The following is a 144,179-nucleotide window of genomic DNA, read 5'->3' as shown; positions in this document are numbered from 1 at the left end:
CGCGCAGGATTCATTCGGAGAAAGAAAACGGGAATCTTTTTTGACTTGCAATAATAAAAAGACTAGCGCGAAAATGGTTTGCTTCCCTTTCTCTTTAGTTATTATTATTTAGACCTAGGACTTTGGATAGCATTAAATTTCTTTACGATTAGGCCTAGGCCTACGTCTGCAGGACTATCTTTTCCCCTTCTCGCCCTAGGTCTAGCTACTTTTTTTGAAACATGATATCGTCAAGATCTAGATCTAGATTAGATGTCGATCTATCCCCGGCTAAAAACCGGTAGGCTTAGACTATTTTATTAAAAAAAATAGTTTAATCTAGGTTTGCTTTCAGATTGGAGTGAATTGCTAAATTTGAATTTAGATCTAGGACCTAGGCCTAATGGAAAATTTTCAGCATTAAACAATCTATAAAAACATCTGTTTATGATAAAGTGTTTTGTTTGGGGCGGCGCGAGGGTACGGTAACTATATATAATCTTCAATGTGATCTACATTCTAGATCATTGCGTAACGATAACACCGCACCGAATCATTTTGAGTTCAAAATGCAAACCGAATGAGGTTGCGAAGAATTGTTCGGGGGTAGCCGACCCCTCTTTCTGTTTAGATTTCACGACATATATATGTACAAAATAGCAGAGATGGTTATGAAATGTGATCCCAATATGCTGGGCGATAAAAATAATATTGCCTGCAAAATTCTTAAAAATTGCTGGCTTGACTTGGCATAAAAACTTGCAGTAGAACATAGAAAAAAGATAGAACGAGACAACATGTGAATTGGAACATTATTTTTTTAAAAACATTATTTTGGTAGGGCTTGTACACTTTGATTAATCTACATTAACCTGTAAGTCAAACCACAGAAAAGAGAAATTTTATTGTTACGTTATTACTTAGTCATAATACTATCCAGAGTTTGTGTATCTGGCCAGATTAAAAGCGGCTTGTTAAAAAATATATTTACTTAAGAGCACCTTATTATGATGGTACAGGACGACAGTATATGAGTCCGAACACCTTTAATTCTGTGTCTAACAAAACTATTGCAAATTTGTAAGTGCTTTTCGGATCCATGAGTTTGATTATAAATTATGAACAACGTTACTTATATACGTTAGAATATTGCAGAATCTAGGACTGTGGTAAGTTTAAAGCAACGAGACCTTGATCTAATTTGATACAAAACAAGTTGAAATTATATTTTGAGATTCCTGACTGGCATTGATTTATAAATGAGATTCCATGGCATTGATGTTTAATCCTATTAGATACCATATCCTTGATTTAAAAAAGATGATTTAAAAGGAAATCCAATTTTCCTACATGTAGGATGGGGGGTCGGGTGTCCGGACACTTTATATTTTGAAGCCTTCTTTTTTGTCTTAAGATTACACTAAAAATATGAATTCAATAGTTGTAATCATCTTCTATTTTATTCTCTATAATATTTTCTAAAATTTTGTACTAAAATTTGATGAAACTTCGCTTGTAATTTTTTCCAAATGACTTTCTAAAATTGATCGTCCGGACACACAACCTGTCCGGACACACAACAACTGGGTATATATATTTTAGGAATATCTTATTTTATCAATATTATGTTTGCATCTAAGCGATAAATCAAATTTTGAATTATATTTGAATTTTGGGTAGCTTGGCGAGGTAAATCGCATAAATTTTATTTGCTTTTGGGGGTAAAGAGGTGGTCATTGTAAATTACTAAAACTGGAGTTTCTTTTATTTGTTGTGCTAAATAAAGACCATTTATCATAAAAAAATCATTGAATGAATAATAATAATAATGATACAAATGATTAAAATGTTTACTGATCTTGATGAGAACATCAGTATTCATATCAAAATAAAGTACATGTAGTGTCTGCTCACATTCTAACCCCCAAATTTAATACCAGAAGTGCAACTGCAATATCCTGGATTTAAATTTTCTCAGTCATCTCATTATTACTACATTCACTATCATCATCATCATCATCATCATCATCATCTTCATCATCATCAGTATCATCATCATCATCATCATCATTATCATCATTACCATCATCATCATCATCACCATCATCATCATCACCACCACCACCATCACCACCATCATCATCATCATCATCAGTCACCATCGTCATCAACATCATCATGTTAATGATGAATTTGTAAACAAAACCCCTAAATATACATGAATTCGTACAGACTTTCCAATTCGGGTTCGAGAATGCGCTTTTCGATTTTAGTATTTTTTGTCTCCGAAATCTTTGTTGTTGCAGTCTGTAATAACACTGATCATGTATCTTAAATAAGTAATAATTAGTAAATGTCGTTCTAATTATCACTTCATCCTCTACCTGACCACAGTTTTCTGTATATTTAATCATCATGCCATACGAAACATTAATCACCATCATCATCGCTTCCGCCACAACCACCATGACATTTTTTTCATCGTCACCACCGCCTCTGCTAACACCACCACCACCGCCACCACCACCACCACCACCACCATTATCAGCAGCAGCAGAAGCAGCAACATGATCGTCATCATAACCACCATCTTCACTACCACAACTTTTATCGTCACCCCCCCAAAAAAAAGAATCATCATCCCAGCACTACCCGCGCCGTGAGTTGACAACGCTTATCTTGATCTATTTAGTGTACAGAAAGAATGTATTACCTTTCCCCCGTAAATGTTGTTCGTTATTTTATTTCTTTGGATACTCATGGTAATTGTACGGTATTATTGTGTTGTATTCATATGAAATGTTAACTTTTCCTGTATTTTTGTTGTCCGCTTTCAGAGCAATGCAATCACAGGAAGTGGCAATCAGACCTCGGCCGGTGAGAAGGTCTGGCCGCCTCAGGAAACCACCCTGGCGCCACAGGGTAGGTCTCGGGGGACGTGACCAGAGCAACATCGGCACACTCAACAAGCCTTGGCTATCAAGAACATCCATCTTGGTGGCGTTTTTCCTCGTCTCTTCCATCATGTACATCACTTCAAACAGAGAATCTGATACGACGCAAGGCAAATACGACCCAGGTAAGAAATTCACCATCATGGAGACAAGCAGAATTCGAAGGAGGTAATAAACAAAGAAAGACGTGACACTATAAATTAAGTCATTACACATCGAATTTTCTCGACGTTGCTTTTTTGTAAACATGTCGAAACCATAAAAAAATCTTACGACCGTCTTATAATGAAGATATGATTATTATTTACTCACATAATGAAGATGACAATCTTCAATCCTCACGTTCACAATGTCATTATAATTTATACTGTAGATGTATTTAGATATTATATACATATAAGTTTTCATGAAGGCCTACGCCAAGTTAATTTATTGGAAACAAGACCACTAAAAGCTTTTTTTATGGCCATTGTCGCCTCTTCTCTCCTCAAATTGTTTAGGGCTTTATGTTGTCTTCACTGAGAATATGTTTAGATTTTAGTATTATATCTATTTCTTAATTTCTTTTATGAGTGGAGAATGTGTACATTATACAGATCGTCTGCAATTAGACCACCCTCTCGTCTGTGTATAAATACGTTCACACGAACAAAATATAGAAATATATATCAATTTCTTACACATCTCTCGTTCTGTACAGTGTACATTTAATTTTTGTTATGTACCACACACAATACTGAAAGTTGATTTCTCCTATGTAATAATAATCTCTGAGAAATAAAAATGAACTGAGGGTTCAGAAGTTACACAAAACCAACATGTAGAAATCATGTCAGCCTTTGCAATCCCGCGTGTATAATCTAGTGTGTGAAGATGCGAGAATAAATGTTGGCTTACCGATAAATGTCCCTACTATAATTATTATAATGATAATGATAATTTAATGTATTTTCATTTTAATTGCGTCATTTTTACTTTCCACGAAATGCTCGATGCATTTGTACATTGGATGAGAGGGAAAATCATATCGCCCTTATTTTTGCTTCATGACTATCTTGGTGATATTAAGAAAATTTAATAATTATCATGATTGGGGTGTCATGAAGAAGTCGTTTTTTTTAAGTTAGCACGAGATATACGGATGAATGCAATTATAACATATATACTATGATTATTTCAGGAAAGTATGGATTACAAACGATTAAAAATCTAATTTGTTAATATGTACATAAACAACCAATTAGATTTTCATTCATCTTTTTTTTAGAATAATAAATCATTTTGTAATCCACACTTAATTTAGAATCATCTTAATAATTGGGCAGATATTGATCAGCATTCTTACTGCACTTCTTGTCTTGAAATTAAACGGTGGACCACTTCGCTCACCTTAATGTTAACAGTGCGTAAAAAAATCCTCATGGTTATTTTGACAATCAAACTATAGCAGTCAAAATCTCAATTTTGTTTGAGTCCTCAATAAGGCTTATAAATTATCAATGATTTGAATTCAAATCTTTAAGCGTTGAATCCCCAAATTTGTGGTCTATAACTATTCTAAATTCAATATTCAGCTGGAAACAATCGGTCTGGTCTCATTTTGAATCCATGAAATTTAAAAGTTTCACCCAATTTCATATGAAATCATTGGCCACACAGCAAGCTAAAAAACCCATATGGAAAAAAAAGGTATTACAGACAATCAGTTGATTAAGCTTACAGTTAAGCGACACGGGTTTCTGACCAATAATAAAGGGGGGAAAATCTTTCAACTGATGGATGATAATGTCCATTAGATAATACATTAGTCATGTAGCTTGAAAGAAACCTCTTCATTCCATATTCTCAGTACATAAAATGCATTGGAATGAAACACAGACCATCATTTGCTCTAACTCGAAGAAGGTCGTATTTTGAAGTTTTAAGTACTTACATGTAAACTTTTTTACAAGGTGAATAAGGTTGCCACTTTCATGACAGTGTACTGTATTTAAGTATGAAAAAGCGAGGTCTTTCTTAATTTACGCGTAACATTATTGGGATGCGATATTATGGTACTATTACAACACAATTGTCGTCGTACTGTCAGTGAAGACTTTTTACGAGCATGACTCGAAGGAGTCGAATTGCTCAAAGGGGATTTATCCCAGACAAAAGACGAAGAAGAAGACCCTTCGCACTGTGCGATCAACCTTCGATTTTTTTTTTCAGTCTTTCACGGTCTTCACCTTCGGTCGCTACCCAATTTCTTTTATTCGCAGTAGTTACAGATCGAAGACATTGAATGGAATTTTCGGCAAGAACGATTGTAATAAAAGAGAATATAAAAACCCTTCCCCACCGTATGTAGTGTTGCTGGGGGTTAAGATGGTTTATATAGTCTTTCGAGGTAACAATCGGCAGGGACAAATGTTATGGCGGCTAAACGTTGGCAATCAAGACATATACAGAAGATAGCAGTAGCTCCGGGTTTGAGCATGTTGAGTGGCGATATCCAGAAGCATTTCTAAATGCTATTGGAGATCAAAACAGGCTCTTCGAGAACAGCTTGGGGGGGGGGGGAGGAGTGCTGGGGATATTAACAGTGAACCGAGGGGCCGTTACTTAAAAATATGTTTTTTTTTTAAACAATATTATTGTAGCTTTGCCCTGACAATTAAGTCGGCCCACAACCAATAACAATAAAAAATAATAATCAAGGTTTCCATGGTAGTGACGATAATGACAAAGTTTTACCGTGCATAATTGCAAATTGGGGGAGGGTGGGTCTAGTAGATTTTCTTGAAAGGGCTTGTCTGATTTTTATACCAAAAAGTCTGTTTTATCGGACAGTTAAGCATAGTAACAATCAGACACCGGTGCTTCTCAGCCAATTATAATCCGAGGAAAGTTATCGGATCTGGCTAGATCCCCTTTTCTGTTTTATGAGATACTGGAGTTTGAATCAGCATCTGAAATCCACCATAGCTTCTTTGATAAAAAGGACAGAACGGATAAACCTTCACATATTTAATTATACAATGCATGAGCAAGTGTTGATCATTATTTTCAGAAAGATGTTGTTGAAATGGCAACTCCGAATATTTAGGAGCGATTTCAATATAAAATGCCTAATTGAATACGTCTTTGTCACAACAGATTGAATATGTAACATCTCGAATTGACGAACAATTTATTTTCCTTCGTCTGAAACACGGTCACATTTTGTCGAAAAAAAAACCCCAGTGAAATGTCTTTCGGATAATGAGACGGTGTTTTTTCTGCATGTTCTGTCAGTCTTGCGTGAAAGTACTTGTCATGATGGTACACATTTCGTTGCGCTTGATCTGCGTTTACTGCCGGTAAGTTTAAATTACCGAGACAAAATAAAACATAACAATTATACAAGATGCAGTCATTTGAGCCATTACAGTCACGAATATTTACTGAGATTTTTACTCTTGTCTCGCTTCTGTGGTAACTGAAATGTTTTTAGCTAATCACTCTCGAATGTTGTTTTTTAATAAAAAAGTCGCCTCGTTTTTACGATATAACAGTGTGACGATTATTCAACAAAAACCTATAAAACTTGGTTTGTCGCCTATCCTTTGAAATCATCGCTGAAAAAAAAAACTATGCGACAATTAAAACCTCTTGAAAGCTTTCTAGTCTGTGACTTTTCCTGAGTTGTAATAACAGAATAATGAGAAAATGGAAGGAAAATGCTTAGGGAGAGACAGACAAGTTTAGGAAGTGGGGGGGGGGGGGGGTGTGACGGGATATGATGAGGTAAATAGACATGCAACATACCGTAACTAGGCATATCAACATGCTCTCCCTGACACCACCATGCCTACGAATTGATAAGTTGATGAATTCTTTATAATAAAAAAAGCGAAATCCCAGAGTGAAAAAGTGTGACTTTTTAACCTAGTATACATTTTGCTTTAGGTTCTACTTCTACGGAAGCTTAGACGTGCCCCCAGAAGACAAGATGAGAAGACGAGAAAAAGAGCCAAGATGACAAGAAGACGAGGAAAGAAGACAAGAATACGAGATCCTCAATCTTGTCATGTCGATTTATTTAGGATGAGAAGGCGAGATGACAAGATCCATTATCTCGACATGTTGACTTATTTTGGATGAGAAGATGAGAAGACAAGATCATCAATCTCGTCAAGTCGACTTATTTAGGATGAGAAGGCGAGATGACAAGATCCATTATCTCGACATGTCGACTTATTTAGGATGAGAAGGCGAGATGACAAGATCCATTATCTCGACATGTCGACTTATTTAGGATGAGAAGGCGAGATGACAAGATTCATTATCTCGACATGTGGACTTATTTAGGATGAGAAGATGAGAAGACAAGATCATCAATCTCGTCAAGTCGACTTCGTCAGGACGAGAAGATAAGAAGACAAGATCCTCAATCTCGTCAAGTCGACTTATTTAGGATGAGAAGACAAGAATACAAGATCCTCAATCTCGTCAAGTCGACATGTTTAGGACAAGAAGATAAGAAAACAAGATACAGAATCTCATCAAGTCGACTTATTTAGGATGTGAAGATGAGAAGTCAAGATCCTCAATCTCGTCAAGTCAACTTATTAAGGATGCGAAGATGAGAAGACAAGATCATCGCGCTGGAGTTATCGACCAATAACGCCCGACCAATAAGGATTTTGAAGATAGCGGACTATAAATCATTATATTTTGCGTACAGTGTCTACAAAAGCACGAACTGAAATTGAAATTATATTAAAAGATATCAATTATCTATTGAAGTTAAAACTAAAAACTTATAAACATCTATTAACCATTAGTAATAATATAAGAATAATAAAACTCTCAGTGCAGATTGGTGGTTGCGGGAGCGAGCCAGATTAGGGGCGCGCATGGATGACAACGTAACAAAAAAGGTGATTTTCCTTTTTTTAAATCTTTATATGCCCACAATGCAAAAACAAGGATAAAAAACACATAGAACATGGCCCATCAGTTGGAGTAAATAGTGTGTGTGTTTGGATGGGGGATGTGACAGACACAAATTTTGTTCTCTTCAGTGAATGAGGATTTTTTTTTTTTGGGGGGGGGGGGCTAGTTGTTGTTTTTTTGCAGGCGTAACCGTCAGTAAAAAATAATTATGGGTCACGGAGGGGGGGGGGTGGCAAATATGGCATAAAAGACAAATTCTATTAATAAATGCAAGAGAGCAAAAAATTGAAACTACGGGAACATCAGCCTCATCACCCACTTTAGTTTGTTGCACAAGGGCGTAAATACGGGGGGATTAATGATCCGCCCATGCCGTTCTGTTTGTTTCTGTTTGTTTGGCATATAAATACCCCCCTCACTTTTTAAGACAGGAACGATATTTTTTAATCATAAACTGATTAATATAGGCTACTGCCGTTAATTCGTGGATTCGTCTGTTAATGCATTTGGAGTGCTTCGGTCGCTAGGCTCATTCGCTTAATCTATATAATATATCCCAATGTTAAATTCATGCACTGGCAGATCAAGGGGGGGGGGGGCACATCCCTATTGTGGAATATTCTTTTAAAAATAGATATTGCCCTTTTCCATGATAAATTTCACGTGCTGCAACACCGGGTCTAACTCTTATTGTTGCAATTAGAAAACTAAATCTAAGACCCCCTTAATCATGAAAAATAATTAGCGGAAATCTACGGCAAAATTCAATATTTTTCTTCAAAATAAAATATCGAGAGACATACTGCCATTTCGCCCAGTGAAGGTCCCATGCTGGAATCAGAGGTAAAAATGGCAGAGATAAAAATGGCAATTAATGGCCATTATTACCTCTGCCATTTTTACCTTTGCCATCATTACCTTTGCCCGTTTTTACCTCTGCCATTATTAGAAAAAGATTAACATTGTTAACACAAGGCGTAACGATCAATAACATTTTATGAACATTTATATTCTTTATCACCAGTTTTATTATGATCATCGTTTTGGATTATCATGATCATCATATTTATTTTTATTACCAGCAGAAGCTGACATCCCCTCCCAGTGGCGTACCGTGGGTCACGACATTGGGGGGGGGGCACCAGCAAAATTCTTGAGTCACTTAGTGAGCGCGCGAAGCGCGCTCAGTTGTCAGGTATACTGACCTAATAGAGACATTTTAAGGAAGCACTTGTTGTCATTGTAATCATGAATAATATTCGCATCTCAGCAATCAAATAATGCGAGCGCGAAGCGCGAGCTGAAAATATTTGATATTCAGACCTAAAAAGGAACTTTATAATCGAATTTTTGTGATCATGATACGTACCTGTTTCGCTAAACAATGCGAGCGCGATGCGCGAGCCGAAAATTTTTGTATACATTGATCCCAAACAGGGAGATCTTAAGGACTATATTTTAGGAATCTCTTAATAGTATACATATCTCACCAAAGTCATCTAATGCGAGTGCCAAGCGCTTGCTGATTTTGTTAGAATTACATTTAAACACATATGAAACACTTGTAGTCATTGTAATCATGAATAACATAGGCATCTCACTAATCAAATATTGCGAGCGCGAAGCGCGAGCTAAAAAATCAGGAATTTCAAACACGAAGAGAGGCAATTTAAGGATTGTTTGTAGGAATTCGCAAAACCATACGTATTTCAATAACAAAATGATGCGAGAGCGAAGCACGAGCTGAAATTTGTGTATATATTGACACAAAACAGGATTTTTTTTTAAAGGAGTATACATATCTCACTATAGTCATGTAATGCGAGTGCCAAGCGCTTGCTGATTTTGTTAAAATTACATCTGAACACATGAAGCACTTTTTGTAGTCAAAGTAATCATGATTATCATACGCATCTCACTAATCAAATATTGCGAGCGCGAAGCGTGAAAATTTAGATAATTCAGACCTGAAGCGGGGCAGTCTAAGGCTTGTTTGTAAGAATTCACTAAGACCATTCGTATTTCACTAACCAAATGATGCGAGCGCGAAGCGCTAGCTGAATTTTTTTGGATATTTAGATCAGAAAAAGGGACATTTCAAGGACTGATTTTAGGAATTCATGGAGAGCAGACATATCTCACCAATCCACTGAAGCGAACGTAATCACGGACAGGAAATGTTTTATATTAAGACCTTAACATGGGGCAATCACTTTAAGTAGTCATGAAAAAGAACCATATGTCACTATATAAAACAATAATATATTTGGTGTATATTGACTTGAAAACAGGAGGTTTTCGTACAACAGGTTTATATATCTCTTTAAACAGACAATGCGAGCACCAGGAACAATGAAGATATGGACCCTGAGCAAATTATGTTTCATAAAGTTATATGATAAAAATGTTTCCTATGTAAAATAACATAACATGACCATAATACAATATACAATTATAATGAATAATAATTTCTTCTTTCCCACTACGTTCCTCTTCTTTTCTCCCTCTTTTTCTCCTTTTCCCCGTTTTTTTGGGGTCAGCCGATGGGGGGGGGGGGGGGGGGGCACGTGCCCCCCATGCCCCCCTGTAGTTACGCCGTCCTCTCCAATACAAATCCTATTTTATAGAGGTTACTCGCACGCGACCAACACACTTAATCCCCTGCATCTTTAAACCATTTGCTTGGGGTGCAATTGCTCAGATAAAATCGAAATTAAGCGTATGCTTGATCCGACCGCTTATTCTTAATGCAATACATGTTTGGAAACAAAACAAACATGTCTCATCGTTCGTTATTTTATTATTTCATAATATCATGTTATCTTGTAAGGACATCACCTTTCTTTTTATCAAAATGAATTAATTTCATTTTCGGAAATACGCACCCTATTTAATTTTCGGATTAACGAACCTTATTTCGTTTTCAGACTAACACACCTTCGGATTAATGAACCTTATTTCGTTTTTCGACTAACGAACCAACGGAATAGCGAACCTCATTTCGATTTCGGATTAACGAACCTTAGGAATAACGAACCTACGGAATAACGGAGCTTCGGAATTACGAATGTATGCAAAATCTATGACCCAATCCTGGAAATAGGCGAAAATCGCAAAATCAAGCCAAAATTAATATTTTTCTTTGATCGAAATAAAACATACCGAATGACATATATTTGGAATAGTGATTGGCGTTTTCTAAAAGCGCAGATACTGTCCTTTCACTTAGTATAGGTCCCATGCTGGAACACTCAATCTAACTCTTATTGTTTACGATTGAATCTACGACACCTTCCAGGAAATAGGCGAAAATCGCAAAATCCCGCCAAAATTTATCTTTTTCTTTGATCGAAATAAAACATATCGAATGACATATATTGGGAATAGTGATTGACGTTTTCTGAAAGCCCAGCATGGAACCTACGACAGGTGAAAGGGGAAAATCTGGGCTTTCAGGAAACGCCAATCACTATTCCCAATATATGTCATTCGATATGTTTTATTTCGATCAAAGAAAAAGATTAATTTTGGCGGGATTTTGCGATTTTCGCCTATTTCCTGGAATGGGTCATAGAATCGTTTGTATACATTAAGAGTTAGTTCGAGTGTTCCAGCATGGGACCTACGGCAGGTGAAAGGGGAATATCTGGGCTTTTAGAAAACGCCAATCACTATTCCCAATATGTGTCATTCGATATGTTTTATTTCGATCAAAGAAAAATATTAATTTTGGCTTGATTTTGCGATTTTCGCCTATTTCCAGGATTGGGTCGTAGATTTTGCATACATTCGTAATTCCGAAGCTCCGTTATTCCGAAGGTTCGTTAATCCGAAATTGAAATGAGGTTCGCAATTCCGTAGGTTCGTTAGTCGAAAAACGAAATAAGGTTCATTAATCCGAAGGTGTGTTAGTCTGAAAACGAAATAAGGTTCGTTAATCCGAAAATTAAATAGGGTGCGTATTTCCGGAAATGAAATTAATTCATTTTGATAAAAAGAAAGGTGTTGTCCTTACAAGATAACATGATATTATGAAATAATAAAATAACGAACGGTGAGACATGTTTGTTTTGTTTCCAAACATGTATTGCATTAAGAATAAGCGGTCGGATCAAGCATACGCTTAATTTCGATTTTATCTGAGCAATTGCACCCCAAGCAAATGGTTTAAAGATGCAGGGGATTAAGTGTGTTGGTCGCGTGTGAGTAACCTCTATAAAATAGGATTTGTATTAGAGGGGACGGCGTAACTACAGGGGGGCATGGGGGGCACGTGTCCCCCCCCCCCCCATCGGCTGACCCAAAAAAAAAACGGGGAAAAGGAGAAAAAGAGGGAGAAAGGAAGAGGAACGTAGTGGGAAAGAAGAAATTATTATTCATTATAATTGTATATTGTATTATGATCATGTTATGTTATTTTACATAGGAAACATTTTTATCATAACTTTATGAAACATAATTTGCTCAGGGTCCATATCTTCATTGTTCCTGGTGCTCGCATTGTCTGTTTAAAGAGATATATAAACCTGTTGTACGAAAACCTCCTGTTTTCAAGTCAATATACACCAAATATATTATTGTTTTATGTAGTGACATATGGTTCTTTTTCATGACTACTTAAAGTGATTGCCCCATGTTAAGGTTTTAATATTAAACATTTCCTGTCCGTGATTACGTTCGCTTCAGTGGATTGGTGAGATATGTCTGCTCTCCATGAATTCCTAAAATCAGTCCTTGAAATGTCCCTTTTTCTGATCTAAATATCCAAAAAAATTCAGCTAGCGCTTCGCGCTCGCATCATTTGGTTAGTGAAATACGAATGGTCTTAGTGAATTCTTACAAACAAGCCTTAGACTGCCCCGCTTCAGGTCTGAATTATCTAAATTTTCACGCTTCGCGCTCGCAATATTTGATTAGTGAGATGCGTATGATAATCATGATTACATTGACTACAAAAAGTGCTTCATGTGTTCAGATGTAATTCTAACAAAATCAGCAAGCGCTTGGCACTCGCATTAGATGACTTTGGTGCGATATGTATACTATTAAGAGATTCCTAAAATATAGTCCTTAAGATCTCCCTGTTTGGGATCAATGTATACAAAAAATTTCGGCTCGCGCATCGCGCTCGCATTGTTTAGCGAAACAGGTACGTATCATGATCACAAAAAATCGATTATAAAGTCCCTTTTTAGGTCTGAATATCAAAAAATTTCAGCTCGCGCTTCGCGCTCGCATTATTTGATTGCTGAGATGCAAATATTATTCATGATTACAATGACAACAAGTGCTTCCTTAAAATGTCTCTATTAGGTCAGTATACCTGACAACTGAGCGAGCTTCGCGCGCTCACTAAGTGACTCAAGAATTTTGCTGGTTCCCCCCCCCCCAATGTCGTGACCCACGGTACGTCACTGGGAGGGGATGTCATTTTTAATAAGAGCTTCTGCTGGTAATAAAAATAAATATGATGATCATGATAATCCAAAACGATGATCATAATAAAACTGGTGATAAAGAATATAAATGTTCATAAAATGTTATTGATCGTTACGCCTTGTGTTAACAATGTTAATTTTTTTCTAATGCAGAGGTAAAAACGGGCAAAGGTAAAGATGGCAAAAGTAAAAATGGCAGAGGTAATAATGGCCATTAATTGCCATTTTTACCTCTGATTCCAGCATGGGACCTTCACTGGGCGAAATGGCGGTATGTCTCTCGATATTTTATTTTGAAGAAAAATATTGAATTTTGCCGTAGATTTCCGCTAATTATTTTTCATGATTAAGGGGGTCTTAGATTTAGTTTTCTAATTGCAACAATAAGAGTTAGACCCGGTGTTGCAGCACGTGAAATTTATCAGGGAAAAGGGCAATATCTATTTTTAAAAGAATATTCCAACTATAGGGATGTGCCCCCCTTGATCTGCCAGTGCATGAGCTTAACATTGGGATTTATCATCGCGAAATCCAATAAGAATATATTATATAGATTAAGCGAATGAGCCTAGCGACCGAAGCACCCAAAATGCATTAACATACGAATCCACGAATTAACGGCAGTGGCCTATATTAATCAGTTTATGATTAAAAAATATCGTTCCTGTCTTAAAAAGTGAGGGGGGTATTTATATGCCAAACAAACAGAAACAAACAGAACGGCATGGGCGGATCATGAATCCCCCGTATTTACGCCCTTGTGCAACAAACTAAAGTGGGTGATGAGGCTGATGTTCCCGTAGTTTCAATTTTTTATTAATAGAATTTGTCTTTTATGCCATATTTGCCACCCCCCCCTCCATGACCCATAATTATTTTTGACTAACGGTTACGCCTGCAAAAAAACAACAACTAGCCCCCCCCAAAAAAAAATCCTCATTCACCGAAGAGAACAAAATTTGTGTCTGTCACATCCCCCATCCAAACACACACACTATTTACTCCAACTGATGGGCCATGTTCTAGGTGTTTTTTATCCTTGTTTTTGCATTGTGGGCATATAAAGATTAACAAAAAAGGAAAATCACATTTTTTGTTACGTTGTCATCCATGCGCGCCCCTAATCTGGCTCGCTCCCGCAACCACCAATCTGCACTGAGAGTTTTATTATTCTTATATTATTACTAATGGTTAATAGATGTTTATAAGTTTTTTAGTTTTAACTTCAATAGATAATTGATATCTTTTAATATAATTTCAATTTCAGTTCGTGCTTTTGTAGACACTGTACGCAAAATATAATGATTTATAGTCCGCTATCTTCAAAATCCTTATTGGTCGGGCGTTATTGGTCGATAACTCCAGCGCGATGATCTTGTCTTCTCATCTTCGCATCCTTAATAAGTTGACTTGACGAGATTGAGGATCTTGACTTCTCATCTTCACATCCTAAATAAGTCGACTTGATGAGATTCTGTATCTTGTTTTCTTATCTTCTTGTCCTAAACATGTCGACTTGACGAGATTGAGGATCTTGTATTCTTGTCTTCTCATCCTAAATAAGTCGACTTGACGAGATTGAGGATCTTGTCTTCTTATCTTCTCGTCCTGACGAAGTCGACTTGACGAGATTGATGATCTTGTCATCTCGCCTTCTCATCCTAAATAAGTCCACATGTCGAGATAATGAATCTTGTCATCTCGCCTTCTCATCCTAAATAAGTCGACATGTCGAGATAATGGATCTTGTCATCTCGCCTTCTCATCCTAAATAAGTCGACATGTCGAGATAATGGATCTTGTCATCTCGCCTTCTCATCCTAAATAAGTCGACTTGACGAGATTGATGATCTTGTCTTCTCATCTTCTCATCCAAAATAAGTCAACATGTCGAGATAATGGATCTTGTCATCTCGCCTTCTCATCCTAAATAAATCGACATGACAAGATTGAGGATCTCGTATTCTTGTCTTCTTTCCTCGTCTTCTTGTCATCTTGGCTCTTTTTCTCGTCTTCTCATCTTGTCTTCTGGGGGCACGTCTAAGCTTCCGTATACTTCTGCTCGTGAGATTTTTTTTTGTATAGTTTAAATCTGTGCTGATTAAAAAAGAATACAGGGGTACGATGGTCTTGAAATCTATATACTCATTATTTTGCCAAATTAGAGATGATGTTGGTTTACCCCAAAACTGATAAATTTCCACTCTTCCAGCGCTTCCCAATGTCATGAGCCGTATATACATGTGGTCATAGCATGGTCTGTATATATATTAGTTCTTTATTGCCATACGTGCCTTTGACATGTTTGGCAGATGCATGTATCTACACGCGCTTTAATGATACGGTGAAGATGATGTTAGAAATGTAGAGTCTGGAATCCGATGAATTCAGTAAGAGGCGAATGATAATGTACGAGCTCATCAAAACATATTCCTAAAATATTCTATACATGTACATGTATAATTGTATATACCACCATTCATCGTGCCTATCCGAAAGCAAATGCAACACAAAATACCTTAAACATGCGAAGAAAATTAATGGTGCGGGGATAATGTGCAAACCATAGAATATTAATGGATCAGTAATGCGCAGCGATGAAAAATACACTTTTATTCAGTAACTATGAGTATCCATTTTGCATTAACATTTCATGTTCACTGTGTTGCGTTGAGGAAACCGCCGACTCTTTCTATTGTAATTATACTTTTTGCTCATTGAGAATAAAACAATGTCGATTATAATGGCAGCGTTCATGTATAAACTTGGAGCAGTGGCGGGTCCAAGGGGGGGGGGGGTGCACGGGCCGGATATGCTTCCCCTTTAAAAGCCATAGTCAATATTTTTAATGTAATTATGCCGGTTTTACGCAAGTGTGCCCCCTTTTGAAAGTCACAACATATATTTTTCATGAAAATGTGGACATATTAAGTGAGGACCTTTTTTTAAATTTTGCTTGTCAAATTTTCCTCGGGAAAATGTGCCCCCCCCCCTTTGGAAAATCCTGGAACCGCCCCTGACTTGGATTACTCTGAGCTAAATCGTGTACATCATCTTTCTTGAAATTCCCCCGATTCATGTTCAGTCGAGTAAACTATTCGAATTCCCTTGTCGATTGTCGAGACTCGTTTCCGGCGGCTAGAAAGAGTATGAACCATGAAATTACATGTAAATCGAACCGAAGCGCTTCCTGTAGCAAATATGTACATTTTCTCATTTTGAAGTGTGGAATTATCCAACCGTCTTCTCAGAATGAAAAAAAAAGACCGGCGAAATTTTCTGATCGTTATTTTTATTTATTTTTTAAAATTTTCAATAGGTCCACGGTACAGAGAAATCCCCGGTACCCAACACTCTCGGAAATGTTTAACCAGCCTATCGGGATGATTAACAGATGAAATTAACAATTGTTAGTTAACAATAAATCTCCATCCGTTTTGCATGCAAATTTCTTTTAAACAACAGCTTTTTAATAATTATGTTCATATGTTAACCAACGAAATATATTTTTTTTTGAGAGTGAAAGAAGGCGGGCGGGGTTGATAACACACCTCTTACACCCCGTCATCGCTCTTAAAAAGTGTTGGGGGGGGGGGGGGCAGGGGCGCATGAAAATGAGAGAATACACTGTTTCCCCATCTCTGCTCTCTTCTCGGCCTCTTATCCACTAGAAAAAAAAGACAATTTTAGTTTTAGTCCACCGTGTGTTGTATCCATTCTGGACACACGATCTGCATTAGATGTGGACATAGTCGTATTTCCACAAAGTCCCGATATCAATTTTTGAGTGGGGCTTGTGCTTTGAGTTGAATCTCCATACTTAAAAATACCTATGTACTGTTTGTATTGTAAGGAGGTGTTGGTCGACCTTTTTTCGCTTTTCCCGCCATGTACAGTACAGTCGGTTCAACCGATGTTCTTTATTTCATAAAGAGCTGCTGATGAAAAGAAGAGCGTGCTATACTGCCATACGCGGTGCACCTGTCTATTAATCTCACCAATAATGTTGGGGGAGTTGAGTGAATTATCTCCGATATCAGGACTTTCGAGTCTTTTACTGAAGGCTGCCTGGCAGCTAGATGTCTTCTAGCATCACGAAAAGCGGGATAATCCAATTAGGTTACAAGGTATACTGCTGCTTCTGACAGTAATACGTTGGGCATCCATTTCAGTGATCACGCCGAAAGGTGGTTCGCCCCCTTTATGTCTTTTTATTGAATAGAATTAGAGAACAAAACAGAATGATGAGGCTTTGTGGTGTTTGGTTTATACCATTTTACATTATATTAAAGGATTAGATTTACAGGCCTAGCGGTACATTATACTGTACATTGTTCTTCTAAAAAAACCGGTCTATTGGCGTCACATGCATAACGTTCCTTGTAAAAAAAAAATGACCCGGGGAGCGTTTCACGAAATGACTTGGACGTTCTTTCTGGCAGTTACCATTGCAACAGTGCTTCTCAGCCAATCAAAATCAAGGAAAGTTGTCAGATCTGACAACTTGTCGAAAGAAAATGTCGATGAAACGCTCCCCCGGATAAAGTTGGGATGTGATGCACTCCAGAAATGGTCAGATTGGCCCCTGAGGAGAGCTGCACTGCTAATACAAAAAGATCTATTGACTTATTAATATGTCGGAAATATTTTCTGACCGCGTCTGCCCTCGTCCTGGCTTCGTCCAAGGACATACCCTTGAGGCCAAGAATAAGGTCAATGTCAAGAGAGATAGGGGAGCACAGTAGTGTTGTATAACTTATTAAAATATGATTTGTTAATTTTTTTTTTAAAACATTGTGCAGGTCTTGGATATTGGAAACGTAAATATACACTGTTCTCTTTATCAATAAGCTTATGTAATTAACAAATCAACATTTTGTTGTTGTTTGCAGATGGTTACGTGGGTAGAAGTTTATTGGCCAATGTAAGCAGCGGTGGTCATCACAAACCTCCTTGGGAAAAATGCGATTACGAATCAGTAAATTTACCAGTTCTCTGGGTGGTGCTCTACGCTGTTTTTGTCATCATTTTATTTATAGGTAAGCTATTGATACATTGTGGAAGTGATTATAACTACAGGGAGAAAATGCTTCATGCGCATCATAGTCATCATCGTCATCATCATTATCACTATCACTTCCACCACCACCATCACCAACACCACCACCACCATCATAAACATCACCGTCATCATCATCATCATCATCATCATCATTGATTGTTGTTTGATATGAATTTATTACATTCTTTAGTAAGACGGGGCTCTGGAAAGCGTAGTATGCCTATTGCATGCTCATGTGTTGGGACGAGGTATACATTTACCAGTTGATATTATATTTCAGAACCAAATTTTGGATGAGATTTTTAAATCACCCAATAGTGTAGAAAGAAATTCAGATTTACATGTATGCATTACAAACAACCGTCCAAACTGAAAAAAAATAACAGCAAACATCTGATATCATGCAAATTAAACCTTGGTATCCATTCACTGTGTAGCAACAAAGGACAAACTATCTATTTTAATCTCATGTTGGGAGGTTTAAATCCGTATCCCTTGGATACATGACAAACCTCTAAATCTTCAAAGCCATTTTGATCATTGCAATCACGGTAATCGCATTTTTATCTTTACATCCATCCTGTAAAGTCCTAAGGAGCTTAGGAGATTTCCCTCCTACACGTAAATTTACATAGATTTCAAATTACAAATACTATCAGCTAGTCAATACATTATAATCTCCAGTACAGATGCTATGATTTTATTTTCTTTTGTCAACACAAGCTAATTGGCGTGAATGGGCGGGGGGTTAGATCAAACTTTCTCATATTTCTTGAATATCCTATGTACATTTTTAATCCCAGATTTGTAAATTTTTTTACACTGTGCTATTTCAAGAGAAAAGGACATTTATTTGGGTGGAAACAAAACTTATTCAAACCCCAGTTAATTATGTTGGTGATTATCTAACCAAAAGAGTAGTTCATCAAATGTTGGTGTTTATTTAACTAAAAGAGGAGTTCATCAATAAATATTGTAGGGCCTATACCAAACTCGATTAGTTTGAATGAAACTTGTCATCAATGGAACAGTTCGTGAAATTGTTGCAATTGTGCTTGAGGTTTTTTGTGAAAATATGGGACCCATTTTTTTGAATTTCTTGTGAAAATGTGACCTGTTTTATCATGATTATGAGGCACGTTCCTAAATCAAATGATTTTATTGAAGAATCCCGATCTCCCTGTATGAGAACAGCGTCGTATGTTTGAATATGTGTTCTCCGATGAGAACGTGTCTCAACTATGAACCAACACTTTACCTATAATTATCTTGTATAGCAATTGCAATCATCTGTGATGACTTCTTTGTGCCTTCGCTGGAGGTGATCTCGGAGACCCTCAACCTGTCGGAAGACGTCGCTGGAGCCACCTTCATGGCGGCAGGATCCTCGGCCCCCGAGCTTTTCACATCGGTCATCGGTGTCGCCTTCCAAAGCGACGTCGGTGTCGGCACCATCGTGGGCTCGGCCGTGTTCAACATTCTTATCATCATTGCACTTACCGCTGCTCTTGCTGGCCAGGTTAGTCAGAGAGGCAACGAGTGATTTTAAACGTTGAACGTCCCAGTCCGTTTTGATACCAGTTTCGAAACATGTCTTTGCAAATTGATTTATAAGCGTACTTTTATATTCCTTTTTTTTAAAGGTCTGACAACTTTCCTTGATTTTGTATGGTTTACAGAAGCAAAGGGGTGTCACTTTTACTTTAGTAACTGTGGGATCAAACAGACTGTCTGATGAAAAATCTACATAATCTTTTCATGAAACGCTTCCCAGATCACCTCAGCAAATCAAAATCAAGGAAAGTTGTCAGATCCACATTCATCTGAACATTAATCAATGAAAACAACTCCCCCTAAATACATTAATGCTTATCAGAAGTTTAATACATATATCGCTTAACCATTCTATACCTAATAATTAACCAGCTCCACGTGCATTCATAATCTCTCCATTGTCTCTTTTGTCTTATAGGTTCTCAACTTAGACTGGCGCCCTCTCATCCGTGACAGTTTCTTCTACGGCATGTCCTTGGTGTGTTTCATCGTCTTCTGTTGGGACACGGAGTTCACCTGGTGGGAGGCACTTATCCTCCTCACCCTCTACATCATCTATCTCGTTCTGATGAAGGTTAACCCCACCATCATGGAGAAGACCAAGCACATCACGTGGTATGTATAATGGCATGCAGGAACCGTCTATAGTTTGCCGCGCCCAGATCTGTTTCAACAACTTGATCAAAGAATCGTAGGCTGTGTGCACACGATGTTTTTAGGGGAAAGGTCTCGTATGTTAGGTTTACTATAGTGCGTTAAAAAGGTGCGAAAAAATGGAGACCGACGGCTCAAATACCTTTCAGAGGTATGTGCGAATGGTGATTAATGCTTAAAACTATACGTTCGGTTTCGTTGGTTCATTTCATTACCCCACACCCAACAATCCGTCACTGAGGGATGTTTCTCATTTGGTACCCTAAGGGGGAGCATATAACTTCTGCTGTCGGAGATGATTTTGACCTCAATGTACCCAGATTTCTGTGCTGTCTTCATTCTCCGATAATTAGTGGCAGAAAATGATATTACTTTGCACCCTCTCTCTTTCAGCGGTGGATTCTGTCGCAACGAGGTAGCACCTCTGGATGCCGAGGCCGGAGAGGCGGGTGGAGAAGCCCCGGTCCAGACCGTCACCGATGGGCCTGAAAACACTGGGCAAAATGGTACTGCCAACGGCACACCCTTGCCGCGAAAGCTTCCACCTATTCAGACATCAAACCCAACAGATGAGGTAAAACATCAGGCTGCAGTTTAGCATATCTTATTTTGTTGCTCAATATCACTGCGTTACCATGGTTACCCAGATCAAAGATAGTATTCTGGGTTATTGGGTACTATGTCGTAGGTAATGAAAGGCTCCTTCTAGGAAAAACATTTGCTAGAATGATAACAAGGACAAATCTGTGGAAGGATGTAAAAAAATGTATAATTTTATCTAATTAAATGGATATAATACTGATGGGCCACAAACACCTGTCTCGGGTTTACAATTTTATAGGCTTGATGATTGTACCGTCCATGATTGTACTTAGAATGTGGGAAAAAGTGTATGAAACGAACATTGAATGAGATATATTAGATGTTTAGTATCCTTATCAACAGGTAATCATTTTACGTCGACTAGTGCATTTAACCCTAGATAAAGTATACAGTATCTATCTCGTGTTTCTTCATGTAGAAGTAGACGTCGTTCTTGCATGAAAAAAAATACGGAAAGCGATAAGCAAATGTTCAGCATGTTATCAAAGGATTGCCCTTTTGCTTTTTATCCAGGACCGGAAGATATCTGTCTTGTCCAACCAGTCATTGGCCGTGCCAGGAAACAAGCATATATTCCATCACGTCAAACATGGAGAACTCTCTTCTAACTTTGTAAGTAAACTTTCCCACATGCTTTTTTCCCACGATACGCAAATAAATTATAACAATGATAGGTTTTGATGAAATTATGATATCTCTATAAACGGATTATAGTCACCGTTTCATTGTTTTGCTAGGTTATTTATTTGATATAATCTTGGGGCCGTTTCATGAAAGTTGTCAGCACTGACAACTTGTCTTTCTCCGACAGTAACCACAGTCACAGTCAGTGACTGGTGCTTCTTGTCCAATCAAAACTGAAGAAGGTTTTACTAAAATTGTCAGCCCTGAAAACGTTTATGAAATTCCCCCACATGCCACAGGTGAAAAAAAGAAAGATGGAAGGAAATCTAATTTAGGTAGATCGAGACATAGTTTCTTAATCTTGACATTGATTGGTCTAAGATTATGAGGTGATTTTGCTTGTAAATTAATTCTGTTTTTATTCTTTTTGCCCCTTTTCAAATCCTACCGCACTTACCATTTCCTTTATGTGTTGCATTCTTCTATCTCTCACATCTTTGACTGTTGTTCATATTGTGAATGTTACTGTTTTCTTTTTAACCTGTTTGATACATGTATATATGTTCATCATCCTATACGCACATTTCCACCATGTTTATTTCGATGCACCCTATTTCATTACGTAACACGTTTCTCTGTAATGTGGATCTCCGCTCCTGCTGAAATGCCGCTTTCTTTTTCTTAAAAAAAATTCTGGGGCGCGAAATAAATGCTCTTATGGATTGATATTAAACTTGTTTTTGCGATATTTGAATTGGAACACGTTTTCACGTCTTGTTGAGAGCAGACTTCGTCGAGTTACGATCTAAAAAAACTCGCCAGAGATACGGACAGTCGTTTAGGGTCTGTATCAAGACCAAACAGTGCTCACTCAACAGCGCTGAGCTCTCGGCCGGATTCCAAGGCCTCCTTTGTAAATATAAACTATAACAGAAATAATGTAGCTATGAACGGCGATGTGAACGCCAATAACAACAACATCCCCATGGTCACAAAGACCAATGGAAGCGTCGTTCCGACGGTCGTCGCCAATGACGGGCGACCGAACGTCCATGACGACTTAGTGGTGGGCGACGTCGAGAGTCTTGGCGGCGATAGCCAGGGCGACTTCGGCAGCCAGACGCAGTTGCTCAGTGTACCCAAAGGCAATGCGATCCCGCGCGATAACGATTCGGGGATCCACAGCGCACACGGAACCACCCCTGTTGTTCCTGTCGACCCTTCCTCTGACCCTTCCTGTGATCCCTCTTATGATTCTTCCGACCCAAAGAGAAGACAATCACTGGTGGACGGCCTTCACCATCACCATCATCACCATGAGCATCACCATGACGGGGAACACAAGCCACACGACACTCAAGTAAGTGAGACACTCTTCATTACTCTCTAAAGTGTAGCAGTTGTAAGTTTCCTCATTCCTATCCTCACCGAAGTTATTTTAAGATGGAATGTTGCATTCATTCGGCGTTAATGAAATGATATATATGTCAGAAAAGATCATAGGGACTTTATATGTACATCCATTTACAAGTTTACGAAATATGTACACGTTGGCACACGTGACTGGAGTTTGACGTATTATTTTGGAAACAGTATCCCACCACGTCTTAAAGACATTTAAGATATGAACGTTGAAAGTGCTAATCCTTTTGAACTTTCATCAAGATGAAGCATGTAGATGTTCTTATATTTCAGTCATTTCAATGATCATGTCTCATTGGTTCTTCTCTGCAGGGGGAGAAGGAAGGAGAAGAGGACAATAAATCGGAAGGCTCTGAGGAGGAACCGACCCTTCGTCCCTTCCCTTGCCTGCCAGCCATCAACATGTACTACCCTGACAGGGAGATCATGGACAGCACTTGCGGTTGCCTCCGCTACGGACTTAAATGGCTCCTCTTCGTGATCAGTTTTCCATTCATGTGTGCCTTCTCGTGGACCATCCCAAACTGCAGTGTTCCGCATCTCAGGTAATTTCCAAGTCCTTTCATGTTTTAACTTTAGCAATTCGTATTCAAATTTGATTCCGCAATATACATGATTAAATAGTGCAAGTGCATGAGAAACATTTATCGCCGCATTGGTTGCAGAAGATCCGAGGCTTGTTCCACCACCTTCTTCCAACTATTTTTTGTTTGGTTCCACCTATTTTTTTTTTCTTTAACAGTCGACCGTTTTTTTTAAAGCCAGATTTGTCGATTCGGAGAGGATTGTAAGTAAATACACTCAAAGATGAAATTCAGTTATCATTTATTTAGGCCCCGGGATGTCTGTCATCTGAGAGAAATTCCTATTTTAATACATTTATGCAAACTACATTTTCCATAAAGAAGCTTGAAGCAATCTTCCATCATTCCATGAGCAGGTCCACAACATCAAATTATTTTATGTTTTGACAAGCAGGGGAGCTTCAATCTAGATTGAATGTTGGCGTTGTCATCATCATATTCATTGCATTATCATTTTTCATTTTATTTTTATTTTTTTTACGTAAGCAATCTGCAGTCTGTCAAAGCAGGAATCCGTTTGAATTACCCTTACATTCGTTGAAATGATTAAGAATTTCGATATGTTTGAGAGACAGATTATGTTAATCTTAAACAGTCCTTGTTCACGAGATATTTTTTTTTCCGACTTATACCAATGAAAGACCGTGGAGGGGTTTGATGACAAACCAAGCTTGTAATTTTAACAGATCGGGGCATCCATACTGCCATTATTTTCAGAGTACTGTCAAAGAAGAAGAATTGTTTGAAGATAGATAGATGGAGAGAGAGAGAACCCCCCACGATGTCTACCTTGATCATCTTATCCGAAAATGTTGTGTTGCTTTTTAAATCTTGATGCAAAGTGAAGTTAAGAGACTGAAATGAAATCGTGTCATTCTTGAGCTGCTGGTAGTGAATACCCCAACACTAGATTGATATATAAACCTTACTTCTTTGAATTTAAGTATTCGAGATGCCAGAATAAATCGCTAGGATTGACTTCAAACTCCAGAATTCAACTGGTCACTGACGGAATTAGGGGCCCGTAAGACAAAGTTTAGCAATCGTACGTTCTAGAAAATGTTTACGGTTTATTGCATTGAATGCAATGAACAATATAATATTTATCAATCGCTAACCTTTGTGTTACGGGACGCTGATCTGGATTTCGCTAAATTCTTGTAATTTAGAGTGAACATTCCTCCATTATTAACGGCATTTCAATCTCCTTCTCCTATTCGACGATGATCACAGGAAGTGGTATGTGGCCTCCTTCATCCTCTCAATCGTATGGATCGCAGCACTCAGCTTCGGGATGGTCACCCTGGTCGCCAAGATGGGGTGTATTCTCAAGATCAGTGATTACACCATGGGCCTCGTCATTGTCGCTGTCGGCACCAGCGTACCGGTAAATATCTGTCCCATTATAATCATCAGGATGATCATAAAGTGCAACGTGAGGTGCTGCATAATTGTTACTACCCCCACGTAGCTCTCGCATGGCTACCCTGGCCAGGCGCTATTATAGCCATAAAAAAATGTCTTGCTATTGTGTCGAATTCGTCATTTCTTTATTATGAGACATCAAGTCATGCGAAGCTTTCATAGTCTTAATTTATGCATATTTTTCACAAGCGAGCAAACGTTTTTGCGAAAGATGCACATAATTATACAGTTCATTCAGAAAGATATTGCAAAAGTTAACATTTGCGTTTTTTTGCACCAAAATGATTGCCCCACTTAAGTATTGGCCTCAAATCGTTCCTTAGCACTTTTGCGTAATATTGATGACGTTGACGAATCCCCGTGCAATTCTAGAACTCGTTTCGTAAAAAGGATGGTCATTTTCGTAAAATACAAAATGTCATTCAGGTATTTTTTCCGAAACCATACACCGTGTCTCAGGAAAGAAGAAAAGAAAGAAATAAAAAAGATCTCGTCTTCACCGCGGTTATTTTTTCTTCCCTTTCTTTCTCCCCAGGATGCCTTGAGTTCCATCCTCGTGGCCCGCGACGGTTACGGCGACATGGCCGTCTCCAACGCCATCGGCTCAAATGTCTTCGACATCAACCTCGGAATCGGACTGCCCTACCTCATCCGAATCGCCATCAACGGCGGAACCAACATCGCCCTCCTCAATGCCGAAGACCAGGTAAAATAGTCCCGATATTCTCCATTTTGAAGAAAACAATCCACGATGGCAATTCGTTCCAAATGTAATGATTACTGTAACCCTGAAGGGCAAAGAATGCCTATTTGATTTTGGAAGAATGGCACTGCAAATAAGAATCAATCAATGAATGAAATGTTTGTTAGGAAGCGGAGAATCAAGTAATTCTATTTCCTTATATTGTTACAATTGCACTTGATATTTTCATGAACTTTTCCTTCTGCTTTTTTTGTTAAACCTGTATACTTACGTGTATGTCATCAGAAATGTAATACTATACTAAAACTAATCTAAGACCACACTGGAAGAACTCTGACAGATGTAAGAACTTAATCATATTTTGTAAGAAAGAACGACTAAACTTTAAACAAAGAAACATTGAACAAGTGATTGATAAGCAAGAATCTCCCTCTTTTGTTCTTGACAGTTGCGTTTCGATAACGGTGAGTTCGGCCCCATTCCCCCGCACGCCAAATTCGGATTCATCCTCCTCCTCATTCTACTTCTCACCATCGTGGCTTTCACCGCCGTCCGGTTCCGCCTCAACGCCGTCATCGGCATCTCATTCGCCCTGATGTACGTTCTCTTCATGGTATACGCCTTTGTACAGGAGATCGTCTGCGATGGCGGGTGCTAACGACCACCACGACGGGGAAAAATAAACAAAATACAAAACAAAAGCATTACATATTTAAAATACAGATGAAATAATCGGTTAAAACTTAGGGTTTCGAATACACGTCAACACCAAGACTGCTTTGAACGAAAATGGAATAATGAATATAATTATAATTAATGTATTGTCTGAACGATTATGTTTCATGAAAACAAATATTAATAAGACAACAGGGTTTAAACATTTGAAGGTGAATTTGATGCATGTAACCCGTTTGTATATTATGCTCAAAGTGAGCAAAGTTGAATGATATAGCAATAATTGATTTGGAATGTTTTTTTCTGAAAATGCAATTGTGAAAATTGTGTTTAAGGTATATTTTGTTATAAAGAAAAAAAAATCAGTCCAAACTTATACTTATGACAAAAGGTGTTTACAAAGAGGCTAACGACATCAAAGGTATTCCTATATATCTAGGTTATGGAATAAGGAAAATAAAAGTAAACTAAAATTGGTTTAAGAATTATTACAAACTTTCTCAATGACTTCTGTTCGGGGTGATGAAAATGAAACAATACGGAGGAGAAGACAAGGAATGGAAAGAGAAATAGAAAGAGAGAGAAAGGGAGATAGGGGGAAGGGGGGGGGGGGGCTGATTACGAACTATTTTTCTTCATATCTTTAGGCTGAATATTTTTTTTTTTTTTGGGGGGGGGGAGTGTTTGACAATACAATACAAGTACAATGTCGCCGACAACTCCTTGAAGTATTGAATTATACAGTATTTTGATGCAGTATCGACGATTTCATATTTCCGCTGGTTTTGTCAAGAGATTGTCGTGGTTTTTGCATATTTGTTATGTCTTGCCATGGACACCTATATGAAAATAATCAACTAATGATTTAGTTTCCGTCCACTTAGATAACTAAAATAGGTTATCGTGATTATGTTAGATACAAAGAATGTATATATTCAACAATACAGTGGATTGGCAAAGTCTGTTATTGTACTAATTTTCGTGTTACACGAAGATAATTATGTATATCTTGCATCGCTGTTAAAGTGCAATTTTTTCATCTAGTATATCACATTTTCTTTCGCTCCAGTCTAGAAAGCTTTAAACTCCGCTGTCGATAATAAAACTGCAATTCAAATTTGGGATTGAAAAATATTTGCTTGTGGCAATATTATTTCTCTACCCGGTCATGAGTTGTTGGAGAGAAATTAACGTGAGCTGCAATAAGAAGTTGTAATGATATTTCTTCTTATGGTGTCTTTGAAATATCAGGGTGTGATAGATTTGTAAGAAAAGGCAGATGATTTAAGCAAATACCAAAAGTATCGGGTCAGTTTGCCTGCTGGTCTTATAGAAATGTATAGGAAACGCCACAAGAATACTTTGATCACACTAGTGCCTCTGTTTCATACGAGATTCATATTATTTTCCAGTCGTGGAAATAAATATATAATAATATTTCAGTTGTGTCCTTAGTGCCCTTTCACTTTGTTCATCTACATGCTTTGAATTCCGTGTGTGATTTCCGTGCTGTACAAACTTTTACTCCAAAGTTACATTGAACAGACGGTGTATAGTCTTGAGATTATTTAATTTTGTACAGTTGTGTACAGTCAAGTAATATAGTGTATATTTCTTAGTAACTATGTACAGCGTTTTTCCATCCCATTCTTATTTTGTATGAAAGTCGCACAAACACTGAATGCCCGTGGAATAAGATACGAGAGACTGAGCATGGGCGATATTTTTCTCTTTTCAGCTGAGCCACTGTAATTTATTTTCTAATAAAGGTTTGAGACTGATTACAACACCATTTGAACTGTCGATATTTCTAGTTTATTCGAGTATGGGTTAAATTACTTATGGGCGTTATCACTAGTCTTAATTGCAATAGTTTATTTGACAGGCCAATTGTAGGTCCTGTTGAAAAAGAGTCGATCTCTCGAATGGAAATTTGCATCTATAATTTGTAACTGATTGTAACTTGGTTTCTGGCAACAGGAGGTGTGTGAGAGAGAGAGGGGGTGGAATGGGAAAGAGAGGGGGGGAGAGGAGAAGTAAGGGGGGGGGGGGGAGAAAGAGGAGAAGGAGAAGGGGGAAGGGGGGGGGGGAGAAAGTGAGAGTATATGTGTGTCGGTGTGTCAGGAAGAGAGAGAGAGAGAGAGAGGGGGGGGGGGTACTGATAAGGGTGATAAGTCCGAATATACTGTGTTCTACGAATATCGTGATAAAAAAAACAAGGAGATACGAGGAATTTGATATGAATTTTAATGAAATGAAAAAAAACCCACAAACTTAATAAGCTTCAAGAATGATCTATTTTGATTTATAGTTATACTCAACCAAAGTTCTTACTGTTTGTAGGTCAATGTTATTTCCTTGAACTAAGATCTATACCTATAATGTTTAAAGGCATGTTATCGATGAATTTCCTTTATGAAATGATTGGGTTCAAATAAATGCCCTTTTTCTCTATTTTGACGAGAAGTGTAAGTTATACATGTATAATTACATGACGCGATACGCCAGCAAAAATCGATTTTAAAGGACAAGTCCACTCCATAAAAATGTTTATTTTAATAAATAGAGAAAAATCAAACGAGCATTATGCTGAAAATTTCATCAAATCGGATGTAAAATAAGAAAGTTAATATGCTGTTTTTAAGTTTCGCTTATTTTTCACAAAACAGTGATTATGTACAACTCAGTGACATGCAAATGAGACAGTCGATGATGTCCCTCATTCATTATTTCTTTTGTTTAAATTATACAATATTTAATTTTTTGCAGATTTGATAATAAGGACCAACTTGATTGAAACATATAGTATTAAACAATGCGAATTGCACATGTTCATGGAGGAATCAATCGTTGTTTCACACGACAACGGGTGAAAATTTGAATATTTCATATAATAAAATACAAAAGAAATAAAGAGTGAGTGATGTAATCAGTCTCCTCATTTGCATACCGACAAGGTTGTGAATATAACTGTTTTGTGAAATTAAGCGAAACTTTAAAATGTCATAACTTTCTTATTTTACATCCGATTTTGATAAAATTTTCAGCATAATGCTTGTTTGAATTTTCTCTTTTTATTCGAATCATTTTTTTGTTGGAGTGGACTTGTCCTTTAAGCTTCCGGTAAAATGTATTTGGTCTGGATAATAATGATGATGGTGGCGCTCTTCCACATTTTTCGCGGATACACAACGAGTGCCCTCACAGATTATTGTAGTGCTACACAAATTACAGCTAGACCCCGATCTCGAACCAGTTTGAGTTTAATTATTGTTCAATGTGTGGGCCTATAGTGGGAACGCTCAAAACTGTCTTGGAAGCAATCTTATTGATCTTCTAAACCAGTTTGGCAATCATCATCCTGATGTGGCCTTGTAATGAACTGAACTATTATCATGAGTATTAAAAATGTGTCACATTTCCCCGCTTTCGGTCTTCCCATTTCACCCGACTTCCACTCTAATAATAATAATAATATACATGTATAGCATTTATGAGGCGCCGATTATCTAGTTGCCTATTCCATGGCGCTTGGTGCATTCAGTGAATTAATCCTGCCGGTTACCATTCACCTCACCTGGGTTGAGTGCAGCACAAAGTGGGTAAATTTCTTACTGAAGAAAAGCACGCCATTGCTGGTATTCGAACCCACGTCTTTCTGATTGAGGACGAGAGTCGTAACAACTAGACCAAAACGCCCCCATTATTTACCATTTAGTGTCTATTTTGCCATCAATCGTTAAACGCCCGGTGTAAACCTTAAAAAATGTCAGCGTGGGATAATAATTTTGAAATTTAACCACTAAAACTAATAGTCCGGTCTGTTAGCGTAAAAAACACCCTACTTGTGGACACGGTGGACAAAAGCATGATTTTTTCTCCAGACCTTTGTTTATGTATAAGAATTAAAAATGGGGTATGCTCCAAAAAATCTGGCTGCAGGAACAGAGAAAAAATTGGTGAAAATGTCAGAATTTATGAGTTTAGATTGGTCTGATATATAGACTAGCGCTAGTGCAAAACTCAATAGCAGTGCATTATTTTGCATTGGTTTAGTTCTTGAATTCAGACCCTTTTTGAACAGATATTTTGTTTGTCCTCACATCTCAATGCACTAAATATCTGAATGCAGATGCTAAACAAGCCGAAGGGTGGTGGTGGAGGGGGTTGGATGTTGGTGTGTATGTACATATTTTGGTCTTGGGGTAAAGATGTGCAAGACACATTTTTTGAATGTGTTGCAAATGGTGTTGCCATGGTAACAGTGTATTAAGGCAAAAATAAGGTAAAAATCTTGCAGTTAGAACTACTTCCTCTGTTTTCATCCGATTCTCATGAAATTCGGCACACACATTGGTCTTGAGGTGAAGATGTCTAAGACACATTTTTGTGTGTCTTTCATAAATCTCGTTGCCATGGTAACAACATATTATATGGTGAAAATTGGGAAAAACTTACAATTCAAACTGCTTTCAGTTTTCAATCGATTCACATGAAATTCGGCACACACATTGGTATTAAAGTAAAGATGTACAAGGCACTTTTTGTGTGTTTCAGAAATTGTAGTGCCATGGTAACAACATATTATATGGCAAGATTTAGGTAAAAACCTTGCAATTTGAACTACTTCATCAGTTTTGAAACAATTTTTATGAAATACGGCTCACACATTGGCCTTGAGATGATGTGCAAGAACTTTTTTTTTGCATAAATTTGTCAGAGAGTGCATTGCCAGGGTAACCACATATGATACATGTAGCTAGAAATGCAGGAAAACTAATCGTGGATCAATCTACTTCTCAGTTTTCAGCCTGTGCTCATAAAATTTGACACAAATATTCATTTTGGGTGCATTCTGAAGATTTCTGAAAGACACACAAAAATGTGTCTTAGACATCTTCACCTCAAGACCAATGTGTGTGCCAAATTTCTTGAGAATCGCTTACAAACAGAGGAAGTAGTTCTAACTGTAAGATTTTTACCTTATTTTTGCCTTAATACACTGTTACCATGGCAACACCATTTCCAACACATTCAAAAAATGTGTCTTGCACATCTTTACCCCAAGACCAAAATTTGTACATACACACCAACATCCAACCCCCTCCACCACCACCCTTCGGCTAAGTTGTTTAGCATCTGCATTCAGATATTTGGTGCATTGAGATGTGGGGACAAACAGAACATCTGTTCAAAAAGGGTCTGAATTCAAGAACTAAACCAATACAAAATAATGCACTGCTATTGAGTTTTGTACTAGCGCTAGTCTATATATCAGACCAATCTAAACTCATAAATTCTGACATTTTCACCCATTTTTTCACTGTTCCTGCAGCCAGATTTTTTGGAGCATACCCCATTTTTAATTCTTATACATAAACAAAGGTCTGGTGAAAAAATCATGCTTTTGTCCACCGTGTCCACATAATTTCGCTAACAGACCAGAACGAGCCCATGCACGGGCCCTATTTATAATAAATCTGGTGAAACTGAAATTTGCATGAAATGAAATCCTTTGAAATGGCCTCGTGAGATAATATATTAACAGAGTACATCATCATCATCATCATCCGTAAAAATACAGTCCACCGGATTTGGGTATCGTTTTGGGAAGATCTATATACGTGTCCCCCGACGTGCGGTTAAAAAGAATCAGCGCAATCTTAGCGCAGTTGGGTTTTCTGCACCTCAGCTTTCAGAAGTGCACTTAAGTGTACAGTGGCAGAGAGAATAATTCATAGTCTAATGGCATCAGGAATAAAATCTGATATGTAACAGTGCGGCAGTGCGAAGCGGGGGGGGGGGGGGGTCCTGTCCCCCCTAAATTTGAGGTGGGGGGGGGACGGTCCCCCCTAAAAAAAAATTGATAACCTTTTTTTTTTGCTTGTCAAATTTTTTACCAGTGTCCATCCCAAATTTCAGGTGGACCCCCCTAATTTTTTTGGCTTCCGCCGCCAATGGGGACATGTAACCTCATCTGATGGCCACTAAGCAAGGTGGATGCCCCGTATAGCAGCCTGGTGGGCATGGCGGATGTATACTGGGACTGGTACATCAACAATTCCGTTTACCAGGCGATAAACCATCACAGACCAATATAAAAAGGGTGACAGTTATAATGTGTTAAGATAATGGTATTCCGGCCTAGCTTCGAAATGTCTTTGGATTATCAAGTATGCGTCCTTATATTCCATATTTTAAAAAATATCACTTGAGTCACTAATGTTCACAACCGGGACACGATTAATGTGTTTCAATATTGAAAGAATGAAAAAAGCCTAATTGGCCTATTATGATTTACCCCAAAATCTATACTTTTATTATCCCATTTTATTTTGGTCATAATAAATAAACATATTTCTAATAGAAAATAGAAACCATAAGGAACGGGGGGGGGGGGGGGGCGGGGACGACATGCCGACCTATAACGTGATCCTTGTGCTATAGATGGAATTAATTGTATACAGATATAATAAATATCATCGGTAAATTGCCAATTCGTGACGTCTATTGCCAACTCTTCCACACATTACATGTTCTACCTTCATTAAAAGTCTCATGCCATTCCGCCCATCAACATTTTGTTTGACAACCATTAAAGGACAAGTCCACCCCAACGAAAAAATGATTTGAAAAAAATCCAACAAGCAAAACACTGAAAATTTTATCAAAATCGGATGTAAAATAAGAAAGTTATGACATTTTACAGTTTCGCTTAATTTCACAAAACAGTTATATGCACATCCTGATCGGTATGCAAATTGGCAGACTGATGACGTCACCCACTCACTATTTCTTTTGTATTTTATTATATGAAATATGAAATATTCTAATTTTCTCCTCCTTGTCAAGTGAAACAAAGTTTTATTTCTCCCTGAACATGTGGAATACCATTATTTTAACAGTTTATGGTTACGTTAAGTTGGTCCTTATTGTCAAATTTGTAAAAATTGAAATATTGTATTATTCAAACAATAAAAAACAAAAGAAAAAGTGAGTGATAGACATCATTGACTCTCTCATTTGCATATCGCTGAGTTGTGCATTTAACTGTTTTGTGAAAAATAAGCGAAACTTTAAAATGTCATAACTTTCTTATTTTACATCCGATTTCGATGAAATTTGCAGCATTATGTTTGTTTGATTTTCCTCTATCGATTCAAATCAACAATTTTCTGGGGTGGACTTAACCTTTAAATTGGTCGATTTGGTCCATTACTTTGGCAGGGAATCGTTGTTTCTATGGTAAAAATAGTGTCGAATAAAACGGGTTTGTCAGATAAAATCAAAACTTCCGATGAAATCTTTCAGGAAACGTAACCCAGATGCCGTTCAACCTTACGTTATCTAGAGTCCTATGCCTACAGAGAACTGTTTATTTTTCTGATTTAGGCCTAAAAATCTGAATACGGTTGCGAGTTTGCCCTTTGCCATTTTCTTGTTTTCACTGCTATAGTACTAGTATTTTGGTTTTCATAAATGCTGCTGGGCCGGCCTCAAGCTGGCGCTATAACCAAACGCGGGAAATTTGAGAAAAAATACTCAAGTCTGACTGAGTCTGAGACTTGACCGACCCACCCGAAGTAAGTGCAATTTTCTTTTTATTTTATCAAGTAAATGCATTCAAAAGCTTATTAATTGATATTGTATTAGTGCTGGAGTGGACTGGAATAAGTGGAATAAGTGCTTACACGATAGATTAATCGATTCTCTGCTACTGGTTACGAGTTGAATTTGACGCAGGCCTAGATGGGCCGTCCCACTCGTTCATGTTTGTGTGTGGTAGTTTGAAGACGCCGAGGCTGAGTCGATAGCGTGAGGGAATTCTCGCACTTACTAAAAACAGGTAGCACTTGTTTATATCAATCACACGTTGCACCACAAGACTTCCATATGTCCCTTCCACTAAAAAAAAATATATGGAGGAGGTTTATTAAGAATTATCTAACATAGATGAGAGATTTCAGAACGACAAGTTCATGAACTTGAAGTTGAAGTCATGGAAGTTGAAGTTGAAGAATGAAGTTGTTGGAAACATACCAAAATATCAAATATGGCTTTATTCCGTCAAAATTTCGAGTGTGTGTAATTCCCACTGGCATCGGTTTATTTAGTCAGAAAAGTAAATACCCAATACTCTTGGAGAGTAGACTAGTCGTAATATCAGTTGATATATAGTTATATAAAAATTACCGCAAATTATGCTGTCGCAAATATTCAGTACTAAATGATACGCGCCGTATAAGCTAAAACAACAACAACATGATAACCGTTATAAAACCAATGACTTTCAACAATTCCTGCTAGTTGTAGCTCAGTGAGTAAGGCGACAGACTGGAGATGCCTCGTCCTGCAGCTAGAGTGGTTCGAATCCAAGTTCCAACCGTAAGTAAGGTGAAAAAAAAGAAGAAAAAGAGAACGAAAGTAGGGGGTTTGGAGAAGTATTTTTTAAAATTAGTGGAGGGGACATAAGGAAGTCTTTCCCATCACTCTGTCACTACTCCATGTGTGGGGAAATAAAGTTAGCAATGTTTGGCTTATTTTCTCTTGACTCTTGTCTTGACTTGTTCTTAATGTTCTTTCTGGCTTAGGGACAAATACTTTATTTTGACACTGTGACACTGTCACTGCAGTTTCCATTATTTACTATTCATCATAACTTGGCTCTTAAAAAATATTGATTCTTTTCTAAATTAAAAATAGAGATTGAAAATTGACATTTTTCTTGAAATACTTTCCACCAACAGAGGGCCTACACAAAAATATGCCCAAATTTCAAGTTTTTGAGTGCTCTGGGCATCTGGATGATAATTACAAAAATGATCCCCAAGTTACTAATGAAAAATAAATTACAAATGTATGGAAATAAGTATTTTTGGTTTTAAAAGTGGTATTTTAATGAATTTGTTAAATGTGTCTTGTGTACATGTAGATTCCCCACAGGCAGAGTTGTTGCGGTGAACAAGTACGTTGCACTACTTGCACATAAATCTAGTAACTAAAAGTGATCAACACAATGGCTGGAAAACCAGTTACCAGATGGTGAAATTAAAGTGGTAATCTAGAATTCTACTTCTAACTTAGTTAAAAAGTTCATTCATTCATTGTATTTCCATTAAAAATATATATTATAATATATGTAGATCTACAGGAAAAATGGAAATATCAAATTGATCAAATACGAAATATGAATATGTATACAAATAATAATTTACGAAATATAATTAAAACAATAATGGAAAAAGGGTGCATCCGTTAAAGCCAATAAGGCTTGATGATTTAGATCTGATGCACCAAAACACACAACACTCGTGACTACACCGGTTTTGCAATGAATCGAAATGGAAAATCTAAGTTAGTCTAGGGACAAGTAGAATAGATGCATCAACTGCATGTTTGAGGTTGAATTTGTTTTGTTTTACTATGTTGACAAATTATCAAATGAGACATAGAAATCTGAATTTTCTCTGCGAAATGCTAATGTTTAGTCTAAACTTTTAAGCGACTGCAAACTGTGCAAGAAATAATTCGCTGAGTGATGCCATGAGACGAGTGATGGTGATGGTAATGCCGCCAACTTTGGCTTTTCTCATGCAAAATGGAAACAATTAGGGCCTAAGCAGTCATCGGGCCGATCAGCTGTCAGACAATCAAAACCATGCAGTGCTCCTCTTTGTTTTGCTCTGATCTGCACAGTGCGGTTGCTGTTACTAAGATAATGTGACAGTATTTCAATTGCACATGAGCTTAATTGGTGTAATCAAATTTGTTGTGTGAGATATTTATTTAACAGTGTCGCACCAAATGGCAGTTACCCTTGCCTGACTTAAACAGGACTAGAATTTGCTAAGCTTTAGACACTACATCTATTACTCCAAACTCAATTCCCTTTATTACCAATTCAATATGTGCTTAATAATCTGCTTATCATACAGATCTGAACATATTACTAGGGAAGGCTCCTACAATTCAAAATCTCAACAGAAGTATGTTTGAAAATGGGGAAACGGAAGCACCAGCCTGCAGTACACCAACAAGAGCAATGCGATGTTTGGCTGAGTACAGCACAGAAAAAAGAACAAGTAAGTTGACAAATATCTTGTTACATGGACTCAATACATTCTTTAAAAAAAGTTTTGCTTCATATTCTATTTTTCTTTCATGAGGACAGAATATAATATGCTACCTATGTTATATTTTGATTATTGCCCCTGGGGAGTAGGTACTTAAAAAAAAAACCACACGAATCCCTGATAATTGTAAAAGTACAAGACTATGGGAAAGTTGTCCCTACCACTTGTGATAATTTACTTACCTACATGTACATGTAGTTGCCAATTTGAAGTCTACATGGTCTTAGGGGTATCAATTTTAAATGGCCATAACTTTCTTTTTGCATGTCCGATTTCTTTCAGCCTTTCCTCCTGTATCACGTACATTTCTCCTCTGTCACACAGCAATTTATGACCAAGGTTGGTCAGGATTCCCCTTTAAATAAAATGTGACATTATTTTCTGTATTATTATCATGGCCATCTTTTGAAAGCAAATGATACAAAACCTACACATACCAATTTGGACATAAAAGGGTTCTTGGTGGCCTGAGGTCAGGGCACATCGTGAATGCCTAATTAGCTCTCTTGATATACATTTTGATTGGGCTGGTTTATAACTGTTTGGAACCCAGCAAAGTCGTACTATACTTTACTATATTTCAGTGAGGCCACACATAGTATGTAGGTTTCCACAATATCATAGTCAGCAGGCCCTGGTCAAAAATTTGTTAACAAGTGGGTCTTCACTCAAGACTACCTCTATAAACTTGTTGTTTTAATTTCCTGAGCGAGAGGGCCTTCTGTACACAAGCCATTGTAGGCTTGGCATTCAGACCCCTTATCTCGAGTGAAGGGTTTGCGCAGCAGACCATTAAACCAAATTAATGAAATCATTATGATGGCAAGCAGGGATGTAGTTGAAGCCAATTTTTTTGCTCGCCTTGACCTTGGCCGAGTCACATGGACAAAGTCAACATGTGTAGGAGGATTTCTTGAGCTCGAGTGGCCTTGTAATTTGGAACTACTGGTATTGGCCTTGACTTCATCCTTGATGTCAAGTCCTGTTGTAATTTAATTGTTACGTTTTAGTCATATTAAATGATGCCATGAGTTTGCCCATGCACATGAATACGGAACGGCTATTTTCTTTATTATCTAAGGCTGATAATAACATATTGATAAAGTTCATGGTATCAGTGTGATTCAACAATGATCAGTACATGCACAAAGTGAATTTGAGAATTCATTCCAAGTCTAATGTGAACACTTCTCTTTTCCTTACATAGACACCTGCAGCAAAGAGACAGAGAGTGTTCAGACCGATGACAAACATCGCTGATGTTGTTTTATCATCTCAACCAATCAAAGTTGGGACCAAGCAAACGGACATCAAGAACTTCTTTGCACCGAAATCAGGTATGAATTAACAAACCTTGTACGCCTGAATTGATGAAGGTGGTTTTAACTCATAACTCTGGTTTGAACAGCGTTTTTAATGCAAATTTCATTTATTGATTACACTTAGAGTTCAGCACATGTATTGAGAACGCCTCCAATAATGAATGCATGTTTTGGTCACAGGATGGTATGTTAATGGATCGTATTTCCGAGCATTTTTCATAAATTCAATCATATCAAACACAATATTCTCATAAAATTCATTTACTCCTACCATACATACAGAAATAACTACACTGTACAGAATATAAAGATGTAAAAATTTTGCTAAAATGATTTCTGTTATTACGAAATCGGCTTCCGATCGCACCGCTCTTCGCTTGTGAAATATTTTGGCCATTTGAAAATGGCATCGTATTACTGAACGTGTGTTTTCTGTGGGAAAAGTTGAGAAAACAACAAAATCACTGTTGAGCTATTGTTACCACATTTTATTATTTTGAGAATAAACAGACTTTGAAAATTTTTCTTTTGCCATTTTTTTATCATCTTTCCATTTAAGTCCCCTTTGGGAGGATATTCCAAACGTATGAAAATATTTCTGAGGCGTATGATGTGGTCGGTCGGTAATACAACCACTCACTACAAATCCATGCCTGTCAATGAGGTTACTGTTTATCTAAATTTAATATAAACATAGGACTTAAACAGTGGGCTAAAAAGGCTTTGACCTAAGTAACACCATCAATTTAGTGAATTGATAATAGCGTGCATTCATTCTGGGCCTCTTTCTTAATATATCTTTCAATTAAGGGTACGGTAATTATTGCATTAAACCATGCTTTCACTTCACATCATGGATTCAAAACCACCTTTATGAATTTGGGCCATAGAGTCATATCTGATTAAGAGTGTGATTCTCAACTACTGTATGGAAAGCAGCCAGTCCCATAATATATATCTGCGTGTAATGCTTACAAGAGAATGAGATGTCATACTCTCATTCATATATGAAATGAAGTTACTTTATTTTTCTTCAAAGATCGACATCCATGTTCCATGTATGTGTTTTCTGGCTGTCCATTTATAGTTGAGATGAATTCGAGTCCATCTTTGTAAGAAGGGACCTGACCAACATATATACAGTACATGTGTATTTCCATATTAGATCTGTATAAAGGACACCTCAAGAAATGCAAATTTAGCATGAAATGTATGTATTAAAAATAAGGATGTTAAAATTGTTCAGATCAAGGTCACATATATTCTGTATTTTTGAAACAAGATTAAAGTGATCATTTCACTTTGTTCTGATTTAAAAAATTCTCCTTTTGGTTCCTGAAAATGGGCTAAACATTAGGCTTATAGTGTAAAAATACCATCCCAAAAGTTTCAAAGTATTATATTAACAGGATCAATTTTAAAACCTTGGAGATGTAAACCAAAGTTTGAAATAATTGGGAGTTGGTTTCAATGACTATGTGTATACAGGGAATCTGTGCACCACAACACATTAATTCTAGATGAACACAGCATGACCTACATACAGTGTGTACAAGGTATACACTGAATGTACAGTGCAGCTAATAGTGTGTGTATAGGAGATACACACAACAGAAGGCAGTCAAAATAGCCAACGGACTTTTTGAATTGGAGAGAACTGGTCATAAGCTGAACTCGTCTACTAGACGGTTCTCAAAATCAGGCTAATAAATTGCTACTTGTATCTAAATTAGAGTTTTTCATCCTATATGTGATCGATCATACCGAAATGAGAGACAAGTCGCAAATCAAAATTCCTTGGAATTCGACACACAAATAAAAAAGTCAAAATTGTGAAGATTTTTTTTTTTTCATTTCCTGATTCTTCCATGTTTCATAATTACTCTGTGAAAAAGATGAGTGAAATTGATGACGGGAATATGATAAAAAAGCAGTTTTTCTGCGAGTGTTTTTTTCGGTCAATTCGAAAATTTCTGATACTTGGCACGTTCGACTTGATCGAATTTCGCTTCATACTAAGCTCCGCCCCTAGCAACGTATGCCATTGTTGATTGGCTATTCATTTAAACTCGTGTACAGCTGGCGGCGGCCGCTAGCTCGATCGATCGATCGGTTCAATGATTCAGCTTCAAAAGAAAGATCAAAAGCATCGATTTCAATACGTATTCTGAAATTCAAAAGGGGGGCTTCTTGACAATAGTTAACAAACGGGATACAACTTCTAAAGGGTTATTTTTTGGTGATAATAGTACCAGGCGTGGGTATTAGCGATAGATTGATACCGGATTTAGAGTATTAGCCTGGCTATAATCGCGAAATAAAAGTCATGCAGAGACGCAAAGTATTCAGAACACGGTTTGTTTGCGAGGATTAATTTCATTAAACATAACATGGACATGTTGAAGATTCTCTCCATTATTTGCAAGTGATCGGGATGTTTTCAAGAGAGAACATTTTCAAAAGAAAGGGTTTACAAACCTTAAAAGTATTGTTTGTTCGTGAATGTGAGTTAATTGATCTGCAGTATCTTTAACAAAAGAAACAAAATTTATGTAGAAAGCTTGGTGGGCTTCATTATTTCCAATTATTTATAATCAAGACATCGTTGCCCTCAATTTTTATCATGTTTGAATGAACGATAGAGAAAGCGAAAGAAATATCTGTACAAACAGAAAGTCTGAGACAGCTAACGTCGACCAATGAAAAATGGCCGAAACGACCATGCAAAAGGTTTAGTGCATTTTTTTTGGATAAAGACATTGATTTAGAATATCAGTCATTTAAAATACACATATTGACATAAACATTTCATAAAAGTCATTGTCATGTTGTTCCATTCGACTGTGTCCAGATCTATTCTCTCTTTCCCTCTCTCGTATTCTCTTACCTACTTCTTTCGTCTTTCGTGTGTTTTATTTCTTCCTTTCTTCCTCTCTCCCCCTTTTCGTTCGCTCTTCTTATTCAGGTCATTCGGTCTCCTCTCTCTAACCCCCCTCCCCTATTCTATCTCATCCCCTTTCTCTTCTTTAATTCTTTCGTCCCTCTTAATCTGTTTTTCTTTCTTCCCTTTCGATCTTTTTTTTTCTCTGCCGATTTTCCCCCCTCCTTTCCTTCTTCTCTCTTGCCTTTTTTTCACCCTCCACTTCTTCTTGTTTTCGTTTCTATTTACATAATTCTGTTTTTCGTTCTTCTCACCCTTCGATCTTCTCTCTTTTTGCCGGTTTTCTTTCTCTTTTCCTTCTTTGTTTTCTCCCTCCCTCACCCACCGCCTTATTCCTCTTTCTTTCTTTCGTTCCTCTTTATATAATTATGTTTTCCTTCTTCCTCTCCCCTGCCCATTCCCACCATCTTATTCCTCTCCCCCCTCCATTTCTTTTTCTTCTCCCCCGTCGATCTGCTCTCAATATTTTTTAACCTCATTTCTTCCCCCTTTTTTCCTTCTTATTCCTCTCTCTTGCTCACCCCACCGTCTTATTCCTCATCCTTTTTCCTCTTATTTCTTTTGTTGTTCTGTATTATTCGTTCTTCTCCCCATTCGATCTTCTATTTTTTTTTCACAGCCGTTCTTTCTTATATGAAATTGTTATTATTTAATAAACAAGACGATGATACAATGAAAATCAATGGTATACTCCCTCCTCACTGGTTTTAGGTCCGACCTTTTCTCCCTGCCTTTTATTTCATTAAAAAGGGAGATCATGACAATTATTTCTTTCACGAATATAATTATAAAACCCCAGTATAACTATGGAGCTATTACACTGATCTGTATAGAATATCAGTGGATTGACATATCGAACCAGAACATTAACTTTGTTTCGTCTTGCAGTCGCGCGTGACCTGCAAGTTCACTATTGTTCCAAATGCAGCCTCCTCATTGGTCAATCGTTTCGCCTTCTTTGGCAAGCGGTTGCTAGGACATTTCGGTTAGCTCGGCGGTGGCAAAATAGATTTTTCCATGGAGCGGATTCAAAACGGAAGTCAAACTTCGAAGGCGTTTTTCTCTTGATTTTTATTTTCAAAAGCCCAATTCTTCTTGCATTCTAAGGCTAATATCTCCACTATTATTTACTCTTAAGGGTCGAGTGATATATCAAATTAAAGGTAAAGAAACGGAGAACAATAATCACTACAAAACTTGGATTTGAAAAATTCCGAGTTGTCTCTCATTTCGGTATGACGAGTCACATATTGTGGTCCGTTTCAGGGTTTTTGAGGACAAAGACAGGCACTCATACGCACGTTTCAACTCAGTTTGAGAATTTTTTAAAGCAGCTGCTCACAAAGTTAAACGATCCCTTTAATATACAAGAAGGCCTTTTCGGGGGGGGGGGGGGGGGCTGAGGGACTAGTGTGATCTTCTCCAGGATTCATAAACCAATAAGTGATTTTCACTATTAGCTGTTGCTTCTAAAACCCTTCATCTGATTGTTTGAGTGAAAATTTGTGAATTGAAATCACTGACAGAACACAGATGTGCTCTTCTCAACATTTTTCAGAAATATGCTTTCCATATGAGAAATTATAGTGTTGGCTACCCATAGTTGAGCTTAATTGAATTGATAGCTATTTGCTTATTAAGTTCTGGCAGAAGCAGTCCCAATCAAAATGTTTGTAATGATCTATTTTTGTTGATAATTAACATCTTGTGCTCTTTTGGCTTGTTTTCCTACAGCTGGTCAAGAGAATGTTGCTCCTAAGGCTTCATCATCATCTCAAAGTATCACCAAACAGACCAATATACCTAAGAATAAAAGGACAGAACCCCCTCATCATCAAGCAGGAGGACCCTCAGGATCTCTCAGGAGTCACAAGGGTGAAGAGGGCAAATCTCCAAGTGCAATATCTAGCATTCATTCTTCAAACCGTGTGGATATTAATGAAACCCATTTGATTTCGAGAGCGGATAAAAGTGGTACAAATGAAACGACTCTCCTTCACGATACCCAAGACTCTGATATGCCTTCTCCACAAGATATAAATACTGATGAATTGTTTCAAATTTCTCATGATAGTCGTACAGTGTCCAGCGAGGATGAGGAAACAGAAGATGTCACTTTTACAATGGGAACTCAGGGTTGCTTGAAGGTGAAAGAGCCAAAGACAAGAGGACATGTTGACTACACTGCTCTTGATACGCAAGAATGCTCGAAGACTGTTGTGGAACACTCTGACCATGTGGATCTGGTGTCCACCAACCCTCTTGAAGATTCTGATTCATCACATTCCATGAAGGATGTGAACTTCTTATGTAACAATGGCTTTCAAAGGTATCAGGATGTTCCTAAATGTGAATTTGTTCGTGGTGACTTGGAGGAAAGGGAAGGGTCAGAAGATGTCACTTTTACCATGGGGTCTCAAGGATGCTTGAAAGTCAAGCAATCAAGGACAAAAAGACATATTGGTCATGATATCAATACTACCCAAGAGTGCTTCACTGCTGCTATGACCAATTCGGAACTGTCTCCCAACTTACTGGATGACACTCCGAACTCGCTATATCCCAAGAGTATTCAGAAAACATTAACAGTTGCTGAAAATACTTCATCACTTCTTACTGAATCTAGAAACATAGTAACAAAAGATCTCAAACCTGCTATGGATACCCAGGTTTGTTTAGAATGGATACAATCCAAGCGGAACATAGGCGTTGGTCGTGATGATACTCTTGATTCAGAAGATCATAAGAGTCAAAGATTAGATATAATGCTATCAGAAGATTTAGCTTTCACTGTGGGTTCACAAGGTTGTCTGAAAGTGAGAGATCGTAATGGCCATAGGTCCAATAGTTCTACACCAGAGAATTCAATGCCAGACACTGATTTCACAGTGGGTTCTAAAGGCCACCTGAGAGTCAGAGATAGCCAGAATTCAGACATTACACCATCACAGGATTCATCCCAAGAGGTGGAATTCACCATAGGCTCTCAAGGATGTCAAAAGGTCAGAGGTCACAGGAACGAAAGGTCAGTTATTATGCCTTCAGAAAACTTGTCAGAAGATGTACTTGTAGGTTTCAAAGTGGGTTCACAAGGTTGTCCAAAGGTCAGGAATGAGAAAGGTAATAGGTCATATATATTGTCTAAGGACTCATCAGAGGATGTCGCTTTCACATCAAGTTCAGAAGGTCAACAAGTCAAGGGTAAGAAGGATCAAGGCTCAGATATATTTTCCGAGGACTCGTCACATGAATTGGCTTTCACAATGGGTTCCCAAGGTTGTCTCAAAGTCAGAGCTAGTAAAGGTCATTTGTCAAATACCACAGTATCAGAGGACTCAGAAGATATTTCTTTGTCAATGGTATCACAAGGTAGTCTAAAAGACATGGGCAGCAAAGGTCATAGGTCAATAATATCGTCTGAGGAATCACAGGAAGAGGTAAATTTCACAATGGGTACTCAGGGTTGTCTAAGGGTGCGAGAAAGTAAGAGTCATATTCATAGGCCAATAATCGCAAATGACTCATCAAAAGAACTGTTTTTTACAATTACTTCACAAGGTCAAAAGGTCAGGGATAACAAGGGTCATAGCTTAAATATATCGACTGAGGACTCGTCAGAAGACTCTGCTTTTACTATGGGTTCACAAGATGTCAAAGATACTAAAGGCCATAGGTTAGATACACGTATGTCACCAGAGGACTCATCAGAAGAGGTGGCTTTCACAATGGATTCTCAGGGTTGTCTAAAGGTCAGAGATAGCAGGGGTCATAGGTCAAAGGTTGTGACCTCTTACAAGCAATTACCATTGAATGATTCTTTGGATCATATCACAAGGGAGGTAGGGGATGATGGAAACGAGAGTGAAGATGATGAGTTTTCACAAACGCAAGACTGGTGAACAAAAGCACCCCACCAACAGTCACAGCTGTGTCTTTCCTGCAGGAATCTAGCAAGCACCTTTTCATTGCTAATCATATTTCATCAGAGAAGACAATGGTAATGGGGAATGTAGGAATGTTGCGGCGAAAGATGCTTTGTGACTTTAGAGTAGGATTCATGCTCAAACATGTGGCACAGAGTTGGTAAAGTGAATATGTGAGTGCTGAATGAATAAGAGACTCTATTGCAATCCTCAGGCATTGATGTAATATTCAAATGCATATGCGGTACTTTTTATGGGTCTAAACAACATTTGACATTTTTATTTTTAATGCATGTTTACTGCCATACTGGAAGAAAGTTGTGATTTTTTTAATAGAAAATGAGCGGATACAAAGATTTTACGTTTTGAAAATCATTAAACATACAACTTAGACACATACCTTATTATAAGTTCTGTTGAAGAAGCAACGTTTGAAACTAAACAATTCTAAATGGATTTTAGAAATAAATGTCACCTCTTTAAATTGTAAAACCCATTTTGATACTGCCACATCATTGATAAGCATGCTTAAACCTTAGTTTATTAAGAATTATGTTATAAATGTACATGGTGTTTTAATAATAATCATAAGTAGGAGATCCAACTTTCAAGAATGTTTGTGAGAAAATAGCCCAGTTAAGAAAATACTATATTCATATCACTTGAAATTGTGATTTATAAGCATTCCAAATTCTTAAGATACACATGTACCTGAATTCGGATTCTGTGACCAGGCATGACACAATTGTTCTATAGGTGGTGCACTTCACTGCACATTGAATAGAGAAGTTGTGAGAATGTGCCTGTGAACAACAAACACATGAGTTTGTATTTGCATTTGCTTAAATTCCAAAATTACATGTACTTAAAAAAGAAGTTGTTTTATGCAGGGATACCATACTGCCAGAAATTCAGGACTTTCCAGAAAAAGGGCAAGTTGCAAGCCCCAGAAAAAAAATTGGTAGCAAACTAGAATGCTTAACATTCATATACATGTTATTAAACTCTGTTTAATATCCTATTCAGTTTGCTCAATATTTTCAAAGCAGAAACTTCTCACAGAAATGAAAACAGATCATGAGACAAAGAGTATGATTTTTTTCTTCTATTTTCACTGGGTACACCATTTTGAGTACATGAAAGTGAACCAAGTGCTACAGTATATTGCTCATTATTGTCAAATCAGTGGCTTGTAGTGAAAGCTTACATATTCCTAGAAGCTAGTTTCCTGTCCAATGCTAAAAGAAAGTACCTTTAAGAGATGGGATTTTTGTTGTCACTAATTTTTCTCTTTCTCAGGAAAAGACATACAGTTGGCTTTCCAATCTTTCTGATACACCCCTTGTAAGTCTACCTTACAGAAATTGTGTGTCTTTGACTCTTTGTGAATTGTGATAATGTTTGCTGTTACATATGAAAACATGAAATCAATATAAATTGGTCCCATATGTGTCAGCTTACACTTGTGTCCAAACATATACTATCAATGCCAACCTTCTAAATATTTGAACTCAGTAAATTAAGTGCAACAATTTAGTTGCTTCAAACAGTAGCCTTGAAAATAAAGTATACAGATACTAATGACAAAATCCTTAATCTTATACAATAAACGCATAATTGCAGACATTGAAAATAATTCGACTATATCAATTTAGTGAACACTTTGCGAGAGTGATCACGAATTTCCTAGAAAGCTAGTGAACACTTTTTTGCGAGAGTGATCACGAATTTCCTTGTTGACCATAGTAGATCGCGAGACAAATGAATACCCTCTAGCGATTAGATCAATATCTTTTTGTTAAATTTGTTTTTTTTTAATGAATTTTTAGATTGTAAATTTTGTCTTCACCTTTTGTTTTTTATGCTTTTGAACCTAATATCATCTCAGGCCAAACATTCAAGACATATTTATATGATATTTTGTTGGAATTGAAGAGAAAATTATTAATTATTTATACTTTTTTTCTTTAAATTCTCGTTTGTTTTTAAGAGAAATTATAACATGAGAAATTTCAGAGAGATAGAGAGAGAGGGCCGGGGGGGGGGGGGTGGATGAAGTAGAAATAATTTCATCTATGTCAAGTCCACCCCGGAAAAAATGTTGATATGAATCAATAGACAAAATCAAACAAGCGTAATGCAGAAAATTTCATCAAAATCGGATGTAAAATAAGAAAGTTGATACATTTAAAGTTTTGCTTATTTCTTTTTTCTTTACAAACTGTGATATGCACAACTCGGTGATATGCAAGTGAGAGAGTCGATGATTCCCCTCCCTCACTATTGTATTCTTTATTATTTGAATTATACAATATTTCAATTTTTACAGATTTGGCAATAATGACCAACTTGACTGACCTACAAAATGTAAAAAAAAAGGTAATAATTCCACTTGTTCAAAGGGAATAAATCTTTGTTTTACATTAAAATGAGGAGAAAATTAAAATATTTTATATTTCATATAATGAAATACAAATAAACATTGAGTGGGTGGTGTCAGCAGTCCCGTCATTTTCATACCGACCAGGATATGCATTATATCCCTTCTTTGTGAAAGTTAGCGAAACTTTGAAATGACATAACTTTTGTATTTCATATCCGATTTTGATGTAATTTTCAGTGTTACGCTTGTTGGATTTCTCTCAGTGTCGAGTGCATTAGAAGGGAAATAAAAATGGAATGCGAGAACAAAGAAGGGTATCGGATGGAGATAAATGGAGATTTGAAGACATTATTAACAAATAAGGATGTTTAATAAGGAAGAGAAGAAAAGGAGAAAGAGGGATGCAGGTAGTAGGCTTATAACGAGAGGATAGAAGAGAAGAGGGATTGAGAGAGGAAGTTAACGAGTAAAATAGAAGAACGATAATATATATATATATATATATATACAGTGGCGAAACTACGGGGGGGGGGGGGCACGTGCCCCCCAATCGGCTGGCAAAAAAAAAAAAAACGAGAAAAGGAGAAAAAGAGGGAGAAAGGGAGAGAAACGTAGTGGGGAAAGAAGAAATTATTGTTAATTATAATGTTATATTATATTGTAATTATGTTATGTTATATTACATTTAAAAAATCATAACTTTATGAAACATAATTTGCGCAGGGCCTATGTTTTCATTGTTCCTGGTGCTCGCATTGTCTGTTTAACAAGATATGTAATCCTCTGTACTAAAACCTCCCGTTTTCAAGTCAATATACACCAAATATATTTTCTCGCACTTCGAAATATTATTGTTTAATGTAGTGACATATGCTTCTTTTTCATGACTACTTAAAGCGATTGCCCCATGTTAAGGTCTTAATATAAACCATTTCCTGTCCGTGCCTACGTTCGCATTCGTGGATAGGTGAGATATGTCTGTTCTTCATGAATTCCTAAAATCAGTCCTTAAAATGTCCCTTTTTCTGATCTGAATATAAAAAATTTTCAGCTTGCGCTTTGCGCTCGCATCATTTGGTTAGTGAAATACGCATGGTCTTCGTGAATTCCTACAAGCAGGCCTTAGAATGCCCCTCTTTAAGTCTGAATTTCCTAAATTTTCAGCTCGCGCTTCGCGCTCGCAATATTTGATTAGTGAGATGTGTATGATAATCATGATTACAATGACTACAAAAAAGTACTTCATGTGTTTAGATGTAATTCTAACAAAATCAGCATGCGCTTGGCACTCGCATTAGATGACTATGGTGAGATTTGTGTACTCTTAATGGATTCCTTAAAAAATGGTCCTTATTATATCCCTGTTTGGGGTCAATATATACAAAAATTTCAGCTCGAGATTCGCGCTCGCATCATTTGGTTAGTGAAATACGTATGATCTTCGTGAATTCCAACAAACAAGCCTTAAAATGTCCCTCTTCAGGTCTGAATTTCCTAAATTTTCAGCTCGCGCTTCGTGCTCGCAATATTTGATGAGTGAGATGCGTATGTTAATCAAGATTACAATGACTACAAGTGCTTCATGTGTTTAGATGTATATTATTCTAACAAAATCAGCAAGCGCTTGGCACTCGCATTAGATGACTATGGTGAGATATGTATACTCTTAATGGATTAGTAAAATATAGTCCTTAAAATGTCCCTGTTTGGGGTCAATATATACAAAAATTTCAGCTCGCGCTTCGCGCTCGCATTGTTTGTTTATCGAGACAGGTATGTATTGTGATTACAAAAATTTGCTTATAATGTCCTTTTTTAGGTATGAATTTCAACAAAATTTAAGCTCGCGCTTCACGCTCGCATTATGTGATCAGTGAGATACATATCCGTTTAATGTCACTGTCAATGTCTCTATTATGTCAGTATACCTGGCAACTGAGCGAGCTTCGCGCGCGCTCTAAGTGACTCAAAATTTTTGCTGGTGCCTCCCCAATGCCGTGACCCACGGTACGCCACTGTATATATATAAACTCGAATCCATGTCTATTTTCATATATTGAGATGGAACAAAGTGAAATAAAACCCATGTGAAGAACAAGTGATGATGTTAAAGTCGGGGGGGGGGGGGTATGTGACTCCACTTTACAGAGTTGATAAAAAAAATAGTTATACGACGTTTCATTTTCATCAATGGGTTTCGGCTTTACTACAGTATTTCAATGAGCTATCTATAATACAGATTACACAATAAGTAAACATGGAAGTCCTGTAGTGTTCTCTTTCTGAAAATGCCCGTGTTTAATACAACTTTATATATACATGGAGTGATAAGATAAGCAAACTAATGTAAAAATGCTATACCAAAACAAAATTAATGTTTCGATGTACATGTATTAATACAGTGTTTATAATATGTACCACTTTTTGCCATTAATCACATTTGGTCGCTTTTTCGGTCAGAGATTGATGTAAATTAATATAAAAGATATATACTAGAAATGATGAGATAAAGAAGAACTATATATGAGGGAAAAAAGGAGAAGAAAGAAGAAGAAAGAAGACGAAGAAGAAGAAGAAAGAAAACGAAAAAGAAAAAGAAAGAAGAAGAAGAGGAAGAAGAAGACAAAGGAAGAAAGAAGAAGATGATGAAGAAAGAAGAAGACTAAGAAGAAGAAGAAGAAAGAAGAAGACGAAGAAGAAGAAGACGAAGAAGAAAGAAAGAAGAAGAAAATGAAGAAGAAGATGAGCAGGAAGAAAAGACGAATACGAAGTAGAAGATTGATTATTAAAAAAATGAAAGAGGAGAAGAAAGAGGAGTTAAAGATATATAAACAAGAGAAATGGATGGAGGCAGACAAGAGGAAACAATAATTTCAAAAGTATCCTTCGCATCACATTGTGATGCGAAGGATTATTGTATTAAGCTGTTAATTGATTGATTATAAACGACAAATATCATTTGGATGTCTTTATTTATTATACATACTTTGAAAACAGAGCTTAATTAGGAATACCTCTGAGTAGAAATAACAAATAACTTGGTCATTTAAATAAAGTTAATTTGCAACACCTGTATAACTACAAATATAAACACAGCTTGTTTCTCAGAAACAGAAATCCAATGCCTTATGTCATTAAATATATTTACAAAGTAGTATATTTACAAAATTTTAGTCGTACCAACGAGAGAAACACTACTGGGTGTACGTAGCTTACATGGTTGTTAGAATATCGAATAAACAACATAATTTTGATTTATGTCGCAGAGACCTTACAAAACCAAGTCCTCTGACATTATTAATAAAAATTATTGAATAAATTTACATAAATCATGTACAAAATACTGTATGGTGTGTAGTCGCCTAAAAAATAGTTTTGGCACAAGATCTTAATACCATTTCATGTATGTAGTAAATGGAGATGGGCTCAAAATATAATTCTAACAATCACCAAGTTGTATTAGTATTCTCGGATCTGATTCACTAAGAGCTAAATTAATCTCTTGAAAAGCCGTACACCAATCAGATCTCATAAAAATTGATTGCATCTCACTCGAATTTGATTGTAGTAAACTCCTTCCGTACATTTCTATACGACACGTTAATTCCATCCCATTTTAGCGGCAACGTGCCATTTATTAAGTACGAGCTTGAAATATCCAAATAATACTGTTCATATTGTTAGACCCCTAATCACATTAAAGTTCGAGAATATGATATTATCGACATACTAATTAGATTTATTTCTGCCGCATCACACATCCCCATCCCTCGCTTACTATAATTTGAAAACGAGAAAGTTAATACATGTATATCAACTGTAATTATCATGGGGTGTGAATTACTGGTGTGCGTGTGTGTGTGAGGGTGTGTTGGGGGGGACGAGGGGGGGGGGGGTTTCTCTCATCACATTGTGCTACGCATGCGCGTCCATAAAATACGTCGACATGGTCTATTTTCTGCATCTGGGCGTCAACTCATTTTTGTGTGTTTATTAAATAGAGGGTACCTTGCAGCTTCAAGTTCTGTTCCGATATTCAGGGTAATAAATAAAAGATTTTACGCCACTTAGGGTATGGCTTATATATACGTCATTTAGGGTAGGCCTATATTTTCTTCGATATATAAAAAAAAAATTACTTCGCGTAATACGGAAAGTTGTGCTCTATAGAGGAATGTTCTACAAATAAAGTGAAGAAGAGAGACTTCAATTTTAGGAGGGAAATGTCGAAATTAGCATACATCTTTAAAGCAGCATTAAGGATTCTTGATACATCATGGGGATACATTATGTAGAGTCTGGACGCATGTCTACTGTTCGTGAGGGGTACGACGACACCACACCCACGTGGTCACCGGCCTCCAATAGCATCACACCGCTAGACTGACAAGATCCAAATCTGTATCACACATCACACATGGGTGGGTGGGGGGGGGGGGGTGTCCGTGGTTTCTGAATTCCCACTATTGTGAACTCTCCCTTATCTGGTCCATATACCTGTATAGTTTATCTGATTGATTTATCATTTATCTAGGTTTGGTACTTTTGCATACTTGATGAAAGATTAAAAAAAAACACCCTCTAAATGGAAGAAAAAAAAAACAAAAAAAACTATAACACAAAATGTCAGGTCGTTACAGGAACAAACGGCGCCACAACATTTTTAATGCTTTTTTGGTATCGCAAAGTGAAATAAACATTAATCACATTTGGTCGCTTTTTCGGTCAGAGATTAATGTAAATTAATATAAAAGATAATACTAGAAATGATGAGATAAAGAAGAACTATATATGAGGGAAAAAAGGAGAAGAAAGAAGACGAAGTAATACGGAAAGTTGTGCTCTATAGAGGAATGTTCTACAAATAAAGTGAAGAAGAGAGACTTCAATTTTTTTAGGAGGGAAAGGTCGAAATTAGCATACATCTTTAAAGCAGCATTAAGGATTCTTGATACATGATGATATCACACATGGGTAGGTGGGTGGGGGGGGGGGGGATGTCCGTGGTTTCTGAATTCCCACTATTGTGAACTCTCCCTTATCTGGTCCATATACCTCTGGTTTATCTGATTGATTTATCATTCATCTACATGTACGTTTTGAAACTTGATGAATGATAAAAAAAAACCCTCTAGAAATGGAAGATGCAGTTTTCTTCGCCGAAAAAAAAACTATAAAACAATAACACAAAATGTCAGGTCGGTGACAGCCGACAGGAACAAACGGCGGCATAATATTTTTAATGCTTTTTTGGTATCGCAAAGAAATAAAATGGCTTAGTCAAGGCTTATGTTCAAGTTGGGTTCGGATTGTGAGTAAACATAATTTGAGAAGGGATTTTATTTTGTATTAGCACGCTACGTTAGCTTGATTAAACCGAAGTATGTAGAGTCTGGACGCATGTCTACTGTTCGTGAGGGGTACGACGACACCACACCCACGTGGTCACCGGCCTCCAATAGCATCACACCGCTAGACTGACAAGATCCAAATCTGTATGAAAAATGAGAAGAAGAAGAAGAAGAAGGAAAATAAGATGTAAAATAAGACGAAGTAGAAGAAGAAAAGAAAAGAGAGAGAGAGAGAGAGAGGGGGGGGGGGCGGGCGGGAGAGGGTTAATAGCTAATAATGGGATACATTGCTCTTTTATCATGTTTATGTAATTCCATTTTATCAAGATTTTTGTTTTGAATAATAATAAGAGTCGAAAATCAAGCTCATAGTACGTACCCATAAACGATCCCATCGGTTTTCTTTCCAATTCAAACAGAATAACCCCCAAATTTCAATATTTTCATGCATGTCCATTGTCCTCAAAATGAGATTCATTCAAATATCTCTTTAGTGGTCCATATAAGTTTCTTATTTTCTTGGCATTAAATATCAGTGAAATCCATTTGAAGGGTAACAGTCCAACAGATGACTATATTTTGTCAACATTGCCGCACGGCGATAGAACCCACAACCTTTGTATTTCAGGTCCTGTCCTATACAGTCGACCCAACACTAAAATGATATCTTACCTGGCAAACGCTGAACCTCTTACTCCCATGCACTTCAGGAATGGATCACCATTAATGTTCGTGGAAGCAGCATAGAAAGCCGACTTATCGTAGAACAGCACCTAAGATTAAACACATTAAAATAGTTTTTTTTTGTATTTGAATATTGGCTAGTAATTTTATGATTGTTTTTGTTTCGTGTTTTAGATCATGCAGTATATCCCCATTTGCTTTATTTATTTAAGCTGGAATGTTTAAATGTAAAATGTAGGATCTATTGGAACATCTTAGATCAATTATAAGACGGGTCCCTAGTAATAGACCTGTGAGTTAGTTTTGAAGTACAAGTTGTATTTCATTTCAAACCAACAATAATAAAAAAGCTAATTACTACACACACAGAAAACAGTTCAAGTTTGCACTCTAAGTGCAACACTGGCATTGTCTGTTGGGTGCAAACTTTGCGCCCAAAGTGATAAAGGTGCAAAAACCCACGTTTGAGGGTTGACATATCTTTGTGTCATAGAGGTATAAATTTTCACCTTCCCCAAAGGGTACATCTCTGCACCCTAAAAGGGGATATAATGTGACCCTTAAAGGTGCAAAAGGTGTCTTAGGATGCAAAGTTGTGAAAAAGAAGACCCCAGTATTGCACTCGAAGGGTGCAAAACTGCACCTTTTGAAAAGAAAATGTGTAAGGTGTTTGAGATGACAACAATATAAAATGAATATGCAATTCAAACGGTATGAAGAAAAATTATGTATGGTGAGAGGAAATAAGTATCATAAATATGGGTTTCATTTATCTTGTAAAACTAAAGCCGATGAATGGAGAGATTTACTAAATAGCAGAGTTTGTTGAGTGAATGTGGATCTCTCAAATGAATAGTGTAATAGAGTTGGTTGTAGGTACGAAAATTGAATGCAATTAAAATGATATTTTTTATAAATCGCATCGACTAATTATTAAGTGTGAAGTTTAAGGTGAAGAGTGAAAAATAAGATAAGATGGGGTTCAGAAAATAGATACAAGTTTACATCGTACTCACACTACTATACACGAAGTAATGACCACCCGAGAGAACAGTTACGTTACCATCACGACCAAGTGAAAAACCTCCTGTTGTCGTGCTAATAAACCACGAGTTCAAGTGACCGTACCGATCTGAAACATCAGGAAATAATTAAATTTTGATAGAATTTTTATCAATAAGGTGTGTGTTTATTATTCTGAAGTGTCACAGATCACGAGCTAGGTTCTAAGCCTTTGATTATCTTCGATATCAAATGATACTTTCTTGAAAAAAAAACGTGTTAGGTTATATAATTTAATTATGATTTGACTCAAGTTATTCTAGATTATTATTCATTATCATTCATTCAATGTTTATTTGTATTCTTTTTGACATTAAGTTTATTTTCAGTTTAGTTTAGTTCGTTTATCCAATTATTTAAAGGGGGAGTGAACTGTGTGTGGTCTCTCATTGACTGTGTTTTATAAATACATAGTTTTCAGATATTTACTAATACTACAGAGAATAAATTAACCTATTGTATCTGTATAGAGAAACTAAAATGTTTTGAGAGGAAAAGTAATTGTTTTGCTACTTGGTAACATAATTATTGCGGTATAAATGTATTGATTAGTCAATTAGCATGTTATCATTTAAGTGGGTCTATATTACTAGACTACACTAGCATTATGGGTCAGGAAACTGGCCAGGTATGAGTAGTTGAGGACTCGAGATGGCGCTATTGGTTCGTACATGCTTTAAGATAAAATCGAGACACTAATGACATAAATAAATCATGAATGAACTTTTAGATTAGGATGCCCCTAAAAAAACAAACGATTGATGGGACAACTTAAATACATGTACATAAAATTAACTAAATTCTTAGCATATGATCATAGATTACATGACAGTTTTTATTAGGATGACAAGATTAATAAAAAAAATAATCACCAAATTTAAATAAAAATAAAGTAGGTCCCTTACAAGCTACGCATTTACTCTTCTAGGTTCTGGAACTGTATGAAAACGACAAAACATAGAAATGGTTTTAACTTTTAAACTACGTAAAGGAAAAAAAATAAAAAAAAATATCAACAAAAGCTGAGAGTTCAGTTTTTAAGCATGGTATGACGAACCTACACATAAATTGAATATTTTGTGTGAAAAATGAATACAGTGTCTCTGTGATTTTGTACTTATGTGTTTTTTTGAGAAATTTAACGAAAAACATCTTTAAAATGATTAAACATATTTTACCTAGTCTAGTTAATCCAGAATAAAGGTCTTCTGGCATTGCCTGAAGGTGAATGGCTGCCAAGGGAGTGGTAGACGTACCAAGCTGAAAGAGAAATTAATAAATGGGTCATTTCTCAATAAGATACGCCATAAAAAAAAATCATATGAAACATGAATCAAACCAAAATATTTCCTCTTTACGCGTTCAAAATGATTTAATAAAGCCCTCCTCCACCAATATGTAACATACATCGTGTTGAATGGTGTAATTTTGTACTAAAAGTAGAATACGAATTTATACAATTACAAAATAAATATCTATCATGATTTGATTAGGGATAGGGTTGTGCGATAAACAATCTGTCTGTTTGTCTCTCCATCTTCCACCTGTCTCTCCTCCATTCATTTATTATTTATCTTTTCTCTCTATCTTTCTTTTCCTCTCTCCCTCTCACTCTCTTTCTCTCTGTGTTTCTATCTCTGTCTCCTTTCCTCTCTTTCACTACATATATATAAATTCATAATAATAAAGTTGCTTTCGGAGATGACAACAATTGTAAACATATAACAAAAAAAAAAAACTTTATCAGTGTTTATGCTTTGTTCATAGTAGTTTGAATAAATCGAACCAAAATAATAATAAAAAAAAAAAGACAGAGTCGTTTTAATATTTTAGCCTACCTGTGAAGCAGCAAGTCCAGCAGTCATGGATGTTCCTTTTCAAAAGAGTAGGATATTCAAGTAAACATAATAAACATTTAAATTTGTATACATTAATCTTGATAAAACATTAATTTCTTCATAGAACCTATTTTGAGAAACCCCACATAAAGTCAACGCGTAAATAGTGAAATTTTTTACAATATTGCGCAATTATCAAAAATTTAAAATTAATTTGATAAACAAATAAGATGAAAAGCTAATTTATAATTATTAAACGATTATAAGACTACAGATATAATTATAAGACCTATACAATAAATCATAAAAAGGTAGATACTAAAACGAGTAAAAAAAATTGATTCATAGGTTGTATCCATTTTTGAATCGATTCTTTGACTATTGGACTTGATCTTGAAAAATAAAAGGGCAACAAAACAATAAAATCAATGAAAAATCATCAGAACATAATTGACGAAAAAAAATAATGCACTGGATATGACCATGGACCTGACAAAGAAATAGAAATATATTAAAATTTCAATAAACAGACAGACGGATGAATTGAAAATAAATTTTTATACAGAATTAATGATAAAACACAAGGATTAATTATATCTATTCTTTGTCATGTTTTGGGTTTTGATATTCTAATCAGGTAAATCTGTGTTAAATATTGTAATTCTAGATTTATAATGAAAAGGTAAGTATGTAACTATGATAAAGCACAATGAAGAATTTGTCAATATAATCATACCTGGGGGACCTTGTGGGCCTGGAGGTCCAGGGGGTCCTTTTACACCCTTTTGCCCTCTTACTCCCTGGGGACCTGGTAGGCCTGGGGGCCCTCCGATACCAGGTTGACCAGGACTTCCGGGCACACCCTTAGGACCAGCTGGGCCTATAGGGGCAAAAAATATAGAAAATGATATTGATTTAATGGTCGTTCATTCTATCCAAAGCGCCGAATATTTGGCTTAAGCTGAAAATACATTTGCATTTTATCTTGTTCATACGCAACCAAGTAGCAGATAATTTCAATAGCTAAGTCAATGATAAAAGTGTAACTTGTATTATTAATTATCCTAATAAAAGTGTAACTTTTATAAAACTGCTCGAAAGTGACGAACTCTCATTCTCTGAGAGTTACCAGTTCTCAATCATCACACGACAATAAGTCATGATAATCATTAACGAAGCAACACGATGACACAATCGGACAAGTACACGCGATCTATTCCCTCGTCTTCGTTTCTAATCGCACGCCATATCAAACCATTGCTCACTGTTCGTTCGTCTAAGTGGGTAATAATCAACCCTTCGCGCGCCTTCGGCTGCAATTTACTCAAAGACGTGAACCGAAAAGTCGATACCCTTCTCATGTCATATCTATCCTTCGCTGACCATTCGTTGATAAAATTTGACATGATTTGACGGAAATTTCATTTGAATTCGTTGAATTCGCGAGCATTTTGTGCATTTTCCCATTCGTCACCCTTCGTCTGCCTACATTCGGTTAGGTGTGAGGGAGCTTTAACTTACACATTGAAATATATGTTTTGACGTCATAATCCAAAAGATATGACTGGGCTTACTGTTAGCGCTCTGTTAGGCTAACAACGTTTCTGTGCGTCCGGCACTGGAAATTATTTGGATTTAATACTGGAATATACATTTGTGGACTAACCAGACCTGATTCTTCAAGATGTGTAAGATAACTCAGTATTTTTTTAAATTATTTTGTCATTTGTTGTATGTAAATGAATAAGAAAGAAGAAGATACTTTAACTAAAATTATTTTGATTATTTATTTAATTATTTGTTGCAATATCGTGAAAACAGTAGTAAAATTGATTAGCTAACATTTTTTTATGCGAGCACATCACTAACCGCTAACGGCCAAAAAGTAAAGAATAATATGACGTCATCACCTACCTGGTTCACCGGGGATGCCTGGATTTCCTTTGTCACCTTTGACCCCTACGGCTCCATCCTCCCCGAAGACGCCATCTGTGCCGGGTTCCCCCCGTTCACCCTTCTCTCCTGAAACAAAAATCAGTGTGGCATGTGGAATAATCTGCTAGGGGGAGGGCGTTTAATATATTCCATTTTATTGGATCTCGCAACAAAATTTAACACAATATTTTAAATTTCAGCCCAGTTGACACTGTAGTGAATTAAAAACGTGAGAATTTTACTGATACCAGTTATTTTTTCGTCAATACTCGATAAATACTTGACATTTTTTCATACCCAAGACAATGTCTCAAAACTTTCAATTGATATCCATTATATTGCATTATCTTGACTAGGTTGACAATATTTTTGTATATTTGAAATAGAAATTGTATTTGTATTGACTCCACACATTTTTATAAGACATACTTCGAGTTTTTAATAGATTGTTTTAAAGTGTATTACCTCTTCTGCCAGTCGATCCTTGTCTTCCTCTTTCTCCTCTTGGTCCTTGTTCACCCTTTGGGCCTGTGTAAGAATGTATGAAATTATATGGACACAAATGGCATAAAGGGGAAGGGCTGTATATCTATAAACGCAATGAATCTATGTGCGAATTTCATATTGGCAAAATTAAGAATACGTCTTAAAATCACATTTCCATATCATCTACTCACCATTTCGTCTAATAACCTGTTGGGCCAATAGCCATTTTAGTCCTTATACCATTTGGTCTAATTGGAATAGGTGGTAATTGGGTGAAATGAAAGATAATGAAATGGATATTAGACCAAATGGTTATGAGACGAAATGGTAATAGACTAACTGATGATTAGACGAAGTGACAATTGGACCTAATGGGTGTTGGACGAAAAGTTGATGGATGGAATGGCATTAGACTAAATGAAGTTAGACCACTTGATGAGTGGACGAGTTGGCAATGGACGAATTGGCAATTTATAATTTGTACGCCAGTAGTGCCTTAATTGATAATGGTCCATTTATTCGAAATATCAGGAAGTTCTTTGACAAATATGACCCTACTTTCTTTGCCCCTTTATTTTTATGAAGCTCTGCATTCCGCCCCTAAATGAGATGAAGTGATATTACCTGGAGGACATTCACAGCTGGTTGCCAGCATCTTCCTGCCGATGTATAAGCGGGCATCCTCCGTCTCCCCGACACCCCTTAACCCCTCCTCCTCCGCCTCCCTCAGCCTCAACTCCGACAGGTCTCGTGTTTGCCTCATCACCCTCCCCTCCAGCTCCCTGACCCGGTGGTACAAGGTGATAGATGGAGCCAGCGACACGGCCAGCACCATACACAACAAGGCAGCACCCCGGAACACCGGGCGGGCTCGGGACAGGATGCCCGCAGGGGCTGTCCCATTTGACGCGGTGCGTTTGGATGCATCTGTATCATGTAGGAGCAAGCAGAAATAAGATTGAGAGATAGGCATATTGATAAGCCTGGACATAGTTAAATTAATGTCGATTATCAAAGTCTATTTATTTATACTTACGTACGTAAGCAAAACATTTTTATGTTCTGACATTTCTTGCATGTCTTATTATGATAAATAATAAAGTTAAAGAGGCTTAAAGCCAAAGTATATCTTAACTATACATCTTGTGTATATTTTCCTTTTAATTAACAGTGCCTTTCTTCTTCTTCTCTCTCTCTCTCTCTCTCTCTCTATCCCGTACAGTGTCAATCTTTTTTCATATAAAACAGTTAAAACAGGATAAACTCTTTGTCCGAACTCTATTTATTGAATAAAGATAAGGACAAAAAAAAAATCATTTTTTTTCAAATATTTTCCCCTTTTTGAATACCCCCTGGCAATTTATCATGATGTGATGATGTTGAACGAACCACACTCTTTTCCCCTTTATGTGCTCTGCGGTTTTAGAATGTCTTTGCCCGAATGCTGCTAAATCGAGTGTTTGAGGTGATTAAACGCCGTTTCGTCACGTATCTATGTCACCTAGTTCATTTTAGCCACCAAGTATGGGGATAAAGAACATGATTTTCGCGCGCTTTGCCAGTGGCATATCGGCTTTAAACTCGAATGACAAAGTCGTGTCACATCGCCCATCGCTAATGTGTGTACAAAGTATCTAATAATGACACTCTACTCTGTCGGTTTGATCAATATAACTCCCTTTAATTCTCGGTGATGGTTAGGGAATTATTCACGATTCGTGTTCTTCATTTATTTTTAAGGAAAAAAGCTGCCATATTCTGTAGCTACATGTATATAGGTTTGAGGCGTTAAAGGCCTGTATTTTCCCTGACCTGCTAAATAAGGTTATCTTTTGATACCGCTATCACACCAATGCCTATACACTGTAAAAAATATTGGATAAATTTTTTTCCACCACGAGAGTAATTATTTGTCCAACCAATTGGGGGCAGTATTTTACCCAATGCGGGAAGCGTATTGTCCAGTAAGGTTAAAAAATAAGCAGCAATATTTTTAGAATGGGCAAAATTTTCATCACACTAGATAAAAAAAAGCCCAAAAGAAATGCCCAATGTTGGTTGGACACAAAATTACCCTCATGGAGCACCTTTACCTATATTTCTTTTTAGAGAGTACGCATTCTTAATGGTAACTCTGTGCGCAATTTAATTTGAATCTTAAAAGCTTTCTTCTTAGATCTCAAAGAATAAGATTTAGAGTCATAAGCAACCAATCCGGTAACGCGATTTGTTTTTGCTCCTGCGACAATTGCTCCTCGGCTAATTTCTTTAATGAGGCGAGGGATAGGATTATGATATTTTTGTTTAAAAAAATGTGAGTATTGAAGTTATGGTGAGAGTTAGGCTTGAAGCTTAGGTTCCTGTTTGGCTCATGAGCAATCGCGAGTCATTGAACCTTAAATTCAAATCTAAGGTGTAAATCTAAGGTTTAAATCTAAATCCGGTAATAGGCAAGTCCGAGTCACACAATGTCTGGTTTTACTTTAAATCTATGATTTTTTAGTGGTTTTAACAAGTATCCTTAATTATCATTCCACTCTAGAAAATGAAATGTTAGATCAACATTTGAACGGGTGGAGGCGTGACGACCTTTTCTCAATGTGGCATTTAGCACTTTTAATGGTTCGACCCAATACTTCAAATGATCAGCTTTATGCAAAATTGGATATAACATTTGAAAAAGGTTGTCACTCACTCCATTCCAACCTTTGAAATGTTGATTTCAAATTTCATTTTTTAGAGTGTAATACAGTTATCATTTGCTTTGCTTTGATAGTTCATTTCATTTTTGCGCGTTTAACTCCACCTTTCTTTCCAGCTTTCCATGTGCATGATGATAGGTATAGGTTAGTCACCCACATGCAAGGTTACTCGCTTCACAGGTGCGCGCAGCGTAAGCCTTCCCTCAAACAAACGGGTTCACGTCTTATCCCACCTAACAAACAGAAATTTCAAACTAAAAGACGACATCGCAAATTTGTAGTGGCATTAATCCTAAATCTCCCCGTTGGCAGATCGCTCTTTTCCAGCACTGCACTTTTCAGCGGAGAATGAATTCATCACAATGTGCTTGTTGGAGATGTTTAGACGATTTACATTTCCCTTCACTCTTTCCCGAGTTTATATTATACACAATGCCCGTAACGAAATTTCTGCTTCACACGCGTTTGGGGTTTTAATATCGATAATTTTTTTTTTTAAGATGAAAGGGAAAGTTGAGTCCTATTGACTTATAATGGAAATCTTAAATGGACATGAAACTTTCAGTACGTGAAATTTTCAAGCAAGGATACAGAGATTATTTCGTTAAAGTTTGGATGCTTCTGATAAAGATGGAGACATACGTATTCACTAATCATCGGGTGGTATATGAAGTTGTTTGGAATACTAATCATTTTTTGAAAAATAAAGTTCATTTGCTGTAAAAATTTCTTTGAACTGTTAATATCAATCCCTTGAATAGTGAAGTCATGAAATTTATATACGTGTGTGTGGGCGGGAGGGGGATGACCATGCAAACCCCCAAAACCCCCTCACATTCAGAAGATCAATGTTAACGTGTTTGTTTTTCGTTTATTGACAACAAACAGTTAGGGAGGGGGTGTCTGCCCCCAATTTCCAGCCCCCGTTTTTGCGGTCCCTGAATAATACATGTTCAACACAAGGACATTTACTATCAAAATTATATAATAATAATAATAATCTGGAATTAATAATCTAGTGAGTGTATTAAAACAGTGAAAGTCACTCCTTTCTCGGAATAGGGTCGCATCCTGTGTATTCTGCATGTATATCAAAGCTATGATAGTTTAGTGAAACCGTCCCCCAATATTGAACGCATTCTGCAATGCCGTATGTTAGGTTCAGTGTCCTGGGTATGACCGTTCAGGACCATCGCCAGTCACCACTCGACGACACCCCTCCACACAATCAAGATGGTCAAAGTAGCGTCGACATTAATTAGAAATGAAATTGCTTTCGAGTGAATTGAATTCAGAACGGTTTGCCCATCGACGAGATCTTCTGGAGTGGGTTATTCTATCCCAACCATTTTGTATTCATATGCCAGTACCTACATGATAATATTCCTATTGAAGCACTTGAGCTTGCCAGGTAGAATATTGCCAGACATGTTCCCTGTCAGTGGAGACTAATGCCTCAGCCACACGAAACGAAACGACTCCAAACCGATCAAAGCTTTTACCTTATTTTGAATGGTATATCATCTATCGGTCCGGGGTTGGTTTTGTTGGTGTGACTGGCGTGTTGTGGTGGAGATAAAGGGGCCAAGATGCAGGTTAGGGTGTAAGTTCAACCGACGTTAAGTTGGAATTAACAAAAACAATCAATAAGGGATTATTATTAAAAGTTTGGAGAATAGATATGGGATTTATCCATTAAAGAATATCACGAATTGCGCATTTTCAAAATTGCAATGTATTGTCATCACATGCCTGCAGCTGTGTTCATTCCTGTGGTAAAGAACACAGTGTCACACAATGTGTTTATTTCGTGTGTTTCAGCAGGGGTGTGAGAGTTCAGATTTTTATCTGATTTCAGATTTTTTTGTTTTGATTTTCAGCTTAATTTCAGCTTATTTTTGGCCTTCCTCTTTACAAAAAGTATGGGAGCTCTTTCTATTTCAGACTTTTTCAACACTCTTCAGCTTTTTTCAGATCTTTTTATTTGTGACCACTCACACCCCTGTTTCAGGCATGTTCCCAGTGTATTAACATTGTGTTCCCAGTGTGTGACCAGTTTCTGCACATAGTGTCTACACAGTGTGTGTATGAAAGAACACAGTGCCACACAGTGTGTTTACTTAGTGTGTTTCCGGTATGTTCCCAGTGTGTTCACAGTGTGTTCGCAGTGTCAGATATGTGTATTCACATTGTGTTACCAGTGTATTACCAGTTTTTGCACATAGTGTATTCATAGTGTCTACACAGTGTGTGTATGAAAGAAGACAGTGTCACACAATGTATTTACTTTGTGTGTTTCCGGTATGTTCAGTGTGTTCACAGTGTCAGATAAGTGTATTCACATTGTGTTCCCAGTGTATTACCAGTTTTTGCACATAGTGTGTCCATAGTGTGTACACAGTGTGTGTAGGAAAGAACACAGTGTCACACAATGTGTTTACTTAGTGTGTCTCCGGTATGTTCCCAGTGTGTTCACAGTGTGTTCGCAGTGTGTTACCAGTTTTTGCACAAAGTGTGTTCATAGTGTGTACACAGTGTGTGTAGGAAAGAACATAGTGTCACACAATGTATTTACTTTGTGTGTTTCCGGTATGTTCCCAGTGTGTTCGCAGTGTCAGATAAGTGTATTCACATTGTGTTCCCAGTGTGTTACCAGTTTCTGCAAATAGTGTGTTCATAGTGTGTACACAGTGTGTGTAGGAAAGAACACAGTGTCACACAATTTGTTTACCTAGTGTGTTTCCGGTATGTTCCCAGTGTGTTCACAGTGTGTTCGCAGTGTCAGATAAGTGTATTCACATAGTGTTCCCAGTGTGTTACCAGTTTTTGCACAAAGTGTGTTCATAGTGTGTACACAGTGTGTGTAGGAAAGAACACAGTGTCACACAATGTGTTTACTTAGTGTGTTTCCGGTATGTTCCCAGTGTGTTCACAGCGTATTCACAGTGTGTTTGCAGTGTCAGATACGTGTATTCACAGTGTGTTCCCAATGTGTCACCAGTTTTTGCAAATAGTGTGTTCATAGTGTGTACACAGTGTGTTCAGTGTGTGTACAGTATATACACAGTGTGTTCAATGTGTGCCCAGTGCGGGCACATAGTGTGTTCACATATTGCGTTCACAGTGTGTTCCCAGTGTGTACACATGGTTTGTTCACATGGTGTGCTCACAGTGTATTCAATGTGTTTTCTCAGTATGTTCACAGTGTGTTGTCAGTGTGTTCCCAGGCTGTTCACACAGTCAACTGTGTTAAGATATCATTCATACTGATATAACGCTCAAATGTGTTAGTATGAATACAATTGTTTTACTCTGGAAACCTTGCCAGTGTTTATGGTGTTAGTATTAAAATGCTCAAATTAAACAATAAAAAGGTTATTTAAGTTGTGTCCAACACTGTTCATCTGCTTCTTTGATTTATATTTTTTATTCAATTCAAGTTTTTTCCATGGTTAAGCTCTCCTTTAACATGTCCCTTATCTATGAATTTCAGATTATGCGATTGTAGAGATGAAGAACACCCAAAACTCAAGGTCAAAAAATATACTTCTTTCCTTGATTTTCGATTCAATTTTTTTCTCAGTTTTAAATTTTGCCTCGTTTCTTAAAGAAAATATAACCTTTTTCAATATTCGGGAGCTTTTGACATCCTTAATGAGTATTGCGTTTCGACCTGCTAAAATACCCCATTTATACGCCATTTTTCTGGTATTGTTTTTGTTTCAGGTATTGGCGTATTGTACACCAATATAGTTGCCCCCCCCCCATTCTCGGGGGATTTATAGATCATAGACAAGCACGTGACCGGTTTGTCATTACTGGTAGTCAGAGGAATCAATTTGACATGCGACTATGATCGATCTAACAACCGTCATTAAGTATTATAGCAGCTTCTTTATCAGTCACATGGCGTTACACCACCAGGCATTGTGTACAGTGGTAGCCATGGGGTCCCCGGATAGTTAATATCCGTATACGGGGTAATATCAAAGCAATCTCAATGAAAAAGTGTTTGATATTGCACGGTGGTATAATACGTGCTATCGCCCTACCAAAGAGTGACTTTGCAATCTTTTATCATAATGCCGGCATATTAAAATGGTTTCCAAATGTTCTTTTTTTAAGACAATTATAACAGTATAAATTGTTTTGATTCAGCATTTAACATTTTCCGTATGATAATGTGAACAAACCATTGTGAAGGCACCTGACTATTCAACTTCAGTTTTGTTCATTTTTCATTTTGTTAATGCTAATCGGTTTGAATAAACATTTAAGCAACTTATTAATTTTCTGAAAAAATATCATTGTTTGCACCAATTAATCAAAATGCAATTTTCAAATTGGACTTTTCAGAGCCTGAAATGTCCAACATCTTTACAACATTAATGATACCTATCCACAGCCATTGGCAAAACAAGTACGAAAAAAGTAAACATTTCGCCTATTTTACCGATGTCCTCCTCAAACCCAACATGCTCAAAGAGTAGAGGACCGTAGCTTTGGTGAAATACAGTACATCAACTGTGACATCGTAAATTTCTATTTCAATTAAATGATAAACTAATAAATAAACCTCTAAACATGAAAAAGCGTTGAATGCACCATATATGAGGGCATTGATCAGAATAATCATGAGGAATATTTTTTCGGTTTATATTTCATTATAGCAATCTGCATGACGATTTTGTGATCCCTAAGAACTGACGTACGGATGGTAATTAGCCTATTACTATCGACCGGATTGGGGTAATTCCATACGATATTAAGCCTCGGATGATCAACAATGAGAATGTGATGAGAGAAGATAATGGGATTGGCACATCATCAGTAGCATCCCCGATTCAATCAGGGGTTATATGGTTACAGCATCAGTCATATCTCATTTCGGTATGTGATACGACTGGGATGAACGGAGAGGTGAACTCGGAGGGATTGGAGGGGGCTGCTAGGGGTGCATGGGAGGGAATGGAGGGGGCTGCTAGGGGTGCATGGGAGGGAATGGAGGGGGCTGCTAGGGGTGCATGGGAGGGATATGAGGGGGCTGGAAGGGGTGCATGGGAGGGATATGAGGGGGCTGGAAGGGGTGCATGGGAGGAATAGGAGGGGGACTGGTAGGATGATAGGATGAAGAGGGTGCGTTGGAGAGGTGCATGGGAGGGGGAAGAAGATGAAAAAGGGTGGTATGTGGTATGAAAGGGATGATCACGGTGACAAAAAGGGATGGTGAGGCTGCATTCAGATATTGATGTGCTTGTAAGATGTATTGAAATATAGCAGAGAGGTATAGAAAGAAAAGGAGAAACGAAGAGAGATAGGACCGGATGGAGAAAATAGTGTAAAGAAGAAAATGAAACAATATCTATCTATCTGTCTATCTATCTATCTATCTATCTATCTATCTATCTATCTATCTATCTATCTATCTATCTATCTATCTATCTATCTATCTATCTATCTATCTATCTATCTATCTATCTATCTATCTATCTATATATATATATAGAGAGAGAGTTAGAGAGGGAGAGAGAATTAAGATAAAAGAGATGAATGCAATGTAATCCAATTGATTTCCACTATCACGATTCTGTGATCTTTTTATAATGTTATTCAGGTAATATAACTTTACGAGTTTATCAATTCAAAATTCAATATACAGACTTAAAGACGTATACAGATGTAATACTAGAGAGCATAGTCATACTCATGTGTAGTCCCATCATCATGATCATGAAATTTGCCTATGCCATGGACGTAATGGTGCTTACGAAGGGACATGAGAGAGTATATTCCCCAATAGGGAGCGGTTACACGAAGCGTCCTAAACTTCTATACTTTACAACCATCACATCGACAGGCGAATCATTTTCATGTTTCATGCACCAATGTGATTTCGGTGAGCTTGGTCTTATGTTATAACAACGATGACAAGTTTTGTGAAACGCGACCCAGATGATGTCAGTACGTGATGTAGACACCGTTGTGCTTTCTGTCAACGCGCACGCCTGTCTATTACAAATATCGAATGCATATCTCTGAAAATATGACAGTTGACTTCACTTGTCATGAAAGCAAAACAACACAATAATGACAGTATCCTCTTCATAATGTGATCTACCAAAGAGTGCATGTAAATATTGATCTGTAAGCGCATAATAAATAACGACTCTACAAAATAATTATGAAATGCAGTATCTGCAGTTCCCCCACCGATCTAAGTATACATGTAGTATGGCGCAGAGGGATAAAGAAAATCCAGGAATTACATATTTATAAGAAATGAAATGAATAACTAATGTAGGCGTTAGGGCCTGTGGGGACGTTGGATGAATAATTTATGTTAGCATATAAGAAACCATGTGGCAGAATCCGATGTAAACAATTAGGAATTCAGACTATTTCAAAAAGAATATTCAAGCAAATTGCTAATCGTATCCTTATAGTTGAAGAGTATTAGGGGGATGGAGTTGAAGCCTTTTGGACATTAACTTGATTATTATGCTTGTTATTAGAGTATCATAAGTATCAATTATATCACCAGTCGCGCTGTGAATTTTAAAGTGGGGGAGGGACATGTATAAATTCACAATTTTGTGTTCATTTTTGTGTGTGGTAATTATCCAACCCGTGAGTGTGTGGGTACGTGGGTGTGAAGGAGGAGTGGGGCGAGGTCCCCCTATCCCCAGCCATTGGCGGCGGAAGCCAAACATTTTAGGGGGACCACAAAAATTTTTTGACAACCAAAAATTTTAGGGGGGACGCAGGAACAAAAAAATTGACAAAAAAAAGAAAAAAAAAGTTATCAACAAAAAATTTAGGAGGGGGGGGGGGATCGTCCCCCACCTAAAATTTAGGGGGGGGGGGCACGTCCCCCCCCCGCTTCCACCGGTTCCACGGTCCTTGTAGATGAATAATAAGTAAGAACTGGAACTTAACACATTCAAGGGCAAGTTAAGCTGTCGATTGATCTTCGGCAACATTTTTGCGCTCCCCTCACCAAATATTTTTTCCCAAACATATCAAATGTGATCAAATTCGACACCTGAAGCCATTTATGTTCGCCTACGATCACCCTTTCCTTCAATTCTAATTCAGTTATTTTGTAATAACCCCAAGACATGACGGTATCAAACGAATATCTCATCTGTTCACCATCCAAAATAGAACTGGACAAATCAATACAAGTTTTGCATGTAATTGTTTAACCTCACCTTCATTGAGACCAGGAACGAGTAACATAAAGAGTTGTCATCACATGCAACTTTAGAAATCAATTGCAACTCGATTTTCCACCAATCATTAGCGCATATAATACGGGACTTGCGTTTGATCTTTTTCAATTTGCATTTTTAAACATAACCCTTTATGGAACGAGCCCCAGATGAGATAGTCGGCTCGGAATTTTTCATTACCAATTCGAAAATTCTCAAGCAATCGGTATGATGAAGAGTAGCTATGTACGATGCTGATTAGAGCCGTTTTAATTACCAAAATATGAAGATGCTTAAATGATTTAACACACACACTTGAAATTGAGGGAATAGTCGTCTTCGCAATAGTGATAATGCAACCGCTGCATTTCGGGTGAGTTTTTTTTTTTTTGGGGGGGGACATGTTTTTTTTTGTTTGACTTTTTCAAATTTGAATTTTGATAGTCGAATATCGAAAAAAATAAGTTATTGCATTATCAAATTAGTCAAAAAATATGACAAATTAAGCAAAAAATAATAAAGTAAAGTATGAAGAGACGATAAGGATACGTTATAAAAGAAGAAAGATTTTACACTATGAAGTAGAAGAAACTAATATTCTAAATAGGGAAAATGCAATGATTCAAATAGAATGAATACAAAAATGAAATATAGCAAATCAAATTGGATGATTACGAATTAATGGTTTTATCTGGTAATCGTATGATTAAGAATAAATGAAAATATAAATACATTTAAAAGTATTAAAAGCTGTACTTCTTCCAACACGCGTTTCTTGTTGAGAGAATCTATGTTAATTTATTGCGCGCATTGGTGGTTATAGTACCTCGAAATAAATATGAATCACAAAACACCACATACACAGAATATTCAAACTTAACAAGTGAAATACGAATTAGTGGGACAAAATAGTAAATCTATACACCTGCGATATCAATGACATTGTATACATCTTCTACTGGTACACTATGGGAAATTAGTAAAACAAAGTCTTTTTATTATTTGAAATAGAATTTACAGAGGCGTTGTATTTTTTTTAATACAAAGGATGAAGATCAAAGACGTGAATCATGTTACTTACCATTTAAAACCAGTTCATGGCAATTGTAGTCATCTGAGTGATGTGATGACTTTTGCGCATCGTTTTCCTCTGATGGTGCGTATCGCAGCTCCGATGGCTCCTCAAACCTCTTAACCTCTTTCAAATTCTCAATCATTCTAACGATCCTGTTGCGTACAACATAAACTCGTAGATCACATTCAATGTGATAGAAATATTGACTTAGATTCCTTTATTTAATTGATCGGCTTTATATTTTATGATGACCAACAGACAGTGCGATTTCTCGAGAAACGGCGGTTTGCATCTAATTTTTGGTTCGCGCCAATCACTCTCTACAGTCTCTGTCGTCTGTCAGTTAAGCTGCCACTCTCGCACCGTTGAAAAGCGAAGGATCACGCACTTCAGAATGCTTAGTGTATGAACCGAGGCGAAAGAAAAGTAGAAAGCGTTTACGAAGTGCAGAGAGGACTTTTTTTCTCTAAACATCCTTGGGTCGTGAAGAATAATCCGATTTCAATTTGCCTCATTTTTATGTTTTCGCGGCTCTCTATTCCTCGGCCTGTGGTAGGATTTGTACCATTATAAACATAGTGCTTGTTATGTAACAATACAACATCGTCGAGACGTGTTGCGATCGAATGCGTTCGTGCGAGAAGTACATTGAGATTACTGATTTGAAAGGAAATATTGGTGTTACTCCGGCAAAGGGAAGGGACACTAGGCATTATGCTGTTTCTTCCACTTAGTCTTGACAATAATCCATGTTCAAACAAGGTGAATGGGCGAAGGTGGGCGAAAAAAACCCATCTTGGTTAAACAGAAGGAATAAAGGGGTAAATGAAATGTGTGTATGTGTGAGAGAGAGAGAGAGGGCGTGTGTGTGTATGAGAGAGAGAAAGAGAGATAAAGCGAATGAGAGAGAGAGAGACGGAAAGAGCGGATTGCGAGAAATATGGGCAGTGCAAAGACTGAAAACACACAAATACATACACCAACACTTACCCTCACACACGCACACGCTCATGCTTCTCAGTCACCCTCCCAAGCAGGCACACCACTTCTTGTACCTCACACCCATTTCTAAAACATACACACTCTTTAGATAAGAGTGTAAATGCGAGTCACCTCTCATGTACGAGATATCACGCCCACAATTAAACACACACATACAAAGGCGCGCACACACACTCTCACACCACCACCCACGCACCTTAACGCACACAGGTGCGGCAGATATTCAAGATGCCGACAATTTTTTTTTTGAAATTTACCGAATTCATGATTGGTCTTATCTTTGGTGTATTTTCTAGGTATTTTGATATAAAGACGTAATGTGCTAAGTCCGATAGTTCCACACTCTATTGAATTTGACCAAGGAGATATTGTATCTCCTTGACTTCGTAGGCCTGGTATGCTCGAGAGCACGATGCCTCACGTGTGGAAGAGAAATTCATAAGAAAATGCGAAGTCAATAGCAGATCTTTAGAAGAGAATTCATTTTTATTGCATTTCATTTTGTTAATACACTTAGGGGGTGTTGCAAGAAAATATTTGCAATCAATCGCAAGTATTCTGTTGCAATTTTACAATTGATTGATTAGTTTTAACTATAGAAAATCAGATTACACTCCTTGTTTCATGGAGCAGATTAGCAATCAATTGCAAATTTACAATTAATTGCACGGCTTTTGCCTGATTTCGGGAACGAAAATAGACTTGCAATTAATCGCAAGTTTCTTGCAACACCCCATAATGTCAGTTTTATTTCTGAATACCATGAATACAATTTTCTTAAATAATTCACAATAAATTTTGTTTAGCTATCAGATCTACTTGTACTAAATATATAAAAGAAATATATACACATTAGAAATGTAGAAATCTTTTATTTCAATCTGATGTCCATGTTCTTATGATCTAAAAACAAAAACCTGCGCTAAAGTTAAAAATATATCGATGAATAAATTATTTATAAGTACTACGAGTCGCATCTGTTATACTCATCTTGTTCATTGCGGTCATCATAATATTAATCAAGATGGAATAATAAAACCACGAAGCATTTCACATGGAATCAATGACACTTTTTGTGGGCCGTCAAGATTTCTACATATACTATTGTCATGGAGTGCGATTTCAAAATAATGCTTACAAAAAATGAAAATCGAAATAGCATTTTCTTGAATAGAATATTTACACATAGATTCATGATATGTTCTAATGCATAATGTTTTTATGTTACAGCGGCGTTAAGCAAAGAAAAGGAATGGCAAAAAACTGCGGTAAATTTACGAGAAAAATTGCAGAGGCTGCAATTTTTTTCTCTAAAAAAACAACTACACTAACTACTTTAATCAACATTGCTTTTTTTGAAAAAAATAATAGCTTTACATCATGAGGAACACATTAATGAGTAATGACTATAGTTTTACAATGGTATAAGTAGGAATGTTTTTAGGTTTTATGATATTCGCAGTAAATATCTTTTTTGAAAGAAATTTAACCGAAACTATAAATCTAAAAAGGAACACAATGATAATGATAACTGATTAAAAGAGTTGTGAAAAGGTTGATTTAAACTCCAGCAACAAAGGCCTAACAGTCGAGATTTTGGCCAAAAATATTCCTCTAATTACATCTGAAAATCTTTGTTTGCCTTATTGTGATCCTGTTAAAGGTATTATCTAAGCGCTTATATTAGGTTTTATTATTAAAACATAATAAGATGCAGCTCACCAAGGCAACCTTTCATAAAACTTAATATCGACATAGCCAATGGCAAGGTATAAACCGTTGTTCTATGTTTCCAAAATGAGGCAGTTTGAATGGTCAAGATCAAATTTATCTTCAAATCAAATAAAATCAACTTATTTGTTAATGACAGATAGATTAAAAAAAACAGGGCTCAAGCTAGTCGTGATGTGGCATGTGATCGATTAATAATAATAACAATTATGAAGCGCCGATGACGTAATACTTTTTGTGAAAGTATTCAAACCAAGTCGTGCGAAATTTAACGAGCAATGTGATTGGTCAAATGGATTACACATTATACCCGAGAGCTCATCCGTCATCAGTCTCGGGCAATACAATAGTGACACTGGCTTCACATAGTTGAAATTGATTTAGACCAATTACAAGTCTCGAAACCAATTCAAAATTTGGGTGATGAAAGAAGGCATGAAAATTTAAAGCACAATTCTCGAAACATATCCAGTATTTTCTGTATTTGTCAGCTTTTGAAAACTTTGGCCTCAGCCGAAAAATCTTTTCTCCCCATGACTGTCTAATCAATAAGATTGATTTTTGTATGATATTTCCCTTTTACTATTTAACACTTATCTTGTAAGCCTAATCACACGAATTTAAGTAAATAACTTAAGACAAAAAGCAGTCCATCAATTTTGGCTAAGTTTATTTCAGGCTTAAATTAGCCATTGCTATGAAATACCTAACTAAACATAATGTAGATGCATTTTGATACAAATAGAAATGGAGATGACCCAAGCCAAGGTGTTGTTTAACTAACTATTATTATTACAGTGGGTTTGCTGTGGCGCCGAGTTCAATCACGTGATCAGAGATGATATCCAATGCTAAACCAGTTATATTGAAGACCTGTGATAAAAATAAGAAAAATTTGTGAGAGAAAGGGGCAATACATGTGAGGGTCGATGTGTAGGTGTGTGTAACGATAAAGTTGCAAGACGTAGCTGAATTTTACACAATTTTTCTCCCAGCTTTCGGTATCTAGCCTTTAGCAAGGAACAAAAAAAAACAATAAACATGATAAAATCTACTGAAAAGAACTTTTTAAACTGACATAAAATAATTAAAGGAAATATTCAAACTAATGTAAGAAAGGGAGTTAAAATAATTGTGAATGTAACAAAAACGAAACATGCCAATGCACGCTGGAGTGACTCAGTGGTGCATGCTAGGGTGTCCATGCGAGTGTGTGAGGGAGTAAGTCGAATTCCTATAGTACTTCAAGCACTAATCAGTGGGCCATGGTGTGACGTCACACAGTGTTCGTGAGAAAATGAGGGCGCAACCAATAGTATGACAGATCGTGAAGGGGTGGGGGGGGGATAACAGCAAAGGGATGTCATATTTCCCTTTAAGAATATAGTGTGAACAAATTAATCGTGATCAACATGAATTTTGAGAACAGGATGTGAAACTAACATGCCTGCGAAGCTGCAAACTGTAACTTTTCGCATTAGAAAAAAAAATTCTACTTACATTCTTTTCACCATCAAAAATGAACTGCGATGGATCAATTTGTTGGTTATTAACTGCTACCGTTGAACCAGGATCACTCGGCATTCCATACATCGTGATCGCTTCGATAACCGGGAGATCGTCAATAAGCTTAGGATCGTCCTCGATCATACCCGTCCGTTGAGATAGGATATCGATACGGTCCTGCAAATAGAATGAACGTTTAAAAAGTTGAAACAATTCAATTTTCATTAAGTTTCATCTTTCGATCCCATTTGCTCAGCCGCATATTTTTATAATACTCTGTTATATTTTTTGATGATTTTAGATCGTGGATTTGCTGAAATGCAAACTGCCATTTATTTACGTTAAATCAGTAATGTTCTAAACTATGTATGATTTCGAACTGAATGATCGATAAAGAGTACAGTTACTATTAAAGACCCCGCAAATTAGAAATTGAAATTCACAAGATTAGAACTGAGGTGGTATTGATGGACAAATCAATTTCCCACGTATATTGCAAAACAACTACTAGTACCCCTTAACTTGTGCAATTGAATTCCAGAATATATGACTTATATATTTCTCTTTTTAAAACAAACATTGATTTGAAAAAAATATCTATATAGCGGCAATGCTGGCATTGTTGAACCGATATTAATTTCCCGTCCCGTGCCGATTGCTGACCAAAAAGGGGAAGAAAAGTGCTTTACCCGATTAGCGAAGAATTCCAAGTACAGATCTAGATTCCTCTCGTACGTATCTGTATAAACAAAGTAAACAGCATTAGAAGTCATAGAAATATTTGATACTATAGGCCTATAATTGCCCCATAATTAAGTGCAATATTTCCGTGTGATATTACCTTACTGTTTATAAACCTATTTGTATCCAAATTGCTCGTACTTATTTCATGGCGCTGACCCTCAATTCAAATGTCGCTTAATAAATCTATGCACTCCAATCAGAACCTATCTACTCTTTGCTCTTTGTAATAGGATCGGCCATTAAAGTATTTACCCGGCTCTCAGATCGTTAAGTATCTCACTAAAAACCCGACTATTCAGACAAGCCTTCCAGTAATTCACACCAATCTATGTCACGTTTCGTTTTCCATATAATATTTCCTCATAATTTTAATGGATACTGGTGAATGCAAATGACCATAAACCTATAATTATCTTTATTGTGTATATTTTGAAATACACACACCATCTTAATAAAGCTTCGGGTCAACAGCGAGGGGGGGGGGGGTCTGTGTTATGTTCAAACTTTAGGCTTAAGTTTTGACACAAGAGAGGTATACTGTCCTCTAATCAACACCGACTGGTGTCATATTAAACACCCTATCTTTGACAGTATGTATGCAGTGATAGTGTCATATCGGTGACACGACAGTTGCTCCTGCGACTTATGCTCTGGTCTTAATATCTCAGAGGGCATAGGGTTAGAGTTAGGGTTGTAATAAAGTTTTTGGTTCAGAATAAAGTAAAGATATATGGATTAGGGTCGGAGATTGCATTTTGTGTTTGGCTTAACGTGCAGATTTTCCATCGGAGCAATTGTCGCCGGAGCAAATGGCATGGAACCGTTATATCTTACTCCAAGTTGACCCGTCGTCCCAGAAAAGATCTCCATATGCTTGTAAGCTAACCTCCTCCGGTATCGCGACCACCAACGTAATAGGGTCCAGACGACTGTTATCGGAAAACAACGACAAAATGTAGCGATAATGTAATGGGAATATGTTAATGTTATCGGAAATGTAAATAATGTATGTATGAATATGTAACGATATCAGACCACCAGCGAAGATCACACGTATGAGGTTGGATATCAGTACTCGTGGTAATCAAAGCGGACAAAGTTGGTTACATTTTCATGTTAAATTTGAGTGAATAAATAGTAATATTGAATATTTTTCCCTCATCATAATGAAGGAGACAAGTTTTCGATTCTTCTCAGAAGATGTGACGTTGTCATTGTTGCTCCTTGTTGTCAAAGCTTAAAATATTATTACAATTCGTACAAAATACTTCCAAACTAGTGCTACTGTGATATCATCAGCTTTCTAATTTGCATATCAGCCGTGATGTGCATACATGTATAGCTTTGTTTGTAAAAAATCGAAATTGACAAAGTTAATAACTTTCATACTAAACATCTAATTTTGATTAAATGTTTGGCACTATATTGCTTATTTTATTTAATTTATTGATTTATTCATTATTATTTCTTGTATTATTATCATTTTTTGTTTATTTATTTTATTTATTTATTTGTTTTGGGGGAGGTGAGGCAAAATCTCTACGAAAATTATGCAGTGTCGGAAAGTTATTAAGGAGGGCAGAGAAGAAATCATCTTTTGAATAAAAAACCCAACAAATATAACCGATACATACATGCAGCAAAAACTGTGGTATTGATTGTGGTATATACGACCACACCTGTCATTTCATTAAAATTTAACGCTTTAATAGTTAGCACTTATGGATGTTACTTTTATATTCTTTGGTGTTGTATTCAAACTCTAGGTAGTAATTTTTACACATTGGTGTTATGTTCAAACTGTAGCATGTAATTTTAACACCCTTTGGGGGTTATGTTCAAACTAAAGGATAAAATTTTTACATTCTTGGTGCTATGTTCAAAGACAGGGTGTAATTTCAACAGTCTTTGGGGGTTATGCTCAAACTGTATGGTGTAATTTTAACACGTTTAGGGGGTTATGTTCAAGCTCTATATGATATGATTTTAACACACTGGGGTTATGTTCAAACTGTAGGGTGTATTTTTAACACTCTTTGGGGTTATGTTCAAAGTCCGGGTGTAAGTTTAACACTCTTTTGGGCTATGTTCAAACTCTATGGTGTAATCTATATATCTCCACACCAGAGAAGTATTGAAACAACACCAGTTTGGAATCAGACTGATGTAGTTTTAATACTAATTGGTGTTGTATAAACACCTATCTGGTGTTAGACCAAAACCAAACTGGTGTTGGTTAACACTTCTCTGGTGTGGACATAATAGATTTTGGGCTGGTGTTAAGTCAACACCAGAGTTTTTGCAATGTAGAGGACCACACACTGGGGCGTTAAAATTACACCATAGATTTTGAACATAACACCAAAGAGTATTAAGATTACACCCAGACTTTGAACATAACCCCATAGTGTTAAAATTATATTCTAGAGTTTGAACTTATCCCCCAAAGAGTGTTAAAATTACACCCTACAGTTTGAACATATCACCAATAATGATACAAATTACGACCTAGAGTTTGAATATAACACCAAATAATATAAAAACGTATAGAGATTCCTGGCTGGTGTTAAATCGACACTGGATTTTTTCAGTGTATGGACACCAGCTGGTGTCAGTTTTAACACCCCACGGTGTATATTCTGAACCTTACCTAAACTCTGTTGAGTTTGCTACACCGTGATCGGCATTTTTCTGTAGCGGGATGATGGTCCCACCGCGTTGAACTAAAACGATCTTATCCAAAGGAGCCGTGAGAGTCGTATTACTGTCTTTGACTGATGTCAAAATCTCGACCCCCTTAATGAAAAAAATAGATCAATTTCAATTAAATTCATTCATTTCTACAAATTCAACAAACATAAACTATATACAATGCAAGGAAATATGAATATATTCAGAAGAAAATAAAACAGGACAAAAAATATACAATAAAGGTAATTTAGAAAGAGTGGTAACAAAAATAACTATTATCCACTGTGCATTATAACGAGTAGCCAAATAAATATCAATTCACCAAATAAAGCCCTGTAAAACTATATCGGATGGAATCGTTAGAGGGAGCTCGATCAATTGAGAAGAAATCGGAGAGGGCTAAATCAGCAAGAGAGTAGTAAGACAGAGCTTAGATGAGAGACGTTGAAACCAGTCCCGAACCAGGAGAAGGTACTCAGAAAAGATAGCAGATAGATAGATACTGTAAATAGATATATAACAGACAGATGAATAAATAAGTTTATAGAGATAAATAGACACACTGGAATATATATATATATATATATATATATATATATATATACGGACTGGTTGATTGATAGATAGCTAAATAAATAGATAGATATATACAATATATATAGTTTGATAGATAGAAAGATAGACAGAGATAGACAGACATATAGATAAATATATAGATAGATATAAATAAAGAAAGAAAGAAAGATCATAAATAGATACTCACGTCGTAAAAGTTGTAAAACCTATCATCTGGAATGTAAATATTCACTGACGTCTGTCCCTGTAAAGTAACACGGAGAAAATGTTGTCAGCTAACAATTATGCACCAAACGGGTATTTTTGTTTCATTTTCACTCTAACATCATCAAACACCCATGTCGTCTGCCTATTTTCTTCTCCGTGTTTCTCACTGGTTCAATTTACTTTAACAATCTTTCCATTTTCACGTTTATATTTTTGATTGGGTGGGGGTAGCATTTCCCTGCTATCCCTGCTTGTAGACAGGCTACCCTTCTGCACTCTAGTGCTTGTAGAATCAATCGGTGTCATAAGAATCATACACCCTCATGTTTAATATTCACCACGGAGTTTGAACGTGACACTAAATAGGCCGGCCTAGTGTTAGAATATCAAATGGAAAGTGTTATCATACGCCAGTTAACATAACACCATGCATGCCATGATTTTGATAATACAGCATGTCCCACAAAAAATGTCAATGGTAATCAAGATGGGTATAATATTAGAATTACAACACCATATTGTTTATATTCTTTACGCCCGTAAACTACAATTTATTTCCTACAACTGAATTAAGTTTTATGTGATGTTATTCAGTCAAAACAAAGATATGAGCATTTGTTCACTTCACATAAGAAAACCTCTCCATCCAGGTTTTGTATTAAAGGGGAATCCAACCCAAATAAAAACTTGTTTTTATAATCTAAAGAAAAATCAGACAAGTTGATAGGTGAAAGTTTGAACAATATTGGACAAACAACAAGAAAGTTATGAATTTTTAAAAGTTGTAAATATTGGTAATCACTATACTCATGGAGACTTCAAATTGGCCGCATATGGGATGTCATAGTGATGTAAGGCAAGGACTACTCTTCCATGTACTCCAATACATATTATGGCTAAAATTTCATTTTTCCCAAAAGTTTTATTTCAAATTATATTTTTCTTTCATGAGGACATAAAACAATATACTACCTGGGTTATATTTAGATTACTGCCCCAGGGGAATGGGTACTTAGGAGAAAACCACAAATCCCTGATAATAAAGTACATGGCCTATGGGAAAGTTGTCCTTGCCCCTTGTCATAATTTACTTACCTAGTTGCCAATTTGAAATCTACATACTATTAGTGATCTCAATTTTAAAGCAGCTATAACTTTCTTATTGCTTGTCCGATTTCTTTCAAACTTTCACCATTCTGTTTGATTTATTTTTCTCCTTCCCAACACAACATTTTATGGCCAAGGCTGGATTCCCCTTTAAGTAGTATGTGCAGTCAGGTTCAGCTAACAGTTATCTATTTACGAATGTTAAAGGTATTGTTTAACTTTGTGAGCAGCCGATTAAAAACATTCTCAAACCAAGATGAAACATGTGTACAAGTGCATGTATTAGAACTAATAAACCCTGTAAACAACCATTATTGAGAATGAAAAGCTAAAACTACAAGGCAAACCCCGATTTTGTAAATAGGCGTCTTATAGACGCCTAAATAGTACACATAAGTGTATGGGATGAAATTAAGATGGTGTTTTCGGTCACTTTATATTTCAATTTTTGAAGCACTAAATAATTATTTTCGAACGCAATTTTTTCTGGGCTTCATTTTTGTAACAAATCACATACACAGGTGACAAGTGTGACCTTCTAGCTCAGATTTTGTAAAAGTCAAACCAATGTTAGCCAATCACTTTAAGTGGTGCAAATTATATTTGTTCACGTTCAGCCATGGGCGTACATCTGCAAGGATTTCCTTTTTTCAGGACTTGGGGATGACGTATTAATTCACCCCCTCTGATTATTAGATGAGATCAAGAATTAAAAATATTCAATCAATCAATCAATTAATCAATCAATCAATCAATCAATCAATCAATCAATCAATCAATCAATCAATCAATCAATCAATCAATCAATCAATCAATCAATCAATCAATCAATCAATCAATCAATCAACCAATCAATCAATCAATCAATCAATCAATCAATCAATCAATCAATCAATCATTCAATCAATTAATCAATCAATCAATCAATCAATCAATCAATCAATCAATGATCAATCAACCAATCAATCCAATCAATCAATCAAATAATAATAATCCGTTTTTTATATAGCGCTTAATACATCGGAACGACGTGTCTAAGCGCTTTACAGATATATTATTACCCCGGTCATCGGATTCAATCAGTCATTCCCGCACACAATGTGTGCACATCCTCCACTCCCTAATCATCCACGTCACTAATCATGTTTGATTAGTGACGTTTGATTAAAGATATCATGACAATCTCCTTAAACATTCAATTTCCTTTTAAATTTAAGTATCGGCCCTCAAATCAGGGTCCGAAAATCTAAAAAGGAAATAAACAAGAGTGAGTGAAGACGTGATTGTACTGCGTACTTTATTCAACGCAATAACGAAACTTGGATTGAGAGGTTTTCTGACGAGTTCTGAAAGAAGGCTCAATCTCTGTGTTTAATGAATAATACCGCTTGAATTCAAGCCAGTTGTATGAAAACCATGCTAATTTACGATTATAAAAATTATATACAATACACTGTTAAAAAACCCTGATTTTACAGGAAAAAAAAGATTTTGCAGAAAGCAGTAACAGAATCATTCTGTAAATTCATAAAACAGGAATTTGTCTGCAATTTAACAGAACAGGTCTGTTTAAAAAGGGGAAAGGGTGTTTTATTAAAGGAAATTTGTAAGGTTCCATCCACCAAATACCAATTTCCTGTAAGATTACTCAATCTGGTAAGATTACAGGTGTTCTCGAGACTCTGCTGCAGGAACTTCTTTTATTTTAAGGATAAATTTTCTAACAGTGTAGGATTTAGTAATTTTCACATTGTACTCAATTAAAGTGCCATTACTTTTTTGAGGGACACCCTGTTATTGGTGTGGTCGTCCTCTTTAAACACCGGTGATGTAGTTTTAACATTACTGTTTTTGAAAAGATCACACAAGCAAATAAATCTTGTTGTGGCCGTATGCTCATGATTGACAACACTCCAATTCTGAAGAACAGGAAGTGGTTGTAAACAAAGTCCTAGATCATTGTGAAAACCAATTCAGTTAAATTAACTTTTTATAAATATTTAGGGTACAATGCACCCAAAATGAAAAAAAAAAAATTATTATCTGAACATCTGGGTTGCAATTTTAAGCTTCCATCCAGAGCCCTGCCTACGGCGTACCATCCATTGATTTGGAATCTGTTTCGTTGGTTTGACTGTAAAGTAAAGCAGCATTACTGCGCATGAGTGAGAAGCCAATGCAACACAGTCACACGGGAGGAGCTGTCTCCGGACCGACCAAGGCCATTGCCTTAATTCCAATGGCAAACCATCGATCGGTTTTAAGGCGGTTACGTTAAGCATGTGAAGTGTGACTGTACCCTCAATATGTATCTTACCTGATGGAGGACTGGGGCAACTAGTAAAGCAGGTCCGAGCAAAAATTCCCAGTCAACGTCCCATGCGTTTTCATACTTGGAGAAGCTGAAAAGCAACAAGATATGAAAATATTGATTTAGAATTCAATTTCATTTATGTCAATTCACCTTATCTCACCTCATTTCATGACATTAACTCTAATCTAATTTGATTAATTTTTTATTTAGTTTGTTTTAATTAAACTAAATTTTGTTCAACATATTTTCATTGAATCTAATCTTATTTATTTTGATTCAAGTTAGTTTTATTCAGTTTTAAATACATTACATTTCATTTCGTTTCATACGTTTCCTTTCCTTTCCATTTAATTTAATTTCATTTCATTTCAATTTATTTTACTTAACATCATTCCATTTCATTTAATTTTAATAAATTTTAATTTCAGTACATTTAATTTAATTTGATTTTATTCAGTTTGATTTGATTAGATTAAATCTTTTGTGGATTAATCTAATTTAATTTAATTCACCTTTCTTCTATTTTAATTCAATATAATTTTACTCGATGTAATTTAATTTTATTTCATTTAAATTTGTTTCATTGCATCATCATTAGAAGAATAGAAGGAGGTTAGATAGAAGAAAGAAAAAAGAAAGATGAAGAAAGGGAAGAAAAAGAAGACTGACTGTTAACTGATATAACACATGTCCTGGACTTACTCATTAACAATTGGTCTAACCACGGTCCATCCATCAAGTCTGGCGTGGTAGAATAATGTATAGATATAAGGAAGCAACCAGTAGCGGTATTTTATAGCCTCTCTTGTGCTTTCAAGGAACTCGCTGCCCAAAGACGCGGGATCGTGTGGCTGTTGAAGATAAAACAAATAATCACATTTGATAGAAATATGACTCAGATGTAGACCGTTGGTGTGTTTTGCAATTGTGTTGTAAAATCGAGATAATTTTCAAATGGATTAAGTGAACGAATGAAGTAGTTATAAAAAAAGGAAGTAAGTTGTTTAAGTAGGAATGTCAGTGAGAAAGTAAGTACGTTAGTAAATAAGGTAGAGGTATGATGGAAATGAAAAATAAGTATGTAGAGGGCATTTAAGCAAGCAAGTAAGTAAATAAGTCTGTAAGTAAATAGGAAAGTAACTAAGTAAATAAGTAATACAGAAGTAACATAGAACATAAGCAAGTAAATATAAAAAACAAGTAAGCAATAAGAAAGAAAATAAAGAAGCAAATAAGCAGCATATTTTGCCCTTTTACTTTCTGCTTCCCTATATTAAAAAAAAAAGAATGTGTGGAAAATTGGAGATGGAGAAAGCCACAGGGAGAGAAAGTGCATATGAAGAGCTGAGAGAAAAGAATATGGGGGCGAAAACGAGAGTTGAAAATGGGGTTGCATTATAGACTTCCCTACTGGAAAGAACACTGCGCATACCACAGTGTGTATCAGAGTATGTTCCACAGAAACACAGTGTGTTCCAAAGTGTGTACCACAGTGTATTCCAAAGTGTGTACCACAGTGTATTCCAAAGTGTGTACCACAGTGTTTTCCAAAGTGGGTACCACAGTGTGCTCCAAAGTGGGTACCACACTGTGTACCACAGCGTGTTTTTACAGTGTGTTCCAAAGTGTGTACCACAGTCTATACCAAATTGTGTACCACAATGTATTTCAAAGTGTGTACCACAGTGTATTCCAAATTTTGTACCACACTATGCACCACAGTGTTTTCCACAGTGGATACCACGTTCATCACCTTCACATTGTAATTTGAGGATTTTAACAGTGTAAATCATATTTTCATGTGTGGGCACACTGTAAACACTCAAACTGTAGAAGCGTCCACGGAGTGATTTTTCCACGCTGTTGCATTTAAGCATTTTAACAGTGTGAATCACTTCTTTGCACAGTCCACTATGTTAACACGATATGCAGATATACTATGAATACACCATGTGAGCACACTGGGAACACACACTGTTAAAACAATATTGACACACTAGGAACACACTGCGAACACACTGAGAATACATTTTGATACAAGGTGGACACACTGTGAACACACTGAACATACTGGAGACACACTGTGAATACAATGTATGCACTGGGAACACACCGTGGACACAATTCGAAAACACTGAACACACAACGAACACGATGTGAACACACTGAACATACTGGAAGCACACTGTGAACACATTGTGGACACACTGTGAACGTACTGGGAACATACTGTGGACACAATGCGGAAACACTGAACATACTGAGAACACAATGTGGACACACTGTGAACGCACTGGGAACAAACTGTGGACACAATGTGGAAACACTGTGAACACACTGAACATACTGGAAACACACTGTGAACATAGTGTGGACACACTGTAAACACACTGGGAACACCACGCTTAACACAGTGGGAACAGAGGCATGCACACTGTGGAATCATCTTCAGGCTGTTACATTCGATTATTCAAACAATGTGAATCGCATATTCACACAGACAAATATGTGATCACATTGCGTTCACACAGCGTGACACTGTGTTCTTTCCACCAGGGTTGTAAAACTTACTTCTGTTCCATGTCCTTTGTAGGTTCTGAAGATTGGGAAGAATGCTGACATCTGTGTCCATCTGATGCACAATTCCATCGGGGAGTCGTCATAGTAACTACATGTGTTTGGTCCAACCTACAATGATGAACAGGAGGCAAATAAATAATGATAAATTGTTACGTCATAACCAGGCGTCATAATAATGCATTATTGACCAATTTTTTATTTTAAGATTTATCTTATTTACCATTTGTGTTTATGGGGGTTTGAGGTCTTTTTCATATTTGCAACTTTTCGTCGGCTCCGAAATTTGACATTAAATACCATCTTTAATAAAAATAGAACAATGGTTATACTACATGTTGAGGGAGGAATAAAACTTTGGTTCACAGGACGATGAGATGAAAGTTTGAATATTTCTTATTTCATACAACAAAATACAAAATAAATGGTGAGTGGATGATGCTATCAGTCTCCTCATGTACATACCGATTAGGATGTGCATAACTGTTTTGTAAAATTAAGGAAAACTTCAAAATATAACTTTTACATCCGATTTGATGAGATTTTCAGTGTTGTGCTTCTTGGATTTTTTCTCTTTTCATTGAAATGAAATTTTTTTTGTGGTGGCTTGTCATTTAAATAGCATTGCATGCTGAAACAAACTTACGTATGGGATGCCGAATAAGCTGAAATCCATCACAGCTGAAACAAAAACAATTAGAAAAATGATTAATATAATTATCACCACCTAATTGTAATTAAAAAAATAATTCAATACAAGTGCTACAAACAAATAAAACATGAATGTTTTATAGCCCATTGCAAAATATAATAAGTCAAGATGAGCCCTTCAAACATGAACTATACATGCACAATAGATAGATAATAACTATGAACTATAGTCACATTATGATCATGATAATACTGTACATTGCGTGTTTACGGGAATGAAAATATGGTTGGGTGTGGTCGAAAATAGTTAATGACGAAAAAGATGAAGAAGGGGAAGAAGAAGGAGGAGGAGAGTAAGAAAAAGAGGAAGAAGAAGGAGGAGGAGGAAGGAGGAGGAAGAGAACAACAACAATAACAATAATAATAAACAATAATAATAATACTAAGAAGAAGAAAAGAAAAATGAAAAATAAGAAGAAGAAGAAGGAAAAGAATAAGAAAAAGGGCAAGAAGAAAACAAAGAAGAAGATTGAAGGAAAACGTAGAAAATATAAACAACGAGAGGACAACTTACATACAAGTGATTGGTACATTTCATCCCATCCTTGTTTATTCTTTCCTAAGGCGTGCCCGGCATATCGCCCAGTACCAGGGAATGTTGCCCGTGATAGCACCAAACTACGCTTGTCTGGTTTGATCTGCTCCATGATACTGTAACAATGAAAATATTATAAAAGTATTAGATTCATGATGGAATGAAATTAGGACCTCGGCAATTGTTGAATAGTATTCTAGTTTTATCTGCTGATCATGTTGTGTTTTTTTCTGTAATACGTTTTGATACATGATACATGGGAAAGGTCAGATTGATTGGGCGTTGTGCCCCGTCGAGCTGTCTATTCATGAAAATAGTCGTACAAAATCATATTTGAAAAATGTTCCCATATTTATGAAACCTTAACAGGATCGTCTTTTTTTTCTATTGCAGAAGATTTCGCATGTGATAACTAGGTTCCTTTTTTTATATTCCTAATGCATATTACGTCAACATCTCATAGCGCCCTCCCTCAGAGGACATAGGAATACACATAAAAGGAGCAAGGTAATGGCTTTTACCTCTAAGATGACGGTTCCATGACGTCAGTGAATAATTATTGAAATATGATGGGTCAGGTATATGATTGTAAAGATTCTGATTACGATCAACTCATTTGCCGGTTGCACTTCAAACATTATCCAAAAGCAAAAGCAATGAAATATATATAGCCTATAATAGCACTGCCTATTTGTTAAGTGTACAAAATTGAGAGGGTGCTTAAAAAAAACTTGGAATAAATTGCAAGACAGATTTTAGATCGTAAGGCGGTTTATTTCCAATTCGTCTAATGCCAATTCGTCCAATTGCCAGCTCGTCCAATATCAGTTGGTCTACCATCAGTTCGTCCACTCACCACATGGTCTACTTTCATTAAGTCTAATGCCATTCCGCCTAATAACCAGTTGATCCAATAGCCATTTAGTCCAGATATCATTAGGTGTAATTAAACTTAAGTGTTAATTGTGCAAAATAAAAGAAAAGAAAATGGGTATTAGACCAACTGGTTATTAGACGAAATGGTAATAGACGAAATGGTGAGTAGACGAAGTGATAATTGGACCAAATGGTTGTTTAGACGAAATCTTGATGGACGTAATGGCATTAGACTGAAAGAAGGTAGACCATGTGGTGAGTGGACGAGTTGGAAGTGGACGTATTGGCACTTTACCGCAAGAGCACTCGTTAGTCGTACAAAATTAACTGCAAATCCTGAGTGGTAGTCTTCTTTCTAGTTACACAAGGTGTAAATTAATTTACTGTAGTTAAAGTTAATCTATAAATTGCAGGTTTGAAATCGATTAAAGTAAAGTTTCTTGCAACACCGCCTGAGATAAGGATGATAGAATAAGTCTTACTACTGGCCAGCCTCGGCAGCGAAGTGTCCGTTTAGGCTGTGTATGTTATAGTGGAGACCTAGATGTTGTTGGTAGTCCATACATAGTGTTTTGTAGTACAGCATGCGACTGTGAAGGTCTGTAAAACGAAAAGAAAAGAACACTTGGTGCGCTAGTGGTGCTCTTTGGTAAGGCATTTGTCCTCATTACCAGGTCCCTCGGAGAGGACCCTAAGCTTTCTTAGCAATCAGGTAAAAAAAAAACCTCACCAACACCAATAACAGAAAGCGTTTTCATGAACATAGTGGTTAAATCTACAAAGATCGCAGTGATACATTGGCGAAAAAAATCAGACAAAGTAAGTGTGGTAAATGGAAATAGGCCTAATTGATTTAATTTTGATGTTGGTATTTTGCCGTTACTTTTGATGTCGCAGCCTTAGATTTGACACGCAGATATTCGGCAAGAATATTGTTTTGCTCTTGCTCAAAACAGTTTTCACTCTCTTATACGCATGCTAATATTTTCAATAGCGCCATCATTGACACTATATACCATTATGATGATTTTACTTATTCATCTCCCTATTGATTCCTTCAAATATTCAAATACCTCCATTCTTAACCCTAAGTGTGTCACGGACATATTTTCATTCAATTGGACTTATTATCTATACAAACGTAATAATTAATTTTCTCTTTAATGCTGGTAGTATTGGCTTTGAAAAAACCCCGATATGCCTACTCATTGCGTTGCGTTTGTGGATATCTTTTCAGTTATTCACACGAAGTAAGAATTCTTCATAGTTTCTTGAAGCTTAGAAAAGAAAATGTACTAGTTTTCAATACAAAATAATGCGGCGTATCAACAAAATAATAATGTGGTATATCATGATACCAGACATCTGATACAATTGTAGAATCACTCCAAATAATTAAATATCTTTATAGCTTTGGACAGTCCATAGAGTCGGTTTCGTTGATGTGATTTTAGTATAATCCACACGACGACAATGCAGTTAGATTTTGAATTGATTAAAAGATAAAAACAAAAGTTATAAGATCATGTGATCGGGTACACACCCAATGGCGGATAAAGGTCTACGAATAGCGCGGGGGGATCTTGAAGAATAGGTGTAAAAAATTAGGAAGAGGGCAATGTAGTGAGTATAAAAAAGGCCCTCCTGGCTTCAAGGTGTGTTTGTATGTTGGGGGATAATTGGAGTGTTTTTTTAATTATTATTTTGTTTCTTGTCAGATCACTTTCTATAGAGGAAAGTCCACCCTAAAAGGGCAAGGACCTGTCCATGGAACTGTAAAAAAATGGCCTCGCTGTGAATCCTGGAATCACCATTGCATATACTTACTTGGAACCCAGGGAGGGAAGTTCCATTTCCTATTCCCACATCCAATCTTTGATCCGTTAACCATATTACCAGGCTCGGTCATGGTCTGAATAAAGAATGAGATAAAATATGGGAGAGAGCAGGCGAGTGGGAGGAAGAAAATGTAAGAAGGGGAGAGAGTGAGGGAGAGAGGGAGAGAGAGATGAAGAGAGAGATTTTATTCTCCTTCGTGATGACTGAAGATGTTTTTTTTTGGTTTTGTTGTCATCGTTCTGTAAGCAGAAATCTTTGGAACAAGATCAATAAAACTTTCCATGCGCCGTCATTACCCCGTACCATCATTATTCCGCGGGGTATTTGAAATCTAGCCGTGATATTCTCTTACACGATTTTTGAAAGTTCTTGTATTGAGTCCTTCTGTAAAAAAAACATAATGCTATTTTCATTCGTGATTACTGAACAAAACGCAAATGTCTCGACAATTGCCAATTCTCATGGTGTTATTCAAAATGACGGCACTATTGTACCAGACTTATTGTGTCATACAATAATACCATACCACAGGGGCGGATCCAAGTCTTCCCCTCATCTTATTTTTTCATTCGTCTTCCTCCTCTTATTTTTCCTCTTAGTTTTTTCTCCTCTCTTTTCGTTTTTTTTTCTCTTTCCCCTCTTTTTTTTGCTCCGGCAATAGGGGGGGGGGGGGGGCGGGCCCCTTGATCCGACTATAATACCATAGGATGGGGGTCGGGTGTCCGGACACTTCGTTTTTTAAGCCTTTTTTTTGTCTTTGAATCACACTAAAAATATGAATTCAATAGTTGTAATCATCTTCTATTTTGTTCTCTATAACATTTCTTAACATTTTGTACTAAAAAATTGATGAGACTTCACTTGTAATTTTTTTCAAATGATTTTCTAAAATTGATCAACCGGACACACAACAACTGGGTATACTATGTTTACCTTCCAGCACAACCCCGTTGAATTTGACAATAGTACACTGTAATAGTCAGTACAATCGTCGATTCAAATGATGAAACTGTTGTCTAGAAACACGAGGTACTCTGTTATAAGTTCAGAACAGTCTTAACTAGAGAAAGCTTTCCACATCATCATCTATAACATGGACGTAATGTCCTTTTAAAGCGTCCTTATAAAGCACGTCGCCCATCATGCTCATACTACATGCACCCACAAAAGGGCACAGGAGTTTAGGGAGTGTTTCACGAAGCCCCTGTCATTTCAGTGTAATTTCAACTCTCTGAGCCAATCAGATGCAAGGATATCGGTAGCTTATAACCGATAGCCAATAAAATCACTGACTCTTAATTTTGTTTCTTGCATGTAGACCTTGATCTGAGTCGAGCGTATGTGAACTGATATGTTGCTGTAAAAACATTAAGGATTTAAGTTGAGATGAATCAGAATCACTAATCTTTTAACAGTCCTTTCGCATATGGCTTTAAATCTCGTAAAGTTTCTTACCATATCAACTCCATCAAAGGGAAGAGTTTGAGCGAAATCGTAGGCAAATACAGCCCACCAATCCTTGGCGTCAGGGTTCGAGAAATCTGCAAAGGCAACTTCTCCAGGCCATTGCTGAAATAGTAGAAAGGAAATGATTAAACTTATTGTGATTAAATGAGTACTATTTCTTCATCGTGATTAGATCTCTTAAAGATAAATTAGAAATGTATGGTTGCACAAGATTCAAAGAACACAGTGAGTTTTAAGAGGAATTGGGGCGTTTTTGGGCCTGTTGCAAAAACAACAACAGCAACAACAACAACTATGAAGAGCGGTGTTTAAACGCAACTAAAAATAGTCGTAATTACTTGCATCCCGAGATTCGCGTTTCTGATTGGTCGGAAGAGTTAAGGCCTAAATTAGCACTTCAAAACTAGAGTAGTCAGTGGCAAATCTAGGATATCTTAGGGGCCCCCAATTAGGGCACACTTTTTCTTCCAAAGAATCTGGATCCGCCAGTAAGGGGAAATGTTACATTTTTTAAAATTTCTCTTCGACGACTTGACCAGGGATCAAGTAATATATCAACACAAAGTTAGCAGTTAAGCAGAGGGTTAGCAGAGGGGGGGTGGGGCTTTGTGACAATTTGCCTCCCGTGTCAGATACATATTTGAATACTGCTTTGACATTAAAACATCTTTGTGTCATAAGATTTTTATCGAATCGATCATATTATAACTTGTGAAAGCTTACTACTTTTAACCTTCACTTGAAGAACGTAATATGCTGATACATTTAAATTTTTATAACTTTAACTTACGAAGCCTCTAGCCTGCGTCTTCTTGTCCGTCTCGTTGATGTAATATCCGTACTTGTTTCCATAGTAGTAGAAATGATAGAAGTTTCTTGGCTCAGGAACTTGACTAGAAACCCCCGGATTCTATAAAACATAAATACTGTTGCAGTTGTTGTGGAAGAAGACGATGGTGCTGGTAATGATGGTGATGATGATGATGCTGTTGGTGATGATGATGACTATGGTGATGATGAGGAGGAGGAGGAGGATGATGATGATTGTAACGATAATGATGATAATGATTGTGATGATTGCGATGAAGACGATGAGGTTGATGAGGAGGATGGTGATCATGGTGATAATATTCATCATTACACCACACTACACATTATTCTATTCATTATGGTTATTTGTCTACTTTGGCTTTTCATAAAGATGTAATCGAGTTAGAAATAGTGAGTTTTCGTTCCGCCACGTATGGGGGATTTTGAGAACACGGTAAACATATTGACAATGTCCGTCTAATGACAAAAAAAAAAAAACGGCTAGCAGGTCTTTGTCGAAAAATGGTCAACCGGAACAGCAGTTCGTCTTAAGTTTCGGAGCTGACAAAGAAAATATGCTAATATGTCGTTTGACCAGGGTCAAGGACCAATCTGCTCTTTTGATTCATCAATAGTTGACAAAGACTTCTTGGTTGTTCTTGGTCATGAAGGGCATTTGGCAATGGATATTTCTGTTCTTGAACCTCCTTACGTCGCTGTGCAAACCCGCACCCCCATTCTGACTCTATAACGAAACGCGTCCCATATTTCCAATTCTTACCAGTGATATGATGTATTTCATTCCGCCTGCGTTCAATTCCTGAACGAACTCTGGTAACCCTTCAAATGTGACGTCATCAAAAGTGAAGGTCATGAAGTCCTTCATGTAATTAACATCACTATAGATGGTATCCTACAAAGCAAAAAAGGAATAATAACATGTTGATGAGACAATTACACTAATCATCCTTCAATTCACTGGCATCAGAGCGATTTTGAAAGTAGGGACCAGGGATATTTGCATATTACAAATATCACGATTGGTTATTTCCATTCTGAATTACTTAGATTGGAAATCGATGTATGTGCTGGGGGGCAATCGGAAATTAGATTGAGAATAAGATTGAATTTTACATATTCACAGCAAAAACTGTGGTGTTAACCGGTGTATATAGAGGACCACACAAGTTATTTTACACCGTTGTTAAATTGGTGGTGTTAGTTTTACACCTATAGGTGTTATTACAACACCTTTGGTTATTACATTTACACTCTTTGGTGTTATGTTCAATCTCTTGGGTGTAATTTTAACACCTCGGGGTGCGGTCCTCTATTAACACCAACTGGTGTCAGTTTTAACACCGCAGTTTTTACAGTGTTGGATTGATCTTTTTTTTTAAATCTCACTCTGGATTGGTCCCTTATGACAACATAAAGAATCTACAGAGACAGACGAGTTAAAGACTGTTATCATTATAGGCTATTGAAAGTTGATTGACTACGAGCTAATAATTATGTAGAAATTACTATTCATAATGACTTACGAATGGTACACCAGCGGCGACATTGTTATCAACGACTTGTCTGATTTCATCCACGCTGTTCCAGTCAGCACGACCGATCTGGTATCCTAATGCCCAATAAGGAGGCATGTGAGGGCGCCCTATAATCTGATATGAGCAACAATTAGTGGAATTATGATTAAAAACAAAGTAACAGAAAAATACGATGTCACTCACTTCATCTATTCTATACTGAATTTTTCTTTGTTCGGCAAATTGAAGTGGCTAACAAACGTGACAGAGCAAGAGAATTATTATGAGAGGTGCAGTAGTGAATGTGTACAGAGTTTGTAATTTTACCCATCAAACGGGGACGTCTCCGGTCTCCATTACGAAACCAATCAATCTCTTATCTCATTTCAAACTGTTTTATACAGTAAACCCACGGTTTGTAATAGTGAACTATCCTCACGTATGTCCGAAAAATTAACACGGTTGGTGGATTAACACACGTTCTCACTTTGACGATTATAATGATATGATAGTCCCTGATTGTCAAATCACAAGACTGCGTGTGTGTGTGTGTGTATATATATATATATATTTATATATGAGAGAGAGAGGGAGAGAGAGAGAGAGAAAGAGAGAGAGAGAGAGAGGGGGGGGGAGAAAGAAAGAAAGAGGGGGGGAGGGAGGTAGTGAGAGTGTGCGTGAGAGAGGGGGAGAGATAGAATGGATGTTCTTTGTCTTGGCACCTTTTTTTTCTCTTGGGGGCGGCAAGTGCCCCAGCACCATATCTGTAATACAATAAGACGATTATCATAGATATACCTCAGTATACTGGGCGATAACCATCTCCGGCGTCGGTCCAGTAAATATCCAGAAATCTAAGACTCCTCCAATAGCTCGCCATGTTACTGCGGAAGCAGGCGTTAGCATGATATCTGAAATGATTCAAATTAAATCTGAAATGATTCAAATTCTTATGCATTCATTTTCAATTATAAATAATACAATTTTTTTTTTGCATAACTGAGAAAAAACAAAATGTACAAAACAACCTTTTTTTTGTTTATTTAAATTATATATTTAAAAAAAAATTTTATCGACAATTTTTTTTATATGATTATAAAATAAATGGGTTTCATTCCGGACCGTGGGCAAACGACATATTTGCAATTTTTTGTCGGCTCCAAAACTTAGGACAAAACTAGGTTCCTGTCCACCAATTTGCAAAACAGTTACTGTGTTTCTGAATGCGTTTTGCGTCCCGGTGCCAAAACCCCCTAAGGAAAAGTTGACCAAGTCTCGACTGGTCTTGAGCAGTGGTGGCCAGTGGCCGTGCATTGAATAAGCGGCTTACAGACTGGTGCAAAAATTGACTTTAGCGATCAATTGCATTGAGCACTGATTATATGTAATCAAAAGTAAACCTTTTGTAGTTGATGTCGGCATCCTTGATGAAGTGGGGGTATTGTGGAAACCACCCTTTTGTAAAGAAATAAATAAATCGATCCTGAAAAAAAGGAGCTTGGTCCCCGACTATGTAGAGTCAAACTGTTAAGAATTTAAGTAAACATAGAGTTCGTGAGGTTGAATAGTTGGTCAGCAATGTGGTGTGTGATCGATGATTTCTTTACGCTGCTTTGTTCATGTTGATCAATCTATTCCATACCTACATGCTCGAAATACTAACAAAAGATCGCAACTGTACAAAATAAATTCAAAATATCGAATACGATGATGAGTCTAGTATTACATGAAAGTTCCATGATTTTCGAAAAGCTCTGGAAGGTATGGGTAAATTGTATTTAAAGACTGTATTAACATTGAATGGTATTGAAGGTTCCTATGTTTAATTAACGACCCACTTAAACGGATCAGACAATAATGCATGAGCAGACTTGGGTTTCTCGGTGTATATATGCACAAGGACAAAACAAGTAATCGGATTGAAAGGTTAAATGAATATTGTTAGACATGGTTAAGGAAGGTTGAACCAAGAAACTGAAGAAAGTACGCATCGTGGATCAATAAGGCGCGCGAATTCATTATGATAAGAAAGAGAGAAAAAACATGAGAAAAAAAACATATGGACAAAAAAAGAGTTTGAAAAGATTTAAAGGACAAGTCCACCCCAACAAAAAGCTGATTTCAATAAAAAGAGAAAAATCCAACAAGCATAACACTGAAAATTTCATCAAAATCGGATGTAAAATAAGAAAGTTATGACATTTTAAAGTTTCGCTTAAGTTAGATGCACATCCTGGCTGGTATGCAAATGAGGAGACTATGACGTCATCCACTCACTATTTCTTTTGTATTTTATTATATGAAATATGAAATATTCTAATTTTCTCCTCATTGTAAAGTGATACAGCGATTAATTCCTCCCTGAACATGTGGAATTAGCATTGTTTAATACTATATGGTTCAGTCACGTTGGTCCTTATTGTCAAATTTATAAAAAATGAAATATTTTATGCTTCAAACAATAAAAAACAAAAGAAATAGTGAGTGATGGACATCATCGACTGACTCACCAAGTTGTGCATATCACTATTTTGTGATAAATAAGCGAAACTTTAAAATGTCATAACTTTCTTATTTTACATCCGATTTTGATGAAATTTTCAGCACTATGCTAGTTTGATTTTTCTCTATTTATTCAAGTCAGCATTTTCCTGGGGTGGACTTGACCTGTAAAAGAGTTTGATCGGGCAAAGGCGAGCAGGAGTAAAAGACGCGAACGTTTTCTAATCTAGCGGTGCAGTCAAAGATCTTTCGGAGTCGCAAAGTGTAGTGGCAAGTTTTCTGTTTACCGCGTTAACCAATGCTTGGTAATAATTTTAATTGCTTGTGTTACTTACAAAGAAAAAAAAAACCTATTGCGAACTGCTCGCAGCAGGGCCGTTACATTTTTTTAACTGTTTCGTAATTGGACAAAGCAAATAATTTTCTCTTTGATACCAGTTTGCTCTTAAACAACTCATAAATGATTTCCTTGTTATTGATGACAATGTAGTCAAGTATGCGCTCCATTCACATGGAATCCAACAGTTTACTGTTAGAGCGACTAGTTTAGCGGGACAGTCTAACGGTATACCGTTAAAACATGGATGTTTGTCGATTGTATTGAAATTGCTTTTCTAACAGTATATAGTGGGTAATGAAGGTAGTTTTTTCATGGATCAGTTAAAAGATTATTACATCGAGTAACGAGAAGCGGTTCAGTAGGCCTATCAATGGATAGGCTATATAGAAAAGCATTACATTTTATTACGATTTGCAAAGTAGCCATGTCTTTAATTTAGTTGGATATCGTATAGAGAAATTCCATGAAGCTTGAATATAATTTTGTCCATGATGATTTCATGATGATGATGATGATGATGATAGAATTGATAATGTGGACCATTGCATAAATTATGCTAATGATTACTGAGGATGACGATGTTGATGATGATGATGATAATAACGATAGAAATGATAATGAGGACCATTACACAAATTATGATAATGATTACTGACGATGATGATGATGATTACTGAGGATGACGATAATGATGATGATGACGATGATGATTCTAAAAGTGCTTGCGTTGATAACGATAATCATGAAGATAATGATGCTGCTGCTGATGATGGTGATGTTTTTAGACGGAAATCATAATGATAACGATGTCCTACCCTGTGCGTTACTGTTTGCAAAGTACACCCCGAAGGCATCTCCAAGGTCGTCTACGGCCATGAAGAAGGGATGATGCCCATTGAGATTCTTGTACTGGTTATCCTGGACAAAGAAAAATGAAGGGGGAGAATAAACCTTTTGTAATAAAAAATAAATTTCAAAGAGTAAAGTCAAACAATCTTAGTCGATTTACGTCAACTTCATCAATGGAGGGATCGCAGAATCACTACGCAAGTAAATATAATACAGAAACATTACAGACGTTGATATTAAATAGCATTTTAACTGGTTTGAACTATTCGTAACGAGCGTGGTTGGAGGGGGGGGGGGTTGGGATGGGATGACCCCCTTACATGAAGCTGCAGTAACGATTGCAAATTTGGGGAGGGGTTATATCCGTCTCTCCCGGGAATGTTCATTAATATTTGCGATTATTAGGGGAACAGTTTTGAAAGTGGACTAGGTTGGGCCGAAAGTCGGGGAGGGAGAGGGTGGGGGGGGGGGGGGTTGCTGACTGCGCAAAAAAATCACTGGTAATATTGGTAAGTTTCTAGGTTCTGGTATATGCATAATAAAAAACAAAGTGTGTGTGTGGGGGAGGGGGTGAAACAGCCCTCCAGTCCACCTCTACCTCCCATGATCTGTTTAGTCTGCAGGCACAGACTCTGAATGAAACTTTGATCAACAAGTGGACAAAAACTGCACAATCACAACTTGCTGTTTCAATTTCAACCTGTATAATATAAACTACATATTGGTCATCGGTATCCATTGTATCATTTACTGCATGCAATTGTAGATTATGAATGTCATTTACAAATAAATTACTGTATTTTATGAAGAGTTTGGTTGCAAAAGGGGTTAGGTCCACTTTGGACCATTCCGAGAAAAATGATGTTTTTTATTATCACTTATTGCAATATTCTTATGATATCGATGATGCTCCCTCAATGAAATCAAAACACTTCTAAATTACAGTCTGAATAGTAAACTTACATCAGGGTCGTTGTCTGCAGAAAAGATGCCGTAAGTGTGCCAGTTGACTTCATGTCTAAATCTTCTTTTGTTGTGTTCTCCCAAACCATACATCATACTGTTTGGTATCCTCGCCGATAACTGAAGGAACTGATCCTCAAAGACCATGCCTCCAATATTTGTATCCAACCTGATCAGAAAGCAAATAGATTAAATATCGGATGGAATGAGAGTTTATAGAAGAGGTATATACATGTATAAGACGATTATAATGAAGGTGGCATATAATTTAGTATAGAATATATGTAAAAAGTTTATGGAAGTTACCAATCTTATGATTTCTTCCCGTAATTGTTTTCTAAAAAATCAAACGCTAATAAACATCATAAACAAACATATTTTCATTCAGTATAACCATGTTAACAACTGAGAGTATTAATGCCTTTGCCTTGCATTTTTTGCTCTCTATCTCTCTCTTTCTCTTTTGGTGCTTTCTCGGCAATGGTTTAAATTGCTTAATCACCTCTTTATAAAAACCATTGATCATTTGAATCACAATAGTTTGTTAGGGGCAATAAGAACATTACGATCAGAAGGTTATTTCAACCTCTTTGAACCACCAGGTCCGGGTTTCTAATCCCACCATGGCGCTCGCGTCCTTTGGCAAGGTGTTTCTACATTTTTGCCACTCTTCACCCTGGTGTAGTAAATGGGTACTCGGCAGGAACGAATTCCTTGAAAGCTCGAACATCTGATCAGGGTAACCGTGCTAAAGCCGCTTTAATTTGTGCGCTTTGAAATGTTGTATTAAGCGCTATATAAATGTTGCATAATATTATTTCAATTATGATTGTTCTTATTATTATTATCATTAATATCATTATTCTATTTTTATTATTGTTGTTATTATTATTATTATTGTAGTTATCATTATTGTTATTACTATTATTGCTATCATGGTTATTATTATTAACTATTATCATTTTTAGAATTAATCTTATTATTAAGTTCATAGCTCTCAGTCAATCACTGTCCTGTTATATTCTACATCTCTTACATCGGTGTATTTGTCCTCGACCGTATGATCTTGAATGTGAACGGGTTCCTTTCGTATTGGATCTCATACTCAGGCCAGCTGTTCTTTAGAGTGGTCTTGGGGTATTCAAGAGGAATTTCATAGCGTGGTTTCCAGTTCCTGTCTTCAAATTCTGCAAACCTGATCTCATCCCTGTCCACGTAGCGGTACTCGAATATCTATAATCGAATTGTGGAAAAAAAGTGATGATTATGCTACCATTGATATAATGAATATTGATCAAAATCGTATGATGTAGAAATAAATAGGGATTGATTTCGAATTCTCTGATTGTGTTTAAAAGTATATAAAGGGCCATATTAATAAACTATTGACAACAATAATGATTGGAATGATAATAATGCTTATGATGATGATGATGATGATAAACATAAAAGTAACAACAACAACAATGATGATGATAATAATAATAATGATGATGATGATGATGATAATAATAATAATAATAGTATGAATGATAGTGATAATATTGATAATCAGAAGATTTGTAACAAAATAATAATTAGTAGAAGCCCTGTTAAATTTATAAACGTTAGTGTTAGTACAATCATGGTCCTACTTCCATGGTAAAATGACCAGGCGCGGATGAGAAGAAAAATTAACATTTGTAAAATTTGATGTAAAAATGTTCCCCCCTTTTGGAATTGAAGACTTTTTTTTGCTTGTCCAATTTTTTCGGGTAAGAACTATCCTTAATTTGTGGTTGAAAACCTTTTTTTTTGGGCTTGTCAAAATTTTCCTTCGATAAATTTGCCCTCCCCATTGGAAAATCCTGGATCCGCCCCTGACAATGACTAGCAAGATTCAGCGTAGTATTACATAAACATTTTAAGCAGGTCAAGATTGTGATACCAGCAAGAATATTCCCTTCAAGAATTGCTTAATCTACTTTTGATATTTAAATCTGATTTAACAAAGATTTTATGATAATTTGATTTGTTAACATTTTGCATTGATACTTATCCTATTATATATATATATATTATATATATATATATATATATATATATATATATATATATATATATATATATATACAGTGCGTCCCAGAAAAAACGAAACCGAGATTTATCGATGATTTATCATAACTTAATCACAAATATAATAGACAAGTGACGCACCATTGTACAGCTTAGAATCTCTTCTTTCATCTGAAATTACTTAGATTATTTCTCATTCTCGCATGAGTGAGAAGAAACAATTTGAATAAAGGAAACCAAAAACTCATTTGGCGGGGGTATCTGAATTTCAAAAAGAAAATCACATGCCTAAAAAGCCCAATATCTGCTTTTTAATTAGATACCTTAATCACAGAAAATGGTCGAGAAGTAACAAATTTCTGTTCCCTTGAAACAATGCTTGTATTTCCATTATTTCATTAAATAAACGTGCTTTCACCGGTATCCCACAGAAGCTTTCGCAGGGTTAACAAAATACTTAATGCATGGCTGATCTTCAACAAAACGGTGTGTCGAGTGAGTCTGGACGCTAGCCTGTATAACCTCTTCATTTTATGAAATTATTGAAATTCAAGCCTTATTTCAAATAACCAGAACTTTGTTATTTCTTTACCATTTTCTGTAATTGAGGTATCAAATTAAAGAGCAGATATTGAACTTTTTAAAAATGTGGTTTTCTTTTCGAAACCCAGATACAGCCCGCCAAGTGACTTTTTGGTATCCCCTTTTGAAATTGTTTTTGCTCATTCATGCGTGAATGAAAAATAATGTAAGTAGTTTCAGATGAAAGAGTAGATTCTAAGCTTTACAATGGTAGGTCACTTGTCTATATATATATAAGGATGTATGTGTGTGTGTGACTTATAGTCCGGTCTGTTAGCGTCAAAAACACCCTACTTGTGGACACGGTGGACAAAAGCATGATTTTTTCTCCAGACCTTTGTTTATGTATGAGAATTAAAAATGGGGTATGCTCCAAAAAATCTGGCTGCAGGAACAGTGAAAAAAATGGGTGAAAATGTCAGAATTTATGAGTTTAGATTGGTCTGATATATAGACTAGCGCTAGTGCAAAACTCAATAGCAGTGCATTATTTTGCATAGGTTTAGTTCTTGAATTCAGACCCTTTTTGAACAGATATTCTGTTTGTCCTCACATCTCAATGCACTAAATATCTGAATGCAGATGCTAAACAAGCCGAAGGGGGTTGAATGTTGGTGTGTATGTACATATTTTGGTCTTGGGGTAAAGATGTGCAAGACACATTTTTTGCATGTGTTGGAAATTGTGTTGCCATGGTAACAGTGTATTATGGCAAAAATAAGGTACAAATCTTGCAGTTAGAACTACTTCCTCTGTTTTCATCAGATTCTCATGAAATTTTGCACACACATTGGTCTTGAGGTGAAGATGTCTAAGACACATTTTTGTGTGTCTTTCGGAAATTTTGTTGCCATGGTAACAACAAAACATTTGGTGAAAATTGGGAAAAAACCTTACATTTCAAACTGCTTCATCAGTTTTCAATCAATTCACATGAAATTTGGCACACACATTGGTATTAAAGTAAAGATGTACAAGGAATTTTTGTGTGTGTTTCAGAAATTGTGTTGCCATGGTAACAACATATTATATGACAAAATTTAGGTAAAAACCTTGCAATTTGAACTACTTCTGAATCATCAGTTTCAAACCAATTCTCATGCATGAAATATGGCTCACACATTGGCCTTGAGATAAAGATGTGCAAGAACCTTTTTTTTTTTGCATTTGTCAGAGAGTGCATTGCCTTGATAACCACACATAGCCAGAAAAAAATGCAGGGAAAACTCACCAATTGTGGATCAATCTACTTCTCTGTTTTCAGCCTGTGCTCAGAAAAGTTTACACAAATATTAATTTTGGGTAAAGATTCATATTCAGTGTTAAAGGGGAATCCAGCCTTGGTCATAAAATGTTGTGTGGAAAAGGAGAAAAATAAGAATGTTGAAAGTTTGAAAGCAATCGGATAAGCAAAATAAAGTTATGGCTGCTTTAAAATTAAGATCCCTAAGGCTACTAGTATGTAGATTTCAAATTGACAATGGGTAAGTAAATTATGACAAGGGGCGAGGCTGCAAGGACAACTTTCCCATTGGCCTTGTACTTTGATTTTTGGTTTTCTCCTAAATTCCATTGGGGCCGTAATATAAACCTGTTAGTATAATGTTTTATGTCCTCATGAAAGAAAGATACAATTTGAAGTAAAACTTTTGAAAAAGACATTTTAGTCCATTAATTATTTCTGTACATGGAAGAGTGGTCCTTCCCTTACATCATTATGACATCACATATGCGGCCAATTTGAAGTCTTCATGGGTATATAGTGATTACCAATGTTTACAACTTTTATATATTCACAACTTTCTTATGGTTTGTCCGATATTGTTCAAACTTTGACCTATTGTCTGATTTTTCCTTTTCCTCTAAAAACAAATGTTTATTTGGGTTGGATTCCCCTTTAACATCATAAGATAGCGCAGGGTATTCATGGTATTAATCACCTTCAATAATATTTATAGGTTTGTTTTTTGGGGGGGCGGAGGAGGTCCTTAAAAACTGACAACATAAAAATATAGAAGGTTAAAGGCCATGGCCATTAGGAACTTAAACACTCTTAAAGAAAGCACCCCTTCCATTTTTTTTTTTTGGGGGGGGGGGCTTTAGAAAATTGCCACATAAAGAGTAAAAGGAAATAATTACAACTAGGAACTGACCCCCCCCCCCCAAAAAAAAAAAAAAAAGGGGGGAGAAAAATCCTTTACACTTCAGCGTATTAATTTAAAGCCTAAAACATTCTGGTTTTGATAAAAGATCATTTCCGGTGCCCAATTAATCAACGTTTTATTTATGTCCTACTCAGTATTTGTTCATTTCAGTTCTTACTCTGATTTTCTTACATCACTTTTTGCACTTCTTGCACTTTAGAGCTTTACCATACCTTCTTGTTTTGTTTCCTCTCCCCCCCCTCTTTTCTCCCTCTCTAAGTACATATTTCTTTGCTATTTTAATTCAGAAAGTCAAAAAGGGGCCTAAGCTTTCGATCCTAGCAGAATCTTCGTCGGAGGCAAAATGGTTTTTGCCTCCGACGAAGATTCTGCTAGGATCGAAAGCTTAGGCCCCTTTTTGACTTTCTAATTTACTCCATTGGCTCTCTTTTTTTAGATAAGCAGTTTTCAGCAGCTTCTTTTTGCTATTTTAATTCATTATTATCTAGCAACAATTATTCCATTTTGAATGCTTACACCTACACTGAAATATAATACCATGACATTTATTCTTTTCTTCATAATCTTTTAAACTCTATTTTGGCTACACTCTGTCCTAAATAATACTATTAGCTATATTTAATGTCTAGTTTAAAGAATTGAAGAAATGGCTGTCATGATATTATATTTCGGTAAAGGTGCATCAAATTCATAGTTGCAGCATTCAGAATGGAATAACTGTTGCTTAAAAAAAAATGGATTTAGTTGTTTTCCGAAAATCCTCTGTGAAAATTTTAGTTATATCACTGAGTTTTCCCATTCCTGCAGTTACCACCATCTGAAAGGGATATGACTAGAATATATGTAGAGAAATAAAAGTAATCATTTGCTCAATGAACAGTGAATACGTTCGTCCTTACTCCAATGGAAAATTATTTGCATTTTTTGTGACAGTCAGATCTTGCATCCAACAATTTTGCTACTGAAACATAATATTCATTTTTTGACAATTGGAGATGTAGGATGTATAAAGCAGGGGCTGTCACAGAAATATACTGAAAAAATTGAATGAAAGAAAATAGAAGGCAAAAATTTATTGTGCACATATACATATTTTTGATATGGTATGTTATTGAGTCATGGATTTGCAAGTGAATTTCTAAAACAAGTGCAGAGATTTTTGTATATATATATTTCTATAATTAGTTGCATGATTAAAGGTACACTTTATAAAATGTCAAAGAAAATATACTTGGAGAGATAGAGGGTAAAAAAAGGAGAGAGGAAACATTAGATGGTATGGTGAAGCTCAAAATCAAGAGTGATGTGATATAGTTAAAAAGAAAGAGTAGGAATGGAATATGAATAAAAGACTGAGTAGGAGAATATAAATAAACAATGATTAATTGGCTACTGTAAACAATTTTTTACCAAAGCAGAATGCATTAAACATCAAATGAATGGTCTGAACTCTGAAATGCAAATGACTCTTCTTACCTTTTAATGGGGGGGGGGGGGGGCATTTTTCAGCCCCCTATTTTTTCAGGGGGGGGGTTAAGTTCCTAGTCATAATCCTTTAACTTTAACTTTTATGAGGTCATTTTCTAAAGACCCCCCCCTCCTCCCCCCCCCCAAAAAAAAGGGAGTAATGTCTCGCTTTAAAATACAAAGACCCCTGAGGGGCAAAGGCGTAGACTGGTTGAGCATGGGGAGATAGAAGTGGTATGGGGAGGGGTGCACATCTTGGGGAGGTGGAACTAAGGTTTGGAAAATTTGCCGTTGAAAGTAGAAGGGGTACACATTTTGTTTTGCTTGCCAGTGTTGGAACTCCTTTGCCACAGCGGAAGGTTTCACATTCACCCAGTGTACCCCCAGCCTATGCCCTTGAGGGGTTTTATTTCAAGAGTGTTAATGGACACCGCCTTTAACCTTTATTTTGATGTCAGATTTTAAGGACCAATCCCGCTCCTCCCCCAAAACCTAGAAATATTACTGAAGGTGACTCATATATTTTAATGCAGTTTAGAATTTAATATGAATCTTTACCCAAAGATGAATATTTCTTCCAACTTTTATGAGCACTGACTAAAAAAAGGGGAAGTCGTTTGATCCACAATGAGTTTTCCTGCATTTCTGGCTATCATATGTGGTTACCATGGCAATATACTCTCTGACAAATGCACACAAAAAATGGTTCCTGCACATCTTTACCTCAAGGCAAATGTATGAGCCAAATTTCATGAGAAATGGTTCAAAACTGATGAAGTTGTTCAAATTGCAAGGTTTTTACCTAAATTTTGCCATATAATATGTTGTTACCATGGCAACACAATTTCTGAAACATGTACAAAAAGTGCCTTGTACATCTTTACTCTAATACCAATGTGTGTGTCAAATTTCATGAGAATTGATTTAAAACTGATGAAGCAGTTTGAATTGTAATTTTTTTCCCCAATTTTCACCAAATAATATGTTGTTACCATGGCAACAAGATTTTTGAAAGACACACAAAATGTGTCTTAGACATCTTCACCTCAAGACCAATGTGTGTGCCAAATATCATGAGAATCGGATGACAACAGAGGAAGTTGTTCTAACTGCAAGATTTGTACCTTATTTTTGCCATAATACACTGTTACCATGGCAACACAATTTCCAACACATGCAAAAAATGTGTCTTGCACATCTTTACCCCAAGACCAAAATATGTACATACACACCAACATTCAACCCCCTCCACCACCACCCTTCGGCTTGTTTAGCATCTGCATTCAGATATTTAGTGCATTGAGATGTGAGGACAAACAGAATATCTGTTCAAAAAGGGTCTGAATTTAAGAACTAAACCTATGCAAAATAATGCACTGCTATTGAGTTTTGCACTAGCGCTAGTCTATATATCAGACCAATCTAAACTCATAAATTTTGACATTTTCACCCATTTTTTCACTGTTCCTGCAGCCAGATTTTTTGGAGCATACCCCATTTTTAATTCTCATACATAAACAAAGGTCTGGAGAAAAAAATCATGCTTTTGTCCACCGTGTCCACATAATTCCGCTAACAGACCAGACTATTAGAAAGGAAGAGGCCGATGCAAATTCTCGATATATATATATATATTTCCCTTTTTACATCTCATGGCACTTAATGCTAATATTCAGTCATATTATTATTATTATTATCATCATTATTTCTTAGTACTCATACTGCGCTTTTCCCATAAGGCGCTTACAGTGACATATCAATTGCTCAGCCAATAATTAATCTTCTGAAGTATATAAACTTTGATCCTTTGATATTACACTTCCGATTTGAAATAGATTTTTACATTTAATGACATTCTGTTGCTTCATCTTGTACTACTATATTCTTTACGTGATGTTCTTAGCTGTCGTATATTTGATAGGTTTGTTCTACTAAACGACAAACATCGGGTAGTGGAGCAATGTAAACATTTAGAGTCGATCTTTATACGGTACGTCATTACAACTCTTTGAGTCATCGTCTATAAAACGGGCAAACAATTACCGATTTTTATCGCTTTCTAAACATGCAACGAACACATAACAAGTGGATTTACATATATCAGATATGTGTGGTACTGGTATATATTCGTGCCATTCAGTATCATGTATACAATGGTTTACAAAAATGCAACATTCGGACGAGATCCGACATATTCCGCAGGAAATGATCGTAGGAATGTTATTGTTTGATAATTAACCTTTGATGCACAATTCCCTCCCCATACTTAAAAACAGTTTATCATTTAAAAGTTTTCAACGTCAATACAAAGAAATATGTTAACCACCTTCCAATTTAATAACAATTAAGTAACTGTAAAATGATTATAATTTCTGGGTTTGCACTTCTCTTCCTACACATATTTTCACTAATTTCACCTGTCGATTTGCTGTGAACCTCCACACACGCTAGTCCTTTACCATTTTTTCTATCATTTTTCTAGAAAGGCAAACACTTCATTTCATTTACACTTTGTTAATGTTTGGTTTTCCCTTGTATGTTTTTGTCTTTGTATGTTCTATTTTGTATTCCTTCTTTTTCTTTTTTTTACCGGGCTGGAAGTACTAAGATCCAACAGATCTTTAATGCCAGTCCACACTCGAAGCCTGTTTTGTACATTATTTTACTGTATTTCATTTTCGCTACTTTGTATTAGTGTTCTTTCCTGCCATTATGCAATTTCTTATTTACTGTATATATTGTATTTTTATCTAGTGAAATAAAATGAAATGAATTGAATTGAATTGAACTTAAAACAAATTGAACGAAACAAAATATGAAAAAGCGTTAGCGCAGTGCTTTAGGTTCTTTCGCGTCATCAGATTTTTTCCAGTTATGATTACAAGTATTACATTGCAAATACTTTATTTGATATTTTAGGAGTTTCCCGAAATATTTCATTTCGGGAAGACTACAGAAACAGCCAAACTTCAAAAACATTATCCTTCTCCAATGAACTAAAACATTATTCAATTGTAAAGTTGTAGATTTTGTAATTTTCTGGATGAAAATTCATGTCATCTCATTTTTTTTTGAAAACAGAGGAAGCTGCAATCCAGCATAGCTATTATGCAAATAATGTCACATATACCTCTCTCCTTCTTTGTTTATTTATTTATGTTTTTTTTTTTTTGGGGGGGGTGACATGTTACATTTCTGCACTAAATAATAACGGCGAAGTCTGTCATCATGGCTATCATTTTGCAAGTTTAAGTTGATGATAGCCAATTAAAATGACTTCATTATTTGTAGTAGGTTATGATGAGGTTTTGGTTGCTTTTTCTGAAAAAAAAAAATTCTACATGACTTGTAGTACCTATATATGTTGGTATTGATCAAAAATTCTTCTTCAAAGAAGTGGCTTTGTACTTTGAGGGATTTTTTTTTCAATGTATCGTATTTTTGATACAATTGAAAATTTATGTGGATGAAGATTCCTGCTATTGATTTTTTTATAAACTTTAAAGTGAAGAATCAATGTTGTTAAGAATAAATATTATTGAGGGGGAAAAACTACTACTACTTCTACTACTACTACTACTACTACTACTACTACTACTACTACTACTACTACTACTACTATTGTTACTGCTGCTGCTGCTGCTACTACTTCTACAACTACCACCACTATTACAACTTCTATTACTCCAATACCACTACTTCAAATATTACAACAACAACAACTACTACTACTACTTCTACCGGTAGTAGTAGTACTACTACTACTACTACTACTACTACTACTACTACTACTACTACTACTACTACTACTACTACTACTACTACTACTACTACTTATACTACTACTACTACTACAACTAATACTATACTACTACTATACTACTACTATACTACTACTACTACTACTACTACTACTTCTACTATTACTTCTTATACCACTACTTCTGCTACTACATCTTTTACCATCAATCCTTTTAATATGACTAATACTTTCTACTTCTAATACTCCTTCCCTCATCATCCCTCTACTACTACTACTACTACTACTACTACTACTACTACTACTACTACTACTACTACTACTATCAATACTGCGACTGCTGCTACTTCTACTACGACTACTATCACTACTGCGACTGCTGCTACTACTCCTACTCCTACTACTACTACTACTACTACTACTACTACTACTACTACTACTACTACTACTGGTAGTTGTATTATTATTATTGTTATTATTATTATTATTATTATCATTATTATTATTATTATTAGTAGTAGTAGTAATAGTAGTATAGTATTAGTATTAGTAGTAGTAGTAGTAGTAGTAGTAGTAAAAGTAGGAGTATCATGCTGATGGGATAAAATTGAATAACCATGACAAACAACTGAGCTTGTTTTAATTAGTAATACACCAATCAAAAGGTAAAATAGAATGAAAATATGAATGGTAGACTTGATGATCTAAGGTAGTATATACCTTCATATGAAGGATGTTTTCCTTGTAGAACTCTGCTCTAAACCTCAGGTTCTCAACTTCCTCGTAGAAGAACCTTGGGGTGTGCAACCTAAAGAGCTCTAGCTGAAACCCTTCAGAGATGTCCTTCCTGTCCCCGATGACACGGTAACCAACCCCAATGGGAAAGTAGCACTCGGGGATCTTGTTCAGGCGATCCCAGGTGATCCTCTGGTAACAACACCCCCTGCTCTCACACTGACGGGCCGTTGGCCGGTCCATGTCAGGGTAACAATCGATGCGCTCATCCTCCACGATCTCGCCGCAGACCACGGGCTCGAACTGGCCCCAGTTGGAGAAGGGCTCGATGGTCATCACCATCGAAGGCACGAAAATCATGATGCCGACGAACAGGAAGATGGCGATGGCGATGAGGGCTTGTACGATACGACTCATAATCGATGATCACGGCTGCTCGATGGGTTATACAAATGAGTCCCCTGTCGTGGAGAGTTCTTATCGGGAACGCGTTTAAAATTAGCTTCCTTGAAACTTTTTAGTCCTCTTTTTAAAATACCACTCAAATATAGAGATTCAGCATAGTCTACAATATCAATCCATGATTCCGAATAGTATTAACTAGTCATGTTAGTCATCCATTAAGGTGTGTATTATCAGATGTACCAATTGGTATGTGTTATTCGCGCGCTCCAACGAGTATTCAAAATGGCGACCAAAAATTATGATGGAATACAAAAAGAAAGGTCGCATATTTCATTAATTATTGACATTGTCAGGTCTAGAAACTAGCCTTCATGAAGCCATAGCATCGACACGAAAACGTATAAACACAACAGTTTGATCGTGTTTGCAAATCAAAATGGATAACAATCTCAGAAGATTTCAAGCAATAATACTCTCCCCCTCTCATCTCTAGATTATTACATTTCATCATAAAAAAGCATGATCTTCAAACCATTTTGATCTTTATTGGATAGTAAATGTCTTGTAAAGAGTCTACTTTCACGGCATATATTTGTTAAGTTTTGTCCTATTAGTCAACATGGATTAGTTAATATTCAACTTTGTCTGTGCGTCGCCCGCGTGTTAATAATTAATCGACATGCAATATCTTCGCAATGAATCAACCCTTTTTTTGCCAGACTTTAGACCTGGGTCCCGTAACGCAAAGGTTAGCAATTAATCGCTAATATGAAAGAACAATTCTGATTGGTTCCTCGTCAGCCTACTAAGCAAAATGCGCGTGCAAGGATGATCCTGATAGGCTAATTCATTTAGCGATTGATCGCTAATCATTGTCGTACGGAGCCCAGGCCAAACAGCGGAGAGATGAAAACTCTAAACATTGAACTGTTTTTCAAGAACTGGAACATACATGAAGATATCAAACACTGTGCAGATAGCTCAATTTAGCTATGAATTTTTATAGCATCATGAACGGTATTCGTTGGAGAAGAGACAAATAAAAGGAATTAGTTCTTTACTAACTGAGCGATGGACAGAATGCGACATATTGAAATCCAAACTGTCTTATAATAATAAATTAAATAAAACGAAGTGAAGGCGGAATGATATGTACTTGATATCGTTTTCCTTAGATCTTGTTCATGAGGGATATATTATAGAGAGATAACATATTCTGGGGATTTATGTTATTAGTCCTTTTCCAAAAAAAACGTTTCTATTGTCATGTATGTGAGTGCAGATCACACGCACAATTTATCATAATCAACAGCAATTAGAAAATGATTATAGAAACAGGGAGAGAGAGAGAGAGAGAGAGCGAGAGAAAGACTGAGAGGAGGGAGAGGGAGTAGAGAATGGACAGGAAACGGGTGTAGGTATAAAAAAAGGATGAATGCAGTTGCTTGAAGAAAATTTTGGGCATTGTTTTCGTGCACTATACATTTTTGACTTGTTGTTTGTCCCATAGTTATCTTTTTTTTAAGTTGGTTGTAAGAGTATACTATGATATTGTAACTATTTATTTAAAAAAAAAACTTTTTGTTAGTGCAACAAATATTCATAAATTATTCTGAAGTTAAAGTTTCCAACAGACTCTATTGAAAAATAACATCACTGAAAGAGGGCATTTGATTTGAATTAGCGGTCAATTAGCGGTCAATCACTAATCAATCAATTAATCAATCAATCAATCAGTCAATCAATCTGCCTATCAATAAATTCACCAATCAGTCAATCCATCAATCAATCAGTCAATCATCAAAGTTAGTGAATTAATCAATAAATAAATAAATCAATCAATCAATCAGTCAGTCAATCGCTCAATTAATCAATCAAAATTAATTTTCAATCGCTCAATTAATCAATAAATCAAACAATCAAAATAATGATGACTAAATTACCTTAATTGATAATATAATGATAATATAAAGATACTTTTATTTCCATTCCCAAGAAACAACCACCGACTATTAAAGAACTTCGACCTATATTTCTTTTTTACATGTAAATTGCAAAATCATTCATTACAAACTGGTTATACGAAGATATTTCTAAACACATTGACATTCATCAATACGCAAAACAGACAAGGTCTATCAACTACCCATTATTTGGTAAAATTATTGCATTGTGTATTGGACAACTGTGACAAATCTAAATCAATATCTACTATTGTTTGCACAGACTGTTCCGAAGCCTTCGATAGACTTGACCATAATATTCTGATTCGAAAATTAAGTGAATTTAACGTAAGACCTTGTATATTTGAGTGGATGGTAAGTTTTTTAGAAAATCGTTCACAATCTGTTAAACATCAGGGCGTATTGTCTTTGTATATTACAAATCATGCTGGAGTGCCTCAAGGCATAAAAATTAGGCCCGATATTATTTTTGATCATATTTAATGATGCATGTCAGAACAATTCTTTACCGCACTTTAGATAATTATGTTGACGATCTTACTATAGTTGAAAATCTTTCAATACAAACTTCTTCTGTATTACAATGTCATCTAAATGCACTTGTTACCTGGTCATGTGATAATTATATGAAACTAAATCCGAATAAATGCAATGTAATCAGTTACTATTTCTAAAGATCCACCATTACCTAATCTCTTGCATATTGGTGACACTCTCTGCAATATGCAGAAACTGTTAAAATACTTGGTGTTTATATTAATAAGACTCAAAATTAGATAAACAAATTTCAGATGTTATAATAAGGTGCAACAAAAGATTGTATATGTTCAGACTTGTCAAACAATATAAACTCTCTATGTCAGACCTTGTTCGAAGTTACATTGGATCGTCTAATATTGGAGTATCGTGTACCGGTATTCCACGGAGCGCTTACTGCTAATCAAGTAAAGGACTTAGAAAAAATGCAAAACAAGAGTTTGCAAAATAATTCTTCGTTCAGATTTATAGCTATAAATATTCACTAGAAATGTGGATTAGAATGTGTAGAAAGAACACGAAAAAATCGTGTATGGACTTTGCTAAGTCTCTTAAAAAAAAACCTTACTGTAATAACTGGCTACCGAAAAGGAAAAATGTATCAATCCCATTAAGAAGTGTTCCAAACTTTGCTCAGATAAAATGCAAAACAGATCGTTTTAGAAAAAAGTGCAATACCATATTTCATAAATTTACTAAATTCTGAGAAAATTTTACTTTCATATCCTTGAAATCAACTCAACTTTTTGTTATTGTTTTAATTTCCATTTCAATCCAATTACTATTTCAATTTTTAATTGTCTAATATTTATCAGAGTTTGATATTGTATTTTTGTAAATTTTTTCGTTCTATTTTATTATTTTCAATGAATTCTTATTTACACTTGCTCTTTAAAAATTATCTATTATCTATGTACATCACATATCCTTATACCTGTTTAAATTGTAAATGTTGCTTTTACCCATGTATGACTTGTGAACATTTTATTGTAAACATGCTTATTTCAGCCTTTTGGATGTGTAACATGTATTGTTTTATATGAAATAAACCATGCCTGAATTGAATTGATTTTTGTAATGATTTGATGTTAAGAATAATAGTCACAAATAATTCATTTAATTTGATGCACGTATCAATCAATTAATAAATCAGTAAATCAATCAATCAATCAATCAAAAATACAATTATCAGTCAATCAACCAATCCATGAATCTAAAGCATTTAAAATACCCAAAAGATTGTAAAATATCTTAGTAGAAACAAGAAAACAATTCCATGACTTGGCCAAATGATGCTGTTTAAGAATAGGAAAAAGATAGAGACAATTCCTTTGACCAAATAATATAAACAGATTTATATACACCGGGAGGTAAGACTACGCCTGTTTATTTCTAGAAATGACGCTGGTGATTCATTATAATACTTGCACAGAAATAAATCTTCTTGAATAATTCAGTAAAGTAATACAACAAAGGTTTGAGACAAAATAAAATTTGAAAGAAAGATCCCGATTGGATACTGGTCCGTCCTAAGAACAAAGTGTGGATGCAAAATTGATCGCAATTAGTCAATTCAATTGTGCTATAACACTTGCCTTCCTGAGATCTACGAAAACCCCACTGCAAAAAATTTCATTCCAAAAGAAAAAACGATACAAACTATGTATAAAATAAATAAAACAGAACAATTTTTTAGAATATTTTTCTTTCAAACGAAATACTGAGCGGAGAGGAGAACTCCCATATGTGCATGTTCGTAAGATCAACTGCATAATAGTCTTACAGCAAGTTGAATACTCGATATAGACTCCTTCTGTTTTTAAGTAACCATTGTATAGTGCAGATATAGTGTATATACATTTGTGTTACAGTGTTTATATCTATATTAAGTTATAGAATTTTGCTGAATATTTTACTATATTCATATCATAATTACCCTTGTATATAATCTCAATAGGGGGTCTACATCTTACAGGCTTTGCTTTTTAGTAGGCCCCTCCACCTGTTTTTCATTTTATTGGTACGTTTAAAAACTGCATATGCAGATTATGTATATTCTACTGTAAATGATTTATTATGAAACGTACTTTGAGAATTTGTGGAATATGAATATCTGAATAAATAAATAAATAGATTAACAATGAAGTAGTTTACACTATCGAACACGTTTTATCCTTTGCTTAGTCTTAGAGAGGTTTATAGGAAATCCTAATACATTTTTCGGAGAGTATTCCTCACGGCATTGTCCCTTCCACCACGAAGAAAAGTCCGGGGTACGATGCTTCCATGACGATTCCGGACTGAGGTATAGATGGGTAAGCTTTTTGAACAGATAACACAAATTCGCCTCGGGGGCAGTCATCAGAAAGGTCCTGGCCGATAGGCAGGTTATCTCACTTTCTTTTCGCCAGTCGAAATATTTCATGTACGCCTCCTCATCGGAGTCTAAATGGTGAATATAATCAACGAATGCACTCATGTTGCTGAAGTCTTCGAGATGAATGAAGGAATTTCTAGGCAGCACTCGCTCGTAATCTTCCCGTTTTGCCCCAAAGACGATGGGCACAATACCTTGGAGAAGACACGTCCTCCATATTTTTTCGGTGATGTAATCTCGACAGTCACTGCTCTCAAAAGCCAGATAAAACTTGTACTTTGGAAGAATCTGTCCAGCCTCATGTAAAGAAAGACTCCCCTTGGTGCCACACTTGCCATACGCGTCAACTGATATGTGTTTCCGAAGTTCCCTGACAAGCTCGGTTCTCCTCCAAGATAAAAGACGACAATTCGAAGCCATCCATGATATCAATTTAGTTTTCTTTGGTATACTTGGCATCAGATCAAGGCGAGAATGTCTTTCCTTGATAAAGCAATATGGAAAATATATATCAGCGTCCCCAGAGTAGGTCATTGTATGATTATAAGGGTTTCCAGTTAGACCTTCAGGGGCATAATCGGCGTCATGGATGGGACTCTCTCTGCCGTAAAGAACCCAGAGTTGTCCAGGAGGACGTATGCCTATCAGCCTCTTCAACTGCAGTCCTTCGTGGAGCGAGTCAACGATAAGAAGCACATCAACAGATTTCATAATTTCGGTCGAGAGGTAACTGACGAAACGTGTTTCCAGACGACAAGATCTGGAAAAATCACATTGAAATGGTGCCCATTCCTTTGAGTGATTCCGTTGCAGCAAGTGATCACAACGGTTTGCGCAATACTTGGCTATCCTGATGACACATCCATCATTGGGATGCACTCGAGCTCGTTGAATCTTGTGGATGAGGCGATTCTCTTCGAGGGGAACTGCAGTAATGGCGTCCAACGTTAAACCGACATCCATGTTCAGAACGTCATATTCAATTTTGGCTATGCTTCTTTTAAGTTTCGATGCAAGTATCTTTTTGTCAAGAGGAGGCTTCGGTTTTGTTGATGATTGCACCTGGTGGTCCATTGATTGCTTCCTTCCCGGAGGTTGCGTATGAATTGCATCTGGAGGCTTCAGCTGGCTCAATGCTTGTGAGAGTTTGGAGAGTTCCATCAGACTCATGTTCGGAAGTTGGTTAGGACATTCCTTGAGCGTTCTTGTCCAATTTGCATGATCTCGGGGATAATGGAGCAAAAGTATCTCGATAAGTGACACGAGCGAGATGATGATGAGCGCGTTGAAGTACTTCTTCATATTTTCCATTTTCTTAACAATGAACGGAACAAAAATCAGGCAAATTATCGAAGCATAGAGTCCGTCGCGACCAAGATGGAAGTAACAAAAACCAACCCCGACATCGTATTCGTTATGCCCTTATCAAATAATTATGCAACTATTAACCATGTTAATCATTTGGAGTTCAGAGAAATAAAATTCAATTCACCTCAGCAGTAACTCTCCACGATATGATCGCGTCCACATAGCAAACATCTTTCACTAGTCTCGTTTGGGGCTTTACAATATCAAACATTGCGTCTTGTTTGTCTTAATTCTTAACATCTCCTCTCCTCCTCGTCAAACTGCTTAGCGTCTATTCTAAAATAATTAATTCTCATTGGTTTCGAATTTCAATGTCTTTCCTGATATCATTCCATAAAATAGCTAAAGAAAAGGACAACTCAAATGCAGTGAACATATTGAAGGAAAATTACAAATAATTCTGTTCTCCAAATTTTCGTGGTCCACGCGCCCCCTCCCCTATTCCAGGGAAAACGTAAAGTGATTTCGACTGAAAACAAGCCATAGCAAACTGATAATAGAATAATTGAGGTATACAGAACAACACATAATGTTAATTCAATGCCCCCTGGTGATGATTGCACGACATCGACCAAATTGAAATTTGATCCGTATGGAACAATGTTATGTTTCAGATGAAATGATAATTGCTGGTATTGCTTAAGCATTTATAAAAAAAATTGTCTGCATGAAATCATATCATACACGACCCCTGTCAGGTCGGTGTGTGTTTGTGTGTTGGTGTTTGAGCGAGAGTGCGGGTGTGGGTGTGTGTGTGTGGAGGGGGGGGGGTGTGGAGGGTGATTGACCCCTACTCATGGTATTATATAATACGAGGCCCATTGTTGTTTCTAAAACTACCCCCGATTCGATTACCTCATCCCCCCACATCAACCACTTCAAAAAAAATGCGAGAGATACCAACCTTGCAGAAGAAATCGTAGTAGCGTTAGTAGTAGTTGAATATGATGGCGCTCTTCAATTTCTCGAATTACACGCAACAGGACGTCGGTTGCGTATAAAGGCGACCGCACACCTTACGACTGGTCTGCGACCCGATTTAGGAACAAATCGCATTTTGCTCATTTTCTGAAGATGTGAATGGAACATATCATTTTATTTGAGGTTGAAATTAATTGAAATAATAATATTATAACAATTTTGAAAGATTGCAAGCCCTTATTTTGGAGTAAAGTCCAAATTAGTTTCAAATCGTAGCCAATCGTAAGACTGCTATGACGTCATTACGACTAGATATTAAATTCGCTTTTATTCTAAGAAGAATGATAGCATAGTCACAGATTTGAACATAGGTATTCGTACGATGATTTCGAACATTACACAGTAAGATATTCCAAGTCTCAATATTAGCATCAAATTCTATTACATTTTATTCTGAAATCGGGTCGCAGACCAGTCGTAAGGTGTGCGGTGGCCTTAATGGACTTCGGTCCTGGTGGGTGTTTCATAAAGCTGTTCGTTAAGTTACGAACGACTTTACGCACGACTGGAACCTGTTCTTGGGTCATGACTCAATTACGTAGGGATATCAGATAGCAGAAGAAAGGATCACCAGTCGTGCGTAAAGTCATTCGTACCATACGAACAGCTTTATGAAACACCCACCAGGAGGGCACCAAAACTCCCATTTTATTTGGGCCGGTGGAACTAATATTTCTCCCCTTTCCTTCTTTTTCTCTCTCCGCACCTCACTTCTCTCCTTTTTTTTTTCTTTTTTTCTTTTCTTTTCTTTTCTTTTCTTTTCTTTTCTTTTCTTTTCTTTTCTTTTCTTTTCTTTTCTTTTCTTTTCTTTTCTTTTCTTTTCTTTTCTTTTCTTTTCTCTTCTCTTCTCTTCTCTTCTCTTCTCTTCTCTTCTCTTCTCTTCTCTTCTCTTCTCTTCTCTTCGCTTCGCTTCGCTTCGCTTCGCTTCTCTTCTCTTCTCTTCTCTTCTCTTCTCTTCTCTTCTCTTCTCTTCTCTTCTCTTCTCTTCTCTTCTCTTCTCTTCTCTTCTCTTCTCTTCTCTTCTCTTCTCTTCTCTTCTCTTCTCTTCTCTTCTCTCCTCTCCTCTCCTCTCCTCTCCTCTCCTCTCCTCTCCTCTCCTCTTCTTTCTTTCTTTCTTTCTTTCTTTCTTTCTTTCTTTCTTTCTTTCTTTCTTTCTTTCTTTCTTTCTTTCTTTCTTTCTTTCTTTCTTTCTTTCTTTCTTTCTTTCTTTCTTTAACCTTTCTCTCTTTCTTCCTCTCTCCTTTTTTCATACACACATGCTTTTAATTATTGTGTCCTTCCCAAGCACAATTTGTCAAACTTTCTCACTAAAAAAGGTTATGATTTGTAGTATGCATGAAAATTACAAGTACTAACTTTTTTGATAATAACAAAAATGATGAAGACCTAAAAGTAGGTTAGACTATAAAGAGAGTGTAAAGAGAGTGTAGTAACTATATCATCTTTGTTATCTAGATTTTAAACTGATCCGCAATATGAAGTAGTCGTGGTAGTCAAGTAGGGATAAAGAACAAAATTGACTTAAACTCAACAAAAATAAGGAAGGGCTAAATATGCGAAAAGAGATATATATAAAAAAGGCGATATAATGTGGAGCATATGGAAAGCTATACATGCCAACCAGATAACGAGATAGAAAAAGAAGTCGACTTAAACGATGAGACGACGATTTGTTGGTATTCAGTAACTCGACTTGTTCGGCACGAAAAGACAAACAGACAAAATGGTGAATTGTTAAAACTTGGCATGTCGACTTTCCGATCGGCATCAAACAATTCCCCATTTTGCCTTCCTGTCCCAAACAAGTTAAGATACTCTGTTTTAACAACTCATCACCTTGTCTTTCAGCCAAAACAAGTTGACTTGCCAAGTTGTCACATTGTCTTCTTGTCCCAAACACATCAACTATCCAAGTTCCAATAACTCGTCATCTAGTTATTTGACCAGTCTTTTCGTCTTCTTATCTCGTCATCTGGTTGGCACTAAGTCGTTAGAACATGAAAAGTTATTTTTTTAGTGGCAAGAAGACAAGATAACGACTTGTTGAAACTTGGCAAGTCGACTTCGTTGGGGCGATATTTACCCAGCATTAATAACTCGTCATCTTGTCACTAACAATGTGACATGCAGAGTTTCAATAATTTGTCATCTTACATTCTTGTCCAGATTTATCAAACTTATCATCTTGTCTTCTTTTCCCAAAAGGTCGACTTGCTGAGCTCCAACAACTCGTCATCTTGTTTCTTTGACCCTAACGAGTCGACTTCCCGAGTTCCAACAACTCTTCATCTTGTATTCAAGTCCAAAATAGTCTACTTGACAAGATTCAACAATTCGTATTTTTGTCTTTTTGTAGCAATCAAGTTGACCTACAGAGTTCCAACAACTTGTCATCTTGTTTTCATGTTCCTATCAAGTCGGCTTGCCGAGTTCCTGTAATTCGTCGTCTTATCTTCTTGTTCCAAATATTATTCCAACGCAAGACCCCCATAATCACGTTGGTTGCTAGCTGCCACCACAACACTTTAGGGAGTGTTGAGCTCTTGACCAAACATGAACATTCATACACTGTAACAGTGCTATACCGTGCTTGTATAGTGACTGCACTACGAGTGCTGATTTTCTAGTTTAAATTGAACTAGAAAATCAGCACTCGTAGTGCAGCCCGGTAGTGCAGTCATTATACAAGCACTGTAAGTGCCAAATTAGCACTTCATTCTTTACAGTGTTTTCAGTCTGATTTTTATAAGTTTTCCCTCGCAAACTACGTCTCCAGTTAAATGGATCAATCAAAATAATCGTAACTCCCGTGTTAATAAGTCCCTTCTATAAGAAGCTTTGTGACTGATTTTGGCGTTCCAGGATGATTCATGTCCGCCATAACTACACTGTAAAAATGATGTGCTAATTTAGCACTTAAAGTGCTCCTATAGTGACTGCACTACGGGTGCTGATTTTCTAGTTTAGATTTGAACTAGCAAATCAAAACTCGTAGTGCAGTCACTATACGAGCACTGTAAGTGCTAAATTAGCACTTCATTTTTACAGTGTAGACTCGTCATGAAATGGCAAGCAAGCTCCTGATTCCACGGATAAACACTTCAATTTCAACTGTCAGTTGCTGATAATCAACAAAAATTATCCAGATTTCCTTACAGAAATTTAGGTGAGTATTCCAGCTTACTGAGTGTTCCAATATCTCTCAATTCCTAATTAAATCAATATCGTAGTCAATCCAAATAACTTAACACGTGCACCAGATCCGCTTCGCTGCATTGCTAACGTGCATTCTCCGCGCCCCACGCGTCTCCGCCACACGGCTCCTCTGACGTTGAAAGCTCAAATGCTCAAATCATTGTTTCCACTTTAAGTCACACCACTACATCACTTCAAATTCCTCCGGCAATTCCTTCCAACTCCATTGGCACTAATTCACCTCACCACATCAACACTAACTTCCCCATCCTATATAGCTCCTCTGTACAAAATTCCAATTTAGATCTTTCTCCGCATCCATTTCATCTCTAATTCCAATTTCCATCCTGGTTCCTCATCACAAATCCATATAAATCATTCCTCATCCATTTCATCACTAAATTCCATCCAACATGATCCTGGTTCCTATTCACAAATCCAAGTAAATATCCTTCTCATTAATCTTCTATTTCTCGAAGTTTCTCCTACTGGGGCCTCACCTGCTAACTAGGTTAGCGTGGACATCTCGAGCTCGATAGCAAGGTTCGTTTTCTTGGAGTACAAGAGTGATATTGAATATTTTTTCCCTTTATCTTACCATTTATCTTAGCTTAAGATCATAACTATCGTCACATCATCAATCAATCATCACTACCCAATCGGTCACCTGGTAAAGTTAAAATAAATGATCCATAAAGATTCAACATCGTAGCATCACTAATCACTAATCTTACTTGCTTTCTCACGAGTGCATTGCGCAACTAAATAAATTATCGTCTGAAGAATTTGAAATAAAGTTCAATGAACTTTATTAAGCCAATTAAAATATTTACATTCCAATCATGACTTGAAAGACGTCAACTTTGTAACTTGCAACACATTGAATATTTCATCATAAAAATGTATCGAGTTAAAGATTCGAGCGTACTGTATGTACATGTACTATAATTACTTTATAACTTGCAATGTAAGTCTATTCCGGTTAATAATCTGTACATTTAATCTAAACTTTAAGAAGTTGATAACTACGAAGGTTATCTGAGTAAACTATATAACAAGTACAAATCTTATTTCCATAGTCATGAATTTCAAGTGCAGAAATTAAAGTATACGGGAGGTTTGAGTGAAACTGATAGAATTTGGGCCAACCAAAATAACTGAATGCATTCAAAACAATGCTAGAAATGAAGTACCCAATTCTATTTTTTTTCTATTTTTTCCTATTCTAATTCCGAGTATAAAATACTTCCTAACTTAGTTCAACTTGACTCCGTGGAAGAGTGTCTAGGTCGAGTATTTGTAGAAACTTTTAAACTGTTACCTCTGAACCTTGGCCCAAGCATGGACCATACTACGAAAAGTTACCTAGAACTTAAACTTTTCTCTCGTCTTTCAATCAGAGGGACGTGGGTTCGATTCCAAGCCATGGCGTGTTTTCCTTCAGCAAGAAATTTACCTACATTGTGCTGCACTCGACCCAGGCGAGCAGAATGGGTACCCTGTAGGATTATTCCTTGAATGCGTTAGCGCCTATACATGTATACGGTGGCTCAGCTACAGCCAGGGTAATAATGTGATGCCAAGTATCAAGCGCAGTGGAGTATATGCAATTATAGTAGCTGCGTTGTACAATTGAAACATATTATCATTAACAATCCAGCAAATGTAAGAAATCCTCAATTCATAACGTTTAAACTCCATAGCCTATCTTCCGAAAACATAAAACCATCTTGTCCACAAAGTCTCCAACCAAATCAACCCCTCCAGGAGTCATTTTAATCTGCCCCTCCAGTCCTTACATAATCCTCCACTCAATCTATCAGTGCAAGGATTTGTAATAAGCTAGAATCCAACAGGCTTTGTGGAACATCGGACCATGGACCTACTACACATGATGGAACTGAGTTCCTGTAAAAACCACTACGTCCACGGGCTCAAGTCTAACTTACAATGTAAACTCTCAAAGCCCAAAGTCGCCGACAAACTTCAATTATAACATTTCCTATCCACAGCAGAGTATTAGCAAACTCTCAATTCTAACTTTCCTATGAAACTATCACAAATAAATAAATAAATGTCCTTTCCAACTACTTGACCTTATTCAGTTTCTGTAAAACCACTACGTCCACGGGCTCAAGTCATACATATATAACTAACTAAATTGTAGTCTACTTTACTGAACTTTCTTGACTGGGTCCCCTATCACAAAACTTAGCAATGATCGTAGAACGATTTTCTACGATTGATTCCATTGACAACAATGAACAATCAATCGTGAAAATCAAGCGTACGATCAATCGCTAACCTTTGTGTTACGGGACCATGGTCTCTAACTATTAGAATATCCTGTAGTAACAGACTTTTCCTTACTGCCAAGAAAAATTTCAGGAAGTTCTCTGTTACCAATATTTGTTATGATTCATCTTTTTCGAATGTACAACAATTCATCATTTAAAGCTTGATGAGATTTTGTTTTAGATCACTACGTATGTACAACATCAATAATAATCATCTTAATGACAGTTATGAAGTCACTTCGTATTTACAGCATTAATAATCATCTTAATGATTATCTTGATATCGTTTATACATATTTACAACATTAATAATAATCATCTCAAACAACGTCTATTTCACAGCAATAATAATGATTTTAATGATTATTATTCTACGAGGCAGTGCACTTGTTTAACCAGACGTTTGCTTCGCCATGACTGAAATCTCTTTGAATTGCAAGAAATAAAAGAAAGAAAGAAATAATTATATTACATAGGTTATGTAGATTCGAATCAGTGATAGGTCAATACGCCATCACGTGACCATAGCTGCGAGGATCGCATTTGTTATATTCTAGGTTTTGACGTCACGTCAGGGAATATACTGCATTGTATTTTCAATTGCGGCGTTATATTCACTAAGGTGACGTCACTGGCTGTATACAAGTTGCGTAACAAGGTAGTTTATTTATTGTACGCGCTAATGTTAACGCATCGATTGCATGAAGAACGCGCTTGATGTATTTTCAAAAAAAAAATCTATTATGACGTAGATGGATCAGAGCTGTATCAAGAATTTCGGGTTTGAGCCAGATGATGAATGCAATTTCTGATGGCGAATCCACATAGACTATATAATATAACAGATATTGCCTGGTCTATCGTTTTAATAAATAACATTTCAACTCCCCTCCGAAGCTATATTTTTCCCTTGGGATAATATTTTCCCTCAGCGCTGCGCGCTTCGGGCAAAATATAATCCCTTGGGGAAAATATAACTCCGTCGGGGAGAGGAAATGTTATATTCAAACTCTAGGTAGGCAATATCTGTATAAAGTCTAAGTCATGCTACCTCTGTTTATATCATACGTTTCGAATTATAAATGTCCAAAGCAACAAATCTGGAACAAGCCAAGAAAAAATGCAATCAACATTGCAAGCAATTCATAAGCGATCCAAAACATCAAGCGCTCCAACCAAATTCGTGTGACTAAATATCAGTAACGTCACAGACAAGCAAAAGCTCTTATCTCAGAGAATGGCTTTTCCAGATTGGTACAAATAAACATGTAAATATTTTATACATCATGAAAAGAAAAAGAAGTGACTGCAAGGTTTGTACACATTTCAATTGAATCAAAATGTAATAGATCAAATAACTTCTTATGTCAAATTTAAACATCACAAGAAGAGGTCTCCGTGACAATATATTTACTTGACAAGTTTCGACAACTTATCTTATTGTCTTCTTCCTATCTTCTTGTCCCAAACATGTCGACTTGACAAAGTTTTTACAACTCGTCATTTTATCTTTTCGTCCCAAACAAGTTGACTTGCTAATAGTTTCTGTAACCCACCTTCCTGTCTTCTTATCTCATCTTCTGATTGGCAGTTGTAAATTTCATCAGAGCAAGTAGAATAGCGGGTATGATTCTCATCATAACACATTTGATATACATTTACCTTACACAAAAGACGGTGACGGTCGTTACATATTTTCCATCTCGAAAACTAACTCCATGATGGTTGCAGCAGTTCCCTGGATCGTATATTTTGTCAAATTTTCAATACTGGACGAGGATAGTGACGAAACGGCGAGAAACTGGTGTATCAGTTCACGTGACGTGACGTCACCCTTCTCTCCTGGCAAGAAACTCTGCGCTGGCGTAACCAAGCATCCCTACTCCTAGAGCACACACCAAGATTGTCAGTTTGATCCACACACAGAGGAAATTACTGTAGGCAAAGGCCATGGTGAAGCCGACGGACTCCCACAGACGATAGTTGGAGAAGGCCTGCTCCTGCTGATCACGGAAAAGAATGCCATAGAGGGCTGTAGAGGAAATAAAATAAAACAGAGAGAAAAAGGCCAATGCATTTGTTCTATTCAATTAAATTTTAAAATTTAGCCGGACGTACATTAAAACGAAATGAAACAAATAAAATAAGAAATAAAATGAAAATACAAATTAAATTAAAAAAAATCGTAGATTTGTACTGAAGGCTGTAGCTTTTTTACTCATTTATAAATAACTTTCCAAATTTTTGTTAAAAAGGGATCATGAATGATTCTTAATATAACACCAATGTGCTGTATATTTATTTAACTTTGTGTGAAAATTTATTAAGCAAACACGCTTATTTTACCCCCCCCCCAAAAAAAAATGGTTATCCCGTTTGACATGATTTAACCAATGACGAATAAATTTTATTCAAACTTTTTCTTAGAAACTGTATTCCATCATAAGTGTGTTGGTGCTATGGACATGATGGAAGTGATTCTCCTTGATCAACTATGGTTAGGAGCCTAAAGTAAAGCATCTTTCCCCTTCTTTTTATTTTTTTCCTCTGATTCTCTACTTGAAAATTCATAGGATCGGCACCCCCCCCCCCCCGTGGTGCCAACCCCTAAAAATCTTTCTTGAAAATAAGGCAGGAACGGTCGCCTCCTGCCCTCCCCACGTAGCCCAACCCCGAAGGATGACTCTCCAGGAGACAAGCACCATGATTGGTGCTGCTGAATAGGGCTTCCCCCTGATTAATTTAGGGAGTTTCACAAGTATTATTTTTAATTATGTATTGTTACTTGATTTTTGTTATCAACAGATATACAGTACAAAACAAAATGTGTGTTTCTATCATTACAATTCAGTTGAGTCTGCCAGATGGCATCACCGACACCCCACAGGGCTGCTATCACGAAGAAAACAGGGAGCTGGTCAGAGAACGGTTCCCAGACGAAGAGAGCGACGATGAGGGAGACGTTGATGAGGGCACCGAGGCAGAAGAAAGGAATCTGACCGGTGTACTTGACCAGGCGTCCGATGAGTACAGAGCAGATAGCGTCGGCCAGCCCGTAACAGATCATGACGTACCCCACCCAGCCAACGCCCAGGCTGCAGGTGACATAGGACTAGGAAGATGTGTTGGCAAAACAAAAGAATGTAATACTAATACCAATGATAGCAAAGATAATAATACAAAAATAAATAATTAGTAATTCTACTACTTCTACTACTACTACTACTAATACTACTACTACTACTACTACTACTACTACTACTACTACTACTACTACTACTACTACTTCTACTGCTACTACTACTACTATACTATTATTAGTACTACTACTACTACTACTACTACTACTACTATACTACTACTACTACTACTTCTAGCACTGCTGCTGCTAATAATAATAGTAATTATAGTAGTAATACTACTACTACTAATAAAAAAAAAAAATGGTCATAATGATGACAGAGATGGTGAAAACAATAGTGATGATGATGATGACAACCCTTCCCACAAGGCTCAACATCGTTGTCGCCCAGTGGATTAGTCTCCGGAATTTGGAACAGAGGGTCGTAGGTTTGAATCCCAGCCATGGTGTAATTTCTTTCAGCAGTGATTCATAGTGTGCTGCACTCGATAACCCAGGAGAGGAGAATGGGTATGCCTGACAGGAATTAATTCCTTGAAATGCTTGTGCGCTGACGGCTGACAGGATGAAGCCGCGTTCTTCGTGTTCTTTGGAAGCGCATAGATACGTTATGTGCCCAGTAAAAGAACATCGTTATTATTATTGCTGTTGTTATTATTATTATCATTATTGTTGTCATCATTAGTAATACTCATTTTATCATTATTATTGTTATTATCATCAAACGGGTTTGGTAAGACACGAACCTTTGTAAAGTCGCCTGCGATGAAAGCTTGCTCCAATCCACTGAAGATAGTAAGAGGAATGATAGCGATCATCTTTTTATCCTTCATCAATCGCGCAGTGGCGAAAAATAAGTCCAATGTTCCTTGGTCTTTGATTTTTTTGCTTGCGCCAAGGTTGTCGACGAAGACGACGACGATGATGACGGCGATGATGCCGGAGACAAGATAGATGCTGAGTAAGGTGTAGGTTAAGCTCGTTTCGGGAGGATCGCAATACGTTCCGTTATCATCTCCAGTCTCTGAGATTGGGTGGAAAACAAATTTTTAAGATACATCGAAAAACATACTTCACGATATGACACTTTATGTTAGTCTGTTATGTATCCAAGTAATACTACGGCAATAATGCCCTTCAAAAGCGTCAATCACTTGGTTACAATCTGATTGTAAGACATTGTCAACTCCTAATATAAGTGTTCAAATTGCTTTTCACAGAAATAATTTGTAAATGTTACTGCAATGCTTACAGAGCAAAATGCATACCAAATGACGTCATGAGAAAATCCAGACGCCAAATGGGAGCGCGACAGTGTAAAATGTCCGTAAACACAAGTAATCGAGGGAACGAGTCAACCGAGCTCATCACATATTTGTTTTCCTTTTCGTGAGGACATTTTTATGGTTGAAATGGAAGAATTCGGTGCTGCGTACAGCCGTGGTGATAATGAGTTTTCACACCGCCACGCAGCACAAATTCAAGAACACAGTCAATATATTGAAAAATGCCCGTCAATGACAATGAAGAGCTGAGAGAGATCTTGGTCGAAAATTATTGTTGAACCGGAACAGCATATTAGTCGATTTGACAGTCCCATAGGCTCAATACACCAACCTAGAAAAGTTCTTTCCGATGAAGTTTTTTTCTTGATTCGTGTTCCTATGGGGTCCTAAAACAAATTCAGCTTGGTTGCCCAAAGTTGCCCTTTGGGCAATTTTGCTAATTTGCATATATCCACAATGGCCGCCAGATGCCATCTTAAAAACTTAACTTTTGAACCCCTTGCCCCAAAATGATGAGTAATGACTCTCTTTAGGGGTTTAGGAGTGTGTAGAATCCATTTCTATAATCATTTTTGCAATATAAGGTCATCTTCATGTCAAATCAAAGATGGCCGCCAGATGCCATCTTGAAAAATTGACTTTTGATCCCCTTGCCCCATAATGACGAGTAATACCTCTGTTTAGGGGTTTTGGGGTGTGTAGAATCTCTTTCTGCTATCTATTTTGCAATATAATGTCATCTTCAGGTCAAATCCAAGATGGCCGCCAGATGATACCATTTTGAAAAAAAATTTACTTCTGAACCCTTTGTCCAAGAATAATGAATAATACCTCTTTTCGTGAGTTATTTGATATGTTGATTCCATTTCTGTTAATAATTTTGCAATATAGGATCATTCAGATAAAGAAAAAAAAAGATGGCCGGTAAACGCCATATGAAAAAAAAACTATCCCCCGAGACTATTGAACCTTGAAGAAGTACTCTCCCAAAAATCGGACATGCTGTCCTAAAGAGATTACTATTATGTGTAGGAGCTCATGTAAGGGTATTTCAGTAAGAATGATTCATTTCTTTTAATTTCTCCATTTTCAGTGGTCAATAAAGTAAGGTCTGATATGGTAAGATGGTTGATATATTTTGTCATTTACCGCTCACCTTGGAATGAAATCATTCAAGGTTTGGGCTATGACCTATTTCGGGAGTTCTCATAGTTATTTTTTTATGTCCAGCCATATTTTTCTAGTGAAAGGACTTCAAAGTATTATTTTTAACTAAATAGTGATTTCTCAGTATTTTTCAGAAAATCTGTTAACTTATTACCTTCCTTTATAATTATCATTGGACTTTTCGTCCTGACAAAAGCCTTTGACTTGGTCAGCACGAGTGCACTTTTTAGCCTCCTGTAGAAGACAGGCTCCCCAAGACTGATCCATGGTCATATCATTCCATGTCAACAGTTTGCTACAATGCTGGAACATCTTGTAGCTTCCCTCAGTTCATGTGAGCAGTGGCGTGAAGCAATTAGGCTGCGCCTGGCCCTGACACTCAGGATCTTCTTCTCCATGCTTCCCCAGTATGCACTTGGCGAATGCACATAATGCATCTACATATCCGTACCAGAGCAGATGGAAAACTCTTCAACATCGACCGGCTACGTGCCAAAACAATGGTCAGGATGGTTCTCATTCGTGAGATGTCGCCCCTGCCTTTCATAAAGAAGCTGGAGTAGGCCTACAAGACCTAGTCATACAGCCGCCTGTTTTTTGCATGTAGGCCCCTACATGATGGAAGGAGTTTGGATGACCCATCAGCCTGTAAGACAGAAATCCTGATCGACTCAAGACACTGACTGTCCTCCAGATATCTCTATCAACACCACACACTCGTTTGGTTGTGGTGGACTCCTTACCAACCTTGCATTGACTATCTGTCTCTAGTTCCCTTTCACTGGACAACGAGATAAGCACCAGGATAGGAAACTCTGTCACAACCATGGCTAAGCCCCTGAACGGAAATAAGTCCTGGAAAACGTACGCCGATCAAGAAAAGCGGCTAAACACCTTCCATGCCAGCTGCCTCGGACGTATCCTACACATTAAATGGCAGGACAGAGTGAAAAAAACAAGCCCGGAATATAAGGCCCTTCAGCGCACGAACATGCTGGCATCCCCAGCTTATGACTCATGTTCGCCGGATGAAACTTTAGTAAATCCTTGAAGGGATTCGCTAATGTAAGGTGAGCTGTGTGACTGGTCCCCTGATAGATCACCTCCGTTATAAACACACCTGCAAACGTGACATAAAACCTGCCGGCATAAACACTAACACTTGTGAAGATGTAGATGATAGTCGCCATCTATCGAGAGCTACTAAGTACAGGGGTCAAGACGTCAGAAAATAATCGGAATTCTACATTTGCAGGCCAAGGACCAAATAGGAAGGCTAGGGCAGCATCTCCATCTGAACCTGTCTCAGCGCCATGCTCCCTCATCTGTACAAAATTTGCTTTAGAGACTGCCACTCTAGAGCGGAGCTCTACAACCACTCTCGAAAATGTAATACCTAGCGCGCTACACCATCGTCTTTTGAGACGAACTGATGCCTACCTATCATTGGACACTTTGATTTAGTGAAAATATTTCAAATTCAAATAAGACTTTACAGCCTCTTCAGTACAAAAGTATGGATGGACATTAAAAAAAATACAAATACAAAATTTATCATAGCCGAAACATAAAGAGGATTCTCTTTTAGGTGAGCAGTAAATGTCGAACGTCTGACAACATCTCAGATCTGCTTCCCCTTGAGCTAAAAATTGAGAATTAATTAAAAAAAACAGTATTCTTACTGAAATCCCCTTACATAAGTTCTTACACTACAAGCCTCGGAAAGTAATTTTTCAAGATGGCGCTTGGCGGCCATCTTGGATTAGATCTGAAGATTATTCTTTGTTGCAAAATTACATCAGAAATTGAATCAACATACCAAATGACTCACGAATATAGATATTATTCATGCTTCTGGAGCAAAGGGTTCAAAAGTTAATATTTCAAGATGGCGTCATCTGGCGGCCATCTTGGATTTGACCTAAAGATAACCTTATATTGCAAAATAGATAACAGAAAGAGATTTCACACACCCCTAAAGCACTAAACACAGGTACTACTCATCATACTGGGGCAAGGGGTTCAAATTCAATTTTTCAAGATGGCATCTGGCGGCCATCTTGGATTTGACCTGAAGATGACCTTATATTGCAAAAATGATTATAGAAATGGATTCTACACTACCCTAAACCCATAAAAGGAGACATTCCTCATCATTTTAGGGCAAGGGGATCAAAAGTTAGGTTTTTAAGATGGCATGTGGCGGCCATTTTGGATTTATGCAAATTAGCAAAATTGCCCAACCGGCAACTTTGGGCAACAAAGCTGAATTTGTTCTAGGACCCCATAGGAACACGAATCAAGAAAAAAACTTCATCGGAAAGAACATTTCTAGGTTCGAAAAATGTCAAATCGACTATATCGTCCTTATTGTGGCTGACGAATAATTGTAAATAATTATGCCGTTTTATCCAAAGTTCAGGACGAAAATTGGTGAATAAATTAAGCAGTTTTGTAATGGGGAGCGTTTCATTAAAGGACTTGTCAGACGTTTTATCTGACAATTACCATAGTAACGCTGCTTCTCAGTCAATCCAAATCGAGGAAAGTTGATGAAACGCTTCCCTGGACTCTGGGCAAACGACAGATCTGCGCACCTTTTCGTCAACTCCGAAACTTTGGACGAACTGCTGTTCCGGTTCACCAATTTTCAAAAAGGTTCTCTAAACTGTTTTTTGTCATTAGATGGACATTTTCAAGACATACACTTTGTTCTTGAATTCGTTTTGTCTGGCGGTGTGGAACCCAGTGGCGTAGCTACGGGGGGGCCTGGGGGGGGCACGTGCCCCCCCTGAGATTTGGTGTGCCCCCCCAGGTGCCCCCCCTGAAAAAAATTGGCAGAGCAAAAAAAAAGGAAAAAGGGAGAAAGAAGAAAAGAAAGGAATAAGAAAGACAGAAGAAAAAAAAGAAGAGGAAAATAAGAGGAAGACGAGTGAATAAAATAATGTAAGGGGAAGACTTGCAAAAAAAAAACACAAATCTTTCATGTTACTATATAAAATTTTTGCTTGCGCTTCGCGCCAGAATTGCCTGTTCAATGAGATTCATATCTTCCTCAATAGGCTGATATGGAGCAAGTTTTGAAGTCAATATACAAAACATATTTTAGCTCGGACATCGAGCTTTCATTCTTTTTTTTCATTTACAAATTTAAGTGCTCTGTAAAATGTCCGTTTTATGGTCTACATATCAGCATTTCAAGCTCATGCTGTGTGGTCACATTGTTTGATTTGCCAAGTTCCTATTGTCTACGTGTATTCCATAATGTTCCATTAAACAAATGTATTCAGAATGCCCAGATTCTAGGTCTAAATATAAATCATGCGAGATTGCCTGCATGTTCTTTATTTAAAATGTACTCAAATTATCCAGTTTCACATCAGAATATCAATAATTGTCTGCTCACGCTTCACGATCGCATTATTAATGATACCCAATTAACTATATCCTATTTATGATTTACAAAATATGAATAGAGTGTCCCGCTTTTAGGTCTAAAATCACAATTTTCTTCCTCTCGCGCTTCGCGCTCGCATCAGTTGTTTAGTTACATACCTATCCCATTTATTAATACAAAAAGTGCTTAGAATGACCATTTCTTAGGTCGGAATGTCAAAAAAAAATTCCTCGCGCTTCGCGCTCGCATTATTGAAATATATACCGTCTTCGTGGGTAACTGTAAGCAGTCCTTAAGAGGTCCCTTTTCGATAATGCTAGAACAGTTAATAAAAATTTCTGCTCGCGCTTGGCGTTCGCAGTAACCATCTACAGTAGTTACATACGAATCTTGTTCAGGATCACATATAACATTGCCCAGAATATTAAATTTTCAGGACAAAATACATGAAAGAAAAAAAAATCGCTCGCGCTTCGCGCTCGCACTTTTTATAAGGCTCATGAGATTACTTCATGTTTATGTTGTTTAATAAGAATAAAACTAAGAAGTGACTGATCGGGGAAAATATAGGTGAAGATAACTTCGGGCCCCCGTCCCCTATTGCCGAAAGTCGGATCCGCCCTTGTGACACATACACACACACCGGAAAAAATGGTGCCCCCCCTGAAAAAGCAAGGACCCCCCAGTGCCCCCCCAGGAAAAAAATCCTAGCTACGCCACTGGTGGAACCTCGCTATTAACTCTGATGACTGACTTAGATTAGCGATCTATGGTAACAAGGATTGTGAATTTACCAACATAGCAGTCCTGTGAACCACATTTGTATTCAGTGTCGTTTTTACCGTCAATAGACGTTTCTTCTCTGAAGACCAGAGATGAAATGAGATTTCCGAGAATCTGCGATGACTGGAAGAAGAAGAAAAATATACCCCAGAATCGAGAGACAATGGACGGAACAGTCTCTCCTGATAAGGGGGGAAGGAGATGGTATAAAGGTAGGAAACAAGAATAAAACATAGGAGGGAGAAAAAAGAAACAAACATACAAATTCATTTCATTGCTTTTCTATTTCATTTATTGATTGCTCAGTTGGTAGAATGGGAGTTTCGGACTCCGGTGACCCGGGTTCGATTCCCACTTGGTGCTAGTGCCCTTTGGTAAAAAGCATTAATCCTCATTACCAGGCCCCTCGGAAAGGACCTAAAGCGGTTGCTCTGGTTGCTTACAAGCCTTCATGCTTTCTTGGCAATTAGATGAAAAAAAATCACCACCATTCACGATTTTTTGCAGCTTTTTCACAATCAATAAAAAATAGAATAAACAGAGTACGTACAGAATATATTTGATAACCAAAACAATGGGCGAGGTTCTATTTTCTATGAAGTTTATTAAACAAGGTTGCAGGGGTTGCGATTATTGTTAAGGGTAGCTTCAATGCGTGACAACCCTTGGAAGTAATAGGGAATTATATTTATATCAACTGTTCATAAGATATCGTCCGGTAAAATAAATGAATGAAAAGTATAAAAAAAACTCAGAAGCAAGAGTGGACATAAAAATATTAAAGTAGAAGTAGAAGCATTGTCACTAATCTCAACACTCGAAGGTAACCATGTCAATATCATCACATACCTGTCAGCTTAGAATACACTCCTGCAGTGGTTGTGAGATATGTGCTCTTGGCGGTCCAGAGGGGTGCGGCACCGAGCCCCAGGATGACCGAAGCGGGTATGAGAGTCGCCCAGGAAGGGTAAAAGTTTGCTGCTGTGTACAAGGCGTAGGTCACCTGACTCACCACAAGCGTCCATTTTAATCCAAGATGGCGGATCATAACGGAAGGGACAAACATGGCTGACAGTGCCGAAAAGGGGATACATTAAATAGATTTAGTAATATCAATAATGAATAATGAATCATATGGCACTTTTACGGCAGATAAAATCTACGAAAAAAGTTTTAAAGTGACAGCAAATAATTGTGAGAAAAAGGATGTAGGCCCGCATATAAATAAGTAAAAACAATATTCACTGTTTGTCAAATGAACACATATGTACCTATTTGTATATTGGAAACAAATTACAGATGTGCTTAATGAATCTGCAGATAAAAAGAAAATTACATGTATATTATACTGAAATTAATGAAAAAAAATGTTGGATTTAATGTGCACGCTCGGCTAGGAGAGGCGGAGCGAGAACAATTTCATTTTTTCAAGTGATAAAAGTGGTGAAAAAATAGAAATGAACAAAAAGGGGACAGAGGGGTAGAATGGAGCAAAGGAAGAGATAACTGATTTTTCTTTTCGTGAAACAACACAATCATTTTTAGACTCAAATATCTTTATACCATGTGTCATCTTAGCTCGCCTATCCTAATTCAATAACACAGTCGCTGCTAATTACATTTGGATTCAATGATAATTTCAATGATATCTTTTGAAATATATGTAAGTTCAATCGTAAGATCCTATAATGCAAGGAAAACCTGATTTCTATACTTCTTTTCAATGTGTACACTGACCCATTTCAGGGTCAGCGATATCAGGCCGTGGTATTTTGATGGGAGGAAGGGAGAGGAGGGGGACATGGCGACCAAACAGCCATGTAATTTCTGAAAGATAACTGATGGCACGAGAAAAATGAATATCTTACTTGTTGTCCTCATCACCAAACGAATTAATCATTCCACTGCTTACACGGCCCAGAATACACGTTTTTCAAATACTCTTCTTTATTCATTCTCTATATCTCCTTCATATTCCTTCCCCTTCCTTATCCCCTTCTCTCTAAAATATGTTTCGCCTTTAATAGTTACACCAATTTTATCGGTGCAGGTTAGATAGTCATTGTGACCGGCAATTCCCGCCCTCTACCCCATGACGACATCTCTGAAATCAAGTTCCTACCTGATACGATGAGAGTCCCATATATGACGCTGAGAGAAGCGAGACCTAGTCCCTCATCGCAGTTGATACTGCTCTGTAGGTTAGAGAGCGCTTGGAACGCCGTGAAGACGAAGAGGAAAGAGCTGCTGATGATGAGGAGATTCTTGTAGATCCTCCTCCCGGTCCACGACGACGCGAGGCCCTCATCGTCGTCCAGGTCGTCGTCCTTGATGACGGTGAACTCTGTCTTCGGCATCCCTGTGTTTTGGTCGTTGTCTGTCTCGACCTGCTGCTCGTATACGCCCTTAACCTTGAGTTGTTCTGGAAGCGTAGATTCATCCAATTCGGATGTTTCTATATCATCGAAAACGAAGAGAGAAAAAACCCTACTATTTGAATACAACGAAAACACACCAATGAGTGTTGGAGAGGACTACATCAAGCAAACCAGCGTAACCCAGAGTTATATAATTCAAACATCGATTATTTTGCAAGATCGACACATAGTTTGTGTTATATTCAGAGTAAACATGGTAAATTGTGTATGTACAGTGTACATGCTGATACATTGTGTTGTTTGCTAGGCCGTAGCATTCACAGTTTATAATAAAGTGTTAACAAAACGTACTTTCTTTTGCATTTTGTTAAATAATGCACCACGCAAAGCGCTGTGTAAGTCTAAATCGTTGACGAAAAATACCAATGGAACTCTTTTATTTATCCCGCTTTGGACCAATGCTTGATAGATTTGTTCAATCCTTTTTAATATCATTTTTGAACCCTTTACCAAAACCGGTACCACGCAGTCATTTCAAATACCGATAATTTCAAAATTGCTCTAAAAACCCATTTGTTTAAAATTGCATGCCTTCCAGTAGTTTCCTTTCATTGTCATGACTGTGCTTCTTTTATCCTTGTCCGTTCCTGCTCCATGTAATTTTTCTCTTATTTCCTTTTCACAGCGCCTTGAGCACATAATCAATGTGGGTTTTGCGCTTTAGAAATACTCTATATTATTATTTCCAAAACGCAGTTGTCAACATACTTACAGACATCCATCCATCCACACGCTCTCATAGGCCTATACCTACACCTTTGCATTATTGACACTTTTACAATATATACAAGTAACTACAATCATGACAATCATGCCAATAAAGAACAACGTGTAGACTCTACTCACAACTGATCGATGTTGTACACTGATTTATAACGAGTCCGACAAGTTTAACGTAGAATCCCAGACCCTGACTATCATCACTATAGATTCATATAAAATATAACTGACATAAGCAAAGGATTTGCTAGTAAAACAGAAGTGGTACCGGTACATCTATTGCGATATAAAACCAGCCTGATGTGATTTCTAGCTAGTAGGCCAACATCACGGGTCAATGCGATAGCAGAATGAATAATATCAGACCTTTCCAAACAATATTGTATAATTCATATGCTGCCCCAGTGGTATATTTTACTACTGTATGGAATAGTTGGTATTAAGTGAACAACGAACATAAATTCGGTCAAGAGGAGCCATGTTGTTTGGGCTACAAATTACATATAGTGTAAAGACAAATAAACAAAAAATCAATTAATTTTTTTTTATAGGATTGTATTATCTCAGTGGCGATTGATTTCCCTTCAATTAATCTTAATTTTGATCTCCTTCCTCGTCGTGTTCATCATCATCATCATCGTTACCGTCATCATCATAGTCGTCGTCATCGTCATCATCATCATCATCATCATCATCATCATCACCATCATCGTCATCGTCATCATCATCATCATCATTATTATTATTATTATTATCATAATAATCATCACCATCACCATCATTACTTTCATCATCACATCACATCATCATCATCATCATCATTATTATTATAATCATAATAATCATCACCATCACCATCATTACTTTCATCTTCACATCACGTCATCATCATCATCATCATCATCGTCATCATCATCATCATCGTCATCATCATCATCATCATCACCATCATCGTCGTCGTCATCACGATCATCATCGTCATCATCATTTATTGACACATCCATTAACATTATTCACTTCGGTCAGTATCGATATTAAATTAAGAAAAAACAACCCATATCTTTACGAAAGTGTTATAGGATAGGATATACCCCCTGCTTTCATGCCAATTAAATGATATCATGTATTGATTGTAATGGTATTGCAATTACACAATTATTTAATAAATCAGTAACAATATAACTACATGTTTGTGATGAAATAAAATTTACAGCCTTAATCCCCAAAGCCATCCCTCCCGTAGAACCAAGCCTAATAAAGTGACAAGAGTTTCAGATGTCAACTTACATGACGATGCGAGGGGGGGGGGGGTTAATTTGCATAGTTTGTGTTACTTTGAATATGTACTATTACTTCGATTGTATTTTGTTTATTTGTTGAACGGAAAATGAAAAATTCTAAATCTACTTCATGACTGATCGTTTTTAATTTTTCATAATTTCAAGGTCGCTCCCACGCCTAGTATGATATGACCTGGTGGGTGTTTCATAAAGCTGTTCTCAAGTTAAGAGCGACTTTAAGAACGACTGGTGATCATTTCTTGTGCTAAGTTATAATCACTATTAAATGTTTATTGGTGATTAATTAGCGCGTAAGAAGTGTCCACCAGTCGTTCTTAAAGTCGCTCTTAACTTACGAACAGCTTTATGAAACGGCCCCCATGATGTATTATGTGAAGTACATTTCGCTAAATACTCGAACTTTAGACCTACATGTATGCAGATAGTGTAACACATACAGTTGTATTTTCTCAAACCGTTTGCAATCGCCATGGTCGTCATTATATGAGACTACCAGTTGCAAAAACAGTATTGACAATCGGAAACAGCAATGCCAATTATTCAACTTGATGTTGTTTTTTTTATTTTTCTTACGATAGTTGGTACAAATGATCACCGGTGTAGGCCTATTTCGAAATGGGGCGGCGGGAACTCAGATAAGATTTATTTCCTTGGGCAGGATCCGAAGGTGACGTCATGAAAGAATAAAATAGCAAGGGTGCTCTAAAAAAAAAAAAATCATGTCCCCTCAATGAAAGGCCTACTCTTCTTTTTGTTCTTTCTCCTCCTTCTTCCTTTTCTCCCCTTCCGCTCATTTTCAATTCTTGAAAAATCAAAGGAGGAGCATAATCTCTGATATTATGTAATGTAATCCAAACATTATAATTTGCATAAATGAAGGTGGTAGCAGTGATTGGGGAATTTCTCGTGACGTTAGTGGGGGTAAAGTGCGTTCACAAAAAAAAGAGAAATAAAATAATTCGCAAAAATATTTATAGGAACTGATGTGTTTAAAATATGTCACCATGGGCATGATTTACTTTTTGGTCAGGACTAGTGAAGACATTAATTATCTCTTAATCTACCTCTTTTGATGCATAAATTGATTAACCAGCTGTATGCATATTCCTCAAGTGCAGTATGTAGGGAGCTTAAAAAAGGGCTGCTGAATTGTTAGGAGTTTGCACGCTCTTCTTTTTGGTTAATCCTTCTCTTTTCTGCTACACAGCACAGAGTCGACACAAAATGAGGTCGCTGCACTGTTAGGGAATAATTCACATTACTTTAAGGCGGACCCCAAGAAAGTATGCAATCATATTGCTTGGCGATAGGGGCAGGCAGTCAGATTATTGGTTAGAAATTGGGGTGTGTCAAGTACTGAGTTGGTGTGAGCAGGCTACCCTGCATGGGCAGATCCTATATTAACCTTGGTTAGGGAAGGTTATCTTCACCTCTTCTTGTATGTGAGATGTTGCTTAGGTGTCTGTAGTGTTGAGACCGATGTGAAAAAGGCTTAGAGATTCACCGCTTGCATTTTATTGGGTAAAAGTGCTCCATGAGAGTAATTATGTGTCCAACCAACATTAGGCATTTTGGGCATTTTTATTTATCCAGTGTGATGAAAATTTTGCCCATTCTAAAGTAATTGCTACTTATTTTTTGGGCCCTACTTGACGATACGCTTCCCGCATCGGGTAAAATACTGCCCCAAATTGGTTGGACACATAATTACCCTCGTGGTGGTAAAAACTTTACCCAATATTTATTACAGTGTACAGGATGGCAAATCCTTCACATTACTGCCCTCACACCATGCAGATCAGCAACAAGGACCGGAATTACCAAGATATCCGTAAGTATTGTACTTCAGTTTACTGAAACATAAGATCATAATTGCTGACATGGTATCCTAAATGTTGGTAAATACTGCAGAATTCTGATAAAAAAAAACACCAGGTGAATAAGGTGTTTGTTTGTCTTTATTTAAATTGTCCACTGGAAAAATGAATAGTTTTATACATATGTCTCCTGTAAATTCTGGATTATATAGAACGATTGTAATTTGATATTGATTTGATAGAGAGCATCCAAAGGTATGATTAATCGTGAAGTTTATACGGAAGTATGTTATCATTTAAGCAAGGGTAGTTAAGTAATATTGTTGCGTGATTATGAAAGGAAACTTTTTTTTTAATAAAACTTATTTCTTTAAAACAGTCGCACTTTGGGTTTGCTTCTTAGCTGGGCTAAGAGATTAAGTTCCATGTCTAGAAATACGACAGCGGCTCTGTGGCGGAATACCTACCACCAATTCAATTGGGACTTTGGGACTTCGACGGACTTGCCGTCAGCAAGGGCGGAAATCTCTCCCCAAAGAGAGGGGCTGGAAAATTTGACAAGCAAAAAATGAAAAAATAAAAAGGTAATCACCCCAAAAGTAACGTCATCTCGACCATCTCTGCCTATTTAAAAGTTGTTACGATACTGCAACAAATAATGAAAATTTAGTTTTAAATTTGATTTCCTTTTTTATTACAGGAAATAGATCATGTACTTAAACAAATTAAAACCAAACAATGATCTTACATCTATCTCTTAAAGTGTCAGATGTACAATCCAAGGTTATGATATAAATCCACTAAAATCCAAGTCGGTTGGCGAAGATTCCTTAAATTAAAAATGACAATGATGGCGATGATGAAACACGGTGAATAACAAGAGTCACTGTAGCGAGTTGAAATGTCCGTGAAGACGATGTTGATGATGAGTAACAGTTAATTTCAGCAATCCATTGGTTAAAAAGCGTTCATTAAAACAGCTTGATGATCTCGATGAGAACTGATAATTCCTCTCTCAAAGCAACTGCATGCAAACAGTTCATTGATGGCGTGCAAATAATTCCATAGAAGATCAACGTTGTATTCCAGTTGGAAATAAAGTATGCTCTCCGTATGCTCTAACATAAAGTCTGGCGTGAAACTCTGAGTTCTGATCTGATGTGATGATCTCCTTGAAGAAACTGCCAGCTTATATACAAATTATTCACTATTCTGGAAGCTTTTAGTATTGTCTACAAACATAACATTCTGCCAATTTCTAGAGCAGTCTAATTTTAGAAGACTCTTAAATGACCTCAGTGAAATTAACAATGTAAACAACATAGCTGATCCTATTGTCCTTTTCACTGCCACTAGGAGTCTATTGTCTACATTCTATATTGTTTGTAAATTCCAGAAATAACAAAGATTACTCCATCTCATTGATTAGACATACATGCCTAACGAAGATTTACTGAGACATTCTGGAATATTCTAAATCATTACATGTTATGAATATCCTTAAAGAGGAAATAAATAAATGAATGTTATTGCTCTAAAAATTCTTCTTATATATAACAAAGAAAAATGATTTTTAAGACATTTAGGTGCCCCACTAGAAAAGGAAATCAAGTTATAATGCCTAAACCTAAGACTGAAAATTGTAAGCGTACATTCATATATCGTTGTGGTAAATTATACAACAATCTACCTCTTTACATACAAAAATTGAACAACTTTTTAACCTATAAAAGAGAAATCCTAGAAAAAATCAGAACTGTGTAATGATGATTTCATGGGGGGGGGGGGGTATCTGAGCTTGCACTGCAAGTTCTTGCACCTTAACTTTTATATCTCTTAATATTAATTTGAAGTTGTCATACATATTGTAATGTTAATTTAAATAATTTTTTCCAGAGACCAAGGGGATGAACAGATGGGCTATATTAATAGCCCATCTGAAACGAGTCCTCCCTACGGTATGTATAAGTTTTGTATGTTGTATTATACTAATTATTTATGTTATGATTCTGTTATAATAATTTGATCTTACAATGTATATTCTATTTATATTCATATATTTTTATCGTGAATAAACCAAACCAAAACCAAACCAAATGATTTCGCTTTCATTTAGCACCTTTTAGAAATAAATAACTAATAACACATTCCAGATACGCTTCAACTTCTCAAAAAAAGTTTGGAAATCTGACTTTGATCAATGATTTCTCCTCGGTTTTAGTAAATATCAATGTGTATTAAATATCAATGAATAGATCATTTAACTTTCTTTAAAATGGTACCCTACATGATATGATTGTGGTTCACATGTAGGTGCAGTGCCTTGAAATGTGGTGCAAGATCAAAATTCAAGTTGCAAAATGACACAATATTGAAAGTCACTGTTCATTTTTTCGTGGTGATGAGTGAGTTTCTCAGCGGTTTCTTTTAATTGTTTTCATGCACCTTAAAATCAACATTAACATGGAATCAAACACAACTCTGCACAAGCAAACCCTTAACAAACAAAAAAACATGCATGGGTATTTCAAACCATGGTATCGCACAGAACCATCACTACATGAAACACACCAAAACATAAAAAATGAAGAAGCATGGGCTTGATTCGAATGGATTTAAAACTCTATTGACACAGACAAAAGAATCATGTTCTGTATTAACCCTTCACGACTATTTCTGCTCGTTTTGCAACTTTTCAATTCAGACCTCATCCAACACTTTTGAATCCTGCTCTTTTCGTGATGGCATGAACATAACAAGCATGGTATCATTTTAAAGATAATTAAATGATCTAACGAATGATGTCAAATATGCGTTGTATAAAATTGGGAGTTGGGAGAAATTAGAGGCCAAACTCAGATTTCCAAACTTTTTTGAGGGGTTTAATATATTTTCATTGTTACAAACTCACCTTTGCCGTTAGAACTGTCTTGTATCGTCATTTTGATCACAGTGATGATTCAATATCCAAACTCAAAGGCAAAATGCGTTGCTAAGTACGGCATGCAGATATCAGCACAAAACTATATATGATTTTGATACGCATGTAGCTCACATGTGGCAGAAATAGAGTTTAATTTGCCATCCGTATAGCCATTTTGTATCTCGATATCGTCCAAAGCTTTTGAAATTAAACGAAGGAATTGTCAAAACATGCAGAATTTAAAATGAACTTTGAACTGATATTCCTTGTCAAGCCTTTATTAGAACAACCGAACCTCTTAGGGCTAGATCCACGGGACGAAGATGTTTACCCTCTAAGGGGCGTCACTGTGTTATGGTGTATATGTTTCTTTATCTTAGAGTTGATACATTTTTAATCTGCGCTATCACAATGATCACATTTAGAATGATTGCATCGATTTTTATTGTTTTGATAACGATACGAACAATAATCAAGATCATAAATTAATGTTATGCATAATAAATAATGGCTTGGCAAAACATTATTCGTATATATAATACATGACATGATTCATAATTTTAATGACAACAAAACTTCAACTGTAAATTAAGCACTCCTCGTAAAAATATTAATCGAAAAGCAGAATAGATTTAATTTTAGGCCAATTTCAAATTTGACGTTAATCTCCCTAAAATAAATAAATATATATAATTCGATTACTTGTATAGCGCCCTCGCATGAAATTCACCACTGCGCTTTCGATTCGCAGTCATGATTCGCACACAACCTCTTTCAGAATCGCAATTTTTAATTGCAGGATTACCATAAAAAATAAAAACAGAACAAAACGAAACATCAGACAAGCAGATAACATGCTAACTGATACTGAATTCATCCCCCTCTCTCGCCATGCATAGGAACTAGTTAGGCAAGGACGTCTGATTTTCCACAAACACAATTGAGTTCAAAAGGTCTTATAGTGTTCTGGAAAATATGCAGGCAGTCATTGAAAGAACTTTGTAGACACAATATACCGCGGGGTAGCGGGCCTTCCAAATAACATAATTTTGTCACTCACAAACAGGGGGAGCCCGGATCGTGTCTGTACCACGCACTGTTTTTCAGCAGTAAACAGAAGTAGGTCATCCACCGAAACCCTTGTACCATTCCGACCTCCATGCTCGTACCAAAGGCCTGACTGCGGTCGTTAGACCAAGGAGAGTGATATCTCCTTGGTTAGACCTCATTGCATTTACAATGATATTAGGGAAAAACCAATTCAAAAGTGAACCTGATTTTGTAACCAGACAATGACGCGACAGGCCTACAATGTACGTATACGCGGTGGGCATCGTAGTCTATACATGTACTTTCATATCGATATGTCGTTCAGGTGCCGTGGCCGAGCGGTCTAAGGCGCCCGACTACACGGAAGTCCGGAGTTCGATTCCCGGCACGGCTATTGACCAATGCAATTTTATGATACATTGCTCCTTTATCTATCAGCAAACAAATGAAAATGATTATGCATTATTGATACCAACGTGCGCCCGTGTTAACAAAAAAAAAAGAAGAAAAAAAAAGAGTTAGTATCCTTGTATCTGGGTGCACCGAGGCCGCTAACCATTCGCAAACAGAGGCCCTCTTACAACCAACACTCACAATCAACTTCTGGCAATATTTAACATCACAATCCGAAGGATATGACTGGGCCTCAGTCTGTTAAAGGACAAGTCCACCCCAACAAAGAGTTGATTTGAAAAAAGGGAGAAAAATCCAACAAGCAAAATACTGAAAATTTCATCAAAATCGGATGTAAAATAAGAAAGTTATGACATTTTAAAGTTTCGCTTAATTTCACAAAACAGTTACATGCACATCCTGGTCGGTGTGCAAATTGGCAGACTGATGGCGTCACCCAATCACTATTTTTTTTGTATTTTATTAAATGAAATATGAAATATTCTAATTTTCTCCTCCTTGTCAAGTGAAAAAGTTTTATTTCTCCCTGAACATGTGCAATTACCATTATTTTAACAGTTTATGGTTAAGTTATGTTGGTCCTTATTGTCAAATCTGTAAAAATTGAAATATTGTATTATTCAAACAATAAAAAACAAAAGAAATAGTGAGTGATGGACACCATCGACTCTCTCATTTGCATATCGCTGAGTTGCGCATTGAACTGTTTTGTGGAAAATAAGCGAAACTTAAAATGTCATAACTTTCTTATTTTACATCCGATTTCGATGAAATTTGCAGCGTTATGTTTGTTTCATTTTTCTTTATCGAATCAAATCAACAATTTTCAGGGGTGGACTTGACCTTTAATAGCGCTCAATAACTTTTTTTGTGGCCTGTAGTAGGATGTGTACACTCACCCCAAAGACTGAAGTTATTTTATTCATACATTATATAATAATTGCATGGTTACCCATTATAGTAACAGGGCCTTTGTCTGCAGATGTTTCTTTGGTATATATAAATGCAAGACCTTGTTGGTTGTTATTAAAGGGGAATCCAACCCAAATAAAAACTTGTTTTTATAAGGAAAAGAAAAATCAGTTGATAGGTAAAAGTTTGAACAATATTGGACAAACAACAAGAAAGTAATGAATTTTTTAAAAGTTGTAAATATTGGTAATCACTATACCCATGGATACTTCAAATTGGCCGCATATGGGATGTCATAGTGATGTAAGGCAAGGACTACTCTTTCATGTACTCCAATACATATTATGGCTAAAATGTCATTTTTCCCAAAAGTTTTATTTCAAATTATATTTTTCTTTCATGAGGGCATAAAACAATATACTACCTGGGTTGTATTTAGATTACTGCCCCAGGGGAATGGGTACTAAGGAGAAAACTACAAATCCCTGATAATAAAGTACATGGCCTTTGGGAAAGTTGTCCTTGCCCCTTGTCATAATTTACTTACCCAGTTGCCAATTTAAAATCTACATAGTATTAGTGATCTCAATTTTAAAGCAGCTATAACTTTCTTATTGCTTGTCCGATTTCTTTCAAACTTTCACCATTCTGTTTAATTTATTTTTCTCCTTCCCAACACAACATTTTATGACCAAGGCTGGATTCCCCTTTAAGTGCCATTTGCGCGCTGGAGTCGCTTGATTGCAGAAGCCGTGGAACCTAAATTTTCTGCAATTGATAAGCAACTCACTTACATCCAAACCTATATCACCCATTGAACATGTTTAAGGCCAATTAAACTATTTTTTAAACAAGTTATTAAGCTATTGAAACTGAAAAGCAAAAATTGGGCTTATAATTATTGGAAATTTTCACTTCAATTTATGTGATATTATGTGAACAGCTTTTATTCTTTTTATCGATAAACCCAATAAGCAAGATAAGCGCTCTAACAATAGATATAATAGTATAGATATATGGACTGCTTTGAGAGGCATGGTTGTTTCTAAAGGCTCAAGGGGACCGCAACGCGACTATGCCCGAGGGCTTTGCCCGAGGGCATGGTCTGGCCGATGCGGTACCCGCGAGCCGAATTGAAACAACCATGTCTCGAATATAAAAGCAGTCCATATATATTTTATGAACCGAATTATTAAACATAAACGTTAGGGCCTGGTCTAGGTTTAGATCTAGTAAAACTAAAACAAAAAAGCCTGCCCCTGGCCTAGGCCCAAAGTTAACGTAAGGTCTAGGCCCTTACTTAGCCCTGCCCTGAAGTTAGGTCTCAAAATCGAATATCAAAGCAGTTCATACCGATAGGCCCTACTAGGCCTAGGCTAGATATTTTTAGGAACCAAATTAGGGTCTGATTCTGAATAGGGTCTAGGGCCTAGGCTACAGTGTAGCTAGATCTAAAGTTCAGTCTTAAAATTTAGACTAGAGTATAATCTAACGTTAACTTAGATCTAGTCGACTAAACCTACGTCCTAACGTTAGATCTAGAGTCTACTCTTAACTTCTAAGCTAACGACAATTAACATTAGATCTACCCGTCCTAACGTTGTCGTTTGTCAATACCTAACTGTCCCAGGCTAAGCCTACGACATGAACGAGTTAAACGTTTATTGTTAGAAAGTGCAGTGACCGTCTAATCTTTTCACCTGACTCACCTTTTGCGAGCATGCATTTGAGCGAACTTCCCCAAGACTTGATGATTGATATACATCCGTTATGTCCTTAATAAGCTAGTTTTATTTTCAATAAATGCCATATATTTTAACAGAAATTAACAAGCAAAAGTCAAAGATCGGCATCGTTTCATCGATATGTCAAATCCGTTGCGCGCACTTGCGCAATAAGCGCGTAAATGCGCGAATTGTCTAAAACTTTCGATCAAATCGCGCGGATATTTGTGGTATCCGTAATCACCGCAGAAAGCAACATTTTGCATGCAATCAAATGGGGATTTCAGCCAAATTTTGCTATGCCCGTCGTTAAGGGGCGGATCAGGGGGCAACGGGCAGCAATCTTGTTAACTATGCCCGTTGCTCTTGGTTACCACCTTAGTTTGTTGTTTTGAAGGCATGGTCGTTTACATGACCTCAGTTTTGACCAATCAGAGGAACGGATTATTCGACATTCTTAAAGAGAGGTTTATAACACATTATATTACCAATGATTTTATTATACCGTAGAAAAATAATCACATCTGAATTACATAGATCAAACACTAACAAAGTGGCGAAGTTCACCTTGAGGTGTCAATGTCTGGCAGTGACATAATTAGTTTCATGTTTTTGACATGGTAATGGTTATGGTTTATTAAAAATTTTGATTTTCACCCACAAGCTTTAACAAAACAAGTACAAGTAAATTA

General features: G+C 36.6%; 6 protein-coding genes across 10 annotated transcripts; 2 read left to right on the top strand and 4 right to left on the bottom strand.

Annotated features, from left to right (window-relative positions):
• The first annotated feature begins 11,468 nt into the window (after nucleotides 1-11,468).
• Nucleotides 11,469-28,389, top strand: LOC129279164 (sodium/potassium/calcium exchanger 3-like). The gene is made up of 11 exons (XM_064111617.1): nucleotides 11,469-11,484; nucleotides 18,184-18,330; nucleotides 19,631-19,872; nucleotides 20,326-20,522; nucleotides 20,955-21,135; nucleotides 21,678-21,776; nucleotides 22,576-23,148; nucleotides 23,523-23,755; nucleotides 25,028-25,181; nucleotides 25,755-25,925; nucleotides 26,371-28,389. Exons 1-11 carry the CDS (start codon nucleotides 11,469-11,471, stop codon nucleotides 26,578-26,580), a joined length of 2,223 nt encoding a protein of 740 aa, XP_063967687.1. The 3' UTR covers nucleotides 26,581-28,389.
• Nucleotides 28,390-34,103: 5,714 nt separating this feature from the next.
• Nucleotides 34,104-46,873, top strand: LOC129278471 (uncharacterized). Of its 2 annotated transcripts, none has more exons than XM_064111176.1 (4): nucleotides 34,104-34,180; nucleotides 36,533-36,679; nucleotides 37,938-38,067; nucleotides 42,728-46,873. In XM_064111176.1, the coding sequence occupies exons 2-4, from the start codon at nucleotides 36,596-36,598 to the stop codon at nucleotides 44,890-44,892; spliced, it is 2,379 nt and encodes a 792-aa protein (XP_063967246.1). In that variant the 5' UTR covers nucleotides 34,104-34,180; nucleotides 36,533-36,595; the 3' UTR covers nucleotides 44,893-46,873. The 2 variants fall into 2 exon arrangements, with proteins under 2 accessions (XP_063967246.1, XP_063967247.1); XM_064111177.1 differs by lacking the exon at nucleotides 34,104-34,180 and adding an exon at nucleotides 35,530-35,653.
• A 2,700-nt stretch (nucleotides 46,874-49,573) lies between these two features.
• Nucleotides 49,574-59,628, bottom strand: LOC129278585 (ectodysplasin-A-like). Its single transcript, XM_054914727.2, has 9 exons — nucleotides 59,280-59,628; nucleotides 58,635-58,697; nucleotides 58,149-58,256; nucleotides 56,971-57,114; nucleotides 56,235-56,269; nucleotides 55,575-55,656; nucleotides 54,351-54,466; nucleotides 53,323-53,423; nucleotides 49,574-52,792 (listed from the first exon to the last, which is right to left on the bottom strand). The coding sequence occupies exons 1-9, from the start codon at nucleotides 59,626-59,628 to the stop codon at nucleotides 52,657-52,659; spliced, it is 1,134 nt and encodes a 377-aa protein (XP_054770702.2). The 3' UTR covers nucleotides 49,574-52,656.
• Nucleotides 59,629-71,112: 11,484 nt separating this feature from the next.
• LOC129279312 (sucrase-isomaltase, intestinal-like) lies at nucleotides 71,113-108,391 on the bottom strand. The gene is made up of 22 exons (XM_054915402.2): nucleotides 107,275-108,391; nucleotides 97,562-97,758; nucleotides 96,526-96,694; nucleotides 95,529-95,631; nucleotides 92,670-92,782; nucleotides 91,881-92,006; nucleotides 91,118-91,249; nucleotides 90,317-90,436; nucleotides 89,515-89,628; nucleotides 88,048-88,132; nucleotides 86,703-86,820; nucleotides 85,324-85,460; nucleotides 84,745-84,779; nucleotides 84,093-84,209; nucleotides 82,224-82,372; nucleotides 81,525-81,609; nucleotides 78,081-78,137; nucleotides 77,277-77,422; nucleotides 75,461-75,555; nucleotides 74,572-74,621; nucleotides 73,877-74,059; nucleotides 71,113-73,249 (listed from the first exon to the last, which is right to left on the bottom strand). Exons 1-22 carry the CDS (start codon nucleotides 107,704-107,706, stop codon nucleotides 73,169-73,171), a joined length of 2,844 nt encoding a protein of 947 aa, XP_054771377.2. The 5' UTR covers nucleotides 107,707-108,391; the 3' UTR covers nucleotides 71,113-73,168.
• Nucleotides 108,392-109,646: 1,255 nt separating this feature from the next.
• LOC129278539 (uncharacterized) lies at nucleotides 109,647-114,493 on the bottom strand. Its single transcript, XM_054914687.2, has one exon. The coding sequence runs from the start codon at nucleotides 113,881-113,883 to the stop codon at nucleotides 112,351-112,353; it is 1,533 nt and encodes a 510-aa protein (XP_054770662.2). The 5' UTR covers nucleotides 113,884-114,493; the 3' UTR covers nucleotides 109,647-112,350.
• Nucleotides 114,494-118,909: 4,416 nt separating this feature from the next.
• Nucleotides 118,910-140,256, bottom strand: LOC129279667 (protein unc-93 homolog A-like). Of its 4 annotated transcripts, none has more exons than XM_054915771.2 (7): nucleotides 139,376-140,256; nucleotides 132,311-132,643; nucleotides 131,038-131,256; nucleotides 130,200-130,370; nucleotides 124,302-124,579; nucleotides 123,258-123,525; nucleotides 118,910-122,445 (listed from the first exon to the last, which is right to left on the bottom strand). In XM_054915771.2, the coding sequence occupies exons 1-7, from the start codon at nucleotides 139,404-139,406 to the stop codon at nucleotides 122,243-122,245; spliced, it is 1,503 nt and encodes a 500-aa protein (XP_054771746.2). In that variant the 5' UTR covers nucleotides 139,407-140,256; the 3' UTR covers nucleotides 118,910-122,242. The 4 variants fall into 4 exon arrangements, with proteins under 4 accessions (XP_054771746.2, XP_054771747.2, XP_063967447.1 ...); XM_054915772.2 differs by lacking the exon at nucleotides 139,376-140,256 and adding an exon at nucleotides 133,473-133,675; XM_064111377.1 differs by lacking the exon at nucleotides 130,200-130,370 and having other exon boundaries at nucleotides 139,376-139,621.
• Between the last annotated feature and the right edge of the window lie 3,923 nt (nucleotides 140,257-144,179).

Source organism: Lytechinus pictus, chromosome 16, assembly GCF_037042905.1.
Source record: "Lytechinus pictus isolate F3 Inbred chromosome 16, Lp3.0, whole genome shotgun sequence".
Taxonomy (NCBI): domain Eukaryota; kingdom Metazoa; phylum Echinodermata; class Echinoidea; order Temnopleuroida; family Toxopneustidae; genus Lytechinus; species Lytechinus pictus.
The sequence above is the reverse complement of the archived record's forward strand: the minus strand, read 5'-3'. Positions and strand labels throughout refer to the sequence as shown.

Coding starts and splice junctions, on each gene's coding strand:
- LOC129279164 (XM_064111617.1), top strand. Junction 20,523..20,954: donor AAGACCAAGCACATCACGTG/GTATGTATAATG, acceptor TCTCTCTTTCAG/CGGTGGATTCTGTCGCAACG. Junction 21,777..22,575: donor GAGAACTCTCTTCTAACTTT/GTAAGTAAACTT, acceptor TGTTGAGAGCAG/ACTTCGTCGAGTTACGATCT.
- LOC129278471 (XM_064111176.1), top strand. CDS start 36,596: ATGGGGAAACGGAAGCACCAGCCTGCAGTACACCAACAAGAGCAATGC. Junction 36,680..37,937: donor CAGCACAGAAAAAAGAACAA/GTAAGTTGACAA, acceptor TTCCTTACATAG/ACACCTGCAGCAAAGAGACA. Junction 38,068..42,727: donor CTTCTTTGCACCGAAATCAG/GTATGAATTAAC, acceptor GTTTTCCTACAG/CTGGTCAAGAGAATGTTGCT.
- LOC129278585 (XM_054914727.2), bottom strand. CDS start 59,628: ATGCCTATCTCTCAATCTTATTTCTGCTTGCTCCTACATGATACAGAT. Junction 58,257..58,634: donor AGGATCGACTGGCAGAAGAG/GTAATACACTTT, acceptor TTTTTGTTTCAG/GAGAGAAGGGTGAACGGGGG. Junction 55,657..56,234: donor CTGGACTTGCTGCTTCACAG/GTAGGCTAAAAT, acceptor TTTCTCTTTCAG/CTTGGTACGTCTACCACTCC.
- LOC129279312 (XM_054915402.2), bottom strand. CDS start 107,706: ATGAGTCGTATCGTACAAGCCCTCATCGCCATCGCCATCTTCCTGTTC. Junction 92,007..92,669: donor TTATCGCCCAGTATACTGAG/GTATATCTATGA, acceptor TGCTCATATCAG/ATTATAGGGCGCCCTCACAT. Junction 75,556..77,276: donor GCAAACTCAACAGAGTTTAG/GTAAGGTTCAGA, acceptor TTCCGATAACAG/TCGTCTGGACCCTATTACGT.
- LOC129278539 (XM_054914687.2), bottom strand. CDS start 113,883: ATGGAAAATATGAAGAAGTACTTCAACGCGCTCATCATCATCTCGCTC.
- LOC129279667 (XM_054915771.2), bottom strand. CDS start 139,406: ATGACGATACAAGACAGTTCTAACGGCAAAG. Junction 130,371..131,037: donor AGTGTATTCTAAGCTGACAG/GTATGTGATGAT, acceptor CCCCCTTATCAG/GAGAGACTGTTCCGTCCATT. Junction 124,580..130,199: donor TTCACAGGACTGCTATGTTG/GTAAATTCACAA, acceptor ACCCAATCTCAG/AGACTGGAGATGATAACGGA.